Source organism: Ruditapes philippinarum, unplaced genomic scaffold, assembly GCF_026571515.1.
Source record: "Ruditapes philippinarum isolate M1 unplaced genomic scaffold, ASM2657151v2 ctg97_1_1_1_1, whole genome shotgun sequence".
Taxonomy (NCBI): Eukaryota; Metazoa; Mollusca; class Bivalvia; order Venerida; family Veneridae; genus Ruditapes; species Ruditapes philippinarum.
The window spans coordinates 161,054-289,712 of record NW_026859231.1 but is presented as its reverse complement, the minus strand read 5'-3'; the positions used below and the strand labels follow the sequence as shown (position 1 = coordinate 289,712).

At 32.2% G+C, this 128,659-nt stretch overlaps 4 protein-coding genes across 4 annotated transcripts; all 4 read left to right on the top strand.

The window, feature by feature from the left end:
- The first annotated feature begins 52,832 nt into the window (after window positions 1–52,832).
- Window positions 52,833–61,875, top strand: LOC132755723 (homeobox protein DBX1-B-like). Its single transcript, XM_060746642.1, has 4 exons — window positions 52,833–53,635; window positions 53,823–54,017; window positions 59,697–59,896; window positions 60,760–61,875. Exons 1-4 carry the CDS (start codon window positions 53,278–53,280, stop codon window positions 61,093–61,095), a joined length of 1,089 nt encoding a protein of 362 aa, XP_060602625.1. The 5' UTR covers window positions 52,833–53,277; the 3' UTR covers window positions 61,096–61,875.
- Window positions 61,876–71,608: 9,733 nt separating this feature from the next.
- On the top strand, window positions 71,609–71,974 carry LOC132755715 (zinc transporter zipt-7.2-like). The gene has a single exon (XM_060746619.1). It carries the CDS (start codon window positions 71,609–71,611, stop codon window positions 71,972–71,974), a length of 366 nt encoding a protein of 121 aa, XP_060602602.1.
- Window positions 71,975–79,238: 7,264 nt separating this feature from the next.
- Window positions 79,239–105,745, top strand: LOC132755722 (bifunctional polynucleotide phosphatase/kinase-like). Its single transcript, XM_060746641.1, has 18 exons — window positions 79,239–79,635; window positions 81,630–81,808; window positions 85,402–85,975; window positions 86,310–86,449; window positions 87,000–87,079; window positions 87,558–87,639; window positions 87,893–87,979; window positions 90,394–90,465; window positions 94,042–94,090; window positions 94,816–94,883; window positions 97,067–97,159; window positions 99,060–99,128; window positions 99,952–99,979; window positions 100,320–100,381; window positions 101,031–101,140; window positions 102,146–102,233; window positions 102,892–102,953; window positions 103,918–105,745. Exons 1-18 carry the CDS (start codon window positions 79,374–79,376, stop codon window positions 104,039–104,041), a joined length of 2,229 nt encoding a protein of 742 aa, XP_060602624.1. The 5' UTR covers window positions 79,239–79,373; the 3' UTR covers window positions 104,042–105,745.
- Window positions 105,746–106,882: 1,137 nt separating this feature from the next.
- Window positions 106,883–127,361, top strand: LOC132755721 (syntaxin-12-like). The gene is made up of 10 exons (XM_060746640.1): window positions 106,883–106,987; window positions 108,203–108,334; window positions 108,852–108,914; window positions 109,802–109,871; window positions 110,952–111,036; window positions 111,715–111,789; window positions 112,279–112,347; window positions 117,600–117,722; window positions 119,399–119,554; window positions 122,639–127,361. Exons 2-10 carry the CDS (start codon window positions 108,244–108,246, stop codon window positions 122,732–122,734), a joined length of 828 nt encoding a protein of 275 aa, XP_060602623.1. The 5' UTR covers window positions 106,883–106,987; window positions 108,203–108,243; the 3' UTR covers window positions 122,735–127,361.
- The last annotated feature ends 1,298 nt before the right edge of the window (window positions 127,362–128,659 follow it).

Genomic DNA, 128,659 nt, shown 5'->3' with positions numbered 1-128,659 from the left:
GTGTGTGTGTGAGAGAGAGAGAGATGGATTCCTTAGAAGTGTCGTGAGTCTTTTTTCCCCATTTTATTAAGGGAGAGTTAAAATTTTCTTTAAGATGGTGTAAGGTTGTTTTAACATATCTCTGTCGAGATGACGTGCAATATTTTCTTTTTAAAGTGGTGAGATTTTGACGATGTCTTGCTGCGTTTTTGGTTTGCGTTTTTAATCTTGTGAGCCAGGGAGATGGGGGTTGGGACGTGTTAGGGGTGGGGCCTGCGTTTTTAATGTTTTGATATTATTTTTTATATCTTTTTTTATCATTTTACTTATGTCACATACTTCTTTTTTATTCATTTTACTAATGTTTTATAACATAATTTTATGGTGATATAGTCACACATATTAGGATGATTAAGAAAATAAAATACTATTATGATAATTTTGTCTTGATTTTCATGTCCATCCGTCCTACCCCCGCATCTTCGGGCAAATGAAACTGATATTATATAAAATAGTCTTTCTATACTTGGATAATTTTAATCCGTGATTACACACAGTATATTGTTTGTCCAGAATTTTATTTAAACATATTAAAATATCACTATTATTGAAAACTAAATTGCCAAAATATAATACTTTGTAATATGATTAATCAAAACTAGAAGGATAATTTATTACAGTTAAACTTGTCTTCAAGTCATTTTAGGTTTTATAATTGTCTTCTAGAATATTTGATATGTGCATGTCAATAAAAAAAAACGTTAATTGTAAACTATTATTATAAGCAAAGTTATTTTGGCCAGTATCCCAATGGTCATTCCTAAGTCGGTCGTTGATGGTATTATTTGTATGTGTTTGTTGTCATCATACGGTGTCAGGATGTAACATTATACTGTCGGTCAGGGTCATAAATCTGACGTAACTGGCCGCATGTGCATTTTCTTTTGTCCTCAAATCGCATCATTAGATAAAATTGCCGGTTTGTGTTTTTGCTAAAGTGCGTGGTCAGACCAATTTACGCCTTATTTACGCGCATTAGTTACGAGGGCTTCCGGCAAACAATTGATGTCACCAAGAGAACAAACAACTTCCGCTTTTTATATATTTGATGCAACTGCAGTTTATGAGAGTTATTATTATACCGTTCTGGTCTTCCATTACCACAAGGGTGTATTGAGTTACAAAAGAAATGGATACATTAATATTTACGACAATTCAGGAAGGGTTTATATCACTAGAACAAAAATAGGTTAGGGAGGTGATAATAAGGGGCGTGGCATCAGCTGCATCGTTAATTATACAGCGACACCAAGTGGTGGCAGTCTTATTATCAAGAACCATAAACAGTTAAAAATTAGTCCTGTCTTAATGACATGGCTTTATCTTGTGAGAATCATAACCTTGTGGTTATTTTCTTTCATGGAATACTAGTAAAATGATTCGCTTGGTCATCTTTACTTGGAACAATACTTTGACTGTCATACCCAATCTGTAGCCACTATAATAAATGTACTTGAGCTAGACTAAGCCTTTCTTGCAACTTCATAACTTATTCACCACCGAAAATTATCACTGAAATTTCACATATGTTTTGGTATTACATTTTAATTATTTACTTTCCAATATTTATAACTAGCATTGAACTTAATTAAATTACACATGTATACACCTTCATGTACTCTTAAAGTTTCTTATTAAGAAGACGGGGTGGCTTGGATCTTAAAGCAACTTATGGTCTATTAAGTGTACCATATGTCTTCGAGTATATTTTAACCCTTAGCTTGCGGGCAACATATTCTACCCATGCGACCATTGAAGACTAAAATCACAGCATTTCAATGTCCTCTGATCATTGTCTGCAATGTTATCTATTTAGTGAGTATTTCTTTTGATATTTTACCTAAAATATTGAATGGTTTAGTCGAGATTGACAGATGGGCAAGTCCATTGAAGCAGAAACGTATATTACACTGTGATTTAAGATATTTAGCATGGTAAATGTCTTTAAAGGAATGCTTTGATCAAATCTATGATACGATGCTAAGGATCATCTATATCAGTAAAAAAAATAATTTACTAAAATATTTCAATTTAGCGGCATTAAATAAAGTTGCTAAATCGTTTATCATAGAAGAAATTAAGTTGTCCCAAATTTTAAAGCTTAATGCCTCCAGATTACAGGAACATATCTAATTTCATTTAAACAATTTTGCATTTCAAAAATCTCGGCAGGATCAATATTTCAATTCACCATTACAATATGTATTTCTAAATTATGAATATTATGTTAATAAAATGTGATGTGTACATAATAAATTCATAAGTTTTAGAACTTCGCAATAATTTCTTGACCAGCAAATATAACTCCCAACTGGGAAACATTTTTCGTACAAATGTCCATTTTAACACCATTGTGAAAGAAAACCACTGTTTTACAACATTTCAAGGAAATGCACTAAGACCACAAATGTAGGGTTGTACAGAAATATGCATAATTTTCACATGAGACTTACGCCAACTTCTTAGGTGGTGTAAAAAGAACAGAACGTCACACATAATGCACGTGCTGATCACATTGCTGCACGGCATTAGTTCACGACACACATCATTTAGTCTGCGTTACCTCTCTCCATCACAATTATATTATAGAGAAAGACTGCGGCCACAATGATTTACCGAACACTCAATTGTAGTATTAAAAGGGGAAGCACCGTGTTTTGCAGATTTGATATTGAATTAATGGATTAAAACGTTTTAACAAAGTCGATTAAGAGTTTACAATAGTTTTACTATGAGCTGTTTTCTTTGTCAAATGGCCTGTGCTTTCGTTCATATATCGTAGAGGAGATGTAATAATTCCACGACTCATTTACTTTTCTACGCAGGTGTCAAATTAAAAATCGTGAATAAAGCGCATCATGTTTTATTATCATTTGTAAACAAATCACAGGTTTACAAAGTGCAAGCAAACTCAGGTACGAGTCCACAAAATAGTCTTAAAATAAAAATTAGAAAAAAATGCTTTCTAAAATGAACGGTATGAACGTTTTAATTTTCCGCGAAAATAGGTATCAAGTTAAAAAAACTTAAGTCTAAAACAAGGAAATTTCTTTTTAGAAATTATGAAATAACTAAGCAAGAAATACAAGTAAATGTAAAGTGCGATATAATTATAGTGTCTATTTTCGCGACAATAATAATGTATTTTAATGATTTCCAAGGCAACGGATGCATAATTTCTGCATCAACTGAACTCGTCTCTTCGTAGGTGGTCATAACTGGAAATGTTCAGCACGCGCGATGCACGTTCCTGTCGAAATGTGCAAAAGAAATGCATTTCATCTTGGAGATTTATCTTAAAAGTGAACGAAAATTAAGGAATAATTATTTTGTATTCGTGTTAAATAGCTTCATTTTGTAGCATAAGAAGATCTGGACGAATCTGTTAAACGATTTATATACAGATTTAAACAGATGAAAGAAAAGAAATCATATAACCACGTGACATCTTTAATCGCCCAACCACGTGATCACTTCAGTCTCCATGATGTTACATGCGCCTAACCTGTTAATTAATATTAATCAATTATTGAATGCATGATTTAAGTTGTAGAATGTTCATGTATATATTTTATACATACCGTATCTCTTGTCAAATATACATATATACAGACATTCGTGCATTTACTCAAATTAAGTACTGACAAACAAAGTTATTCATAATAATAATTTTTTTTATTTGAATAAAGTATTTGACTGTTGTAATATTTTCTTTGAGGAGTATAATTATAAACATTTTTTTTCCAGGCAACAAAAAATAGTGCGTCAAGAAATGATCCAAACTACACCTTTACCAACCTAAACGTAAATCAGCACGTAATTCTCGAGTTTAAATGTCATAATCAAAGATGAATAATAAGGAGTACTGCTATGTGGTACAAGTCAACAGAATTAAAACAAGAAAATACGAAGAACGCTCGCACGAAATTATTTCCTTTGATATGATGTGAAAATAAATTCAAACGATTTAAAACGATTACTTTTAAATGCTATTGTTAAGATGTCATTGGCTCTGTATGATGTTAGCAGACGACATCAGGTGCATAAACAGTTTCTTAGGAATTATATCACAATCTTCCATCACGTAATAGTTACCTGTCGAGCCCGGGCACCAGTCTGTCATAACGCTAGCACGTGACACTATGGTGTCCCAACCTTTTACTTGTATCGATATTTAAAATTATAATTGAATTTTCTTATTTAGTAGAGTAACAAAGGTTAAATGAAATATTAAATATTGGATCTTATAATTTCATGACGCCATTTCGTTCAAAGAATGGTTGACGCTGTTAAATTGTCTAATGTTTCAATTTAAAGCAACACTGCTTTCCTGGAAAAATATTCCTATTTTTTTTTATTAGTAACTGAGTTGGTAGCTTAAAGCAGGCAAAAAGTATAGTTTTCGAACTTCTTAGAATTAATTTCATTACCAAATAAAGATACAGATTAAGTTATCACCCAAACATGTTATTTTGAATAACCCAGTAAGTTCATACTAGTTTACATAAAAAGAACAGAAACATAATTATGTACATGCAATGGAGAAAAAACAGAATCCCTAAAGAACGCCCAAAACGACAAATTTGGAAAATGTTGCAGGCTCGGTTTGATTGAGCCTGTTCATAGACGTTACTAGAAAATGCAAGGTACCGTCCACGCCCCACTAGCACCGACTCAAGCAGAATCATCTGCCGATGGTACAGTTATTTTGTGAGGTAAAAAAAACACCCGGTTCGGATGACACTAATACGGTTCTTGAATGGTCAATTGTCCATACTGGACATGTGGTCATCTTAAATATCAAGACAGGTCTTCTTCAATGATTCACTGATAATTTATGACGAAACAATTTTGTTAACGCTGCAGATGGCGAAGCAGGAGAATGAAATTAGTTTGTATCTAATTTTCTCTTGTCTATATAATGAAGGTTGATTTACTTTTAGTTCTATTTATTCCGAACTGTTGATATTTATAAAGAACTAAAATTTTGCTTTTCACAGAAATTAGTAGTGATTTTTATTTATTTATTTATTTATTTATTTATTTATTTATTTATTTATTTATTTATTTATTTATTTATTTATTTATTTATTTATTTATTTATTTATTTATTTACTGGTTGGAGAGATAACTCCGACGCATAGATAACCCTGAAACTTGATAAATATAATTGTTATAACTTTGTTTTTTCAACAAACAAGCACATGGTCACCTAGTAGTATAAGAACAGGACAGAATGTGATGATTTGTTATAATTTGGTAAACATTTTTGTTTGCTTTTCAAATAACCTAAACTTTTTGTAGGCAAAAATTGCCTACATTCCATTTTCATACATAATTTATGCAGTGTAATGTAAAGTCTTTGAACTGAACTTTGTTTAGGTGATTTAATATTTAAAATATACTGGAAGATAATTAAAATATTGCAAAAAAATATGTGATTTAGTGTCGGAGTTATCTCTCCAACCAGTATTTATTTATTTATTATTGTGATGATGATGATGATGATGATGATGATGATGATGTTCAGGTACTATTTTCACTGAGTTCAATTAACAAAGCTCAATTAACAAAATGACACCGAAAATTGCGATGGAAATTATCAACATTTCAAATAAACCGTAAAGTAGTAACTCAATAATAAATACTGTGTTATAAAGAAAATATCGGGTTATAAAGAAATAAAATCGGGTTATAAAGGACTTCTCAGAATAACACAAAAACAAACGATACTGAGCCTTTTAACTCATTTATAGTTATAATGGTAGTTTATAGATTCAATGAAACCAGATTTAAACAATCATTCTTAAAACACTGGTTAAAACAGAAATGAATGGGTTTTTATACATGTCATTGTTTTTAGATTCTTTGATTTTTATTGAGTGTAATTTGACCGAGATGGGACCTTCATTGGTCTCCATTTGAAACCCTCTTGTCTTTTAGCCATTATCATAAATGTTTTTGTCTCGTGTTGTAATTCAATGATAAATTGCCTCAGTATAATTTAATAGCCTTGAACCGTTTAAATATTTAAAACTTAACACTAAAATAAAGCCCTCCCTTACTTTGTACACATGTTCTTTAGAACTATACTAATGACTTTCTTTCATATTCTAAACCATGGTTTCTTTTACAGGAACACATTGTAATAAAATTCTCATTAAAACGGGTTTGATTGCCTAATTTTAAGAGATCTGCTCAACTTTAAATCTTAAGCGATTCTTGATCTATCATTTTCAAAACAGATTTTAGATATTGATTTTTGTAACTTAAATGGAATTCAAAAAACAAAAAGAGCTGCAGTTGGATCTATTGAATGAATAACGGTTGTTTCATAACTTGGGGAATAAACATTTTTATCTTGCAGACTCTAGCTGGATATTTTGTGATTAGTATATAAATGAGTCTGGATGTTTAACTTTACAGTCTGCAGCATGAAATTAATTTCTCGTTTGATTTAAATGATCCTGGAATTAAAAATTGATTTCTCGTCCCTCAATATCCATAAGTGTATAACATTGCAAAGGTGCTATACTGCTTGATGAGTTTTAAAACTGAATTAACCGCTAAATTAGCTTAAATATAAGGTGTCATTTAAAGTTAAATTTTAACATGTCCGTTGTAATAAATTATTTCACGTGGCATCTGATATTTTATTGTTCTAATTATTCTGACAGAATAGAACACTATTGAAATTAGCGGTCAGTCTCTAGTACTTTAAAGAAGTGTCCATTATTGAATGATTCGAATTAACATACTAAGATTTTACTTCTTCTTACAGAACCATTGGATTACTTGTCAACACAATACCCTGTTTATAGTTGTTTTGTCGGATCGGTGTAAATTGATGTAAAATTGGGTATCCACTCGATACCGGTCACGCCCATACTATTACTTTACAACAGACCCACCACCTGGGCTCTTAACAATGGGCCAGGATGGTCAGGGACGAGCGTAAATGACACACAACGACCAGAACCCCGCCTACATCTTAAGCTTGTTCTCATTTTCCGTAATCACTTTTTGTTTTTGGTAATCTACGCTCGGTTTGATTCACCAGTCACACGTGCAACCAGTCATATACAGATATTGAAGCTAACTAGAAAGTAGCGTGATTGATTAATTAACCTCGTCATAACTGTACAAATGAATAAGGGCTATCTGTCTTTAAGTAATTTGAGAAAAAAATTAAATGTAGTGAATACTTCATTAATTCATTGACTTTTCCATTCTCTTAGCCCTATGCAACTGTTATGAAAAATGTCTTGAATAAATTTTATTTCTAATTGAGTCTCATTAACATTCTTTGAAATTTGATAAGTGTCATCTTTGAAGACTTTGTTCACTATGTACCCTGTCGGTAATTACACAGGTTTCTGTGAATTTATTTCAGTAAAAGCAGTATATATAGAAATAACAATAAAATGTAAAAATATAGTATATTAATTCAGCAAACAGAATTGTTATAGATATATAAATTATAAACATGAGGTGAAGTGCATACCAGGAAAAATAGAAACATTTTGCCTGCTCAGTTCGTTATTCAGTCCTTAATTAGGAAATGTATTTGTTCCTTTAATGATGATTTAAGCCATAATAAAAGCTTAACAAGTTCATTTGAAATATTTAGTGGAATATGGGTTAATATGTCCTTAATATCATTAATTTGTAGAAATGAAAAGGATACAAAAATAAAAAATAAAAATGTTAGTTTAAGAATTGCCATCGAAATCTCCTCTCTTTTTTCAATAATATAAAGAAATGATATTAAATGTATTTTTCTTAAATGAAATAGATCTTGCCATATTTTAGAAAACTTATTCAGGTCATTTTCTTCAGCAATGATATAAATTAAAATCAACAAAAAATAACCAAAAAAAAAAACTGTCACCTTTTTGTTAATTATGTTTCAAATTCTTTTAGTTTATGAATATTTTTTGGGCTTAACAAAAAGTAAACATGTATCCAATTCACACGTTTAATTCTTAAAGTTATTATAGAGCGGGTGTGGGTATTACCGAACACTTAAGGTGAAATAAGTAGTATTCGGTAATACACGCAGTAATCACGATTTTCATACTGGTTAAAACAGAAATGAATGGGTTTTATACATGTCATTGTTTTTAGATTCTTTGATTTTTATTGAGTGTAATTTGACCGAGATGGGACCTTCATTGGTCTCCATTTGAAACCCTCTTGTCTTTTAGCCATTATCATAAATGTTTTTGTCTCGTGTTGTAATTTCAATGATAAATTGCCTCAGTATAATTTAATAGCCTTGAACCGTTTAAATATTTAAAACTTAACACTAAAATAAAGCCTCCCTTACTTTGTACACATGTTCTTTAGAACTATACTAATGACTTTCTTTCATATTCTAAACCATGGTTTTCTTTTACAGGAACACATTTGTAATAAAATTCTCATTAAAACGGGTTTTGATTGCCTAATTTTAAGAGATCTGCTCAACTTTAAATCTTAAGCGATTCTTGATCTATCATTTTCAAAACAGATTTTAGATATTGATTTTTGTAACTTAAATGGAATTCAAAAAACAAAAAGAGCTGCAGTTGGATCTATTGAATGAATAACGGTTGTTTCATAACTTGGGGAATAAACATTTTTATCTTGCAGACTCTAGCTGGATATTTTGTGATTAGTATATGAATGAGTCTGGATGTTTAACTTTACAGTCTGCAGCATGAAATTAATTTCTCGTTTGATTTAAAGGATCCTGGAATTAAAAATTGATTTCTCGTCCCTCAATATCCATAAGTGTATACTATTGCGAAGGTGCTATACTGGTTGATGAGTTTTAAAACTGAATTAACCGCTAAATTAGCTTAAATATAAGGTGTCATTTAAAGTTAAATTTTAACATGTCCGTTGTAATAAATTATTTCACGTGGCATCTGATATTTTATTGTTCTAATTATTCTGACAGAATAGAACACTATTGAAATTAGCGGTCAGTCTCTAGTACTTTAAAGAAGTGTCCATTATTGAATGATTCGAATTAACATACTAAGATTTTACTTCTTCTTACAGAACCATTGGATTACTTGTCAACACAATACCCTGTTTATAGTTGTTTTGTCGGATCGGTGTAAATTGATGTAAAATTGGGTATCCACTCGATACCGGTCACGCCCATACTATTACTTTACAACAGACCCACCACCTGGGCTCTTAACAATGGGCCAGGATGGTCAGGGACGAGCGTAAATGACACACAACGACCAGAACCCCGCCTACATCTTAAGCTTGTTCTTCATTTTCCGTAATCAACTTTTGTTTTTTGGTAATCTACGCTCGGTTTGATTCACCAGTCACACGTGCAACCAGTCATATACAGATATTGAAGCTAACTAGAAAGTAGCGTGATTGATTAATTAACCTCGTCATAACTGTACAAATGAATAAGGGCTATCTGTCTTTAAGTAATTTGAGAAAAAAATTAAATGTAGTGAATACTTCATTAATTCATTGACTTTTCCATTCTCTTAGCCCTATGCAACTGTTATGAAAAATGTCTTGAATAAATTTTATTTCTAATTGAGTCTCATTAACATTCTTTGAAATTTGATAGGTGTCATCTTTGAAGACTTTGTTCACTATGTGCCCTGTCGGTAATTACACAGGTTTCTGTGAATTTATTTCAGTAAAAGCAGTATATATAGAAATAACAATAAAATGTAAAAATATAGTATATTAATTCAGCAAACAGAATTGTTATAGATATATAAATTATAAACATGAGGTGAAGTGCATACCAAGAAAAATAGAAACATTTTGCCTGCTCAGTTCGTTATTCAGTCCTTAATTAGGAAATGTATTTGTTCCTTTAATGATGATTTAAGCCATAATAAAAGCTTAACAAGTTCATTTGAAATATTTAGTGGAATATGGGTTAATATGTCCTTAATATCATTAATTTGTAGAAATGAAAAGGATACAAAAATAAAAAATAAAAATCTTAGTTTAAGAATTGCCATTGAAATCTCCTCTCTTTTTTCAATAATATAAAGAAATGATATTAAATGTATTTTTCTTAAATGAAATAGATCTTGCCATATTTTAGAAAACTTATTCAGGTCATTTTCTTCAGCAATGATATAAATTAAAATCAACAAAAAATAACCAAAAAAAAAAAAACTGTCACCTTTTTGTTAATTATGTTTCAAATTCTTTTAGTTTATGAATATTTTTTGGGCTTAACAAAAACTAAACATGTATCCAATTCACACGTTTAATTCTTTAAGTTATTATATTTTATGTTCATTTTCACATAATAAGAGATTGATGATTTGAGATCATTGTCTTAAAAATATATGGTAGTATTTTAATGAAACTATAAAATACTAGAATAATTTCATTTTACTGTCAACTTCAAACCATCAAGATATCAATACAATTACATAGCTATTTCTTGAGAATTCTTCTGCATACCAAATGTAACGGAAAGTAATCGCTTAACACGGCGAGCAAAACATATTATTCTAAGGCAATAGAGTCAGACATTAGGCGAATAAATCGACAAACAAAATTTCATTTATTAAGTAAATAAAATATCTCTCAATTAAATAGTGCCCTTAAATCATCCCCTTAAACCAATTCCACGTCCTCTCAATCTCCACTGATAGTCTTATTGAATTTTTCTCCATTTCTCAGATGATATTAAAGCCGTCATGTGACACAACTCACACCATTCAAGACAGAATCTCTCATATTTATACCTAATAGCAAGCCTATTCATTTTGCAGAGACCAATTATAGAGCAATTTCGTCGTATTTAAAATCTCAGAACTGGCTTATTGCCTTTCGTAGCTGTCCAAACCAAATCTGTAGAATTGATGTAGCATTAATTGAAATATTTTTCCCATAGGCAATGAGGGTTATTTCCTAGAGACCGGTTCTCGATCACAGTTTTTTATCTTTACATTCGACAGACAGAGAGTTTATTAGAAAAATTTAAAAGCCGTACCTAAAAGACAAATTATAACAGCAAGAATATCTGATATTTTACTTACTCGGTCTGTAACCTATTCGAACTTTGGCTACAATTTTTGCAAATAGAATGCGCTTTTCATTTATCTTTGTTTCCCAGGGACTTTTTTCTTATCATTTACTTTAAAACGGCAGTTTTCCTCTTAATTTCTATTTTCTGCACGTTTTTCACGACACTCATTCGCACTTTTTGCCACTATATGTACTTGTATATGCTAAATTGAGCATTTTAAGATTAATAATGTTCCTCTTCTACTGTATCCATTACTTATTCATTTTAAATAAATTATTATTTTACTATTAATTTTTGTCAATGTATATTGCTTACTGGAATCGTTAAGGCGAAACAAATCTTTACGATCTTAAATGAAAAGATATAAAAACTGACAAAGAAAAAAATACAATACAAGTATTTCTCTAATTTGTCTTTATGCTTTGTTTCGGGCAATTTTTTATTGCACGGATTTCGCATGTTTGTTCTATTCTATGATTCTATAACACTGATATGCATGCGTTGTTACGTTACCCCATTACATTATACACATTGACCTTTTGCTCTGATAAAAACGACATTCTATAGTTTTCGCAAGAAAATCACGATATCCAAATAATAAAAATGACAATTGAATGCAGTATTTCCGCATTTTTTTCCTTTCCTTTCTTGTTTTATCACTGACTAAAAACGCTTAACTTCTTCTACTGCTATATTTAATTTACAACAGTTTCGCTGTGGCTAATAATTTTTTTTAAAAAGGGATATGAATTAAAAAATAAGGGCAAAAAAAGCTCTATATCAAGTTTCTAAACTACTGTTAATAATACATCATCTAAACAAAAACGGGATTTTTTATTAAGAAAATTCATCTTACATTCATTTGGCTTTTTTTTCTCTATTGAGTACGAGCGTTGAAGAGAACTTCATCATAAAGTTATTGTTTGCACCATGTTATTATGTGAAAGGTGAATAAGGGATGAAAGCAGATGACAAAGTCCTTATAAACTTCTTTTAGTGACTGTGGAAAAAAATGTATTGACTAAGACCACCTGCGGTTGTTTTTGACTGACAATGTTATATATTGAATCATTTTATACCCCCCCCCCCCCCCCCCCCACCGCTGCTTTTAGATAGTTTTCAAACTTGCTTAACAGCGTTACAAAATATGGGCGTAAATAATCTTTCAATGTTAATAACTGCCTGGACATTTTCAATCTTTAAAAAGTACCAGGAAATAAGTTTCAATACAATTTTTGGAATAAAAAAATCCCACATAAAAAGGTCAATTTGCGTCATTAATCAAAAAAGAGCTTTGCATTTTTGAGATACAAATCATGTTTTTAAGGTATCTAAGAAGGCAGTTACCGTTTTTTTCTCCGGGATGCTCGTTATGTGTAACAATGGATGGAAAAAATATCAGAAATATCAAAGTGGAGAACGAAACAATACGCCGTAATTAGAATATTGCTTTTTAATTCACTCATTACAAGCAATAATACAATGTCCGAATACTCCCGGGTTTAGTGGCATTGTTTTGAAATTTTTCATGCATTTTTTTCACCGCATTTTTACGAAAAAATAAGCAAGGGTATAATTTTCAAATCATTTATTGTGGTGATAGGGATTGGAGCCTGGCCTTTAGGGCATTGGTAGTCATAAAACATAAGGTTTGGAACCAGGTTCAAACCTAGAACTTTATGAAATATTGATATAAAGGTCAACCTTTGCAATTTATGATGCGCAGATTTTTTTTTTTTAATTTCATAAAATGACTTATTGTAAACACATGTACTGCAAGCACCGAAGTGACTAATTAATCAGTAATTGGGATGATTTTAAGTTTTGATATTAAATTTTCGATACTTACGAATTGTGACTTTGTAAAAAAAATTAATCATAATATTTATGTGACGTTCAAATTTCTCATCTCCGACACGGTGTTAATGATATGCTTTTTTGTTATGCATATATAACTCTAAAACAAATGCTCCATTTGTCAGATGCCCTTATTGGCCTTGACCTTTTATATAAACTTGAACTTGAAATCTGTTTATTGAACCGGGTTCAGTTATGAATCTTCTGAGTCAAAAAATATTTGTACATTGAAAGAAAATAAAAATTGTACAGACAGTACATTGTTGTTTTTTTTCCATTTGTAAATGAAATTCATGAATTTTTATATTTATACATGACAAATATTAATAGAATGATCAACAAAGGTTTTGCATATTGCTTTAATTCGTAAAATATTAGTCAGTTGCTTTCATTAGATATCAAAATTTGATTTAAATCTATCGCAATAACTAATATTTTAAAGTAAATTTATTCAGAAGAACGTCTTATAAATGTCCTGTATTTGATATTCTGTTATTCCATTCAATTTCATGTGGAATTATCGGCATGAAAAAGAGGTGTGTTGGAAAGTGAAGGCCGTCGTAAAAATTGTTTATTTTATTATCGTAAATTCTTTAAGAAACAGACGGTTTGTAGAGTTCATTTCTTTTAAAGAAAGCTCGGTAACTCTTAGCCACGCGCCACTTAAACAAACTGTTTAATATATCACTTTTGAGGCGGATTGGCCACTGGGTGTCACCTTCAAAATGTTGACATCGCCAGTGAAAGTTGTCATGGCCACTTCAGTTTGTCGTCGATATTGGAGGGCTCTTGCGCAACTATTATACAATCCTTCCAGCTCGCGTGCCGCGCGTCTTCATTTTCACTAATTTGTAACCAATATCCGGGCAGTTACTCTCCAGCATATTGAACGTGCTCTCACGAGAGCTGACGAGATTTTTTTGGCGTGGTATCAATTAAATGATCACATGAATATCGGAAATTTCCATTTTTAAACGAAATTATATGATAGTTTTCCGCACTTATCATTACTATTTTGTTGCGTTATATTTAATTAATATTCTACAGTCATGTGGCATGTATGAATTAAATTTTGTAACAACAAGATAATGTATTAGATAAAAGGCATTGATTGTGGACCCAAACGATTTGTTTACAGCCGTATTTAACTAATTCATGATTAAAATTGTTTCAAGATGTAGTTTTTGATAAGAAATTTTAAGGAAAAAAACAGACAAGAAATATATTATGGTTATAAGCGGTAAATATCTTTTGATGGACAAACCAGTTGTGAGAATACAGTCTTGATCTTTCTTATTTTTACTGTACTCATGCGTTGGATCATGAAAAATTAAAAGAAATGCATGTTATGACCTCAAGAATGAAAGAGAATATGAATACCTATTCCAAAATTATCTATGTATTTGTTTTTAATCCACTTAGACTCCGGTGTACCCTGGCAGATAATAAATACCAATTTTTTTCTTTTACTTTTAATTCAGAATTCTTGTGCATGCCATTTGTGCACAATGTTTTTCAAGTCGGCAATTTTGCTGTTATTACGTATATGATATACAAATATTGTTTTGGACATCTCTTTTATTATTACTATAAAAAATCAGTCATTTCCGTGTGTAACCGGAAGTCATTTCAAACTTGCAAGGGCCGTATACCGGAAATGAAAGTCGAAAAGGCACTGAAAGAAGACATTTTAGACAGCAAAAAAGAAAAGTTTCATTTTTGAATACAGGAACATGTAATTAAGAACAGATTTATCAATTTAGCCCGTAAAAAAGATTTATACGCAATTGTTAAATCGGTTTTACGATAATTTAAAATCAATAAAACATTTTTGTAACGTTTTATTTCAAAACAACAACATTAACAACAACACCTGTCTGAGGGGTGAAAGTTATGAACTTATGATTGAATGTTGAATCGATTTCCGGTACGAAAAAATACGAAACTTTTAACGGAGGCCACTGCGATTTGATTTAGAAGTAATTGAAAAATAACTAAATAACGATGAAGCTTATTAAAACGTTAGAACTATATTTTGCACTGAATATCTAATGAATTACCGCATTAATTTAACCAGGGTCTTTCAAATAAATTTGATTTTAAAGACCCTGATTTAACAAAGCATAACATGAATTTTATTAGGCATTAAACGACACTGTCATACTTATAGCCATATAAAGGTAACAAAGCCAGGAATAAACACAATTTATTCTCTAAATATATCATTATAAACTAATAAAGTTGACATAATTTTGAACGTAAAGTTACAAACCAGGCACGCGCGCGTTACATCAACGCGTGCCCCTTGACATTTGTAATTATTAATCATCAAAGAAAAATACATCTAAAGAACATTTTGTCAATTAAACTTTTAGTTAGGGCCAGTAATCTGTTCAACCATCAGGTTAACATGAAGTTAATAGCCAATTATTAGCCTCCTATGTGTTAGAGTTATAGCATTTTCGATAAATCGACCAGTAGTTAAACTTTTTTGTTATTATTTTTTTATTATAAAAATCTCGTTAGCTAAAAAATGAGAATTTTTTGTCTGTCGATACACTATGATTGTTTTCTCAAAGTGCATTTTAAATTTGAGCTTTGTTTCTTTGCAGGAAAAAAACTAGGCATCCCAATAATATAGTCCCTGAAGCAATGTATTATTAAACAAACTGTTTTGTGTGCGAAGGTCCAAATTACCGTTTAAAGGCACAACGGAATGAAATGTGTTCTTATTAGGCCGTTGACTATGCCGCGGAAAAAAATTCTAAACCATTTATATATCTCAACATCGTGTGTATTTGATTTTGAATTGAGATTAAAAAAATAATTAAAAGAGACATATGGAACACTATGAAGATATAAAAGCCATTAAAACAGACATTAAAATTAAAGTTTTAATAATAGTTCATACAATATGACCAAGATTTTATTCAGTGCGATAGAAAAAAAATATAAAAAGACGACTAAAAATTGACAACGTTAAAGAAGAAAAAACTATTTAGCAAAGATAGTTTTTTAAATGAAGATAAGATAAATTAGATATGTTACAATATGGCATCTGTAGCTGATATTGAAAGATGAAATAAATAATTGAGCCGTGTCACGACAAAACCAACATAGTGCGTTTGCGACCAGCATGGATCCAGACCAACCTGCGCATCCGCGCAGTCTGATCAGGATCCATGCTGTTCGCTTACAAACCCTATAACAAGTAGAGAAACTGATAGCGAACAGCATGGATCCTGATCAGACTGCGCGGATGCGCAGGCTGGTCTGGATCCATGCTGGTCGCAAACCCATTATGTTGGTTTTGTCATGACGCGGCTCATATTGTTTAACTTTATATGGTAAACAATATCCCTGTTTTCAATTATTCATATAAACAAAATTGAAACGCTAAGACTACAAAAATATTGATTTGATAACATCAAAATAAATGGAAATCAAATGAGCAAAAAATGTATTTTTTCTGTTACACTGTACAATACACACATTTCCTGTTTATAAAGCTGATGTAATATTTATTTTTCTTGCCATGTTTATTGTCAATGCAAATATAAAACATCTCTGTACGGAATGAAGTCAAACCGTACCAATTTAATTGAAAATTTTCCATCTCATTAATTTTGAATTGTATAATTCCGACAAAGTTGACCTTTAACTTTTTTGCAGTGGTACCAGTTAGGGAAGGTTAACATACGAAAGACCGGTGGGGACATTTCAACTTCTTGATTTCTTGGGTTCATATTGACGAATTCACAATTTTAACTTTGTACGCTTTCAACATACAATATTCACAAATTCATAAATTCATCTTCATGAATTCACGATTTCAACTTCATAAATTCACGATTTCAACTTCGTGAATTCAAGATTTGGATTTCACGATTTCAACTTCACGAATTCATCGTTTTATCTTCTCGAAGTTGAAATTGTGAATTCACGAAGGTAAAAGCGTAAATTTCAAAATATGAATTTATGAAGTTGAATCCGTGAAGTTGAAATCGTGCATTCAAGAAGTTGAAATTGTGAATTCGTGAAGATGTACCCGAGAATTCAAAAAGTTGAAATGTCCCCACTGGTCTTTCGTAAGAACAAGATCACCGTAATGTACCGTAAAGTAAAACTTTACTTTATATAATGTCATACTTTTGTTACAAACCTGCAAATTGCAACGTATGTTACATCAAATATTTTTCTACTCATACCCAAGGATTATAAAAGTAAATAATGGATTTTTACTTCTTTGAGTAAATAAATATGCAATTCACAATTAATTGTTTTTGTATATGCCATTTTCATGCAAGTACCTATTGCATAGTCACCATTACTTTGAATATAAGATTTTTTTTTTAAAGATAATAAATCTCTACATCGCACTCTTTGTGTATACCCTAGCTGTATGTACCTCTACATCTTGCTTTCCTTCTTTTTCTTTACATGATTTTTTAAAACTTTTATACTTTAACTTTCATAACTTTAACTCTCGTAACTTTAACTTTAAGTTGTCATATAACATGTACGTATATACATATACAGTATTCAATTTTACAATTTTACAAACGTTATCAAGTGTATATGCAAAAGGGTTGGGACAAAAGTTATACCAACATTATCATTTGTCTCCAGTATATTGATTATACAATGTAACTGCCTACATTATAACATAAGTCATTTGATTGTAACTAATCAGTTTTCGAATTTCAGACTTTTTCTTCAGAAGAATTTCGGTAAATAATTTGAGCATAATTAAACCACTTTTGATTCAGCGTCATTCACACTATAGTACTGAATGATGTAAGGAAACATTGTTGTCATTTCTATTGTATTTGAATCTCCTTTGAGTGATTGAGTAACAGCCACATTGGAACAACCGTGACACTTCATTTCTTCTGAAAATACTGTAAAAAAACCTTTGTATTCTTTACTTTTCAAATTCACTGTCATAACCAATTATATGCTTTATCTAATCTTTACGTGCAATTTTGTTTGGAGATGTGAAATTCAAGGTTGTGAAACAGCTACAACTCTCGGTATAGCGTTACATGTGTGCATACACTTTGCTCCAGCTTTTAAGTTGACTTTTACACTCTAGATATCATTTATACGTGGATACTAGGTCTTTCATTTCTCGCTGTTTTCTCGTTCAAAGGTATACATACCAAAACCAGGTGAGGCGAAGATTTTAGATTTTTTTCTCAGTTCTCGAATATAACGTAATAACACGGTTATATGCCAATTAAGACGGGAAATAGCTACGTTTTAAAATCAAACTATAGCTGATGCCTCCAGATTTCTCACATTTAAAGTCAAGGGTTAAATCTAATTTGTCACGCAAAAGATTCAATACCGTAGAATAGAAAATTCATATTTCTACTTTAAATTTACAATTGAATGATTTCCCTGAATAATATTTTCATATCAGATCATATATCAGCTTGGATATAACATAAAATTATATTCCATGTTATCATTAGAGAATTCAGATGTCATCAGGAAGGCAATATTAAGTCGATTACAATCATATGAATTATATTTTATGAAATATTAGTTATGAGATACTATTGAAATATAATTAAAAAACTCACGCAAAAAAAATGAGAAAGACAAAACCGGAAATTGTTTACACTGATAAGCGTCTGATGTCATAATCGTGAGATATGTGAGATATTAGATTTACTTATATAATCTATAAATAGCTTTGAAATGCGCCTCGGTCAATATCGGTTTTTTCCAGTACATATCACATTATATTCACCAGCTAAAAGGTCTATATTTTGTATAGTTTATATCATAATATCGAATATTTCTTTCTTTAATGATGTCCTCAGTGATAAAACGAGTATTGCGCGCCGTTTATTAAATCATTAAACAATATACACATATTTTTTTTAATTAAAAAAAATCATAACAACAAAAACAACATAAAAACAAATCAATAAAGTACATTGCCAATCATTTTATGACTTGTGAGAGACTTTAAAATTCTTTTACGTTGAAATATAAATGTATATCTTATATTAAAATGTAACAATATTCTAATGACTATCGGTACGTATTTATACAGGAATAATCAGCTATAATTATTTTTTCGTCTTAACATTGTAAATTGAAAAAAAAATGTTGTTTTGAGAAAAAAAATCACAAGATGTTCATTACATTACATTACATTACAAGATATTGGTTTGAATACATAGAGATGTCTAAACCACAAACAGTTGTTAATGTACATATCAGATAAATGATAGGTTTAAAAAATAATGTTTTGACAGTTATAGATATGTATCACCATAATTTTGTAGATCAAACAAGAGAGTAGAATAAACATTTCTTTATGCAAATTATGTTACAGCTGTTAATTATCTAAACAAGAAAAGAAAAAACCAAAATCTAAATCATTAACATGTATAAATGTATAAAATAGTGTGTTTTTATCACGAATGATCTGATGATTTAAACAGGAAATGACCTACAGGCCTTGGTATCCCCTTTATAATAAATAGTATCATAAATTATAACAAAAATATAAATAATATCATAATTTTTATTACAAACGATATCATAAATAATGCATTTATTACAACAAGGACTATACCTATTAGGTAAAAAAAACATAGTAGTCGAACTGTGTGCATATAGAGAAAGTTATTCGAGCAAGAAACTTAATGTTGAATATACAAGTTGTCCTGATTACCCATGTGATATGATAACATTTTATTTATGTTGTATTGTAATCTAGTCATGGATTCGTTTTAAAGGGTATATCAAAACAACACGCTTAACAATAATTAGTGGATTTAACTCATTATTGAGTATACAATGTACATAATTATTTTACATGTACTTCGAATTATATCACCGAATTGAAAGATAAGAATCATTTTACAGAAAAATACATAGTTCCAACATGTATCAAAATACCACACTAACACTTCTATAGTCCAACTTTTTTTTAAAAAAAAGAAGAAGAAATGAAGACAAAATGAAGACAAAATACCGCTATAACTTCTTTATTGTTAGTTGTTTTTAACTAATTATAAACTAAAATCAGTGGATTCTTGATAATTCAGAACAGAACAGAACAGTACAGTCCTAATGAGAGAACTCAATTTTTATAAGTTTTCTTCGCTGTAATTGTTATCTTGCGTTGATATTATTAGATTGGACGTTTCTGAAAATGACTATTAGTATCTCAGAATACTTTGCTTTATATCTTGGTAATAAGTTTACACTACTTTCAAACTTTCAAAGCTTTATTTCCATCTTAGGTTTACATCGACTTTGGATCACTTTATAATAATTACAGTGAATAGTATTTCAACAGCGTGTTTTTGATATGTTGCGTCGACCAAAATTTCTTTTTCTTCTTCAAGTTTAGTCAGCCTTAATTAAAAGTTTTGAATAACAGTGCTCCCATGAAAATACCCAGGTGAGAAGTGATTTTTTTACAATTTGGCTTTAAAAAAGGTGTCATTATTTTTTTTGCGCATATATTCAGTATGCACTCGAGGAATCATTCAGCTCGTTGTAAATAGGATAACGTGTAACAAAATAACATCAGGTGCCCGCAATCTTTAATGCGCAACGTATAAAACATTTTTTCTTTAAAGGTATAACTTTATTTCAAGAAAAAATATGTTATTCAAACTCCAATCTAATTATCACCAACAATATTCTGAAAGGTCACGTGCTTCTCGTCTAATTTACTGAAATATGACATTAAATTTCTCAGCAATTATCAAATCACGTGTATGTTGCGTCACGAGTTAGAGAGTGACACGTCAATTAAAATTCAATAATGTCCTTGAAGAGTTTGACTCCTTTCTCTTCATTCGGCATACCCTGGTCATTTTCTTGTCCGCATTTTCGTGTTTCTTCGGAAACAAATGTAAACTTAACAACCTTTTTTAGTATTCCGGGTGTTAAGTCGTCTGGACGTAATCTGCCGCCCTGACAGTTTCAATGGATAAGGGTTAGTTTTATTTCTAATTCATGACTTTTAAAGATTTTGTTTAACAAAACCACTGAACTGGATTAATTAGAAATGACGAGAAATAAAACAAGGAACAAAAAAGTAAGTCATGTATTTAACATCAGCAACATCAATATCAACAACAATAATAAAAACACAAATGGTCATACATAAGGATTAATGAAACGAAACGAAACGAAACGACAAAAAAAAAATCACCGAATTTCACAGAAGGTTGTGCTTGGTTTATGCAGAATTTATTGAAGTTCGAGTGTGTTTGATACATAATTATATTGTTTTCTTAAAAAGTACACTTACAATTTTGAATTGTATTTAGATAATGCATCTGACCTTTGACTGAATGTTAGAACATAAATGGTCATGTATTCTTCTGTAAGATGCTTGCGTGGTGCTATATGAACTTTACAAAGTTGGTGTCAAGTTAAACACTTTGTAATACAAGACTCACAATAGATAATAGATAATTCAGCGCTTTATCAAAATGTGAAATTAGACCTTAATATTCAGTGACATGTAATGAACGTCAGTTTGTTCTTGGCTTTTATAAACATATTGGGTCTATAATGAACTAAATGATGAATGAACACCTAATGCAATTACAAATTTACATGAAGTTTTGTAAAAAATATGTAATTTATATAAAGACATGCAATGTGAAGGGGTCAACAAAACTGGTAACATAGAGTGAAGAAAATGCTCGAGTGACTTTAATGTAAAAATCTTTATATCAAGCATCTATCATTTAGGTTGAAGATTACGAAACGAACAATCACTGAATTTACACATAGCTTAATTAATATTTACTTACAATTGCGAATCGTTTTAGTATAAACAGAGGGTTTGATATATTTCGGAATATCCCATTATTAATTTGCACAATGTATACGAATTAGACCATAGCCACTAGAGCTTTTTTTCGCTGCCCGATAGGTAACTCCGTTTATTGTACCCGTCATATGTAAAATAGAAATTTATTCTGTTACAATGACAAAAATGACTTTAAACCATCATTCGTTTTGCCTGTTGTTTCACAGCTGTTGGAGATGGTATTAAAAATGGGAAACGATGGAATAGTTTTTAAGGTGTATGCCTCTTAATCAAAAGATTGTGGGTTCGAGCCCTATTGTCGTCCCGACCATGTTTCATCATATGACACAACTAGCACTGTCTAGTTCTAGAAATTTGGACTCTAGAACGTGGTTGAAATAAACTGGAAACAATCAAGCTAAAATAATAATATTTATGCTTAAGATTAAACTAAGAAGAGGTTCTAATTTTGCATGTGTTAGTTATATTGTAAAGTCACACTGGTAAACTTTGGTCGTGTTTTCTTATACATGTAATATTTATACTACTGTTGACTCTCTTAGTGAGGAAATTTGTTTACACCGAATCCCACATTTTGTTATTTTTAGTTCCATGTGCTTCTTTTCTATGTGTGTAAATAGTAAACAGATATAACACATGTTTTCAATTAAAGCTATCTCGAGAATGCGATAGTAAAGATGTGAAATGAATCAATAACAAAACTAAGTATTTTTTCACTGTTGCTGATCATACACTTATATAATTATATAATCATAATATACATTATAACATTCCCCTTTCTATCTGCGCAACAAAACATATATTAAATAGGAAAAAAGGTAAACGATAAATGTATACGGCTGTAGTATATATGCTTTAAAGGTACTTTAATAATGCGCACACTACACTGCGTGCGTTGTTCGAAATATTATAGAAAAATATAGCTTATTAAAGTCAAATTTTATTCATTGAATTTTTTTCATAATTTAGTACCAGCACGCGAGTGTATGTTGATAAAGTCTAAACATGTGTTGAATAACATTACGTCGTATTCTTCCGCCGTCTTGTCTTATTTTTAACATGATAATAATCATGTTGGTGTGAATGAGATAGCATGGTCCCTGTGGATTTTTTTCATAGATTAAATCTTGTGATATCCCCATCGTATAGTTACTGTATTTTTGTAAATTCATTTTTAAAAACTGAACAGATGTTGTAGTTTTCTGAGTAGGTAATGGTCCGCGTAACATTATGGTTTGTCAAAAAAATGAAATATAAAAAAATGAAATATCTAAAGTCACTTTAAATAAAAGACAGGACAATGTTATTATGGCAAACTGCAAACTATTTTGAATAATGTTTATGCACATAAAATTTCAGTTTAAAATCACTGTTGACCTCGTCAAAGATATTGGTATCGTTAAAATATGTCAACATTAGTTGTTGTGTTTATACTGTTGTTGGTTGGTTGTGTAAGTGTCAGTGTCAGTGAGGTGTACTGGCGTTATTGTCCGTGTAGCAGTCGAATGTAGTAAATGAATGGTCGTGTAGCGGTTCAGAAATGCTCACTATTTAGGGGAGAATGTGTCAGCGTCCGGATAGAGCCGCAAAACGGTATTCCGAGGTCACGAGTTCGAGTCCATGTCTGACTGCATATTTTTCACACACTGTGATTTTTGGAGCCCAAAATGGGGCCTTCGTGGAACGGTATTCCGAGAGTACCGGGTTCGAGTCCCGGTCAGGCTGCACGTTTTACTCACCCTATGGCACGTATAATGCCATTATTGGTCGTGTAGCTGTTAGATGTAGTACATTCTTGGTGATGTTGCCGTTTCGTGTTAGATAAATGTCATAATTGGTCGTGTTGCCGTTTAGTGTTACATAAGTGTCATTATTGATCGTGTTGTCGTTTAGTGTTAGGTTAGTGTCATTATTGGTTGTGTTGCCGTTTAGTGTTAGGTAAGTGTCATTATTGGTTGTGTTGCCGTTTAGTGTTAGGTAAGTGTTCTTTTTGGTTGTGTTGCCGTTTAGTGTTAGGTAAGTGTCATTATTGGTTGTGCTGCCGTTTAGTGTTAGGTAAGTGTCATTTTTGGTTGTGTTGCCGTTTAGTGCTAGGTAAGTGTCATTATTGGTCGTGTTGCTGTTTAGTGTTAGGTAAGTGTCATTATTGGTTGTGTTGCTGTTTAGTGTTAGGTAAGTGTCATTATTGGTCGTGTTGCCGTTTAGTGTTACATAAGTGTCATTATTGGTCGTGTGGCCGTTTAGTGTTAGGTAAGTGTCATTATTGGTTGTGTTGCGGTTTAGTGTTAGGTAAGTGTCATTATTGGTCTTGTTGCTGTTTAGTGTTAGGTAAGTGTCATTATTGGTCGTGCTGCCGTTTAGTGTTAGGTAAGTGTCATTATTGGTCTTGTTGCTGTTTAGTATTAGGTAAGTGTCATTTTTGGTCGTGTTGCCGTTTAGTGTTAGGTTAGTGTCATTATTGGTCTTGTTGCTGTTTAGTGTTAGGTAAGTGTCATTATTGGTCGTGCTGCCGTTTAGTGTTAGGTAAGTGTCATTATTGGTCGTGCTGCTGTTTAGTGTTAGGTAAGTGTCATTATTGGTCTTGTTGCTGTTTAGTGTTAGGTAAGTGTCATTTTTGGTCGTGCTGCCGTTTAGTGTTAGGTAAGTGTCATTATTGGTCGTGTTGCCGTTTAGTGTTAGGTGTCATTATTGATCGTGTTGCCGTTTAGTGTTAGGTAAGTGTCATTATTGGTCGTGTTGCCGTTTAGTGTTAGGCAAGTGTCATTATTGGTCGTGCTGTCGTTTAGTGTTAGGGAAGTGTCATTATTGGTCGTACTGCCGTTTAGTGTTAGGTAAGTGTCATTATTGGTCGTGTGGCCGTTTAGTGTTAGGTAAGTGTCATTATTGGTCATGTTGCCGTTTAGTGTTAGGTAAGTGTCATTATTGGTCGTGTTGCCGTTTAGTGTTAGGTAAGTGTCATTATTGGTCGTGTTGCCGTTTAGTGTTAGGTAAGTGTCATTATTGGTCATGTTGCCGTTTAGTGTTAGGTTAGTGTCATTATTGGTCGTGTGGCCGTTTAGTGTTAGGTAAGTGTCATTATTGGTCATGCTGCCGTTTAGTGTTATGTCATTGAGAGTTTTAAGGTGAAATACCATGATTTGTGTTGATGTTTGGTGTAATGTCTTTATTTGTTTATTGAATTACCGTTAATGTCACTTGGGGGTTGTTTTAGCCCTTGAGTTTTATATTAATTATATCTCCATTAAGAGATTTGTCTCCCTTTATAACCGTGTTCCGGTGGGCACCATCTTATGTATGCACAAATACTGGGATGCTATAATCATATTTAATATTCAATCGCCACTGAGTAATTTGTATTGCTTATTACAATTACATTTCGAGGAAAAGTTATCTAAAGTCTAATCCTTGATGCATCAGTAGGTCTAGGTGGAACCGAGTGAGTCACTTTCTGGCGAATAATTGTTGTATTCTACAAAAAGATAATTGCTAAATATTTGAATCTACTTTCCAGTATACTTTATAGTACTTTACACATTATACACATGTTAAAAAAGAAAAAGATTACAGAAAGTGCATGTTTGAAAATCTCCCCGGATTTTGTTTTATTTCAATATAGATATTGATGTATGACTGTAAAACAGGAAGTAAATTATCTATATTAGTCCTAAAGCCAGAGTAATAAAACTGTTGTTTGTTTACATGTATATTTTTATGTTATTAAGGACGATTTTTTTCTTTTTCTTTTTTAAAAAAAAAAAGATAGTCACACACGTTTACTCCTTCCTTTATCTTTCAATGCTTAGTGTCGAATAAAAATTCTGTTAACTCACCAGAGTTGACTCTTTTAACCCGGATTTATTTCGCATTTTTTTTAAATCTAATGTGCTCACAGAGCTAAATACGGTTTTAAATCTTTTTTTTATTCCTGTGATGATGCAGATATCATTTTATTACAATTTTATGGTTGAATTTTTCTATTTCGCAAAAATTAATAACTTAAATATTCTCCTGACATTAATTCCCAGCGAAAGTGTGAATTAAGATATCCAAATATGACAGTTTAAACCATCAATGATCACTTTAATAATACAATAATTGTTGTCATTTTATACCGGGGACCATCGCACGGAGATCGCGTGCTATTCAACACTTTAACAAATACATTACCGGCTTGTTTAAGAACGTATAAATTATGTATGTTACATATCACGCCGTCTTGCCGCGCAACTTCATTAAAATTGTAAATGAAATAAAATCTGTATTAATAAAAATATCTGTCAAGTTTTTTTAAATTTAGAAACAGGGTTACTAAAGACATTCGACACGACCCAGTAAACAGTGTTTTGTCATTTACTTCGATTAAAATAATCTATCAATTTATGTGTGTCGCAAATTTTAATCAATTCAGATGCAGTATATTAGTTGTTTGGCATTTTTCACCGCTCGGTACAAGTTTCTTACAGTTGAAATAAATTCAATGCCAGATAAACCTCCTGGATTTCTTCAATTATTTACATATTATTTGATCGTCGGGAGTCATTGCAAAATTATGATCTGCCGAATAACGCGCACGCGCAGCGTTTGTTTCACACCATCCGTGCTGATTTAATTCGCTTCAGTATATGAATATAATAACATAGTTTAATTAAATTACGATTTATGTGCTGGGGGGTATCTGTTGATATACTAACAAGGCAGGTGATTTTCATATATAATGTAGAATGTAGTTACATGTAATACAGAATAGTTGCAATGTTTTTTTAAATTATTAGTGTAAAATTTATAACATGGCTATTACTTTAACCAAGTTATTTTCATACTGTCAAGTTATATTCATCTGACGTAATAAAACGAGGTTTCAAACAACCTAAGTGACAAGAAATTAGTCAGTACATTCCTTGAATGGGACAAAAGTATTTTTGCTATTCATTTATACGTTCTAAACTAATACGGCCATAAAATCTCTGTTTTATATGAAAATAACGGAGATTTATATCACTGGTACAATTGGGAAGAAGTGTCACACACAATTGAAAGAATTTTATTTCGTTTTTATTCAAAATAAGTCATGTCAAATTATGTCCGTTTCTACCGGCATCTAGGCAAGATAGCATCTAATACCGTATCAATAGAGAAAGGTAAAAACATGTATGCCTTATAAACGTTTGCCGAAAAGGCGTGTTTAACACGAAACGCGTGCGATCGTCTTTACTCACTTAAAATTACTTAAACTTTCTCTTTCTTTTTTCAATTTATCTTGTTTAAAATCAAGCCATGTTAAAGAAATGATAAAAGAGACAAACGTGTTACAAGTGTATTGTAAATAAAGAACTGAAAAATAATGTTTGCTTAAACGTTTATCTCGTCGCCCGTGTCTTTTTACCTGATGCTCTGAAAGTCTGATGGTCCGGAAAATACAGAAAATTGACGGCAAAATAATCAATCATATTTACTTATATTGCAATAAAACTACACTTTATGTATATAAAAGTATAATAAATTATTAATACGGCACTTTAAACTATCAGGAGTTCTTACATTTCTTTCACAAACTGTCACTAGACAGTTCTTTATGACGAGGTTTGTTGGGGTAATGACGCGCATACTGTAGACAGTGAATGCATTAATAGCATGCTGAATGCATCACCGCAGACTTGCAATAATTATCGAATTTTCTGCGCAAGTAATATGGCGGCAAAATCAAAACTTTGCAGTAACTTTGGCGCGGGAAATTTGACTTGGAGTGAGTTGCGTTTTTAGGTTTTTACCTGCAAATAGCACCCTTGGGCTATATTAGAAGAAACTTTTAGTAATTATGGCTCTATGATTAATCAAATGAAGCATTCAGGTGCTACTTTTACGTGCATATCTTTCAAGCAGCGCATGGAGAGCCTCGCATATTCGTTTTGTTTTTGTGTCGCCCACGTGTGCAGGGCAGTTCAAAGTCACTCTGTTGCGCACTGAACAAAGACAATCGTTCATGTAAAATTCAAACATTGATGAAATAACATTATGCGAAACAAAGAAGTCAAATGAAATTTAATTTCATTTCTGATGATCACGTTCAAATGAATCTACAAATACAGCTGCAAAAGTTCCTGATATTCACTCCAGTCGTTATTTTTCTGATTTGTCGTGCATTTCTTTTGTCTAGGGACTCTTTATCGAGATCGAATCTATATAAACGCTGGCTGCAATGCGGCTTCCAGACACGTATACCGACGCAATAGCCTTTTTACAACGAGTTTTGCAGCTGCATCCAGCATCTTTTGCACCCTTAAAGACTTCAGGCTTATGAAAAATGTTGTCATTTCTGCAGCATGTTCTTTATGTTTCCTACAGTGTGTCTATACAGCTGGGTGTAATGAAGAAAACTACGTCTGGGATAGATAAATAAAGGGTCTCATTTCAGTTGTTTTGAATACACTAACATCTCTCGATGGCAAAGAGACATGGGCTTTCATTGCGTATCAATTTCAAGGTTTTCTTCGTAAGCGTGCTCTGCGCCATACGTGCATATTTCACTTCAGGTTTTTGCATTATTAAGTACTTTCTAATTAGGAGACGTAATAACGTGACATGGTGTTAAAAATATGACGTGATATTGTTGCCATTATGATATTTCCTTCTGCCTGTCTCTTTCTAAATGTGCATCACGTCTCCCCACTGACAGATGATGGCACTTCTTGAGAAAACCGTGGGACCACAACCAAACCCTAATCCGTACAACACTGCAGATACCCTGTTTATATTGTGATCAGAAGCGGCCCTTTGACCCCTAAACTTGCTCAGAACTATCCATAACTCGTTACTCACTAAGTCGGCTTAACCTTGAGGTCGCTCTTGGCAGCATTGTAGAAGAAAGGCATACACAGTTGTTCGTAACAAGATCCAGTCTAAGAAAATATTGCATGGAGATTGCCATAACTCATTGAACTTTTTAAATACTTCTGATACTTGCATCCCCTGCAAAAAGTGATGCTACTCTTTCATCATTAGAAAATTAATTAGAATTAAAGGCAGGTTTTAATATAACTTGTTGGCTTTCCTGTGTTATCATTTTTCAATTTAGATTTCGATTACTTAAAGGTATTGTAATGTATAATGTTTGGAAAAGGTGTTTCTTTCTTATTAAGTGTAACTCAATCATGACACAATTGTCATCAAAGATGGCGCTTCCATCACAACTTGTTTATCAGATATGTAACTTCACCGCTAAGGCTGTTCTTCTTTATGTGGAGCAAAAAAAAAAATTATAGTATAAAATGAAAAAAAGGGGGTTCTATTGTATGACAAAAAATCAACTGTAGCCAATCACTTTTGTTGAACAGAACGCTTGTCGTTAATCAGTATCTGTGTGTGTTTTTTATAGAGAGTATAACTGAAGGAAAGACGACCGACAATTTTGATGATTTTTCTAGTATAACATGGGTAACCTGTTTCATAAAGAACATTTTCGTATTTTACAAACAAGAAATTCTATGTATGTCATAGAACATTGTCTTGCAAAGGCAAACAGATAGTAAGAGACTTGTCAAAGAAAATAGTTCGTGGAAATCAAAGTAGAATTAATGCAACATGGATGATGAATGTATAGAGGTTTCGCAAACAAAATGACTTTTTACAATATCCAACTACTGAGTGAAGATAATAATAGGATATTGAAATGCAGGCGTTTCTATCGTTTAAGGTGAATAAGATATTGCTTATTACAATTTGGTAAGCAAGCAATTATTGCCCCTTTATTAGGACATACTTGTTGAGTCTTAAAGTTAAATAAAGGCTGAAAGTAAATATTCACTACTACATAAATTGTGATTGTTTTCATTGTACATGGGTGGACAAAGTTCTTACATTGTGAAGGTAACAAACATACCAACTATAAGTAATCAGTATATGCTTGTCTCTGTATTACAAGTGTACAGATGTTTCTACACGTTGTCTATAGGCAAACATGAGTCTGTTTAGGGTAAGCAAGAAAGCAAGAGTTTCTTCTAGTCAAGGGTAAGCCCGACTGCATGAATACGTGTTTTATATAGGTGTAGGCATTCGGTAATAGGCTAACATAAGTGTCCATGATGAAAATTTAACATGATAATCTGCACGTAATATGTATATATATATATGTATGAATGTATATTTGTTTGTTTGTTCGTTGTCCGTTTGTTTGTCTGCTTTTTAAGCCGATTTCAACAAATTTTTGTCATATCTCGACTGACGTTTTACCTAAACTAATCTGTAGTTATATGTCATCATAAGTGTTCACTAGATGTAGGTAAACAGAAGTATTCAATAGTTATAGGTTAACAAAATTATTCAATAGTTATAGGTTAACAGAAGTATTCAGTAGTTATAGGTAAACAGAAGTATTCAGTAGTTATAGGTAAACAGAAGTATCAAACAGTTATAGGTAAACAGAAGTATTCAGTAGTTATAGGTAAACAGAAGTATTCAATAGTTATAGGTTAATAGAAGTATTTAATTGTTATAGGTAAACAGAAGTATTGAATAGTTAAAGGTTAACAGAAGTATTCAATAGTTATAGGTAAACAGAAGTATTCAATAGTTATAGGTTAATAGAAGAATTCAATTGTAATAGGTAAACAGAAGTATTGAATAGTTAAATGTAAACAGAAGTATTCAATAGTTATAGGTAAACAGAAGTATTCAATAGTAAAGGTAAACAGAAGCATTCAATTGTTAAAGGTAAACAGAATTGTACATGTGCTACAGATAAAAAGGGATATTCGATAGTTATAGGTAAACAGTAGTATTCACCAGTTATATGTAAATAGAAGTATTCAATAGTGATAGGTAAACAGAAGTATTCAAAAGTTATAGACAAACAAGGATTTCACTAGTTATAGGTCAACAGAACGAAGTATTCACGAGTTATTTATAAACAAAAGTATTCAACAGTTATAGGCAAACAGAGACTATTCATAAGTTATAGGTAAACAAAAGTATTTACAGGTTATTTGTAAGCGAAAGTATTCACTAATTATAGTAAAACAGGCACATTTACCAGTTATAGGTAGCAGGAATTTTACACTGGTTGTAAGTTAACAGAAGTATTCACTAATGATTGGGTACATAAACATAAAAGTATTCACCAGTACGTATACGATGCCTCCGTCGCAGAATGGATAAGATCGTTGACTTTAAACTACTTGTATATCCCCTTTTTACGTATACAGAAATTTCAATATTGTTTATCAAGAAATCGCGGTTAAAAATGAGGGTTTACTCTAGTTATCAAGAAAAGATACAAAGAAAATTCGTAAGATATAAAATAGATTAGATAAGATTTTGATACAAAATACATGTAGGCAATATACCATGAGTATGCAGTAAATACATACATAAATACAGAAACATTAAATCAAGGTCATTGTACATAATTATACAACATATATTTTACATGTAATGGAGACTGAAGCTCGGTTTAATATGAACAGAATAGCCAAATAACCATATTTTTTTTATGTTTCACATAATGGTATCAATTCCGTTATATTTCAAATACATTCCACCAAATACTAGTATAATTTACAAGTATTAAACAAGTAACGATAAACAAGTAACCTACGTCAGTATAATTGGACTTTTTAAGTATTAAAAAGAAGTATGTAATAAAATACTAGTATCAGTGGAATATCCAAACAATTAAAAAATGGTGAATTATTCGCAAAATCAAGAAAAATACAGAATTGAAAGGGGGGGGGTGACGTATTTAAAAATATACTCTTAGCTGTAAAATATAAAAGTTAATGATAAAAGTGGTTTGGCATAATAAACATGATGTGCCAACAAATCTGTTTGAGATTGTGCGGTCTTCTCAGTAACGTATCGCATCGTCAGAGTTGTCGAATGTTGCGACACAATTAATTTACTTTTTTTTTAGAAAAAACTGAGGCGATAAAAACATCTTGTCTTTAAAGAAATGATTTCATATTAGAAGAATATTTCTGATCATAGCTATGAAATATTTCTGTTGAAAACTAACAGCTAAACATGGGAATACTGAATAAAGCGTCCACCATGATTGATATAAATATAATAGACTGCATACCGTGCAAAAAAAGAATGTTACAGTCCATGTTGTCTTTTTCACGTTTATCTGGAATCATGAAAGACATCGTTTGTTATTCAGCAATGGGTAGACGGGCGGCGCTTTACAAAATGTGATGTTATAAAAGTGAATCATGATGATATGTCTTTATTCAAGTATCCGGCATCAAATAAACGTTATGATGTGAAGATAAATTAGAAATTTTAAGCTTTATTTAAAATTTCAACAATTTCATCTTGGCGTCTGTGGGTACGTTGTATAATATTACAGCGATCTTAAAAATGCGGATAAAATACCCGATCGATAATATTCATTAACACCGTTCTTGTGCAACTCGTGGAGTTTTATCATATAACAAACAGTAGATATATCATATAGATCTATGTATTTAATAACATTTACAAGTGCAACTTTTAAAAAAGATATACAGAAAACTCCAACGAAAACTTTTGAGCTATTATAATGTTTCATTTTACAATAAATATGATAACATAAGTTAATATTATTGAAGCACACTATTTATAATTATTCAATTTTTGTAAATTACAATAAATATATCATATCATTTATATAAGCTCCTGGTCATGAAAACTTTTCGATTTCGTTAAACAAGAACACCGACATAGTAGTGTATTCTGCATCACTTATCAAACTATACATAGCTATGTACGTGGATAGATATTTGAATTGGCACATACAGAGAATCGAAATGGAGCAGATAGACCGTCAATCGAAATGGACCGGAAAGCTCATATCGAAATGGAGAAAATATGCCATCAAAATGGATCAGGTAGATTATCGAAATGTGTAGAATAGACATGGAGCGGGATGGTCATCGAAAAACAACATCGAAATTGTCTAGATTGACCATCTAATTAAAGCACAATAGACCATTTATCGCAATGGAGCAGAACATCCATTGAATAGGACTTTACATAACATCGAAATGGAACGGATAAACTACGAAACAGAACAGATAGACAATTGAAATGGAACAGACCGGACTTTCGATATGGAACTGATAAAACAATCGAAATGGAGTAGATACACCATCGAAAAGAGCGAATTGGCATTCGAAACGAAATGGAGGAATAGACCATTGGAGAGGAGCAAATATGTAATCGAAATTTAGCAGACATATCATCGAAATGCAGCGGATAGATCATCAAATTGGAGCAGAAATATTATTTTATGAAATGGTTCATTTTTTAGATTTAATGCAGTTGTACTGTATCAGTTTATACATGTACACCGCTTTCCGCAAACCTTTATTTTCATTAATAATTTGTTCATATTTTCAGAACTTGTCCCACTTTACAGGGATTTATATTTTCATAAATTATGTAATTTTTGCAGATCCTTTTTGTTAGTACTTTGAGCTCATGTTAAAGGATTTTTTCGTAATCCTTTGCGTGAATTGAAAAAAAAAAACGTACTGATGCATAACATGATTTTTGCATTTAGTTTTCATTTAACATTCACAAAAGCATACAATTTGTACAATTGATATAAAAGATATACAATCAAGATATTTTTACATCAACTTTGTATGAGTTTCCTACGACTTGTTGAAATTTTTGTGCAGCACGTTATTGCATTTATGAAAAAATATCGTCCTGAATTAAAATTGGTTTATTGAAAGATTTTTTTTATTTTATAAGCTTGTGATTCTTCTTCATTTTGAATGTGTAAGCATGTTACCGTAAGAGGTTTATCGACTAGGTTTTACGTCGCGCCAACACTGCCAAGATCATATGGCGGAGACCCCAGGCGCCTCTCCGGGCATTATTTAAGGTACGATCGAGCACCTGAGTAGAACCACCGACGTTCGTTCTGAAAACTAGCCGGATAGTTTCGTCAGATGAAAGAATCCAACGTCTCTGGCGGGATTCGAACCAACACTGGTTAGTAGCAAAGTAGTTTAAGTCAGCGACTTTAACAACTCGACCACAGGCGCCACCATCTTAAGAGTTAATCCTTTCCTCGAAAAAAAGTTAATACAACATTTAATTAGTCAGAACATTGGAGCATTGATGTCTGGAATATCAGCGATCATAAAATGAAATATTTGTGCGCATAATTTGATTGATTTTAGTTAAACTTCCCGTTGGCTTGCTTTATTGCAATTTTCATTCGCTTCCATCCGCTTGTCTATATTCCACGCATGTTTGCATTATTGTAATGTTCACAAGATATGCTTTCAAATGTAAGGAACAAATAGAATACAATTTAAATGCATGATTGAAAATGTACATTTTTTTCAATTTAAAAGCGCCTATCTGAACTCCTCGACTATTAGTAATAATCTCGGACTTAATAATCCTCGATGTATATATTTGACATCAAATATTAAAAAAAGGTTCTACTTCGGTAAAAATTATTATGGAAAATATACCTGACAACCATGATCAATTTTGAAACAATTAAGCATTCTTCGTAGTGTGTTCCGAAAACTGCCGGAAATGTGCGGAAAAGTTGCGATTGTTTAGACTCATCAATGGAAATATGATTATTTTCACTATTAACAGTTCTTTTTTAAAGGTATGTGATAAAAAATATATTTAATTTATGTGGGTTCATTACTTCATTTATTGAATCGTCAATTAAATAATTTCATGCTCGCCAGAAGCTTTTAAAATATATTTTCATTCAACTCTAATTCTATGAACCATCACTTATTCAATATCCACTGTTTATAAACAACTTTCATTTTTGTATTTTCTGATCGCAAGATCAGTAAATACATAGCTAATATCCACGGTCTAACACAAAATTTCCTCATAGACCTAACAAGGCAAAGTAGTTCTCACTCAAAACTGCATAAAAACCAGCAATTTAAAAGAACGAATAATTTTTAATGTAGGCATTAAGCGATTTACAGTCCATTTAAAGTTTTCATTAGTCAATAGAAATATGAGGTTACAATCACAAATTTCGCGGATGAATATCTTTTTTACCCAATGAAAAACGTTCGACTATTTCCGTAAAGCTTAATCAATGAAAATGCTATTTTTAGCTATGTCGATTACCGACTACTCCATCTAGCGCAGTACACAAATAAATCTGACTGTCGAGTAATGGAATATATACATGTCGGACTGTTTAGGCGAGAAGATTTTCGCTAAATTATTTTCATCAGTGTTTAACAACAGGTTTATCGTGAACAAAATACCTCGAAATTAATAAGGATTACAAATACGAAATGAAAATTCTCAATTTTAGAATTACAATATATTTGTTTTTATTCACGCTACATACGTATTACTTCACTGTGGTGCAGAGGTAGCGCGCTCGTTTAGGATGTGAGAGGCCTAAGGTTAAAATCCTTGTCGAGCCACGATATGCAAGGATAAAGTGTGGCTGTAATAAAAAATGAAAAATGATTTTTGATGCAACTCCAGGCATGCAAAATGCCATATGTATCAATCACAAACTGTAAAATGCAGTCGCTGCGTAAGATGAATAAAAGTATTTAAAAATAAACTTATACAGGAAAGATCAGAAAATACCACAGAGCATGCAGCCCTTTGATTTTATTAAACTAGGCCATCGTCTTGTCACTTCATTCATGGTGTAAAATACACAATACACATATGCTACGCTCTGATTATTCTACACGACATTATGCAATGTATCTTTCTACTCTTTATTTACTACTCCAGATAAATTATGTAAATGAATTACTTTAAAATTCGATTCACTCCAAAAACCATCCATTTGATGTAAGTACAATGATTGCGACAGTGTGATATCTGTGACGATCTGTCTTTAACCCATGCCACTGGCATCATTTACGGCAGGGTCCTTGAAAGATCCTGTTTACAGCAAACCCTTCATTGTGTTTGGATTATTGAGATTAAAAGCACATTTTACTTCCGGTCACTGTATCATATTGCAAAGTTAAACAATTCAACTTGAACCTTCTTTCGATTAAAGCAAGTAGATTTGTTTACAGCTTAGAGCTTCTAACACAACCGAACAAAATGTAACTAAAATAAATTCTTACAAAAGCTATGTCTCCGATATAGTCTCACTACCATACTATGCCTACAGTACATGTAAGTTTGAACATAAATTTATTTCTAAATGTTTCATTACCATGATTACAAAAACTAATTGTACGAATTGAGTAGGACTCTTTTTAAAAACTCACTCTAGTTGCTCACAGACTTCTAAATATTCATCTTAATACATGTATCCCTGAAGTGTCAAAAATAAAGCTGGAGCAAAGTCATCCTGTTGAAAAATGGAGAAAAAAACAGTAACCCTAAACAAAGTCCAAAACGGCAAAATTAAAAATGTTGCGGGCACGATTTGATTGAGTGGTAAGTGCAAGTGTCCGTCCTCGCTCCCTAGCACCGGCTCAAACATTATTCAACCTTTCATTTATATATGAGCCACGCAATTACCAAACCAACAAAACCGCGCAGACTGGTTTGAATCCATGATGTTTGCAATCAGTTTCTCTACTTGTAATATGTGAACAGCATGGACCCTGATCAGACTGCATTGATGCGCAGGCTGATCTGGATCCATGCTGTTCGCAAACGTTGCTATGTTGGTTTTGTCATGGCGCGGATCATAAGGGTAAACTTGTTCTAAAAGGGACAGTGATATGACTACTGACAGGGGAATTGCAGGTAATTGTACAATAAATGTAAGGTTACACGTGCAGTTAAGTAAGGCTGTATGTTTAAAGCAAATTGACTTATATATTGTTTAAATGCCTTCACAATTAAAAACATGTTTGATATTACACACACTGCTTTGATAATTCAAGTTTAAAAACAGAAGAACAAATTATTGATAAATCACACACAACAAACAAGAATTTTTTCCATTGGAGTCATTTATCCCTGTTTGGACGTAGAGGCGACTAAACGGGTTCGAATAATTGGAGTCTATGCATCTCTTAGCCTCTAGCAGGTGAGGCGGTTTTGACCCCTGGTGTTGCTTTTAGTTTGTAAAACCCCAAGGTTAGCCAAAAAACAAGAATAAAGATCAACATGGCAAAGGCAACGTTCAAAGGACGCAGCCCCCAGACACACCCAAGTAGGGCACCAAGAAGGCACCAAACAACCATCTTTCCTGTCTCGGCGCCATATGACCTGTCCTGTGTTGGTGCGCCGTAAAACCAAACAAATAAACTTATTCTTAACGTTAGGCTCCATTTTAGACTACATATGCTTTTTTAGTCTCTGATAGTGACTTTTACTATAAGCAAATAGTCAAAGTTATGCATATCTGTATTTCAAGTTATCCCAGTGTTATACAAAAATCTGGAAACAAAGTGATCCCTCGGAAGCATTAATCACAACAAAATTACAAGAGAATTGCCGACTCGGTCTGATTGAGTCTGTACATGAGGGATAATGAATATGTGCTAAATCCCTTACGCCCCCTAGCACCGGCTTGGGCGGTACGAGCGGTACTCAATTCTCAACAATTCAGTTGTAAATATTCTACACATCAGGAATTTGCTACACTCCAAAAGAGTGCATTCTACTTCAAGAAAAAAGGGCCTGACTTAAAGCAAATTTCTATCATTTAACATTAGCAACAATAGAATAAAATCTGTCCCAAAGTACATATGTCATCTTCCGAATAATCTTGGCGAACTCATTAGCTGAGGTCATTGTAATGTGTGCTTCCCGAAAAGTAAAGCATTTTTACTTTATTAAATAACACACTATGCTCACCAAAGTCCGATATGTAGTGGCACAAATGTGTACCGCTTTTTGTGGTAAGTGACATGCAAATACACGATATCATCTTGAAATGTAAGAAAGGAAGATAAGTAAGAACGATGTCTGGATAGTTTTGAGACTGATCAGATCATTTTTAACAAGGCATTTTTTCAAATTCAAGTTTGTTACATCACATACTGGTCTGATCTGTATATTTTGCCGAAATATTTCGTTTTAGATATGATTTGTATTAAGGTAATTGGTTCCCATAACAACCCATCTCGCATTGATATCTAAACGGGCTAATATATCCTATGTATAAGATAGCCATTACCTGTTAAAAAGGTGAACATTGGAATGAAACAATTTTAAGCGTTTGTAAAAAGCCAAGAAATCATGACCTCGAGCAAAATAATGTGCCATCACACACTGAAATCACAATTCTCCCATGACCATTGACATCTTGGGTTTCTGGTGTCATTCCAATTTGCGTTTTTCCCACCATCCAAGGTCAACTTATGGGAAGAGGTTCATGCCAATATGACATATATAATGTATGCCGTTTGGACAGCTCTTTCAGGACAGGGTTGGTTCCGCGACATCAATCAGCAGTGGATTTAGCGGCATCACAAATGCAAGCAAGCCGATGGCTAATGCGGGGGCTGTTTTTTAAGTTCTTGGAATATAAACATAAACTGTAAACAATCATAGATTTCAACATATTTTATTCATGATCTTTGAATTTCATGAAAATACTAGGATATAAGTACATGTATTTGATAAAATTACGTACATTTAACAGGTCCTTAACGTCAAACATCATTTACAAATCAAGGGAACGTCCCACTTTCTCGAATGGTATTGCATATTTTGTGTTTGTATACCTACGTTGGGGAATGTCTCGAACCACTGATAGAGTATGGCGTAATTTTGTTGTCTCGACAAAATATAGCTCTCTGGAGTGTTTTAATTAAGTTGCGCTTACTTTAACGCATATGGCTCTGTTAGACCAGCAATATAGCATCCGAGGGGTTTATTCGTTAACAACATCCATCTATTTCAAAAGGTGCATCACTTCGACGAATTAACGCTCCCAATCATGTCGATCGAAATTAACATATTTTATATCAATGTTGGGTACCGACGGTATCTTACTTTTACAAACTAATTACTGATGTAAATAAATGACAGATTTTCATTATCATGGAAACTAATTCTCCACTTCTTTTTTATACTTTTTTTTTATTTATTTTTATGTTCATTTTTATATACAAATGTTTCTTGGTCACGTTTCATAATTTCGGACACACACAAACCACTTATTTAACTTTTTGTCATTGGAACATGTCTCTTTTTGTCTTAAAATTAACATATTGTCTTTTGTTCCAGACTAACAGCTTCTGCATTTACTTACTATTACAACTAAACACATGACATCATCACATTTTTTCTTTAATTCTATATTTTAACAGCATCATTATAATCAGTGATAGTCTTATGGTCATCGTCTTCGCCATCGTCATCAAAACCAAATTCTATATCTCAGTTATAGACAAAGTGGAATGACTAATGCATAACGGATATTTTCTGATATTTATAGGATAGTTTTTAGCTGTGAATAGTTTTTAGATGTTTATTTTTTTTCTAGTAAATACAATGTTTATGTTTTACAAAAAAGTAAAACCTTTTATATAATTTCAAAAGCTTTAAAAAATAATTACACCAAATAAACTAATTGGGCACTGCCGAATAAATGACTTCTTCTATATTGTATATTTTTAAATTTGCCTTTTTGTATCGGAAGTGAACAAAATTCTTAATCTCACTTGATTTTAATTAAAACGATAAAGGCATTTAACTCGCTTGGAAAATATGAGGTAAAGCCCCCCGGGGACCTTTGGTCAGGAGAGATAACGGCATAACAATGCATGCAAAAACGCAACAATGGTAAAACACAGTAGAAGGTATTTAACTTGATGCTATTTCATTTACATTATTTCAGGGATAACTAGTTTAGTTTTCATTCCTCTATCATAATTTCAAGTGCACGCTTATTGCACGACGCAAACATTTTTTTTTGTTGCTGAAACATTCATGTGACAAAGATTTAGTAATTTTTTTCTTCTTGTTCTTTCTCTTTTTTTCTGTTACATTTTTTTTATTTATTTCGATAGAATGATATTTCTGTTAAAAGAATCGTATTCTACATGCATATTGAAGCTGCAACAACATTTCTGTATCTCATTTTGCGTAAACTTTTCTAACCACGTCTTGTTAAATGTTGACACAAAAAATGTACATAGAGTTAAATTTACATCTAGTTTGTTTTAAATAGTTCAATACATGTATTAGTAAAGCCGGCCCTTGAGTTGCAATCATTTTTCTATTAACAGTTAAAAAAATAACCAATCAATTTTCAGATCAAATCTTCGTGTTTTAAATCTTGCTCAGTTTCAAAATATTTATAATTAAGCGCCATTCTGATCTTGTAGAACGAAATTATTTCATTCGTAAAATAGCCGATAGCGATTGATAAATTAAGTGATTTTATGAATTTCCATTAACTTTACCAATAACAACTCAATAAATTATAAATTTAATGAAGTTCTACCATTTTTTCTAAGACAAAATCACCTACCGAACAGATTATCAATTCTCGTAAAGAAATATTAAAGTGATAATTTTTTTTGAACCTTTTGTCAGACGAGTTCACAATTGGTCATTTCATCCTATTATTATGGTAATTTCAAATTTTGCTAATAAGCGCCAACTCCGTTTTTTTAACTAGTTACCAAAAATAGCTAAAGGCCATTGAATAATTTAAGAAACATTTAAACCGTTGTATAGTTCTGAGTGCGTGTTAATGCCACACATTTCAAAGCATGAAATTATTTCATAATGTGAAACGTTAGACGATCGTGATTAAAACAGATTCAGAAAAAACGTTTGCTTTGGATATTAATTCAGATAATGTTGGTTAAAAGGACTACACGTTGTAGTTTATTGGGGGTAAAACCACGCGACTTAAATTGATTTCATTAAAAACTAATAAATTTTGCAAACCATTTTAAAAGGGGTTTTTAAAAATTTTTTTTCCCGGGAAAAACATAACCCTTTACTCGGGTTTTAAACTTTTATTAAAAATTAAAATCAGCAGGGACACTTAAATCATTTTAGGGAAAACCATTTATACCAAGCTTATTCTGTGAAATGACTGCTTATCATGACATCTTTGAGGGTACGATTACCCTCACGAGATCTTGTTAATTGGATCACCTAATGAAATGATTGATGTTTTTCCAGGCCGCAATATTGCTCGTGTTTTGCCTTTTATCCGCTTATTGTTCAAATGTCATTTTGAAACATTTTTTTAATTAACACTATTAAAGAAACATTTTCCCAAATGGCCTATAATTATGTCAAGATAATATCCAAGTACAAGCAATAGAAATGCACATTTATTCAGCACAAACTCGATTGATTAATCACACATGAAGAAGAACTTTTTCCACGGGAGCCTTACAGTCATTGGCAATTTGTTAACTGTTATTTATTGAACTGTATATTCTTGCAAAAAGCGTTGGTTCTGTTTCATGTTAATTCCATCCGATCTTATAAAACAATATCGCGGTAAGTGTCAACGATTTAATTGTGAACTGATTCTTATATTAAAGGCATGTTTTGACATCACCTATTCTATATTTTTTTTTCGTATTTAAAAACTTATTCTTATATTAAAGGCATGCTTTTGAGATCGTTGATTCTAATATTTTTTGTGTTAAAGTTTGAATGATGTTCCAGTAGCTACATTTGGTGTTAGAGATGCTGCAGTTTGCACTATTTCTTTACAACAGACTCAACCAAACCGAGACTTCAGCATTCAAGTTGAGATATATCCACTTTTAAGACTTTTAAACATCTTATTTGCCATTTATTGCTTTTGTTCTTTGTTTTTGGTCATCGTAAAAAGCCACCATCAACAGTTCCATCGAAAAGGTAAAGTTATCATTCTTTCACCATCTCTATTTCATCGAAAGGTAAAGTATTGGTAGCTTTTATCATTCATTCTTTTTTGTTTACGTAGGAATTCCCTCTATATTATGGTCTGTATTCCAAACTTTTTGGATACAATAAAATAATACTCAAAGAACTAAAATATGCTACCAACAAAGTACGATTCTTAACAGAGGCAACATCTTATACCTAAGCGACCAGTGCAAATCAAGATGGACCGGGCCTTTCCTTCTTATCATGATCTGCATTGTTCGCTATTCTAAATTTTTCCACAAAAGTAATGAATGACTTTGTCCAGATTAAACATGGACAACTCCATTTCAAATATATAGCATGTTAAGTATTAAAATGTAGCAGCATGCTCCTTGAAAAAATAATGGTTTAACCCGTCGGAACGCTAGAGAAATTAAGTTGTGTACAAGACACGTTCAAAAAATCATAAAACGAAGTATAGTTTTAAGAACGGTTCTCTAAAAACTGAAGAAATGTTTATGAAGACAATTTGTAAGCATACTCGTTATAACATCATATCAGGAACATCGACACAAGCAGAAGATACCATAATAAAACATTATTTCTTAACGAAAGTAACATATGGTTTTAAAGCTTTTCAGAGTAACTAATGAACAGATTTAATCAAACTTAGTCTATAAGTTTACTTACTACATTGTTTTAAGTGCTCTCTCTGTGAATGTCATGGATTCACAATGGTCGAAAAAAGTTTATATTCTATTATGAAATTATATATAGACTGACTGGTATACATTGTTTTCTGTAAAAAGACAAAACAAAATAAGTTAATTTGCAAAATGTTTAGAGATATACTATGCTCATCTTTGGGTAAAATATTTTTATCTTAGAAATGTATTGAAATCCATGAAATTCTTACTTGAATGAAATAATAAATAAACTATGTATGGGAAGCTGCATTCGCTATTAAGAATCAAGTAAAGTTGGTCTTTTCTTTAAAAAAAACTGCCAGTTTTTTAACGACAACATATATTCATATTGTGACCACCTATAGTGTGTAGAGTTCAAAAAATACCATATCTACTTTAAATGAAGTCGAAACATGTTTATTTTATACATACAAAGAGACTGTGTAGCAATCATTAATATTTTTAAATATCAAATTTGAGGATAGTATATCTTGTTTGTTGTCTTTTTGTTATTCTTGTCAATCAAACCTTGAAATTGCTATTCTGTTTTGGTTTGTTTTTTTTTTTTTTTTTTTTTTTATCTTTTAACATTTCTACTGATATGAGTGCACTGATGACACACTGGCCAAACATTCAAAACATAACTGGGATGAAGCAGGGTGCTATATGTATAACACAAATGTTGTGCTTTCCCAATGTGCAGAACATGTATGGGTCACAACCGGGAACATGTCAGCATACCTTTTTATAGCCAGGTTCATTTATCGCAAATCGCTTCAAATACCAGTTGATAATCCAAATAAAAAGTAAACTTGGAATGTCTGGTTAAAGTAATGGTAATTACTGTGGCTTTGTAAGTTCCTTACCTTTGCTATATATATTTAAAAAAACGAGTAACAGTTAATAATTGCCTTCTTAAAGGTGATTAAGAATTCGTATCAAATGAAAGACAATGTTTTCAATGGTTTACTAGGTCACGATAATTAATTTAGATGCTCATAGATCAAAAGCTTGAAAAGATGTGTTTCGGCAAGTCTCATGTCAACCTCCCCTGATAAAACTGATATCAAAAATACAGTTATCTGTTTGTCTCTATATACCTGAGTAATTTGTATTTTTGAGAAGGGTGGGAAGAGCTTAATGTAATATTGTTAGAACTTGTTGCCTAACCCATTTGCTTTTCATTTATTATTCTATTTTGTGTGTATATTTGCATGTATATAGGCAATAAAATATGGCTAAACTAACATTTGTATTGACAACTTTCACCAACCAGGAAGTTGTTATTTCATAAAGCATGTACCTTATCAATGTGTATCGCAATTTTCCTTTTATTGTTCATTTCAACCATGTATGTTCCCCTTGTGAATATAATTATATATTTATCTTTGTATATTTGTGTGCTTAATTTTTGCATCAAACTCGTTCCTTAGGCATTAAACCTTAAATACGTTGACCATTTATCTGCACTTAATTGAGAAAAAAACAAAAACAATATCATCAAGAAAGGGCGGTGTTCAATGAATGCAACCCCTACACGATCCAGCAAAACAGGACCACCGGCAAGGAGCCCAGCAGGACATAAAAAATGACAGGACACAAGGCAAGTCACGAACGGGGCTATTACTTTATTATATATTATAGGAAATAATAGAAACCGGGAAGGAAGTTAAAGAAAACGATACATTGATAGGCTTCATCCCCACATAACAATGATTGGTAAGTTTGCTATTGTTACTTTTTTACTACTGATCCCTGCGCAAAAGTCTGACATATAACATACATGTATATACAAAAGACCTTATGAAAGGTAAATAACATAACCATTGAAATGTTTAAGGTCCTGTATCGCTTATTGATTCTGTTTATCATTAGTCTATACATTTTTATAATCACAAAGCTAGTCGCGGATAGGTTTTGATACGTACTTACCAAACCGTACTAACTGGATCAGACATCATTGAAAATTGCTATATTATGTATTTATTCTAGCTTAAGCAGGTGCTAGGCGAAGCTTGTTGAATATTAAATTCTGCTTAAGCTGGTGCAAGAAGACGTGGGCGGAAGCTTGCAATTAACACTACCGTCTATGAACAGGCTCAATAAAACCGAGCCTGCAACATTTTTAATTTTTGACGTGTTGAGCTCTCTTTAGGAATTCTGTTTTTCTCTATTTAACATTTACCTGTTTCAGTTTCAGTTTTCAAACTAGCTTTGATCGTTTACTAATATATTAAGGCCAAGTTATCACAAATACATACAAAAAATAGCAATTTACCTTACATTAAAACAAGTACATGCCATTATCACAATCGACATCAATGTTGATCAACATTTTCAGTAACGGTACATTATTTAGAAACAATTTAAAACGAAAATTAATGTTTAAAAAAAACAAATGATTGAAAAATATTTAAGACTTTATAAGCAGCAATATTTGTAATTGTTTAAGCCCTTTATATTTATTCCTAGCAGAACATAATTTTAGTTTTACTTGTACAGAGTACATAATCATACAAAATGACACAAATATTAATCAATACATTATATTTACATTACAAACTTGTAATACATTAGTAATATATTTAATAAACAGATTTAGCAACACTATGGTTCCTAGAAGATAAGTCTACAAATTTTGTTCAAACATGCAAAGGAATTATCAGTTTTATATAAGTTTACTATAAGTGGGACAACGTAACACGATGTAACATAAAAGTTAACATTCTGATAAAAAAAAATTTACAAATTTTTAAATCACTTAAATTTACCATGCACTTTCATCTATAAGAGGTTCCAACAAGTAAAGAATCTGGAAAAAGGGCAGTCATCACAACAAAATAACATCAAAATTGCAGTCTCGGTTTGATTGAGTCTGTACATGAGCGATAATGAAAAAGTACAACATCCCCCACGTCCCCTAGCACCGACATGAGTCGTACTCAATGAGTGGTACTCAATCTTCAAGACTAAAAGTGATGGAATCAGTGATTATGAAGGACCAGAAAAAAAGCCTGCAATATTTTCAATTTCGACGTCTTGTGCGACCTTCGAGATTCTTATTTGATCTATTTCAAAATAGGGTATTCAACACGAATGAAGAATTATGAATCTTTGAAACAGGTAATAGATTTTAAATCTAATGGACAGTTAATATTCTGTGCTGGTACTATATGAACAATTGGTATGGTAATGACATTTAGCATACTAGTACATGTAAAACATTCAATATACTGAAAAATGATTTGTTGAGTTTTGACGTTATCATAATGCAATTTATTTTTCGATTGTTTGTGCCAATACAGAGAAATAAGAAATATTTCTTTACGAATTTCCTTAAATGATGACCCTGTTTGCTATGTATTTTGTAATCAGCTGTAGAATGTCTTGAAAGTGTTCGTTATTAAAACTACTAGTATCTGTACTCGTATTTTAAACAGATGTATTTAGATAACCTTTGATTATTGTAGTTTAGAATGTATGGAAACTGGCAAACGATGGTAGTATATGTTTTTCTCACTCCCCAAACATCACTTTTATCTCCGTTCCATTCTAATTGCACGTCTTGATGTTGGATTTCAAACTTTAAAGATTGTCCTTGTGTGTTCTTGGTGAATATTTATTTTATAAATTTGTCCGATAATTTGTCTCAGCCACGCTAAAAGTATCCCTCCCTCTCCGCGATCATTCCCCTCAACTTTTCGGTGTCCCTCTGGGTACATTTGTGCTGTTCTGCTGGATTGTCGCTCCTGTGTTCCGTAAAAGTTGCTCTCCGTTATTGATATTTACACTCATGTTTGATAGTCACTATTCCCTTTGTCAGAATAACAATCTTGATATGAAATGTTATATTTTAATTGCCTTTCAAATATGTTAGTCCATGTGCTCTTATTCTGTAAAATAAACATAAAATAGAGAAAAACAGAATATCTAAAGAACGCCCAACACGTCATGTTGCAGCCTCGGTTTGATTGAGCCGGTAATTGCAAGCTACCGCCCCCCCCCCCCCCCAGCACCGGCTTAAGAATAATTCAACATTTTACATGAACTGGTCAATTTTTTAAATTTGAAACATCCACAGGCGTGTTCATACCGCCGTTTAAAAATAAATATACTACCATACTAGCAGTGCTATGAATGTTTCTGCGCATTGATATAAATTATTTCCAATACAAAAATTGTATTATTGAAAAGAATGTTTCAACTCATAATTTCTCATTCATTTCGTAATGTGTTTGACTTATGCGAAAAAAAATAAACATTTATTCCTGTATACAGTTTGGGCTATGTAGCGATTATAAATACTCGTACTTCAGTGTTGAATTTGAATCAGTTACCTACAATAATCGCTCTATAGCACCGTTTCATTCTTAACGAATGTATGTTTTTAGGCAAAAGTATGTTCTTTAATGTTTAGCTTATTTTTAACCTCTAAACATAATCTGCAGAATGATTGTATATTTTGTAAAATATAATTGTCTTAAATAAAAAAACTGGTGGTTCCATGAATTTATCTTAAAATATTAAAGCAGTTATTGCTGAAACTCCTACGTCTTGGAAAGCACAACTTCTTCACAAGGAAGAGTTTAAACTTTTTACCTAACGTTAAAGCTTTATTCTAGTTAATGTAGATTGTTGGTTTCTAAATCCTGTACTCTTAAAAGATGCCCTCTATTTTTCTCTTTCTTGATATTTTTTGGGGAGTTCATCAATTAGTATTGGTGATTCTAAAACTACATCTGACCATACATGGTTTTATAAGATAAAACATATGTTTGGTGCCTTGTTCTATAACAGGATAATGATGTCAGATTAGGTTTTCCTTTGAGAAAATTGATTCGAGCACTTTTAAGATTTGAAAATTGAGTACGCCTCAAGCCAGTACTAGGGGGCGTGAGGGATGTTGCACGTTTTCATTATCCCTCATTTACAGACTCTGTTAAACCGATTCTGCAATTTTCATGTAATTTTGTTGATTTTTATGCTTCCGAGAGATCACTTTTTCCAGATCTTTCCCTTTATTACAGTCTGATTCCCAGCATTATATTTTTTTCTGTATCACATTTGGCTTCGTCTCTTTGATCGAACAAGTTATAGAGTGGATAACACTAATGTTGTATGTATAAATCTTACATTTTACCCTCGTAAATAGATTTTTATTCCATGGTCTGTGACGAAACCAAACCTTTGGCCATTGCAGCCCATACAATTTTCTTCTTTGATCGTCCTTGTCTGTATATATGCATAGATACAATCACATTTTGTTACAGTAAATTCCAGTGTCATATACTCTAAACAAAGCAAACGCTTTATCTTTTTTTATACTTTTCAATGCATTCTATTTCTTAAGTACCGCTACATCAAACCCAAATTTTGCATCGGCCGTTTAGTATACACCGAATTACTCAGAATGCTCTGTCGTCTGCAATGATAAGTTTGTTGTTCACATATGCAGATTTTTTTATTATTTTCTCTTTGAAACAGAACACTCAAAATGCCAGTACGTCTTTAATGAAATCAGATGACCACTATACCAAATTAAATATGCTATATCAAAAATTAGTGAAGATGACTTGTATGCGCGCTAATTAATCTGTTTATATTTGAATTTGGTTTCTATTGTCATATCCCGACTACGAAATCATACTTCTAAAGAGCAAAATGAGATTTCTATAATGAAATTTTTATGATGAAAATTAAGTTTGCGTTTTTTCTGCATATACCTTTATATATAATCATTTACTTTCACAATGTATTGTAATTTATATGTTATACACAAGTTTACGTAGTTATGTGCTTTATTGTATATATGCACTCATATGAATAGCATATATTAATTTGTAGTAATATTTATAGTTGATATTTGTAGTAATATTAATAATTGATCGATTTTTTTTTTTACATTTTGACTGTTGATTTTGTTACGATATTTTAATCAAGTTTGATTTAGAAAATTTTCCCAATATTAGTATATCTTTTTTCCAGAACTGTTTTAAGAAACGGACATTGAATTGAACATGATATGGCATGACATTTGATTGGAAAAGACCCTATCTTGAAACAATATTTCAGTTATATACCACAGAACAGTTAAAGCAGCACGCCTGCAGATTCATGCTGATTTTTATGAAAATTCTAAAAATGTATTTGAATGTGTCATATTGTGAAATAATCAAAAAGAAGCAATTTACACATTATGAAAGGCACTTACAACCCACGTAAATTACAAAAAAGTGGTCAAAATATGCATAAATAGCCCTTACTCGGTTAGTAACGCAGTAGAAATATAGTTGTAAATAATGAAATAATCAGTCATTAATCGCACATAACATGTAAAATATTACTCGAATCTTGAATCATTTTACTTTTCCTAAAATCTTAGTACATATTTCTCAAATTTGATTTTATTGAAATAATTTGACTCATCTGGAGGCATGCAGCTTTAAATGTGCAGTAATTACAAAAATATCTTACAGAATACGTGCACTTCTTTCATCTCTCCTAAAAAAGGAAACCTTCGTTCATTCAATTAGTTTAGGCTATGGTATTCAAATATTAATAATCATTTGTGATAGTGTCGTTTCACAATCTTATCAAAATCATCTCCTAATTTACGCTACGTATGGAACAAATACGTAGAATTGAACTTGAGTCAGATTGGGTCGTTTCGTGCCATTTATATCATGATTACTTTCTTGTAAATTATTGTTTATCTTTAACAGTGTTCTGTCATAATTACTTAACTTTTTTAACATGATAGTATATTTTATATTTTAATTTGTTTCATCATTCTTCAGTTGTGACTTGTCGCATGTTGTTTTATAACTTGAAGACATATTAGCAAAGCTTTTATGAATGTGTCTTAACTACTCTGCATGAAACTAATTTAGGTATGCTCTTTTACCAAACTGGTCTAATATAGTTACAGTTATTAATAATTTAACGTCAATTTTTCCAATCTTGGCCCAGTCTGACATTTTAAACTTGACACCAATTAGCTTAGGTCCTGACCATCAAATGTTGATGGGTCATTTGAGGTCATTCAACGTCAGCTGGTTAGTTTTGAAAATAAATTGATATGCAATTTATGAGCGCAAATATGCCAATACTAATTAGCTAGGCGGACTTTAATTTCAATTTCAAGCAATGCGACTTGCAACCTTCATTACAGTTAATCGCGAGGGGCGGTAACTCTTTCGAGGACGGTGTAGCATGATAATTAGCCGTGATGACAATTTCTAGCAAATTAGAAAGTAGAGAAAATGTGATGAGCGGTATTTTAAGTGATGCACCGTGTGTGGCATCAGTGTTGGCATAATTGTTGACCAATTCTAAATTGATAGGTCATCAGGTTAAATTTTCAGTCCTCAAATATTGACGTTGCCCTGTTATTTTAGTAATTTGTATGTCCAAATCATGTCTTACATTAAAAGATACATTGTAACTGAGAATAAAAATGCCTTCTTTAGGAAGTACAATCATGAGTTTTATGAAGTTACAATGTATACAATGTTTAAGCAAATGTTAAGGTAAATTACTCCCATATGCAGTGTATTAAAATAGTAATACTAAACTGTATGTGTTTATTAAATACTAACAAAAATACAAAAATATTTTGTCATATCAACTTATAATTTGATCCTGATTACAACTATGAAGCATTGCTAGGATCTAATTCATATTATTAATTTTGAATTTTTCATGATTTTGAATCGTTACTATAGAAGTTACTATAGAATTGGTTACTATAGCACTAAACAAAAAATTAAATATGCTTCTTAAGAACGACAATTTTTAAGTTTATTAAAATAAAGAAGGGTATTTTCTTCCTTTGAATTACGGCTTAATGAATGCCTCATTATTTTGAAATTAAAAACCATCAATTGAATTTTTATATATCAAAACTGATCACATAACGGTCGTTTTATTTCTGCTCAGGGTGATTCAGATGCAATATTAATGTCATCTCTCGCTATCAGGTGATATTTTAATAGCTTCAGCTAATAATCATCTTCAGGGGCACTGTCTAATTTTTCAACGAATATCACCGAAGCCGCGACTCCTCTTTTCAACTTCTTGCTGTGAGTAACAGTCCTTCTCCGAAACTACGCCTCATGCCTCCAAATCATGCTGTGTAACCATTCAAAATAATACAAACGTTCCGAAAGCTATCCCCGTATTATCTCCAGTCCCCTAGGGATTCGGGGGACACCTGATTTTGTCATCCGTTACCCGACTGTTATAACTTACTGACAGTGTTAAAAAGCGGGATGACAATGGTACTAGAGCATTAGAGGGTCTTCAAACGTATGGGGAAATAATCGCTACTATCAAAATAGCTGCGAAAATGATTGTGTTATGGCGGAGGAAAATTAATCATCTCATATTGTGTACTCATTTTTTTGTATAAGATGATTTTTATTTGAATAGATTTTTAGTTCTGTGTTTGTATGTTTGTATAATGGACCAGTCTCGATGAAAAATATAATTTTTTTGTTTGACTGTTTAAACTGATAAATTCCCTTGAATATTTTACCATATTTTATTATAGTTTTATTAAGACTTTATTGACTTCCTACAAGGAGTGACTTTTTGATGAAGGAAACACACTGCATCGGAGACAAAAACCATGTGGTCAATAGAAGAATGGAACAAAAAGTTCTATTAAAAAAAGGCAAAAAATATTCATATGATAACTGGGGCTCCTCTCCCGATATTACAGAAAGAAAGATGCCCAGCGTATCTTCTAACCAGATGTATAAATACAAAGTAATTCAGATCAACACTAAATTAAGAAATACACGTTTTTATTTCTAAGAGCCCGTTGTTTGAATCTGTAAATGATGATGATGATTATTGTGATGATGATTATGGTGATAATGATTATGGTGATGATGATAATGATGATGAGTGTGGTGGTGGTAGCGGTGATGGTGGTAAACTCGTTTTACATATGCAATACATAGAGATAAAACTGCATTAAAGGCCCATGTGTTCAGTGTGTTTAAAGACATTTCTTTTAACACTTTCTTTGTCCCATGTAGTTAGAACATTTATTGTTCATTTCATATTATTTTTATGAGTTTTATTTATACAAAGAAGTGAAACAAAAATAAAATGTAATAAAATGGCACGACTGAAATGTATCTAACAAGTGTGGGGTGGGGGGATTTATAATATATATGAGCAACATAATGTCAATTTGACGTAAAACTTTCTTATTATAGTTGGTATTTCAGTTACATAAATGTATATGTTTTATATACATTTATTTATAAATTTATACATGTATATCATGACTTACAGGGTGTGGCGTCGTGAAATATGAAATATTTTTTGTCTAAGATAAATTCCCTTTTATTCTCCCCGGATTATAGATCTATGTCAGTGACAAAATATCGCTTTAGGATATATTTTAATAATTTGTATGATCCGATAAAATATGTTAGATAAAGGTGTTTTAATCTTTGACCAAATGACGTAATATTTAATCTAAGGGCAGCAGTAAGATGGCATGTATGTTATGGAGTCATATTCTTTTGGTCAGTTTCTAAAGGAAACAAAAGACAACTATGTTAATTTACTTGATAAAAGAATAATGTAATTTGTCAAAATTATGCGATATTATATGAAGCAGAAAATTACAAAAATATTAACTTTTTACAAATTACTAATTAATTACAAATATAATTGTCACAATTATTAATTAATATACAATTTAACGGTAAAAGGAAATATTCAAAAGTAAAAAGGGGCAGGCGTTCTAAATATATCTTTCTGATACATACTTAATAGAATCATAATCTGTATTAGAAAGTGAAATAAAGTTTCTTTTATTTAATTTTACAAATATTTCGTATTTACAATGACTTTAGTAATATATTAAATATTTATAATTACTTACATCTTAAATATTTTATAACAATAAAATTGTCTATAAAGAATAAAGTTTTTTTTTAAGTTGATAGCAAAATAAGTAAAATATATGAATTGTCCTTTGAATAAGTTTTTCAATTTATACTGAAAAACGTTTCTGTAGTTTTGTTAACCCCACATTTACTATATAACGCTCTCTGAGAGAGTGAAAACAAAAACATCTGTATTATATTTCACCATTCTCGCTAAAAATTGTTTATCAATAATGTACAATTCCGTCATTTTCAACTTTAAATATAAAAGTGCGTTTCTATACTACACCTTATAATGACTTCTGTGACACCGATCATTTAAATACTTATAAATACACTAAAGCGTTAACTAAACAAATGCATCCCGACATTTTTTGTACTTCGACGTTTTTTTCATAATTAGAAGTTAAAAATGTAACACTTCTATCAAAACCATTCTATTTTGATACCGATATTTTTTATTAAGTCGTCAACGCTGTGAGGTGGTAACAATCGCATCTTTTCACACCGTGTCATTTCTGCTTGACAGTGGGATTTCATACCGTAATCCCGGCTTTTATCGCCGTATTGGACAAAATACGATCTTGCTAACAAATCTTTTACACAAACTTAATTATGCTATCATCGTTTTCAATCCATTTTTGTGGTTAGCCCCGCCTATCATAGAGCACGCGAATGAATACACAGATTGTATTTGACGAAGCTCGCGTGCGGCACTTCGTTTATTAAAACACGTCACGGTCTGCTAGCCTGTCATTGGCTGGCGCGTGTCATGTGACTTCCCGCTGAGCCCATTTCTGCTGAATAATTTGTGGAAATGAATAAAATATCCATGGAAAAATGATCATCAGCATATTATTGTGATTTTCATCGAAAGATCAAGTTTTCATAATACGCTTAAATTTGAGTTTTAAATGACAGTTATATACTTTGATAGTATCGAAAAGAAAAGACTTCCAAACGAGCAACACGGAATTGCAAAAGAAATAATTCAACGGCTTTTGGGATGATAATTATCTACAAGATGAATGGATTATTAAGTTGAAAATAAATTTGAAAAAGAAGATTAACAAAAATAATTAACAAAGAACTTAACTTAATTTTTTTTTATTTGTTATGAAAGCAGCAACATTTTTACTGTGCTTGTTTTAAAGAAAACAAATAAATAAGATAGTCTAAAAACATTAAGTACTTTTCAAAATGTTTCAAAACGCGATGTCGCCGTCTCAGGTTTACCAGAGTTTGTTCCGGACTTTACCACTGGTGCCGCAGCCGGTCCCTTCTTCGTCGGCATCGTTTTTAGTGGAGAACTTACTTCGTGAAGGACAATCTGCACTTATCACAAGGCCAATGACGTCGCTACCTGCCGGCGTCGTCGGATTGCCGGGAATGGGAGTGTCAACAGTATCGTCAGTTGCACGAAATATAGAGCAGTTAAATACTATGACGTCATTAACGTCACAATCTAACGTAGTCAGTAACGTTAACAATGTAACGCCCTACTTGAAGTTCGGAGTTAACGCAATACTAGGATCTGATAGCAGTGACTCTAAATCTAGTAAGTTCATATTTTTTCTTTATTCTCTAAATCAAAAAAATAATACATGAAAATTGAATTTGAATACAAAAAAAATTATTTTTCAATCTCTGAATCTCTTGGAATCTTCTTAATGCATGGAATAATTTTCACAAATTTTCTGCATATGTTAAAAATGGACTTAATATGAAATTTTGATGTTTACCAGGTCCCCCAAGACCATTCCTAACAACAACATCACAGATTCATCATCATCAGCAACAACAGCTTCAGCAGAGTGGGAGCCCGGTGTCATGCCCGAAACCCTGCAGTCCCAGTCTCGGGTGTCAGTCGTGCATTCCTAGACAACCCTCTATATATGAACATCCATTTCACGGAATGTTGCGACATCCGTATTTTGCAGGTATGTCATTTTTTCCCTCTTACATCCTAAATTATTATTTCAATTCTAATTTCTTTGTCTTTTCTATTACTTTCTTTTTCATATTACTCATTCTTACTTATCTTGGGCTTTAGATACCATGATGAAGAAGGCTGTTAAGTCGAAACGCTGGTATATTAAAGGGAATTTTAAGAATTTGCAGTTGACTACTTATTTTCTAATATTTATCTTTGACTTTAAAATACCAATTTAGTGGGTTTTTAAATACATTTTATAGTATAACTGCAGTAATAGTAAACGACTTCAAAAAGCTTCTTTTTTTAGTTTCCATAGTCAGTAATAATGATAACGGTCTGCAAGGTATCTTCAATAAAAATTTTCTAAAATGATTTATCAAATACAATTTCATGATTAATAAAAACATAAGGACACTTGTTTTTTTATAATGTTTCTAGTCTAATCTTTACAGACTTTATATGATTGCTTTGAACGATCACAAAATTTTGAAATACCCGAGTACAGATAGTGATTTGAAACATGCATCAGTACTGTACTGAGCCAAAAAACACACAAAACAACAACAACAACAACAACAAAAAAATACCAAATTTATACCAAGCCATAACTTTGCTGATGATGCCCTTGGTCAAGACACCCCGACCTGATCAAATTTGCATATCTACCTCGTTTATCTATATGAATATCAAATATATATACATTTACATTTAGATGTCCAGTAAAGAAAATTGTGGTGTTCAGCCTTACAGCAATAGAAAATTCACACTTAAATACTAAAATGATTTTACTTAAGAACGATTTCATACGTTTTTCTTACATTTCGTCCATAAAAAATGTATTAGTTTTTTTGTCTTGAAATACAAGGTCGTAATACTGAACTCTGGATAAATAAACTTAAAGCAAGAACATTTGTTTTTATTATTTTTTATATTTATTTATTACATTTTTCTTTTTGACCATTAGAATGCTTGTCACAGAACGGTTTATTATCAAATAACAAGCCTCGTTTAATTAATTGTAAAATGATAAAAGTGACGAATATCAGCCGTACGTGTATTGTATATTATCAATATTTTCATTCTTGTAAAATATTTCCTTTGTTTAGTATGTCGCCAATATTACGTAACAACCAACAATAAATAATAATTTTAATATTAAAATATAATCGCTGAAAGCTCTAAATTCCTCGTTGTTTAGAAATGTTGTAATTGTATAACCGGTCGTAAAATCTTATCATTTTTTGAAATAATTTGTCATTTTCATTTTAAAACCTAATAAATATGGGACTGCGGTAATAAAGTGTACATTAAGTCCACAAATATTCCATATTCATAAATTTTTATCTCTTGCACATTTATGTCTGTTTTTATTCATGACTAACTGACCAATTAATAAACTGACCATGAAATTTCGGAAAGGCTCTCTGGCCACTTGCAATAATGTCCCGCCCGCGGTGCAGAAAATCTCGGACAATATCTCTTAAATTACAGGTGTGACCATTAAAAATGTCTTCACGTGAGATTTAACAGCGATTAAAATAAAACCATAACACCATCTTGTTCATAGTCGTATTATAACGGTTCTATATATTTACTATTTAGAAGTCTTAATTGATTAAAAAAAGACATCACATGCGCGTGTTTTTTCTGGTTTTTTTCTTTTTCCTTCTTTTCTTAAAGACACAGTATGCCTCAGATATCCCTATTTTTATTTCTTTTGTATAGAAATCTCAAATATGTGTTGAAAGATATTTTATTAATGGATTTAGAGCACATTAAATGTTTAACAATTGAAAAAGTAGACTGAGCGTGCAGTAATAATCATTGCGTTAAAGAAGCAAAATGTAAACAAAGTAGTATTTTATCTGCCGTACAAACTAATTATTCACTATAATTATACCAATTGCAAACAGAACAAAATAAGCAAAAGTTAGTTCATATATGTGTCAAATTAGTTGTTGTTGTTTTTGTTTGTTTTTTTGAATCTGTAACAAATTACCAAAAATTAAAAGTTTTTGAGAAAAAAAATGAAAGCATATCTGAGGCATAATGGGCCTTTAAAGACGAAACAGAGAAACACAAACCATGGACACTGGATTCTCTTGTCTTAAAGGCGATTGAAAAATAAAATATAACATTGCTTTGCGGTTTCAAAACGCTCAAAAATGTGATTTAATTTGTTTGTGATATGCTTGTCATTTTATACTCTATTTTTTAAAAATAATTTGTCCCATGTTTCCAAATAATTACCGGACTCAGCGACAACATAAAGTCAACTCAAATAGTTAGTATTCAGAACTTTCGTGTCGATTAGTCTTCTTCCTTAATTTTAAATTGCAAAATAGAATTACATGACAATATGTTTAGCTAATGCGAGACAAATCAACGAATCAAATTTCTATTTCATTTACTTCAATGATCATTAATTTTCTCAAATATTTAAAAGTTTAATCTAAAGTCAGTCGATACCGGCAATTTTCCTTTCAAGTTGACACCGCCTGCTTTGATGTGAGCCGATAGCCACATTTTCGAGGATTTTACCTTTAAATTAATTATTGTAATGTCAAATATAAACTTAACACCTTATTAAGTCGTAATGATTATTCATAGACTAAGCGACATTAAAGATTCACCGATGTTGAGTTTAAAATTGAATGCTCGTTGTTTGTTTATCTCTCGTAGTTGATATGCCAGGAGTTATTTACTGTTTACATTTTACATGACTTTTGGTGAGAAAATCGCCGGAAATCAAAAAGTAATGAACTCCTATAAATATTTACAGAACGGATAAACAACCGTACAAAGTTTTGATGCGCCCTAGGTCTTTAAGATTACCACATTTGATTACTTAGCTTGATTTTAAAACCCGTTCCACGCTAAAAATGGATTTGGACTTGCCGGACAGTGGACTAAACCATTCACCGCTTAAGAGAAAATTTCAAAATATTTTTGTACCGACTGAAATAGCAAACAGTGCACACCATGATATAACGGCATGGTTGCATGTTTACCAACCTAGTATCAAAGTTAAACAGTGGAAATAAGCGACTTTAAATGACTAGCAATGCTGTACTATTCATCTAAAATCAGACAACGAATCACACATCCACTACTTGAATTAAAACAAATCAAAAACAAGAACCTGCAAGAATAATAATAAACAGAAACCAAATGAAACGAACGATTAAATTCACTAGAAATAAAAACGTGTTGGAACTCTATTTTTAATATTTTTTTTTATAAATATTATGTAAAAATAAAATAGCAGACAACTGTCCCGTGTGCAAAAATAGTTCGTGTGCAAAAATAGTTCGTGATTGAAAGAATCTATGTTGCGTCTTGCAGACAAAGAGTTTCTAAATACATCATTAATAGATAACAATTTAAATTAAAAATTAAAAATAAGTATTCGATAATATTTCATATGCAACTCATACGTAAATAGCTTGTAATAATTTTATTTCTTCAAAGCAGTTTCTTTTCTACGCTTGCTTTAAGTTTATCCTTTGTAATTACGAAATCAAAACAAAAAAAAATCGACACCGAGTCCAGATCACTTCCGGCAGGGACGCGTTTCAAGAATTAAGATCCTTACTCTTAGCGAGTGTATATTCTAAGGATGAAGATTTTTTTCAATTTGATCAATGTTATAATAATAATAATAATAATAATAATAATAATAATAATAATAATAATAATAATAATAATGATAATAATAATTTCTTTTATACTATCGAAAACTCATTTGGAGCCTATTTGTACTATATATTTTATGTTTCTCGTTATAAATACAATGTTTTCACAGTATATAAACGAAATCACTGTACCCTGTCTTGCGAGCATATACAATTCAATGTGTACCATGTCTTGCGAGTACCAGCACATGCTACTTCCGATCACTGTACCCTTCTGTGTTAATGAGGGTCCATCCTACCGTAAGGGCACAAAATGCAGCTTTCGCTGTCGAGTACGGACCCCGGACATGTCGCCAGTCATGCCCTTAAAGAGTTAATTTTGAAGCACAAAGTGGTGATAATTTACCTCCATGCAATTTCCACGGAGTATTAGCCAAAGATATGAATTTTGAGCCAAAAGAAGGTCACTGTGCGGCGGTCAATGAGAACCTAAATGTACAGTAACCTGAGGCAATATGTAAGGGTAGCCCTGAAAAGGGCTGTTGGTGCCAGCAAAAGGGACTACAGGAAGTAGACTGGTTTATATACTGTGGTTTTGTCTGCTAAATTTGAATAACAAGAAAATAAAATACGTATCTCGGTATCATGTCATGAAAATGCAAGGGAGGATAAAAAGAAGTTAAGCTTTATGTTTCTATTCAATTCAATATTTTGTTTGGCATTAAACTACATATAGTATATAGCCATTATTACATAATATATCTAGTCGTACAAAATAACAATTGCTGTGGGTATAAAGTGTATGTATCCTCAATATACAGTCAGTGTAATAGATCACTGTAAACATGTGCTGCTCACTATTTTATCTTCATTGTTTCCCAATTATCGGTTTAAGCATCAGTCATAATACACTGTCATAAAAATGTATAATAAAAACGACCTCTAATCAAATCATTTACCCATATGTAATGTAACATCTTGTATATTCATAACCCCATGCACCTCTTTGATTGTGTGTACTGTTCACTTCCGGCGGAAATCGATGGGCAGCTTAGATCGTGTAAACAATTAAATTCCAAAATTCCCGTTATCAAATAAAACCTGATGTAACTGAATACTCATTATACTGTACGGATGAGAAAATGATCGAAAAGGATTACTAAACAGTGCATTTATGCAAGATGTTACCAGCGTAATGTCAATTAAAACCGGTCATATTAAAGCGTAAATGCAATAATAGACATGGTTCCAAGTCGATTTCTCTAATTGCCAGATATTATCTTTATTACATCGGTAATTATGATTTTTCTTGTCACAGGTTGCGCATTATGGATTACGTTCATTTACGTCCATTTACCTTGTTAATCAAACATAAAAAATGTCTTTGATGTTATTTTAATATAATGAACACCAATATTTCTAGCTGCAACCCTGCTGAACAGATTTTTGTCCCGATTACTGATCTGAAAGAATAGACTTTCATTATAAAAACCACATATTTATTATATTAGAATTGGCTTGTTAAACAATAAAACTTTGATTGTAAAACCTCCGTTATTAGATACGAATATCGTTCGGTTGTAACATGTGGATATTAGACGTAATGGTCGAATTTGTGATATCCGAATTAACGCTTCATATAACAAGAGCATCGAAGTGTAATTATTAACATTAAACACTTATAGAACTTTATACGTTTGTATGACGCATTTATATTGTATGTAAATCTATTAGTGAAATGATACATGGGCTTTTTGTGTCTGTCATAGATTGATTACGGAACAACTGTGTTTTTAAATACTCTCTATGAACAATGGACATTCTTTATTTTGGGACTTTAATATCGCAATAAATGTCAATTGGTTAATGAACCCGTAATCGATTCCTAGTGTTTCTTTTGAAATTATAGAATGTCGCAAATAAAATCTGAAAGTCAAAATATACCAACCAAAGTTATACTGAATATTTTACAAGAAAATGAAATTTCTTTTTAGATGATTTTTTTAATATAAATTTCTAATTCCTTTTTCTAATTTCTATACTTACAGGTTCACCATTACTACCAATGCCAAATGCTTTCTCTTTCCTGAGTCAGATGCGAGGCAAGCCTCGCCGAGGCATGCTTAGGAGGGCTGTTTTCTCTGATATGCAAAGAAAGGGTTTGGAAAAGATGTTTCAGAAACAGAAATATATAAGCAAACCGGACAGGAAGAAATTGGCGGCTAAACTTGGCTTGAAAGATTCTCAGGTACACACATTTATCTATATTTAATATTAAGTTTAGAAAAGGATTGCATGTACAGTTTTGAAAAAAAAATAAACGAAATTCACTTCGAAAAAAAGGAAATGACGTCACCAGTACTCAAAGTGAACTCTGAAACAATTCCAAGCGTTTGAATGATATTGAGATATTGTTTTGTAGAACTTTGGTTGTTTCTGAAGACGGTCGTCAGCTTAAACGAATTACATCATTTTTTCTCATTTGTTTTAACTGTCTTTCAGTCAACGGCACTCTTATAAATAAGCAATATGGCGCCCTCGGTTACAGCCTAATCACATTCTTATTTGATGCAAATGTTTCAATTTGTTTCCTTTCAAAGAAACAAATACTGGCTTTATAAGACTAAGGAAATGCTATTTAGCTCAATAAATTTCGCCATTGGCTTCTCGTCGTCTAATTATACGTCATTTCCAGCGCATCTAATTGTCCGCGTATTTATTAATATCGGCTCAACTCGATTCACGCTCTCGGTCGGAATTGGGAGTACTTGATTAAATGGCAACATCTGGAAGTGACAACTTCTTGAAATTCTCCCCAGTGGTCTATTCTAATGGGAAATTCCACGGTTTATTTTATTCCATAATCGTTCTGTAATCGCCCGTTTATCTCCTATTGATTCAGTATGGAAATAGCAATAATAACGTGGTAGTTTGTACACTCTCATTTTAAATTATCAACTAATTATGACTCCATTTGTCTGTCTTCGTCTGGCACACAGAGAAAGGAATTGTTTTAATAAAAAATAGTTCCCCTTAATAGGGTTAACGAAATGGTGTTATTATTTCAATGCTGGTAGATGTAAAACAAGTATTTTTGTATGTCTTTTTCAGGTAAAGATTTGGTTTCAGAACAGAAGAATGAAATGGCGCAATTCAAAGGAAAGAGAACTTTTGTCGTCTGGCGGATCACGTGACAATACTTTACCAAATAAAAACAATCCTCATCCAGATTTGAGTGATTTGAATAAAAATAGTGACGTAGATGAACAATCTGAGCATGAATTTCACACAGCGCATGCGCATGAGCATAAGATAGACTCTCCCGAGACAAGTCCTTACTCACAAGTGACAATGAATTCCCAAGAAATATTTCGCCAAATAGGTGACGTCGATGATGACGTTGACTCTGTTTCCGACAGCTGTGATGAAGAGATTGATGTGTCATAGATGTCGTAATAATAAAGTTGGACCCATTTGCGACACTTCCTGCAATATCTATATGCCGTTCAATATTATATACATTTTCTTCCATTTTGTATTTTGCCATGTTATAGAGTCTTCCATTTTGTGAATTATTTTGACTGAGTATGAGTCTTTTTACATAACTGCCAATGAAATTTTTTGTCTATACAACTCAAAGTATTATGATCATAACGTCTAACAAAATGGCAAGTAACTGTATTTTATGGTCCGTTGTTCAATTTAAGAACAGAAATTTATGTTTTCATCACATGCCAATTTAACCCTTACCGCGCTAAATATCTTTACTGGACTTGGCTATATTTCAGTCTGGCCAAAGCCATTTATTGTTTAAGGTTAAGATACCAAAAATAAGAACTAACTGAAAAGCGAGCTGAGCAGATCATGATTTGGCGGCACGGATGTTTCGGCTGATCTTGGTCTGCACTGGTCGCATGGTTAATTTCAGTTGCCGATAGTCTTGACAAGTTACTTTTTTGAAACATTATCAGTTAACGCGCCTTTTGTTTCTCGGTGAAAGTCGGACTTTGCCTAAGTTAAGTGAGCACTTCCAATTAGCATACAAAGTATCAAAATTTCGCCTTTCAATAATTAGTGGTAACGTAACTTCTTGAAAAAAAGAAAAATATTTAGCTAAGCATTCTTATCGTTCACAAGAGAAAGTCTCGTTTATAATAATATTCAAAATAAACAAGTCATGGAGGTTACGTAAGGTTGGCTGATATTTAAAATTTCAAATGGACTGTTCTAAATTAAAAAAAAACCGGCCAAGCTAATATTCGTGAGAATTACACGCTAAAATTATAACTAGGAGGATCCGGAATTTTAAAAGTGTTTGTAACTACAAGAATTACTGTAATCTTGTTGCATGTTTTACTTATTTTTAATTTACATACACAAGGAAATGTGTTAGGAATACTGAGTTCAATATTTTGCAATTTTATTTCTTTTTTGAGATAAATCTGTTACATTTATTTATATTTCATTGTGGTAGAAAAAATAAACACAAATAAATGTGCTTCCATTCATTAAATTGTTTGTCCTATTTCTGTAGACACCAATAAAATATATATGGTGGTCGACATTTACTTCTCGAATTTTGGCCAATTTTTTGTCGTACTTTTGCTTTTTTTGTCTCGAGAATATACAAAGATATGACAAAATTTGACTTGGCCATATGTTCGTGTTTTCGCATTTTCGTGGCAAAAAAGATAACAACGTGGCGTAAAGCAGCCACCATAGATTTTTTTAGTTCATTAACTAATATATAATTAATAAAACAAACCACGGATTAAGCGTCATCATAACTGATTTTATAAATTAAAGCTGGCGGAAGTAAAGGCAGCAACGTGGGACCTTGGGAATTATATATGGTATAGATTTCGAGTTCCAAAACGTTATTATTTACAAAGCACTGAAAATGTGTATCAATTAGCAAAAATGAAACCGGAATGAAACAATTTTGTTTTCTTCTTATTTCATGCTTTCCAGTGTTTTATTGTAATATATCAGATGATTATATTCTGATAAACCACTAGTGAAATTTATAAAATATAATTTTCACTGTAGCCGGACTATATCTGAATGCGAATGAAAAGAAAATCATAACTAAATGGAATAACAGGCAGAAATTAATGCCGTCGTGCGTAAATTTTGCTTCTTTAGGAAAAGAAAGTCGATGTCATCATACATCATGTTAAAAACGTAACAAAATTAAAGAAATTTAACAGACCTATATTTCAAAATTGATTATGTGACGTCATGATGTGATGACGTCACAAAGGAAAATGCGTGACTTTACGCGGCAAAACAAGTAAAAAAATACTTAAAATCACTTAAAAAGCATGAAATAAAAAGAAAATTTATTTGTTTTACATATAAGATTGAAAAATATTTCATTCGTGAACACCAGCTATTATATTTTCACTCGTGGCTACGCCACTCGTGAAAATATTGCATCTGGTGTTCACTCAGTGAAATTATATTTCAATCTTACATGCAAAACAAACAAATATCCTCTACATATTATCGGATGGTCTATAAGAATATGTGAACAGATGTTGTATATTGTAAATGATCGGTAGCTTTCACATGCTGTTTATGGTTGCAGTTAATCAAAAATATAATAATTGGTTTAAGCCCAATTTTTCAATAGACACATTATAAACCATAATTGTCCATAATACATGTATATAAATAGTTAACTACTGTTAGCAAAGAAAAGTTTCTTATACGTATGTTGCATAATAACGTTATTTATAACGTGAATGCATGACGTATAAATGTAATACAAAATGTATGTGCCTCTTATATGTAAACATCAAATGTCCGACGGAACAGAAATGAGGGATTGACACACATATACGCATTTTAATAAACTTTACATTGTTGACGATTGTATTTTTTTTGTATGTCGGAACTTACTCCGAAGTATGCTAGTTTTGATTAATAAAATTATTGTTCAAAACTCACTCAAATACAGTCTCAAAGGTATAATCTGTATATACATGTATTGACGATTGACCACTGTATTCAAGTCAAATATACCGCTAATAAAACCTGTGTCTGCAACAGAAAATCCCCATTACATTTTAATTAGCGCCACTTACTGACTAATAAAGTTGTGCTCATTTAATTTCATTTCTGATAAATCAACGAAAAACTGTATGAGATTGATATAAATTACAAAATTTAACATTTAATCGTATATTAATGCGTTTTCGTCGCCCCGCCCTGTTGACCAATATCCATTTAGGGTCAATCGGGGTCAACACGGACAAAAAAGGCCTGTTTTGTTTGTGATGTGTCCGGAAAACTGACCAATTCGTGGCGACGTCCGTCTGTGGACAATTTTGACCAGTGTCCAGTAGCTTTTCATTGAGCGGACTTCATTCGGTCGAAATGACCGTTGATTATAAAGAATATGAATGTGAAAAATACGCTAATACAAATGGAGAAAAAACATCAAAGGAGTTATAGGAACTTTTATTGTAACAATGTTTTATTTAAAAGCCATCTGGAACGATTGGTCATTTTACTTGCATCTGATTTTGATCACCTTGGTCACGAACAATTCAAATAAATCAGCGTTCATAAATGTTCAAAAATCAGTATTTTATTACAACAAAAAAGAAACTGTTACTAACTTTTTAAAAGTAACAAAAGCACGAGAAAAATAACAACATTTCGTGTGTGCAGACAAAGCATGAAATGATCACCGACGACATTTAAGTCAACGGAATATCCCGCAAGTTTTCATATAAGCTCATGGTCTGCAATTAGAGAAATAACAAACGAGAGCTAAAATTGATGTTGCTTTTAATAAAAACTAAGTATAATATTTTGTACTCTGTATCATATATTATAAAACCTCCGATTCTTCAAACTATACGATTTATCTGTATGCACATTTTTTAATGCATGTAGTCCCCTTGAACAATTTATTTTGACCGAGACGTGCCAATTTTTGCGTGATGCAAGCACGAATGCACATTATAGTAAGGAATGAAAAACACCCAACTGTCTCCAGTGGTCTCTTCATATCTTTTATTACTTCGCACCGAATATCAAAAGAATATAGAAGAAGACGTCTATTGTAAATATTTCGAAACATTTGGTCATTTTTTGGGGTCTATCGAACCTCAAGTACCCTCGAAATTTGCAAAAGACCCTTATTAGAAATAACACCTTTAATTATTAAAATCTGTATTCATTTGCACGTTTCTTAACAGAAATAATATTATCAATGTCAATTGCAAAGTTTTCCGGTGGGCTAATTTAAGTGTCATCCCCTTTAAGAAAGATGCAAATGTAAATAAAGTAACGTCAACTATTAAAGTGGCGACACTTTGAATTGATACACTTCTCACGTGCGTGTAAAATAATTATCATCATTACCGTGCATCGTTTAAAATAAACACGTGCGGGAAAGGGCTCTTAAATTCATCAGTTTTTATGAAACATATTTATCTGTGTCTTATTGACAAGCCGAAAATTAAACAATCTGACCTTAAAATCCTCCGATAGCCCTAAATTCAAGGGTCACTTATAAGCGTGCGCGCGCGCAGGGGTATGGACATAATTGAATTTCTTTGAGATATCATCTTTCACAATGAGGTCGATATACCAAAGTGTTGTATTCCTTCCTTTTGTAACTATTCTATAATACTTTTTCTAAATATTGTCAATTTTAAAAGTAATGTGTACAAAATGCGTAGTTTCGTCTACATTCATCATATTTTGTCGTGAAATGTGCTTTTTTTTTTATCTTAATTGCTTAATTACGACCTATAAATTTGCATCAATTTTCATATTTGCGCTGGCTTTTTAGTATTGTTACAATATTTACTGTAAATGTTCTGTTCTGTTCTGATTACTTATAGACGCTTCTTTTTACTTATAGACGCTTCTGTATTATTCTATATAGCATTTCGATATCACTATTTGCTGTTTAATTGTGTATTTATTTCAGTGAAAAGTATCGTTTAATTCATTAGAATAGGAAAAGAATTATCGTTAATTTCAAAAACATATTGACTTTAAGTGAATAATGTCCGGTGCATAAAACATTTCGACCAATTGACCGGAGATACAACCCTGTTGAACCATTCCTGATGATTATTAAAATGTCTACCTTATTAATTAACACGCACGTGCATGTATTTTATTTAATAAGAAAGGCAAATTTACATAGTACGAGGTGAAAGGTTATTTTACATTATTTTTATCCGTCATTATTCTCTCTAAGTATCGTATAGGTATTTGATTGGGTTTAAAGTTCCGCCTCTTAATATATTACACAAACATGGTAACTTTTAAGTATCAAGAAAACGTAAAAAAAGATCGGAACCTTAATCTGATCAGGTTTCAAGCCTTTCCTAATCTTATTTCTAGACCAATTTTTGGATAATAATATTCAATTTAGATAAAAATCCAAGTAGTTTAATGGAAGTAGCACTTATGTTCAATGATTTGTTGAAATAGGATATTAAACAACAAAAATAGGGGAGGTTTATTTAACCGCCAATATCATTCTCTTGCCCTGATTTAGAAAATAATATTATTTTATTGCCGTACATTATGATAGAGTATTCAAATAAAATCACATTCTAAAAAGTATAACGGTAAACATCAAACAATAAATAACTATAGCAGTTACTAATCTACTGTGTAAATGTTTTCCAATATGGGCTACTACTAATTCAAATTTTTCAGAATTCAATACACGAAAGTATTTCATTTTTATTTTCTTCTTAACGAAATATTTTTACGATTATAAAAAGCGTCGATATAATGAACACTTTCAATATTTGTTGATCCAAAACATTTATGTTAGAGAAAATGAGCTATTTGGAAGATTAAGGATGTATCAATATATTATAATAGAGAAACACTGGGGGTAATATTTTTATAAGATATTTGTCGAAAACAAGGAAATGCAATATTTAAAATAAATACTTTAAATAGGACCGCGGTTTGTCGTTTCGAGGTGCACCTTTTATAGCACTGTACTTTTAATAATATATCAACGCTATGTTGCTATAAAGTTTTAAAGGTTAAAGGCACATTATTTCTCTGAAACAAATAAATTTTTACTTCTTGTGAAAGGGCCCACATCGATTTTATAATTTTTAAATAATTGTTTTAGAGAAATGTTAAATGCTTGTTACCTGGAAAAGTAGCGATAAATGTAAAATGATTTGTCATAAAAGTAGCAACATGTAAACAAAGTAGTACTTTTACTTCCATACCAAATACTTATTCACTGTAAATGTACTTATTGTCAAAAAGGAACATATGAAAATGACGGTTCTTATATTTGGCCAATGAATACGTTTTTGGAAACTATAAAACTTAAAGTATACCAAAATTAAAAAACTTTTGAGAAATAAAAATAAACATATTTCTTAGGCATAATGGGCCTGAAAGCTAAGGTAGATTTGCATAAAATAAAACAAAATAACAAAAAAACACGTATATCCGTTTTGCTTTGTATTATGCCACTAAATCATATATTAATTTTGTCATTAAATTGAGGAACTTGCAGAATCTTTCCAAATACAATTTACTTTGATTGATATATCATTTCAATATATTTTTTTTTTTTCTAATTCTTATTTCCTAGATATTTCCGTTTTTTATTCTGTATAGAATGTATGTTATTTCTAGATATGTATATGTAGGTGCTGATTGAATTCTTAATTCATTGATATTTTTTGTTATTTAATGTAACAGAACAGAACAAAAATCTACAAAAACTTAAGCATATTATCATAACAAAACATTCATTTTTATAAATAAATTATAGAATTATCCTTAAAAACAATAATATTATAATTGAAGCGTATGCATTATAAGAGCACACTGCCATAGTACTATCGATAACCTCATAATCAAACAAATTAAAAAGTTATTTACATAATTGTATGAACGCCTTTGAACAAGTAAGTCACAAATTGATTCATTCACTCATTTAAGTTCATAAAAGGTAACTCGGATGAGAATGATAGACTTTTGGAATATATGTCTCTTGATGTTGTAATAAACCACAAAAAACTTTTGGTAACGTAAACTATGATAAGTAACCAATTTATTATCAAACAGAACAAAACCAGTACGTCGTTTGTATGCAATCACGACATATATTTTACAACTAACCAAAAGTACCTATATATAACATCAGTTGAACGAAATGGGAGGAATTTAGCAATTATTGAAACTTAGATGTGTAATTATTCACAATTCAAGTAGTTTCTAATTGTCAAAGCATTTTTGTAATAACTTCCAATTATGTTTAAGACATGGCTTTTGAATAACCTTGCAAAATATATTTAATGAACGTGAATGTTTATTACAAACTTGTCTTGGAAAGCTACCTGCTTTCTGATGTGATTGTATATTCTCCTGTTATTTTACTTTACTATTTGCATGCGCATGTATGTTTATTCATATATGTGGCTGTCCATGTCAGAATATTTTTTGTAGTTGCAAATGTGTTGCTGATCTCAAAATAAAGTGAACCAACCTGAAACTGCTCTACATATAACTCTTTGCTGTAATTCATTGCATTAATCAAATAGCTACCATCATATCAAAATAAATATTTTGTGACTTTATGCTGAAACTTCGCATCATGTACAAAGGGAAGCTACTCTAATTGTCTGTTAGGAGAATTAACATTTCGCCTGTCAACGTTCTAGTCGTGGCCTCCTTAATTTGTCATGCCTAGGATATTAGACAACATTTGTAGAATATAAAGTAAAACCTTTATATGACACCTCCAAACTGCAGAATGTTGTTTCCTTTTCTTTCTTTTTTTCTTTCTTTTTGTGGTAAGAATTATACTTTTTTTGTTGTGGAAAGAAAAATACCAAAAATCTAGTACCAATATTGAAAGAAGATTTTTTATAAATGTCTTCAAAAGTAATTTGTCTTCTTAACTCTTGATATATTGCTTTTTAATACATACATATTCCTAACTTGATGGGTTGAATAAATCCAAATTTTGAAAAACAACTCTATGTTCTGTTCTTTATTAACGAATAACTGGTCATAAGATATATCTGAAACTAATGAAACTAACAATTTAATATATAAAAGTATCTTTAGATTTATATGTATAGACTGCATGTTAAAAAATCTAAAGTATTGTTATTTATTTTCAATTGCTTAAAACGTCCATGATTTCAAGCTAGCTATCTTAACTGTTAATCTATATGTGCGGTCATTGATTCCTGTAGGATTGAATACCGTTAAGCCGGTGCTGGGGGCGTGAGGGCTATATCCTTCATCTATTATTCCTTATAAACAGACTCTATCAAACCGAGTCTTCAATTTTCATGTAAGTTTCTTGTTTTTTATTGCTTCCATGGGTTCACCACATTTCCAGTTTTTTTCCAGATTTTTAAACTTCACAACAGCAAGTGTTAATTGCCGTGTTGAAGACATATTTCACAACAATGTTGTATTTTTCTAGTCCTTTGGAATACACCCAGCACATTAGGTATTGACGAATGACTACCACTTAAGCCGGTGCTGGGGGGGGGGTGAGGGGGCGTGGGGAATGTTTCGCTTTTCCCAGTATCCCTCACGAACAGAGACTGCAATTTTTGTGTTGTACGAAAAATTTTCACCTCTTCCAGGTGTTTTTTTTTTGCATTGTCACGGCGTCAACGATTGTAAATTTTCATTTGTCTTGAATGCTGTTAAAAGTACATTTGCTTAAGAGTGCATTAAGTCAAACTGTTGGTAGTGTAGAATTCAAAGTTGTTTTCTAAACTGTTTTGAATTGAAACTTATATCCCCGAACATTCTTACATCACCCATATGGCACAGAAGAAAGTGTTTTCAATTCATTATTAATTTCTTTTCGGTCTATCTTTAACACTTATCCAATTTCAAGTTCGTTGTATCTATAAGTAACATCTACTTAAATTTGATATTTAAACAAATACTGAGGTATCCAGTTTGTGTATTCGTTTCCTTTTTAAATAGCTTTCATCATATGGGGACCATAAGTTTTATTTAACATTTCAAATTGAATAAGTCACGCGAGGTAAGATGCACTTGATCTTGTTACTACCTCTACAAGAAACGACCTGTTACGACTGACTACTATTTCAAATTAAATAACATCCCTATCATTTGTATCAATACGGTGAATTGGCTAAGTTCAAATAAGTTAAATGTTTTTCATCAATTATTTAAAAAAAATAATAACCTAAAATGTATACAGTTCAATTTGAGAATTATTTAGTTATAATGTTACATTTTGTACGGCATTATCATTGAGCTCATACAATATACAAAGACAAATTGTAAGTTAAAATGTGCACAGTGCAGTCTGTAATCTAAAAGTGAAATGTACACCGGGCAAAATTAGTCAGCAATTTTAATGACATTAATCCTTAAATACATTCAATATATTTTTGTCTGCTTTTAGATATAAAAAAATGTTTAATACATAATTAAACATCATCAACTAAAAACTTAGGAACAAACGTCTTATTATAACTTGTTAAATGATTTAGTTTATACACGTAGTTTATTTCAGTCTCCAAAATGTATACTATATTCAAATAATTAAAAAAAAGACAGACACATACAAAACACATAAGACGATGTACATAAAAACGTTACATTGCATATCATAATAAAATTAAAAGGTTCGTAATAGGAATTGTTAATCTAAATGTTGTAAGAACTTGTTGCTCAACCCTTTGCATTTTAATATATACTCATCATTTGTATAATATGTTTGTAAACATGTATTTACTGCAATAAAAAAACTTAAACTAAACGTATAGTAGCATTCAAAATTGTTCTTCGAATTTCTATATATTTCCCCCATCCTTTAGAAGGCAAAGAATATTAAATCAACCCGACGCGTCTTTGCAAGTAAATGTACGAGTAGCCTTGAGCAAAAAAAATGCTGTGTTAGATGACAGAAATGTTTAAACACGTTATTACTTTTATCACCTATAACTTAAATACGAATTGATCAAATGTTTACAATTATAGTGAAAAGTAAACAGTTTATAAAGCAATATACCCCAGAGGACTTTAGTTATGTCCACCATGAATAGCAACTTAGTAACACTTATATTACATACTCAAAGAGCCGTGTCTTCAAGTACCATTTTCTATTTAATAACTAATAAAACTTGATACCCTCTCGAAAACCTTGCTTTTGGCAAGGCATTCCATTAAAAACTAATGGACTAACGGTTTATTTAATGTATTATATCAATAAATGTTTAATATTTCCATTTTTAAAGTATGTATTCTTATAAGTTATAAGAATTAAAATGTTACCCCACAAATACCTTTAAATGTGATTTTATTGCTGACTAAAAGTCTCAAGTAATAGAACATCTTCTGTTTACGAAAGTTAAATGAATCGCAAAGTGTATTTAATTATCAGCATTTGGTATAAGTTAATATATAAATGGATATTTTCATTAGATACGACCATATCTATTTTAAAACCGTTATTTTTCATGGGAAAATACAGAATATAAAAGAGAAATGTAATTATTCCCACATTGCATTTAATCGTTTAGGGCAATAACAATATTATAACCCCAAGATTTATTAGATAACATGAAGAAAATATCAATTATCCCAACGAAAATAATCAACATTCTAACCATATCTTATCCCTACAGCTTATCCTTAAGGATAATATTTATGTCAATAATTATACGACAGTCTGACGGTGTGTCCTTACAAGTTTACCATACGATTGGAACAAATCTTTTACGATGTGTAAAAGATTTGTTCCAAACGTGCTAAATATCAATCATGAGACCATTTCGTTATCTCGTTTAAAAGAAAAACAACAACAAATAAACAAACAAAAATATATTATTGTTAGTTGTTTGTTTGTTCAGAGTTTCGACGGTTCTATAAGTACTTTGTAATCTATGAAATAAAAATCATCCAGTGCATTTTGTTACATGAATTAATGGCCACTGAGAACATGGCTACGGAGAACATGGTCAAGGAGAACATGCATGGCCACGGAGCACATAGCCACGTAGAACAACATGGCCACGGAGAACATGGCGACGGAGGACATGGCCACGGAGAACATGGCGACGGCGGACATGGTCACGGAGAACATGGCGACGGAGGACATGGTCACGGAGAACATGTCGACGGAGGACATGGTCACGGAGAACAACATGGCCACGTAGAACATGGTCACGGAGAACATGGCGACAGAGAACATGGTCACGGAGAACATGGCGACGGAGGACATGGACACGGAGGACATGGCCACGGAGAACATGGCCACGGAGAACAACATGGCCACGGAGAACATGGCCACAGAGACCATACATGACACACTGCAACTCTTTGCTTTTATTTCTTTGTTTAGATAAAGCAATGCTCGATATCAGAAATAGGAATCAAAGCACTGAAGGCTCTGGTTCCGTGTTCACAAACATTCTCATAACTTATGTTACAAAATATCCATTGTTTATTGTGTTTATTATTATTATTATTGATTTAGATTTGATATCCAATATCTTCTTTAAAATTGTCATGAAACGGCATAAGCTCACGAAGTTATAGTGAAAAATTTAAGATCCGCAGTTAAAATTGATCATAATATTATTGATCCTAAATTTGATTTCTTATTTTGCTTCAGTTATTATTGTAATTTGTAATGTTGTTTCTATATTTTATCCCAAAATAAGTATTGTTTCTTTACGATTTGATATGGATGTCAGACTATCAAAAATGGAAACGATATATAGTGTGCGATATGGATTTTGTATGAACATTTTGGACTCTGGAAACGAAACAAGGCCATAATGGGTGTGATATGAATTGAATTTTTGAACCTTAGAAATGAAAACGAGGCTAATTGGTAAGATTGGGTCCAATAATGGTTTCTATTGAAACAGCGCGTGTTGCAAATGCATTGGTTATATTTCATGAAGTGAGGTATAAATCTGTTTAATTACAAATTGATATGTAACAGATGTGCTTATATAGCACACTATTTAGAATTTCAGAATCTATATATTTGCGTCGGTCTAGTCATTTATTAACTATATTATGTTCACTTATTACTCACAATTACTCGATTTATAGATTCTTCATTATTATTTACATAAAAGTCCTTGCAAAAGTGATGACGATGTAATTTGAAACTATTTTTTGCTGTTGGAAGGTTTTATGTTCATTTGAAAGCTGTTGTGTTTTAACTTGAAAAATGTCCGATTTTTGATATCTGGTCAAGTTGACATTTCATACCGAACAACAACGACAACAACAAAAACGGTGTTTTTTTTCTTCGATATTTTATCTGCCAATTGTTTAATCATTAAAAAAAGTACTTTGCTATTAAAATGGATTGCATTACATATGTTGTTATTACATTTGACGCTATCCTATCACTGCATTAATATCATTATATCTATGTCACTCGTAACTATGGTAGCACGTGAACATCCTGTTACATGTATAATCACGGCTTTAATTCCACGCCAGTGTATACACCGGTAGGGAACGTGTTACAGTATCGCGTTTTCCGGTTACAGGATAGACTTTTTAAGATGGAGGATTATTTATGGGAAGAGAGGTAGGTGATTTTTATTCAGGTCCATATTACAAGAAGTTTAGTTTCTAAAAGATGTTTTTGTGCTTTGCTTGTAAGGAACAGGATCCGGTATCTACTCATTTACTTATTCAGACCCTGCACCGCAGATTTATCTCTATATTGTCTCATAAACGTGCAGATTTGACAGTTTGAAAATTTGAATCGAGAGACCAACGCATTTTTCTCCCATTCCGACATTATTTAAGCATGCCTAGATAAAGTAAATCTGCAAAACGTTAGTCCTTTGTGTTTAGAAACGTTTATAAAAGTAAATGACCAGTTGAACCTATTTTCCTGTTCGTCAAATGCGTTTGAAAAAATAAACAATGTTACAGTATAGAGCGAGGTGAATTTTGCAGGGTTACAGCATAGACCTAGCGACTTTGATCCAATCTTGTTACAGTTTATACCCAGATTTCGGTTACAGTTTAGATACTTGCCAAATTTCAAACAAAGTTCGTGCATCCATTATTTTTATGAAATAACTCATACCTTTCTATTGAATACATTCTTGAAAGGTTGTATTACTTTTTTTTCTTTTTAGCAGAAAAGTTATAGTTTTGCAGAATAAGTAATGTCCTAAGTAAGGACTGTTTTCAGGGAAAAAAACAGAATACTTAACAGAAGTCTAACACGGAAAACATGAAAATGATGCTGGCTCAATTTGATTGAACCTGTTCATGGACGGTAGTGGTAAGTGCAAGCTACCGTCCACGACCATCGGCTTAAGCAGAATTCACATTAAACATGAACTGGTAAACTTTAGATTTTTTAACATTTGTGGATGTGTTCATATGGCGGTTATCATGGAACCTTCAATGTGACACGTTATTGCCATTCCATGAAATGCGGCATATTACCCCCAGGTTAAAAATTGCGAGTGCCCTTTAAACGAGAGTGCAATGAGTAAAACTAAATAAAATGAAATTTTGAGAGGGGATCGGAGATTATGAAGCCTGCATACCACAGATAAGCTGTCAAAAGACACAATTAAAAAGCAGGCAATACACTAAGGGTGATTAAACAGTATTTAAGTGAGAAATACTGCAACCTTAAATTTTATTTTAAGTTAGAATTTCCATCTACAATAATGTATTTTGTAAGTATTTAAAAAGGGTTTGTTACGTTTGGCTTTCTTGGATTTTAAGTTTCAACGACACTGAGGTCATGTGAAAATATTCCTGCTTTAGTGTAAAGAAAGACCCCAGATACCCCTTTGTGAAACATTTCAGACACGAGCGGGCACCTGACTAGAACTAACGACAGTCCGTTAACTAGCTTGCTTGATAGATTCCTCACATACAAAAAACCAAAGCCATGATTTCAACCACAGCAGTCAAGGAAAGATGATTTGAAGTCGGCGGCCTTATCCCGACTCTGCCACTATTATGTACCTCCATCAGGCTTACTGGAGAAGATATTGTAATTGTCTGACCTTAATTTATACTCTATAACATTCAATATCATTTTCTTCTTCAGAAACTTCTATACATCATGTCTGAAATAAACTAAAAAGACTTTTAATTTGATAATGACAAAATAATCTTAACTTCAACAAAGAAGCATTCGAAATGACGCCATGATCATGATTTGCTTTGAATGCTTTTGGTTCAAGATGAGAAGGATCTTTAAACATCCCCTTTTAAAAATCTATGTTTTGGGTTTTTGTATACCCGATCGCAACCGAATCCATTTGAATAACTTTGGTAGAAAGTTATGTATATTTCATCACATTAAGTCAAGTTGTTACTGAGCAGATGAGATTGCACACACATGTGTACGACAGACAGACGAATAGCCATCGGGCCAATAAGCTCACAGAGATTTAAAAGTCTATGTATCATTCATACATTTTACCTAGTATACTAGTATATAATAAATATCGAAGTCTAAGCTGTAACCAAAATCTGGGTATAAACTGTAACAAAATCGGATAAAAATCGCTAGGTCTATGCTGTAACCCTGTACAAAACACCTCGCTCTATACTGTAACATTGTTTATTTTTTCAAACGCATTTAACGAACAGGAAAATAGGTTCAACTGGTCATTTACTTTTATAAACGTTTCCTAACATAAAGGACTAACGTTTTGCAGATTTACTTTATCTAGGCATGCATAAATAATGTCGAAATTGGAGAAAAATGCGTTGGTCTCTCGATTCAAATTTTCAAACCTATTTAAGAGACAATATAGAGATAAAACTGCGTTGTAGGGTCTGTATAAATAAATGAGTAGATACCGGATCCTGTTCCTTACAAGCAAAGCACAAAAACATCTTTTAGAAACTAAACTACTTGTAGTATGGACCTGATTAAAAATCACCCACCTGTCCTCCCCATAAATAACTTCCATCTTCGAAATTCTATACTGAAACCAGAAAACGCGATACTGTTACACGTTCCCTACGGTGATATTACAAGTCAAGTAATGTTGTCTTTTCTTATAAAAAGCTGCCATTTTTAACAACAATATTTATAGTGTATATATACCACTAGTTTGTAGAATTTTAAACAGAACATATCTTCTTTGTGTGAAGTCAAAACATTTTATATTTACAAAGAAACTGTGTATTAATTATCAATGTTTTCTTATATCAAATTTGAGCATAGGATATTTCTAAGTGTGATTTCATTTGTTTCCATTTTATATAAATTCAGTTATACTCTGTTATATGAAAATTTGCGCAGTACATTCAATGTAGTATTATAAAGGCATGAAAGAAACGCACAACAGATGGTTAAATGACATTATTTATTTCAATCCTATAGTTCTTTTCTTACAATAACATTGTATAGTAAGTACATCTACATCACTATGTATTATATATTTTCATAAACATAAGTTATAAAATTCATATTCAAAGGCATGTTGTTGTTGTTCTTGTTAGTTCATACCATATAAACATGTATTTTATAATATAGTTTAACATTCTTTTAGAACGACTCAAGTTTAATACAATTCTTTTTGCGAGATCTCTTAAATCAAGACCGGTAACTCTGCGCTTCACTCATTTTTTTAAAATTATATCCTTGCAAATACGGCTGTTGTTAATTGAGATCAAATAACACGTCACCGTGAAACAGTATGGCGTCTTTGTACATGCCATCATACTTTCAATAATATTGCTTAATGTATGCATCTCGTTTCTTAGTAACATTATTTATTATAAATAAAAAAATCTTCTTCTAATACTGGTATTAATTATTTACAACTTAAACCGGAGTCAGCAATGAAGCGATTTCCTTGCACGTGGACATTTTTTCAGAAGTAAGATATTAAAACTGTTGCTCATACATTTGATTTAATGCTTTTATACATTAATTATGAAAAGTCATTTATTTTGTCTAACGTTTTGCAGGTGCACGCGATAACAAGAAATAGTCTATTGAAAAAAAAATGTCACATTTTATGTTAATTTCTCATTTATATATAAAATATATTTACTTACTTATATATGCATGTATAAGATAACTATTAATTGCGAAATGTACCAGAACATGCAGAAAAATTCAGTTGACGACACAAAAACTTAAAGATATACTAGCTCGTCCTTAAGTAAAATATTTAATCACAGAAATTAAATTTTGAAAGCATATTTTTCATGAATATCAAATTTGAAATTAAAGAATAACTATGGGGGAAAATTGCATTCTATTAAAGTCAAGTAATTTTGTCTTTTCTTAAAAAACTGATTTTAACACATATTTATAGTTAATAACACTAGTTTTAAATTTTTTAAACAGACAATTTTCTTTGTTGAAGTCAAAACATTTTTTTTTACAAAAAAACTGTGTATTAATTTCAATGTTTTTTTACATCAATTTTTTAGCATTGAAAATTTAAGTTGATTTCATTTTTTCCATTTATATAAATTTTAGTTATACCTTTAATGAAAATTTTCGCAGACATTCAATGTAATTTTAAAAGGGATGAAAAAACGAAAAACAAGAGGTTAAAAAACATTTTTTATTTTAACCTTTTAGTTCTTTTTTGTTTTTTCCATTTTCCGGACTCAATAGATGAAAATTTCACATATAGCTTACACAGAATTTTATTAACATTGTATAAGTACATCAGCATCACTATTTATTGCATATTTTCATATACACATGTACATAAGTTATAAAATTCATATTCAAAGGCATGTAAGTGTGTTGCTGTTGCTGTTTCATATCACTTATACATGTATTTTATAATACAGTTTTAACTTTGTTTTAAAACGACTCAAATTTAATACAACTCTTTTTGCGAGATATGTCTTTGATATATTTTAAATCAAGACCGGTAACTCTGCGCTTCACTCATTTTTTTTTTCCAATTATATCCTTGCAAATACGGCTGTTGTTAATTGAGATCAAATAACACGTCACTGTGAAACAGTATGGCGTCTTTGTACATGTCATCAAACGTTCAATAATATTGCTTAATGTATGCATCTCATTTCTTAGTAACATTATTTATTATAAATAAAAAAATCTTCTTCTAATACTGGTATTAATTATTTACAACTTAAACCGGAGTCAGCAATGAAGCGATTTCCTTGCACGTGGACATTTTTTCAGAAGTAAGATACTAAAACTGTTGCTCATACATTTGATTTAATGCTTTTATACATTATTTATGAAAAGTCATTTATTTTGTCTAACGTTTTGCAGGTGCACGCGATAACGAGAAATAGTCAATTGAAAAAAAATGTCACATTTTATGTTAATTATAGTATGTTAACATCATGTTTTGTGAAAGATATCATATTCAGTTTAACGAATACTAGTAATAGAGATGAAATGTTAACAAAATTGTTATAATATCTTAAAATCTATAACCCCGAATTTTTTAGGGGTTAAACTCATTTTTTATTTCTATAGACAAGCTGTTTAACTATTACAACCTTATCTCTTTTTCTTGTTTTTTTTTCATACGATTGTTTCATTTGTCATAAAATCATTTTTGTGTAAAAGACAGCGAGTGATTATATGCCTACAGACAGTTTATTGAAATAAAATATCTATTATTTAAATAAAAATATGTTTAGATAAAACATTTATGAAAATTAAGTAAGGAATATATTATCCATATTATATTATATATATCACTGATAGTGAACAGATATATACATGTCAATTATTTTTTCATCATGATGAGATTTAACTTTTAGTCCTATATTGTTCTATATAATGAAAATAAGAATTAAAATGCACAATGCATTGTTTGTTTATTTGTTTGTTTGTTTTTTGTTGTTTTTTTTTCTTTTTAAATTATTCGGTCGTTCGGTAAGTCAGTCGGTTGGTAAGTCAGTCGGTCGGTCAGTCAGCTCAGTCTTCTTCTCCTTCTTCTTCCTCCTCCTCCAATATACTGATCGCCTTCCACTAACTGAAGTTTACGGCCAGGTTAATGCGCAAGAGGGAAAGAAGGAGTAAAATAGTGAGGAATATATACAGTGCAGGTTAAAAACGGACAAGAGTGCGGTTTAGATAAAGAGTTGGTACGGAATGACTCAACTGTTCCGGCTGACACAGCATCCGGAGGGAGGCTTTTCCAGTCTTTGATGGTGCGTGGGAAGAAGGATCATTGTTGACGATTAGTCAGCTAGCTAGCTAGTACGTTAATTAGTTGGTTGGTTAGTTTAATAGCTGGTTAGTTAGTTGGTTCGTTGATTGGTTGGTTTGTCGGTCGGTCGGTCAGTCGGTCAGTCAGTTAGACAGGCTATGTTGCACACTGAATGCTAGGCCTAAAATAATCATGTGTGAAACAAATTACGCCTCGCACTTTTCTATTTTGTATAAAATGTTTATAGAATAAACAAAGGCATGTCCTTGTCAAAAGCTTATTAAGAGCGTGTGTACTATTATTTTCATTATTTCCTTTTTGGGTTTTTAATTTACGTATTGGGGCAGGGTCAATTTAGCACTATTCTGCGCACCTATATACCGATGTTTAAATTTCGTTGAGTTGAAATATAGTCTTCTTGGTATTATTACTTCTTTCGGTTCAATTCAGGTTTTTATCACTCTCCTAAAAAGAGAATATCGCGCAATTTTCCGATTTTCTTCAAATGAAAGAAATATTGATAAATGAAGCCCTTTTAAGAAAACTTGACAAACAATGTTCCTAAAATAACGAGTCAGTCATTAAATGTTTATCAGACAGGGCATTAAAAGTGCCTGTCAAATTGCTGAACGCAGATTTGAGACCAGTTTGTCTGTTTTTACTAGGCGTTTTGTTAGTTTTAGTTTTCAAAGGTTGCACGTAAATATGTCCTCATTGAAATATGAAATATCACTTGTCTGTCCAGAAGGTAAACATGATCCAATTAAAATCCCGCACAGAGAACTTCTGTTCATAGGGAGATCTCCAGAAACACGTATTGTTGATCCAAGATGCTCGAGAAAACAAGGTAAGCATGTCATGTAAACAGTATTTATAATTGATATGTCACAGGTCGATTTATTTGTAATTTACATTTAATGTCCATTTTGCCGGTCACTGTTAGTCAATTAAACAATGGAAAAATATATATATTATGTCCAAGCATGCGTCAATTAAGATTTTTTTCTGTGGCGTCTTAAAGGCCCATCAGTTACACGTTTCAACATATTTGTTTCGATTTTCATTTGTAAACAATCTGATATTTTTTACCCTGTTATCAAATTTCCATGTTGCGTTATCCCCAAGCTTCAAGGTCAAGATCACACTAAGAGGTACAGGGGTTTTTTTTGGCCGATTTTATAGCTGTTAAAAGTGTTATTCGGTCATATTCCCAATTGAAAATAGTATGTTTTTTTCCCAATTTTGATACAAAAATTCCCAATCGAAAACTTAAAAAAAAAATTTTAAAAATTGATCTTTGGGGAAAGTAAAATTGTGCGAATATACGGCGTCTAAACAACCCATGTGTTAATTTCTCAGTATAAGTTTATCGAGGGTCTAACAATATCGATGAAAGTGAAAGTAAATCAAAATGTCTCACAATAAAAAATATTACATTAAAAAGCTTAAAAAAAGCACTGATAAAGACAGAAAAATTGATCTAATGTTTAAGCAAGCGACTCTCTTGGAAAAGAGTTGTACTTTGGAAACGGTAACGGCGAATGAAACTGCAAGTACTAGTGAGAAATTGCCTTCAACGGTGACCGTGAGTTACCACAATGATGTTCCTTCTCGGGGTTTTAAAAGTTCTAGCGACGAGTCTAAGTCAGATACAGTTGTCCCTGTCACTGATCAAAGGTTATTTAGTTCCAACAAATACGAGTTGAAGTATGAATTGTTGTATTATAGTGGTGCAAAAGTTGGGTATTGTTGCAAATTGTGCAAGCTTTTTTCAGCTACAGATGAAAACATCTTCATAAATGGTACAGGTGATACAATAACACAGTTCAAAAATATGAAAACCAGAGACCTACTTTTGTGAACTAAATCCTAATAGCTAGGAATATAATATTGCCTCAGGAAACTTGAAAATTTTATTTATTTTTTTTCCCCAAATTTTGAGCAAAATGCCGCTAAAATTCCCAATCTCAAGGGTATGGGTCATGTTCCCAAAATATTGAAAAAAAACCTGAGGTAAAAGGTCAGCAGTTTAAAAATCATGTCTGGTCTATAACTGTCATGCATCAAGGTATTTTGAAATCAGCAGTTACCAACAGCCATCTGTCCTCTTACTTTCAAAGGTTTTTTATTTCTAAAATACCAGATATACTGTCCCATCATTGCATTTTTGTTTATATTATTCTGTGTCCTAACATATTTAGCTTGGACATTCACGTCTTTAGACACATTTCTATATAAAAAATTTGCATTTTAGATTCACCTTTTCAAAGTAGTGCTAAAGGTATTGACATGAAAAGTTTGAAAACACAAGACATGTCTTTGATCTTATAATTTTAGGTCATTATCAAAAGGCTGATAATTTACTAACATGACCTGATTGAATTATGGCCCTTTGTGAACTTTGAAAAATTCTTGTTAAGTTTTGCCTGCAAGCTACTGAATGCTTACACTTGTAACTGGAACCTCTTTTTGGGGATTATAATTGGATTTGACAGTCCATTTCCTATAATTTTAGAATTTTTTTTTATCTAAATTTATATGGCCCTTTTTAACTTAAAAAATCCTGGTTAAACTTTTGCATGTTTGATCTGTTTTGCTAGCAGCTTTCACATCTTGTTGATATGATTTCCAAGATAAATCAGTTTATTTACTTGCCAATTATAAACCCTCTTCACAACCACAGGGAAAATGAGCCAAGCTATTATAATAAAAATGGGTAAGTATCTGCTATGCCCTTAATATGTGTGGGATATAATGTGTTTAAAATTGTCTGACATTACCTTCAGTCAATTTAGATAAACATGATAAACAGTCAAATTGATAATGAAAATATTTTTACAGTGCAGCTGACAGCTGATTTGACAACAGGAGAGGTCCAAGCTGTACAACTAGGTCAGAATAGTTCTGCCATTGATGGCATTGAAATGATAAAAGATAAAGTATACATCATGACACCAACTTCTACTTTGCATGTCCTTACTGGATGTTTTCCACAAAAACTTGATATAAATAAGTTAAAGGTAAGGAGAGAGATCTTGTTTTTTGTGACAATGTGAGGTTTTAAGTCAGTAAGACAATTTAAAGATTAGTTGGGGACTTTCCAGCTTTCCAGGTCGAGAAAAACTTCATGCATCTCCATTTCATATTGTCAGGCACAAGTTTGCAGAACACAGACCTTCTGTATTAAGCTATTTGGATAGCATTCTTATATGACAAAAATTGACATCCTATGCATAGTAAATATTTCAAAGTTAAAACAATTATTGACTTTGTCAATTACAAATTGAAGATTTTACTGTAAAAATAATACATCAGTTGTAATGACAAAAATGTGTTTTTGAATTTTATATAATTATTAAGTTTATACAAATATTGTTAAAGGTACATTATGACTCATAAATCCATATATTTATACTCCCGAAATAAAGTTTGAGGGGTATATAGGAGTTACTCGGTGGTCGGTCGATCCAGCCGTCCATTGCATTTTCCTTGTCGGGAGCATAACTTGAAGACTAATGGTTGGAATTCAATACAACTTCATACAATGGTGAAGCACATTGAGAGAAAGTGCAGTGCACAAGAACCATAACTCCATCTTCACTAATTACAGAGTTATTGCCCTTTGTTACTTTTCCTTGTCCGGAGCATAACTTGAAAACTACTGGTTGGAATTCAAAACAACTTCATACAGTGGTCAAGCACAATGAGAGGAAGTGTAGTGCACAAGAGCCATAATGCCATCTTCACTAATTACAGAGTTATTGGCCTTTGTTACTTTTCCATTGCTTTCTTTTGTCCGGACTGTAACTTGAAGACTTATGGTTAGAATTCAGTATAACTTCATACAATGGTCAAGCACATTGAGAGGAAGTGCAGTGCGCAAGAACCATAACTCCATCTTCACTAATTACAGAGTTTTTGCCCTTTGTTACTTTTCCTTGTCCGGAGCATAACTTGAAAACTACTGGTTGGAATTCAAAGTACCTTCATACAATGGTCAAGCACAATAAGAGTAAGTGCAGTGTATAAGAACCATAACTCCATCTTGACTAATTACAGAGTTTTTGTCCTTTGATACTTTTTCTTGTCCGGAGCATAACTTGTAAAGTACTGGTTGGAATTCAAAACAACTTCATACAATGGTCAATCACAGAAGAGAAAGTGCAGTGCACAAGAACCATAACTCTGTCCAGAGTAATTATAGAGTTATTGCCCTTTGTTCCTTTTCCATTGCTTTTTTAGCTCACCTGTCACAAAGTGACAGGGTGAGCTTTTGTGATAGCTTTTCGTCCGGCGTCCGTCCGTCCGTAAACTTTTACTTTAAATGACATCTCCTCATAAACCATTAAGCCAATTTCATCCAAACTTTACAGGAATGATCCTTGGGTGGTCACCTTTAAAAATTGTTCAAAGAATTTAATTCCATGCAGAACTCTGGTTGCCATGGCAACCGAAAGAAAAAACTTTAAATATCTTCTTTTAAAAAACCCTAAGAGCTAGAGCTTAGATATTTGGCATGAAACATCTTCTAGTGAATGTCTACCAAGTTTGTTCAAATAAAAGCCCTTGGGTCAAAATTGGCCCCGCCCCGGGGGTCATTGATTTTCCCTATATGCATATAGTAAAAACTTAAAAAATCTTCTTTTAAAAAACCCAAATAGCTAGAGTTTAGATATTAAGCATGAAACATCTTCTAGAAGTGTCTACCAAGTTTGTTCAAATAAAAGCCCTGTGGTCAAAATTGGCCCCGCCCGGGGGGGGTCATTGATTTTCCTTATATGTGTATAGCAAAAACTTAAAAATCTTCTTTGAAAAAACCCAAATAGCTAGAGTTTAGATATTAAACATGCAACATCTTCTAGTAAGTGTCTATAAAGTTTGTCAAATAAAAGCCCTGGGGTCAAAACTGGCCCCGCCCAAGGAGTGTCATTCTTTTTAACTATATGTGTATAGTAAAAACATAAAAAATCTTCATTTAAAAAACCCAAATGAGCTAGAGTTTAGATATTAAGCATGAAACATCTTCTAGTAAGTGTCTACAAAGTTTGTTCAAATAAAAGCCCTGGGGTCAAAACTGGCCCCGCCCCAGGGGTGTCATTGTTTTCAACTATATGTGTGTAGTTACAAAACTTAAAAATCTTCTTTAAAAAAACCCAATGAGCTAGAGCTTAGATGTTTAGCATGAAATATCTTCTTATGGATGTCTACCAAGTTTGTTCAAATAAAAGCCCTTGGGTGAAAATTGGCCCTGCCAGGGGGGGGAGGGGAGATCATTGTTTTTCATTACATGTGTGAAGTAAAAACTTAACATCATGAAACATCTTCTAATGGGTGTCTTCCAAGTTTGTTAAAATAAAATCCTTGGGGTTTAAACTGGCCCAGCTCCGGGGGCCTATATACAGGTGAGCGACCTCAGGGCCATCATGGCCCTCTTGTTTCTTGTCCAGAGCATAACTTGAAAACTACTAGTTGGAATTCAATATAATTTCATACAATGGTCAAGTAAATTGAGAGAAAGTGCAGTTCACAAAAACCATAACTCTTTCTTGATTCATTTAAGAATTTTTGCCCTTTGTGATGTTTTATTGTCCAGTGCATAACTTGAAAATTAATGGTTGGAATTCAAAGAAACTTCATACAATGGTCAAGGGCAGTTAGATGAAGTTCAGTGCACAAGAACCATAACTCTATTTGGACTAATTACAGTAATTGCCCTTTGTTACTTTTTTTGTCCAGTGTATAACTTGAAAAATAGTAGTTGGAATTCAAAACAACTTCATACAATGGTCAAGTGCAATGAGAGGAAGTGCAGTGTACAATAGCCATAACTCCATCTTCAGTATTTGTAGAGATATTGCTCTTTGTTTTTTACTTGTCCGGAGCATAACATAAATACTAATGTTTAGAATTCAATGAAACTTCATTCAATGGTCAAGCGCAATGAGAGGATGTGCAGTGCTCAAGAAGCATAACTCTTTTTGGACTTAATACAGAGTAATTCAATAAAACTTCATCAATGGCCAACCACATTGAAAGGAAATGCAACATACAAGAAACACAACTATCTTTAATTGCCCACAACCATAACTCTATTTCAGTTCTTTTGCAAGGTTTTCTGTTACTAGTAACTTCCTCATTGCCGAAGCAGTCTTGCGGGGGTATTAATCACATTTAGTGATAGTTCTAGTTTTAATTGTTTAGAAATGTCAAACATATGTTTACTAATGTTTTAATGATGGATGTAGAGCATGTACATGTAAGATGTTTTACAATTGGAGAAAGTAGTGCTGAACATGCAGTCAGATATCGTAAAGGTAGCAAAATGTAAACAAAGTGGTATTTTGACTTCCATACAAAATACAAATTCACTATAATAACATCAATTGCCAACAGAGCAAAGAAAGCAGAAGATAGTTCATCTGTGTGACATATGAGTAATTACAATGTATGTATAACAAGATACCAAAAATAAAAAGTTTTTGAGAAATAAAAATGATAGCATTTCTGAGGCATAATGGGCCTTTAAAGGAAGGACTGTTCAAGAAGAATTATACTTAATAATAAGGTACCGGTAATTCTTGAATAACACATTATTTTCTGAATTCCACTATAGGATTCTGATGATAAGAAACCTAGACACAAATCAGACTCAGATGTAGCAACTGCAAACCATGAAAAAAACAAACACAGATCATCTAGTTCTGGTTCAACTCCTAAAACAACTAGCAGTTCATCATCATTAAAGTCATCATCCTCATCATCAGGTTATGAATCATCAAAGTCATCCGGTTCAGGTTCGTCAACAAAATCAAGCAAGAAAAGACCATCTACGGAAGATAGTAACCACCCTGTTTCTAAGAAACAAAAATTGAATAATGATAGTGGTTCTGGCAAGAAAAGTTCTTCAAAGGAAATTGAAGAAAAAGATGACGATAGATCATCATCATCAAAGTCGAGCAAGAAAAGAGAGTCTACTGAAGAAAATAACCACCCTGTTTCTAAGAAACAAAAATTAAACAATGATTCCAGTAAGAAAAGTTCGTCAAAAGAAATTCACGACAAAGATGATGATGGCAAACATATGAACGATGTGAAAGCCAAGTTGGAGCTCCTGAAATCTAATGCTAAAAATATAAAAACTCCAACAAAATCCTCAAGTTCCTCTTCAAATGGTGAAACATTTAAAGGTAAGTTCCTTCTTTTTTAATTCTGTACATTTTGTGACATATCTTGCTTGATCTGAAATTTATTACTTAATTTCTCTGAGCATTTGCAGTGATATAAGTGATAAAGTAGGTGGGGGATGTGTATGTGATCAGTATTGAATCAGGGCAGGCTTTCTCCTGACTGATATTCTAAAATGTTAATCAACTTTAAATCAAATGTTGAACATTGGTGCAATCTATGACAGCCCAAGTGAATCTCAGGTTTGCAATCTATGGCCATCATGGCTCTCTTGTTTATAACTTTGTTTCATAACCACAAAATGAAGACACTAAGTTACTATGTTTACTATTGTAGTGCCAGAAAGTCCATCTAAACTACTTCCATCTAACATAAAAGCTGTGCCTGTCTACAAGGGGCCTGCCCCAGAATCGCGATGGGATCAGTACGATACTCTCCATGTTTTTACAGCTAAAGGACTTGAATATAGGAAAAAGGTTTGTTTTACTTTTTCCTATAAAAAAAAAGACTAGAAGCTTCAAACGGTCAATTAAAAATTTTTGGCTCAAATATGTACATTCTAAACAGTATAAAAAAGAATCGTGGTCATACGCGAGAAAAAAGGATAAGAAAATATTTGATGTTTACAAAATTCATGAGTTGGTTTTTATGGTGATTTTAACACAATTTTTGGTCATATCTTGGCAGTCAGTCCTTCTAACCAGCTTTACTGCGTACCTCACCATTAATTATCAATATCTCAAAGTGACAAATTACTAATCCAACATGATACCTGAATCAGTGGAGACAAAAAAAATAATCATTAGATACAATCTTCTGGATCTTTAATTGTCAAAGAGAAATTTTACTTGAAGAATGGCTTTGTCCTTGATTACAAATCCTGTGCACTCTTTAAGGTAGATAAAGTAAATTCAGAAATAAAATTAAACTTAGAACATAAAGACAAAGCAGGCATTACAAACTCATTACTAACTACTTGTAAACCCGATGTTGTTTAAAATCAGTCATGCTGTTTTTATGTTTCAGGTAGCAGCATTTGATATAGACGGTACAATTATAACAACACAATCTGGTAAGGTGTTTCCAACACATCCAGGGGATTGGAGGTAAATAGAACTCTTAAATTTTTACAGCTTTTGAAACAGCAAATAATATGCATTGTTCTCTTTGGTTTAATACTTTTTTAAATGAAACTGTAATTTTGGTGCTGATTTCAAGCTCAGAATTTCTGAGCTTATTCATATTATTTAAATAAAATTTGAATGGTTTTAATGCATTTAGCCCTGAGCCCAGCTTGAACCAGAAGTGGTTGACCTTTGCCAGTAGTATAGAGCCAGACCAGTCCCCAAACAATTTTAGATGCCCCAGGTGATCTATGTAAGAAATTGGAAGTTCATGTCTTTTAGATTTTTGACCTCATTGGAGTTCTTTTAATAAATGATAATTAAAATTGATGATAGAAATTGCCAAAAATATAAGTCAAATAAGATCACTTTAGAAATTCAGCAGGACAAGGGTGATACTTCTAAACATGGCTTTAAACATTTGTAGTTAATGAAAATAATTTGTTGTGTTTTATTAAAGGCTGCTTTACTACAAGGAGATTCCCAAGAAGTTGAAGAAATTACACGAGGATGGTTATAAAGTTGTCTTCATCACAAATCAGGTAGGAGGACATTCCAGTAACAGTATCTTTACATCAATTATGTAGATTTTTTTTGCCCTGATTAACCTTTATGTTAAGGTCTATTTTCTCAGAAACTATCTGCTATATATATCTGCTATTGCTATACGCATGTTTGCTATCAAAATATGAAACCATTTCAAAGGGATTAATAATTCTAAATTTCATCCATGTAAAGAAATGCTTCTTTTACAAGGATGAGTTTGTATTTACTTTCGAAGTTTGTTTACTTCAGATGGGTGTGTCAAAGGGTAAAACAAATATGGCAGATTTGAAATCTAAGTTTTCAGATGTATTGGATGAGATTGGAATTCCAGTTCAGGTATACATAAATATATATCATATAAATTTATTAAAGGGACTCCACTGAGGTTTTTTGACATAACAGGACTGAAATAAATTATTTGCAATAAATGTTCCATTTGGTGTAGATCTAGACCAATAACTTGTGTGCAGAATTTCAACTCTTTTTCCATTCTAATTATGAAAATTAACCCAAAATTGAAATTCAAATGGTGTAAAGAGTAAAACTGAAATACGATTTTCAATTTTTAGCTCACCTGAGCATATGCTCAGGGTGAGCTATTAGGATCACTCTTCGTCCGTCGTCCGTTGTACGTTGTCCGTTCACACTTTTCAAATGACATCTCCTCTGAAACCATAAGGCAGATCTTAATGAAACTTCACAGGGATGTTCCTTGTGTGAAGCCTTAACAAAGTTGTTCAAAGAATTCCATTCCATGCAGAACTCTGGTTGCCATGGCAACCAAAAGAAAAAACTTTAAACATCTTCTTCTAGAAAACCCAAAGAGCTAGAGCTTAGATATTTGGCATGAAACATCTTCTAGTGAGTGTCTACCAAGAGTGTTCAAATAAAATCCCTGGGGTCAAAATTGGCCCCGCCCCGGGGGGTCATTGATTTTCCCTATATGCATATAGTAAAAACTTTAAAAAATCTTCTTTTAAAGAACCCAAAGAGCTAGAGCTAAGATATTTGGCATGAAACATCTTCTAATGAGTGTCTACCAAGATTGTTCAAGTAAAAGCTCTGGGATCAAAATTGGCCCCGCCCCAGGGGGTCATTGATTTTCCCTAAATGCATATAGTTAAAACTTAAAAAATCTTCTTCTAAAAAACCCAACGAGCTAGAGCTTAGATATTTGGCATGAAACATGTTCTAATGGATGTCTACCAAGTTTGTTCAAATAAAAGCCCTGGGGTCAAAATTGGCCCCGCCCCTGGGGGTCATTGATTTTCCCTATATGCATATAGTAAAAACTTAAAAAATTTTCTTTTAAAGAACCCAAAGAGCTAGAGCTAAGATATTTAGCATGAAATATCTTCTAATCAGTGTCTACCAAGTTTGTTCAAATAAAAGCCCTGGGGTCAAAATTGGCCCCGCCCTAGGGGGTCATTGATTTTCCCTATATGCATATAGTAAAAACTTAAAAAATCTTCTTCTAAAAAACCCAAAGAGCTAGAGCTTAGATATTTGGCATGAAACATGTTCTAATGGATGTCGACCAAGTTTGTTCAAATAAAAGCCCTGGGGTCAAAATTGGCCCAGCCCCAGGGGGTTATTGATTTTCCCAATATGCATATAGTAAAAACTTAAAAAATTTTCTTTTAAAGAACCCAAAGAGCTAGAGCTAAGATATTTAGCATGAAACATATTCTAATGGATATCTACCAAGTTTGTTCAAATAAAAGCCCTGGGGTCAAAATTGGCCCCGCCCCAGGGGGTAATTGATTTTCCCTATATGCATATAGTAAAAACTTAAAAAAATTGCTTTTAAAGAACCGAAAGAGCTAGAGCTAAGATATTTAGCATGAAACATCTTCTAATGGGTGTCTACTAAGTTTGTTCAAATAAAAGCCCTGGGGTCAAAATTAGCCCCGCCCCAGGGGGTCATTGATTTTCCCTATATGCATATAGTAAAAACTTTAAAAAATCTTCTTTTAAAGAACCCAAAGAGCAAGAGCTAAGATATTAAGCATGAAACATCTTCTAATGAGTGTCTACCAAGATTGTTCAAATAAAAGCCCTGGGATCAAAATTGGCCCCGCCCCAGGGGGTCATTGATTTTCCCTATATGCATATAGTAAAAACTTAAAAAATCTTCTTCTAAAAAACCCAAAGAGCTAGAGCTTAGATATTTGGCATGAAACATGTTCTAATGGATGTTTACCAAGTTTGTCCAAATAAAAGCCCTGGGGTTAAAATTGGGCCCGCCCGGGCTGACATTGATTTTCCTTATATGTGTATAGCAAAAACTAAAAAGTCTTCTTTGAAAAAACCCGAATAGCTAGAGTTTAGATATTAAGCATGAAACATTTTCTAGTAAGTGTCTAATAAGATTGTTCAAATAAAAGCCCTTGGGTCAAAACTGGCCCTGCCCCAGGTATGTCATTGTTTTTGACTATACGTGTAAAGAAAAAAACTTGACCAGCTAGACCTTAGATGTTGAGCATGAAATATCTTCTAATGGGTGTCTACCAAGTTTGTTCAAATAAAAGCCCTGGGGTTTAAACTGGCCCCGCTCCGGGGGCCTATATACAGGTGAGAGACTTCAGGGCCATCATGGCCCTCTTGTTTATGAGTATATATATAATATTCTTTTGTATATTTACTTGTGCTTTAACAGGTTTTTTATGAAAAATGAATATTAAAATTGCTTTACATTATTTTGAGTAAAGAACAATGTATTGTTTTCCAATGTTTATGATCAATTTTAGATTTTGGTGTCAACAAAAGGTGGTTTATATAGAAAACCTTGCCCTGGCATGTGGGACTTTCTTACAGATAAGGTTTGTGTACAACTATAACATACATATTTGAAGTAGAAATATATGATGAAATATTAAAATAAATGAAATAACATAAGATGTCAAAAGTCACATTTTGCATATACTGTTACAGTAATATTTTCTGTAATAAATATGCCATTTTAAAAATTAGTATGTTTCCCCTATTCTAGTGTGGGATATTTGTTTTAGAAGAACCACCAGAAACACACATGAGCCACTGACTCCAATTTACTGTTGGTACTTTAATTGATTTGATCGTAGTGTGATACAGAAATCACTCTATTCCAGTAAAAAACAACTTTTTTTTTTTGGTGCTAGGTCTAAAGTCATGTTACACAGAATCACAGTTTATTTAAAGTCTTATCAAATTTAAAATCTTATCCAAACCAAAAGATTTGGTAGTAATTTTTGTGAAAGTAGCTGGAGATCTAACCTGTCAGCCCTGTAATTGTAATCCCTCTTGTGGTAGACCTACTCTTACATTATCCTCCTGTCACACTGTCATTTTCTTTGAATGGAATAACTTACATATAATGTAGAACTCTTGTGGTAGACCTACTCTTATATTATCCTCCTGTCACACTGTCATTTTCTTTGAATGGAATAACTTACATATAATGTAGAACAACTGGTATAAAATGTAGAACAACTGGTTTAAATGTAGAACAACTATTATAAATGTGGAACAACTAGTATAAATATAGGATAACTGGTATAAATGAAGAATAACTGGTATAAAATGTAGAACAACTGGTGTAAATGTAGAACAATTGGTATAAATGTAGGAGAACTGGTATAAATGAAGAATAACTGGTATAAATGTAGAACAACTGGTGTAAATGTAGAACAACTGGTATAAATGTAGGAGAACTGGTGTAAATGAAGAACAACTGGTATAAATGTAGGAGAACTGGTATAAATGAAGAATAACTGGTATAAAATGTAGAACAACTGGTGTAAATGTAGGAGAACTGGTATAAATGTAGGAGAACTGGTATAAATGAAGAATAACTGGTATGAAATGTAGAACAACTGGTGTAAATGAAGAACAACTGGTATAAATGTAGGAGAACTGGTATGAATGAAGAATAACTGGTATAAAATGTAGAACAACTGGTGTAAATGTAGAACAACTGGTATAAATGTAGAACAACTGGTGTAAATTTAGAACAACTGCTATAATGTGTTACTGTATATGTAGAAAAACTAGTGTAAATGTAGAACAACTGGTATAAGTGTAGAACAACTGGTATAAGTGTAGAACAACTGGTATAAGTGTAGAACAACTATTATAAATGTGGAACAACTGGTATAAATGTAGAACAACTGGTGTAAATTTAGAACAACTGCTATAATGTGTTACTGTATATGTAGAAAAACTAGTGTAAATGTAGAACAACTGGTATAAGTGTAGAACAACTGGTATAAGTGTAGAACAACTGGTGTAAATGTAGAACAACTGGTGTAAATTTAGAACAACTGCTATAATGTGTTACTGTATATGTAGAAAAACTAGTGTAAATGTAGAACAACTGGTATAAGTGTAGAACAACTATTATAAATGTGGAACAACCGGTATAAATGTAGAGCAATTGGTATAAAATTGATAAGATAGTATTGCAGTAAGAAATCTTCATTAGTAAAATAAGTATTCAAGGCACCGCACATTTTAGAGAAAATAATAAAAATGTATGCATGTATAGTCATTTAATGGACAGGTCATCATGCATTAAAAGTAAAACTCAGTTGACATATGTCAGTTAAATCTGCAGGCTACTGAACTGATTGACAGGTTGCAAAATTCATGTACATGTAATATGAAAAAATTATTAAGAATTTAGACTTTTAGATAGAAATTTTAATAGCAATTTAATTGTTAAAGCCTTGATATGATAGTTTTTTTAATACAGAATTTATGTTAGTTTGATTGTGTTGGAAGCTATAAGGTTATAGAAGAACTTTCAAATTCATTCCTGGAACCAACCAGTATGGAGCAATAAGTGTAAAGTTTCTTGCTGAAGAAAACAACGACTTGCCCCTGATGGGGTTTGAACCCATGAGGATAGCATCCATTAGAATACTGGTCTGATGCATTAATCACTTGGTCATGCCCCCACTTTTTAGCTCGACTATTCGATAAGAATAAGTAGAGCTATTGTAGTCACCCGAGCGTCGGCGTCGGCGTTGGTGTCCGCGTCGGCGTAACCACTTATGTTAAAGTTTTTGTAATAGTTCAAATATTTTCAAAGTCCATTGACATATGGCTTTGAAACTTGGCACACTTGTTCACCATCATGACCCCAACCTGTAGACAGGAGGAGGTAACTGTATCAAGCATTTTGACAGAATTATGCCCCTTTTTCGACTTAGAATTTACGTTAAAGTTTTTGTAATAGTTCAAATATTTTCAAAGTCCATTGACATATGGCTTTGAAACTTGGCACACTTGTTCACCATCATGACACCAACCTGTAGACAGGAGGAGGTAACTCTATCAAGCATTTTGACAGAATTATGCCCCTTTTTCGACTTAGAATTTATTTTAAAGTTTTTGTAATAGTTCAAATATTTTCAAAGTCCATTGACAGTTGGCTTTGAAACTTTGCACACTTGTTCACCATCATGATCCCAACCTGTAGACAGGAGGAGGTAACTGTATCAAGCATTTTGACAGAATTATGCCCCTTTTTCGACTTAGAATTTACGTTAAAGTTTTTGTAATAGTTCAAATATTTTAAAAGTCCATTGACATATGGCTTTGAAACTTGGCACACTTGTTCACCATCATGACCCCAACCTGTAGACAGGAGGAGGTAACTGTATCAAGCATTTTGACAGAATTATGCCCCTTTTTCGACTTAGAATTTACGTTAAAGTTTTTGTAATAGTTCAAATATTTTCAAAGTCCATTGACATATGGCTTTGAAACTTGGCACACTTGTTCACCATCATAACCCCAACCTGTAGACAGGAGGAGGTAACTGTATCAAGCATTTTGACAGAATTATGCCCCTTTTTCGACTTAGAATTTACGTTAAAGTTTTTGTAATAGTTCAAATATTTTCAAAGTCCATTGACATATGGCTTTGAAACTTGGCACACTTGTTCACCATCATTACCCCAAACTGTAGACAGGAGGAGGTAACTGTATCAAGCATTTTGACAGAATTATGCCCCTTTTTCGACTTAGATTTACGTTAAAGTTTTTGTAATAGTTCAAATATTTTCAAAGTCCATTGACATATGGCTTTGAAACTTTGAACACTTGTTCACCATCATGACCCCAACCTGTAAACAGGAGGAGGTAACTGTATCAAGCATTTTGACAGAATTATGCCCCTTTTTCGACTTAGAATTTACGTTAAAGTTTTTGTAATAGTTCAAATATTTTCAAAGTCCATTGACATATGGCTTTGAAACTTGGCACACTTGTTCACCATCATTACCCCAACCTGTAAACAGGAGGAAGTAATTGTATCAAGCATTTTTTTTTACTATCAAGCACTAAGAATAGTCGAGCGTTGCTGTCCTACCGACAGCTCTTGTTAATATGATGGTTTGTTTATCTTTGCTCAGTTAAATGGTGGAGTAGAAGTGGAAGTGTCCCAGAGCTTCTATGTTGGAGGTAATGTAAGATGAATTCATCAAATATATCTTTATTGATGTTTTTGTTTAGATAAATTTTGCTATTACTCTGCAAGGCATTGATCAAAGCTTAGGCTTCTTTTAGAACTCAATTAAAAAAAAAAAAAAACACCTATGATACGAGGGTCCATCAAATATTGCTGGGACAACAGTATTTTTCTACTTTTTTTTGGATAACATAGATAAAACAATAGTGGACATAAATATTTGATATCTGTATAACACATGTATGAAAGCCGTCCAGTTAGCTCAATAGGTAGAGTGTTAGACTGTCAATCGGACGGCCCGAGTTTGATTCCCTGACGACGCAGGTCACTTTCGTTGTGATTGATCATGAAATCCTTTCTACAATTATTCGCACTGTACCTCTGCTCTGGCATGTACAGAAGTAATCAGTTACTTGCGAAAGTGAAGGCAACAAGTACTGGTAAACTGCTTGATAGCCTGCCCAAGAATGATGCGTAGGCTGAACTGCGCTGTTAATTCAATGTTGCTTACTGCCCTGATCCGGAGTGAATACTACCAACACCACACCAACACACATAAGATTTCACAGAAAACAAAGCAAAGGTTACAATTTTGTCAATTGAAACAAACCACTCTTCGCCACACTGATCACTAAATTTTAGAAAACTTTCATTGGTTTAATATAATGCTAAACTTTGAATATGTAGGACTGTATCACAATTTTTCTGTCCCATCTAGATGCTGCTGGCAGACCTAAAGACTGGGCTCCTAAAAAGAAAAAAGATTTCTCTTGTAGTGACAGACTGGTAAATATGTAACAGTTATCTCAATTGCTTAAATATGAAATAATAAGAGGTTATAGTGATCTCATTGCCTTAATGTGAAATAATTTTATGTTATAGGGATCTCATTTGCTTAAATATGAAATCATTTTCAGGCCTCGACACTAACTTTTTTAGCAGGTGGTTCGCCGGACCACTAGATTTGAAAGTTAGGTGGTCCTTCCAGAAGTCAGGTGGTCAGTTATCATTATTATATCATTTTACTGCAAATGTAGAAAAAAATGTTTAAACTTTATGACAAAGATGTGTTATTAACCTTTAAAGAAAACAGATATTTTTAGATATATATTTTTCATCTAATCAGAAAAGGGAGAGCAAGTCAGGTATTTTATCGTATAGTTATTTGTTTATTTGTTTTTATCTCAGTCAAAAATACACAACAGAGCTCTTTATTTATGTTAACTTTTATATTAAAGTGATTTCTCCCTCACATAAAGTTAGGGAATAGTGAAGCCATTTGTGTCTGTTATTTTCTTACTGTTATTCAAATATTCATTGCTGATACGTGGTACGTCTTATAATCATGATAATAACATATTATCTTTTATAGATTAACATTTTTAATGGAACTACATTTTTAATGGAACTACATTTTTAATGGAACTAATAAATTATCTTATTCTTGTCTTTGAAAACAAGGAAATATCTAAATTATTAAAATAATGACAACGTTATTATTTACTATAACTTATCTTATTTTTCTCACAGATTTATAATACAAAATTTTACCTCCCTGTTGCTTGTTGGCTGATATTCATTTTTGACATTGGGTATTTTTAACCTTTTGAAATAATTTATTACTCTAGAAGAAACAGATCTCTTATCGTTAAACAGTTAAAGTAAAGATAAATAGCATAGAATTACTAGATGTTTTTTTTCCAGTTCCTTTCGTTTGCTGCTGTTATTCAAGTATCTGAAATTTAAGTTTATCCAATATCATATAATTACCATCATCGGATACTCACGGTTGATTAACATGTAACATAACATAAATGTTAATGGTTCTGCCGTGGTTATCAGACGATGCATAATTACTAGCACCATTTGAATGAATTTTGTACCTAAATTTATATCGCAAATTCTTAACTCTTTTAACTTGATAATCAAAATTTTAGCGAGCGACTTAAAATGAAAGTTTTTGATGACTTAAGAACTTCTTTAACGAATCAGAGATTAATGAACCATATACATGTACATCGGACATAGATTTTAAACAAAATTATATAACATGTTTCTGACCAAATCGCCATTCTCCCAAATGAGCCTTGCATCAACCAGAAAATTCAAGTGGTCCGACGGACCAGTGGGTTTTAAAATAAGGTGGTCCTTGCCAAAATTAAGTGGTCTCGGACCAACGGACCACCGCTAATGTCGAGGCCTGATTTTATGTTAATGCAATCTCAATTGCTTAAATATGAAATAATTGTATGTCATAGTGATCTCAATTGCTTAAATATGAAATAATAATTTGTTATAGCTATCTCAGCTGCTAAATATGAAATTATTTCTTAATATTTTAAGGCATGTGTTAGACCACAGTTGTAAAAATTCTCAAATTTGTTCATGCTGCTGTGATCATGAAAGCCCTTGTCTGACAGCCACGTTCAATGAATAGCTGTATAATCATATACCTTTAAAATACAGAAAATTTGTCCTTAAATATATAATGTGCATGCAGAAGGAAATCTGTTTTACATTGTTTAATCTGCAAATGATGTATATTTAATGCATACAGTAAATGTATTTATCACATGCCTGGGCCACTTTTTCGACTCTGTAAAAACAGTATTGCACGGTTGTGTTTGTATATTTTGACATGAGGTCATTCGCGGTATACAAACATACGTGTAGTAGAAAGAGGTGCTGAATGTTAGCGTTGCACTATTAGTGCATCTGTGAAAAAGCAATTCTTTTTACTGTTAAAAGTTCTTATTTTAGATATGTGATAAATAGAATATTTTATTCGTGTTGTCCTGAGGCTTGCATAATATAATTTAATTCAACTTGTTCAATAAATTCAGTATTGAACCTGCACTCATTCTTCTATATACATGTACAAAAAACTTTTACGTCACCATCATACATGATGTGTTTGAAAAATACTTTGGTTTTATAATGAGTGTTGTATTGTTTTTGTTTTCTTTTAGTTTGCATTGAATATTGATTTAGAATTCAAGACACCTGAGGAGTATTTTGTTGGTTACCCTGCAGCTAAATACAGTATGCCAGAGTTTGATCCTGTAAGTATGATTATATGGTCATAAACTTAGTAAAGTACACTCAGTATTATTACTATAGTTAATGAGTATAGCAGTTAATTGTGGAAATTTATTTAAAGCAGCAGCTTTTCTAAAGGATAAATCTCTTATTTTTAGCTCACCTGACCACGAAGTGGTCAAGGTGAGGTATAGTGATGGGGCTGTGTCCAGCGTGCGTCGTTCGTCGTCAACAATTGGGTTGTTAACAGTCTAGCAGTCACAGTTTTGATTGGATCATCATCAAACTTTGTCAGAATGTTTGTCTCAATGAAATACAGATCGAGTTCGAAGATGGGTTATCTCGGGTCAAAAACTAGGTCACAGGAGCTAAAAATAGAAAAAGCTTGTTAACACTCTAGTGGCTGCAGTTTTGATCCAAATATTCTGGAAATTTGTCAGGAAGGTTGTTTTGATGATTTCTAGGTCAAGTTCGAAGATGGGTCATCTCCGGTCAAAAACTAGGTCACAGGAGCTAAAAATAGAAAAAGCTTGTTAACACTCTAGTGGCTGCAGTTTTCATCCAAATATTCTGGAAATTTGTCAGGAAGGTTGTTTTGATGATATCTAGGTCAAGTTCGAAGATGGGTCTTCTACGGTCAAAAACTAGTTCACAGGAGCTAAAAATAGAAAAAGCTTGTTAACACTCTAATGGCTGCAGTTTTCATCTAAATATTCTGGAAATTTGTCAGGAAAGTTGTTTTTATGATTTCTAGGTCAAGTTCGAAGATGGGTCATCCCTGGTCAAAAACTAGGTCACAGGAGCTAAAAATAGAAAAAACTTGTTAACACTCTAGAGGCTGCAGTTTTCATCCAAATATTCTGGAAATTTGTCAAGAAGGTTGTTTTGATGATATCTAAGTCAAGTTTGAAGATTGGTCATCTTAGGTCAAAAACTAGGTCACAGGAGCTAAAAATAGAAAAGCTTGTTAACACATTAGGGGCTGCAGTATTGATTCAAATATTCTGGAAATTTGTCAGGAAGGTTGTTTTGATGATTTCTGGGTCAAGTTTGAAGATGGGTCATCTCAGGTCAAAAACTAAGTCACAGGAGCTAAAAAATAGAAAAAGCTTGTTTACACTCTAGTGGCTGCAGTTTTGATTCAAATATTCTGGAAATTTGTCAGGAAGGTTGTTTTGATGATTTCTGGGTCAAGTGCTAAGATTGGTCATGTCCGTTCAAAAACTAGGTCACAGGAGCTAAAAATAGAAAAATCTTTTAAACACTCTTGTGGCTGCAGTTTTGATCCAAATTTCCTGGAAATTGGTCAGGAAGGTTGTTTTGATGATTTCTAGGTCAAGTTTGAATATGGGTCGTGTCCGGTCAAAAATTAGGTCACATTGCCCAAATACGGAAAAATCTTTATAACACACTAGAGGTCACATGTTTGACTCAGTTGTCATCAAACTTGGCCATGATGCTTGTTTAAGACATTGCTTGGATGCGGTTGTGTCAGGTGAGCGATCCAGGGCCATCATGGCCCTCTTGTTATATAAATCGTTTCATGTAATTGTCAAATCAAAAGAATTAAGGTGGAAAATGAAATGTACTGACGATAAAATACATAAAGAATAAGGAAACCACTCGATACCTGTAATCTACCTTACCACTCTCTATATTTGAATCAGTAAAACGAATAATTGGGTTCCACTATCTTGTATTTTTAGAAAGGAATGTCACTTAAGCGTTATAAATAGCTCTTAAATAGCAATACAACCTTGAAGCAACTTGGCAACTAATTTGGTGTTTGAAATTACATGTATTTTTAGAACCGGTCCATGTACTAGACTGATTTAAGCTTTAACTAACAAATCTACCTGTAAAGATTTCAAAATCTTTTAAAAATAGATATGATGATTATGTTTTCTACTGCCTTACTTTCAGAGAAAGTTAAGTCCTAAAACACAACTATTAGATCCAGCAGATGCTAGGCTGACTTCAGGCAGTCAGGAGGTACTTGGATTTGTTTATATCTTGCCGTGTTTTCCAAAAGTATTCTGTTTAAACTTGAATATGTTGAAACTGATAAGCTGGATGAATGGTAAAAGTTGATGACTTCTAACCACTTTCCCCTTACGGCTATGGGTTTGAATCTCGAAATTGACTATGGATTATTTTTCATGAGGAAGCTATCGAGTAAGCTTAAGGATCGTCAATGATTCTACTTAGGTGCTGATTAGTGCCTAAAATAATGCACAGAAGGGAACCTGAGGTTTTCCTCCACCAGTAAAGCTGGAAAGTCACCATAAGACCTAAACTGTGTTGGTGTGACATAAAACGAAACCAAAAACATATAACAAGTACAATTGTATCAATATAACTCTATTTTAACTTCTTGACCGAATACAATGTAGTTCTAAATCTGCAGGTTAATAGGTGGTTGTATTAACACTGTATACACAAAATATTCAAATATTCATATGGTTGAGATAAATGTGCGATGCTATGTACTGTATTAGATAACCATTGGTAATGCCTGGGATCATTATTCAAGTGCAATTTACACACTTAGAGATATTTTTTCTGTGATCATACAAGACAAATTAGTCTATGGCTATCTTGTCTGTTGCAAAAAAATAAAAATCTGGAAAAAAAAATGATCACTTGTTAACATTTATTACAAAAATTGCAGACTTGGTTTGAGTCTGTACATGAGGGATTTTGTAAGTGAACTGTGCAAGTTTCAGTTAGATAACAATGAACACTTATGCATAATTTTGAAGTAGTTAATTGCTTGTCAGTAAAATATGAAATACAAATTACTCCTTTATTTCAGGTTATATTGCTCGCAGGGTTTCCTGCATGTAAGTAAATTTGAAAACATTTAACATTGATTGTTTGCTTCTTTTTTTTTTATAAACATTTAAAAAACTATGTATTTAAATCATAAACATGTATCCTTTGTTTCCTTTAGTGAATTTTGTTTTGTCTTCATTATAAATTTTAGTTAAATGTTGTTTTACATTTTAGTTAGATCTAATTAAAACTAATATTTTATAATTGATTTTAACATTTGATAGATAGACAATAAATGTAACGAAACTGAAGTGCAATCTGTGCGGCCAAAATGTAGCCACAAAAAATTATAAATTGCCATTTCCTGAATATTTGATGAATTAAATGTCAAATTTTTTCTTGTTCCAGCTGGGAAATCTTTCTTTGCCAAGAAGTATCTTGAACCTAAAGGCTATGTTGTTGTAAACAGGGTATGTATTTTCATTTTGTTAAGTCATGTTAATGGTTCAAAATTAAGTATAATTTGTTCATTTAAATCGTACACGTCCTGGCACTGAATAATAGGAGTACTGTACTGTAATGTGTTGATTTGATGATACTTTAAATATTTGGTTTATACAGAATTTATTTTAGTTTGATTGTAATGGAAGCTTAAAGCTTATAGACACACTATCAAATCAGTTCCTGAAACCAACCAGTACTGAGCAATGAGTGCAAAGTTTCTTGCTAAAAGAAACAACGGCTTGCGTCTGACAGGGTTTGAACCCGGACGGATAGTAATCCTTAGATTACTGGTCCGACGCATTAACCACTCGGCCATGCTGCCACTATTTTTTAACCCGCAGAATTTCTAAAATGGACTTGTCCAGCTTCCATTCTGGGAGCTGCCCATTATCAGTTTTGGGGATATTAAAATGAAAAGAACAGATAGTCAGCCAACTGAATAGAGCTTGGTAAGACAGAATGGGTGTGTAGGCTGGCCTGGCTCTACACTAGTTGCAAAAGCTAATCACTTTCAGGACCAGCAGCGTATGGTTGAATCCGGAACAAATAAAGAATAGATATAATTATTTAAACAAGTAATCTAAATTCTTGCTGAATCATCTCTCTGTGTTTCAGGACACCTTAAAAACTTGGCAGAAATGTTTAGCTCTATGTAAAGATAGTTTGAAGAAAGGTTCAAGTGTGGTAGTTGATAACACCAATGCTGACGTGGAATCTAGGGCAAGGTATAAGTTTATTTCTGTATAGATATTTTAAAGTGAATTGGTCTACAATGGAAACATTTTCCATAAGTATTTCAAATGTTCATAAAAACAACAGAAATATTTCATTTGGATATTCTTATATACAACTGCTTGGAAAGAAAAATGTTGATAATGTTCTGAGTGATATTATACAACAATTTATTATGATTATTTTTTCTAAAATATTGTATCACTTCACAATATGAACAACATAATACTTGGACATGCATGGATCCATCATTTCATGGCTTGTAGTATTCTGATCTTAGATCATATCGCATGTTCTTATTATCTATATACTACCTCATGTAAGCCCAATTACTATAAAAATGGATCCTGATATATAATTATTGTAGTCGAAGTGTCGATATTGTCACCAAATCCATTACGTTGTTTTTCCATGACTATATATAGTGTCTTGTGAAGAGAAGCATAATGTCTGCAAATGTTTAAGATCAGAAGTTTTAAAACATATTTATTTAAGCTCGATTGCGAAAAAAGTTCTAGTTACTTATATTAATCACTTTCGAGTCTGCTTTGTGGACCAACCAGTACTGGTGTCATATGAAGAAACATGGTCGTGACCTAATTGGGCTAGAACCCATGATCCCTAGGTTGAGAGGCAGACACATTAACCTTTAGGCCACCACTCCCCTTGTCAGAGGTTTTAATCCTTGGCATGACATATTGATAAGTTAAGATGTGATTAATTTTTTTCCATAAAGTTGCTAAATGAATGAATGGACTTTTAAACATTACCAATATTATGAAACCTTGATAGTTGTAATTTTAAGTTTTTAGATAAATAATGAGATTTTAAAGATATTTTGCTCAAATTTCTAACAGAAAAAAAAGTATGCAATAACACAATGTAAATATTGTAACCGAAAAATTCGAGTATGTGTCTTAAAATGTGGGTCGTAACATAACACACCTAACATGGCAACAACAACACGACACCTGACATTTAGAGTACATATCTTACAGGTATTTACAAGCTGCAGCAACAAGTGGGGTACCATGTAGATGTTTTATTTTCACCACCACTTTTGAACATGCGAAACACAATGAACGGGTAAGTCATTATATATGACGTTTTTTTGTTTAATTTATTTAAGGGATGCTTTAAACACCCACTGTGGCATATGGAAGCTGAATTAACAAGCATACAAATATATTAAAAGACTTAGTTGAATTCATAAATGTATTAAATAATTCTATAAAATATATATGAAATAATGGCTCACTGATGTCCACTTATTAGCTTTCGCCAGTTTCTAGCAGATTTAAATAATAGGTAATAGATTTATTCACAAATGACTAACCCTAATTGCTAGATTCCTAGTTGGGGGATATCAAGATGTACTGTATAAGTGGTTAAGTTAGCGATGTGGAAATATTGGCAAATTTTCAGAATTGACAAAAATCGTTAAAATTTCCTGAAGCGTAAATATCAACCAACCTGTCATTAAATTCTACCCTGACATGATTGCTATAGTAATATTTTAACTCAACCAAAACGTCTGGAATTTTAAATTCGCTAACTTTTCAACAAGCCCAAATATCCACTTATACAATATACTCTTCATAGAAATTGAAATTTTTTGCCAGTACATGTTTTTAGAATAGAGTTTATTATATTTATTCATGAATAAAATGCACTACACCAACCTGCTGATGGCAAAATCTGCTTTATTTCTCATATAATTATACCAGTCTTTATTGTATTTCAGTTTCGGGAGATAATTGACAAGTCACATGCTGCTATTAATGATATGATAATGAATACATTTAGGTAAATTTTTTATTTTTACTTTATTATATATACTTGCTATGTCAAATAATAAGTTGGAAATACCAGTTCCGCTTTTGCGACTCAGTAAAAATGGTATTGCACAGCTGTGTATAAATTTTGACATGACGACATTTAGGTTATACAAACATAGTATAAAGACACGCTAAATGTTAGTGCTACTCTATAGGCGTGTCAATGAAAAATGATTATTTTTCTCTTTAAACAGTCTTTATTTTGGTTATGTTATAAATAGAATAATATGATCGTGTAGGCTCATTACTGAATTTATTGAACCCAATAATATTATGTGAGCTTCTGGTGAGCATAATATAATTTTATTCAACAAGTTCAATAAATTCAGTATTGAACTTACAATATTCAATATCCTCTATTTATAAAATGTGTTACTCTTATAAGTGGCCTCCGTGACTGAATTGATAAGATTATTGACATTAAATAAATGAGTGTTCTTGAAGTGACACTTGATTCTTCATGTGCTGTTCCTCTTCTGCAATACTTCAGGAAGTTAGGGGTCCAACTGGTGTGCCCATACCTGCAACAGTGCAAAGAATTTATATCATTCATTAGAGAATCTATAAGATAACATTTGAACTGTTAAGGGGTTTGAACCTTAGTTAACAATTTTCAATTTGAATCAGTCTAGCTATTTATGTATATGCCACAGGATGAGAAAAATGTGCAGACAGACTGGGACTCGAACGTCAGACACTCAGATAACCATTTCGGGGCTGTACCAACTGTTCTATCCGGCCACTTACACATCTTCCCCCCCCCAAATAGTGAACAGTTCTGAACTGTGGCATTCTCACCTGCTATATTGAAATTCGACTTCAAATTTCTCAGAGTTAGAGAGCAATATAAATTAAACTTTGAGCTATATATGATTGAATATTGATTGGAAAAGATCTTGACATCAAACAAAATTATATTTTTTATTTACTAGGAAGAAGTATGTCATACCAGAAAAGAAGGAAGGATTTTCAGAAGTTGTTAAAGTGAACTTTGTCCCCAAATTTAAAGACTCTAAGTTGGAGAGACTTTATAGATGCTTTCTATTGGAAAAATAATATATATGCTTAAGCAAAATGCACTGGAAAATGAAATAGTAATGTTACTTTATGATGAAGAAGAAATATAAACTGTTACTTCATGATGACTAAGAAATATTAACAGCTACTTCATGATGAGGAAGAAATATAAACTGTTACCTCGCGATGAAAGAGGAAATACCAATTGTGACTTAATGATGAAGAATAAATATAAACTGTTACTTCATGATAAAGAAGAAATATCAACTGTCACTTCATAATAAAGAAGAAATATCAACTGTTACTTTATGATAGAGAAATATAATCTGTTATTTCATAATGAAAAAGGAGATATTAACTGTTACTTCATGATTAAAGAAGAAATATCAACTGTTACTCCGTGATAGAAGAGATGGTTGAATACATTATTGTGTGTCAATCTGCTTGTTATGTCCATGGGTTGCTGTTACAGTAAACTTTCATTATGTCGGGCATTGTAGCTTGTAGTGTATTGACTAAAAACTAACAGAAGAATGTGGTTCAATTGTTAAATTTAACACTGCTCACTTCGGGCTTTTAAATTTTCTTGTAATTTAAGTCCTACCTGTGTTCATTGAATGCCACCTTTCCTTGTTGATCTTGTTTGTCGTATTTTACCAGTATTAAGTTTGGTTAGCTTTTACTATGGTAAACTGCCTAGTGTCTAAAGTCCATATAGAAAGTAATATATGTGTACAGTTTCGAGTGGTTAAGGTCATTGACTTCAAACCACTTGCCCCTCACTGCTGTGGGTTCGAATCCCGACAGGGACTTTAGATTCTTTCATGTGAGGAAGCTATCCAGCTAGCTCATGGACGTCGGTGGTTCTACTCAGATGCCCGTTCGTGCCTGAAACAATGCACGGAAGGGCACCTGAGGTCTTCCTCCACCAGTAAAGCTGGAACGTCGCGACCTATACTGTGTCAATGTGACGTAAAACACCCCCCCAAAAAAAAGTTCAAAGCAGGTGAAACTCATTATACAAGATTAGGGGTGTAAGGATTAAAGTTGTACTATGTTAATGTTAAGTACATGTTACCTTTATTTTGTTTTCTTTATTTGGTTCTGAATGCTATAAACTTAAGAATTTGAAATTATATGCATGTGAACATTTATTGATTGTTTTTCTGATGATTTCTTTTAGAATTTTCTGAAGGTATTAAAAACGTAACCAGTGTTCATTTAAATAATAAATACCATTGTTAGAATTATTGTATGATATACAGAAAAAAACAGAACATGAAAAAAATTAGAAAATAAGAAAGAAAATGAAATTTCGAAAAACAGAATTGAACTTTGATGTTTGGAAGTACATGTATGCAAGAAAAAAGTATAAGAAAATAAAAATTTGGTAAATGTTAAACAAGAAACAAATATGGTGTATGGTAATAAAAAGTAATAAAGGAAATGAATATAATATAAGAAAGAAAGAAGCATATTAAAGGATGGGAAAAAAATGACAATGGAAAAGAGATAATAAAGGAAGAGTTGTGTATAAGTATCATCCAAATAAGATTTTGTTTATGTTATAAATGAATTTTACTTTTAAGTTGATTGTAAGTGTTCTTCAGTTGTTGAATTATATGTATAAAAATTCATCATTACAAAATATATATTCACGGTTCTGTTATCATTTATTGACCTACCATATGACTGTATTGGTTGAAGGATTTTTAAATCTGAAAATAAAAACTATGAAAAATGTTTTATTGTCACTTTCTTTCACTTCATCCCCAATTTTTTGTACCTGTCATTAGCATAACCAGTCTAAGCTTCAATTAAAGCCATAGCATTATGTACAGAGTAAAAATTAAATTGTGATTTTTATTTACGTGCAGTGTTATATAAGCCGTCAAATTTGTGCACACATTAAAACTGTCTCGGAGAATGTCCAGCCATAACAAACCTTTGGGGGATATTAACTAGTTGTCACCTCTCCTTAGTTTGACTATACAAAGTAAACCGAGATCTGTCCTACTTGCACCATCATCAGCACCCTTGTCTATACTTCTGAATTTTTTTAGCAGTAAAATATTCTTTACTATATTTTTTATAGTTATAACTGGATTTAATTTATGTATGTTGAGGTTCATAACTCCTATTTTTTCCTGTAAAATTTTATAACAATAATTTATTGGTTCTAAAGAGATTTACTTCAAATATTATGATCCTATCACCACACTTACAATTTATGATAAGGTTTATAACTAGCATCCAGAGCCCCGTAATTGTGGCAGAGGGGTTGCCTTTAAAGGTTCAGGCCACAGTTGAACCCTGTGAGCTAATAAGAGGCGACAAAATGGATATGAATAACTGGAGTCTATGCATTGTTAGCTCTAGCAGGTGAGATGGTTTGATTCCTGGTGTTTCTTTAAGTTTGTAACACCTGAGGTTAGCCAAAATTCTTCCTCTGTTTCAGCGCCATATGATATAAACTGTATGTGTTGGTGTGCCGTAAAACCAAACAGAAACAAATATTTCTATAATTATCTTTCCTTTTAACTTAGATATTTACTTGAAAAAATGATTAAAGGATTTACTTCAAATATATGATCTTAATCATAACCTACAGTATATATGATACATGTAGTCCAACTAATTAGACTTGTCAAAGAGACACCGAGATAATTTTGGACGGGCGCTGGCTATGATTCATGATAAGGTTCATAACTCTACTAATTCTAATGTCTATGGATCTGTCATATATCATTTCTCTACGCATGGCACTACATTGATTTATAAAAGAGTTGCTCCTTTAGTTTTCAACGTACGCCTATCATGAATTTTATTTCATTTTTAAATATATCTTCCTATGATTATCTAATATTGACACGATTGTATTCTGAATCATTGTGGTGCTTATATTTCTTTACTGTCATTTTTTGTAGTTGGGTTGCATTAAATGTAAACAAACTTCCGTAACTGTCATATGATAATTTGTTAGAGGTATAATTCATTTTCTAAGGTTCAATTGTTTAAAATAACAAATTTTTCATCTTGATAAAATATAGCTTAGACGATTTATTTATAATCGGTAAACGATCGACAAGGATTTTTGATTATTTGTTCATATAAAAGTAAAGAGATTTGTGGGTGGGGTAATTTCTTCTAGGATTTTTTTGCCTTTTTTATGATATAAATACTACGCTAAATACTAGGCTTTTCATTGATAATGAGCACTAAAGAATATGGAAGGAACTAAGAATAGATAAGTTGTGAGTAATTTTCAGTTGACATCAACAGATATAAGTGTTAAACATGACGGAAACTATGTGTCTCCCCTTAACCATAGTCAAAATATATTGACGTGCCAAAGCTTGATTCTGAGATATTTTCGTTCTGGGGCAGAATCTCGCTTTAACGAGAGGCGAGATATTGCCCAGACACGAAAATAGCACAATATCTCGTCGCGCAGTACAATAAGTTGGACTACCCTTAACCACAGGGGTCCGACACACTTGAATGTGTTAATATTTTTTTTAATACATAGATTTCTAGTGTAATTATCTTACACAAGCAAATTGAAAAAAATAATTGCACTATGTATGAACGCACCATAGTGTTTCAGACCCCTGTGCCTTTAACTTGTTAACTTTTGTCAAACAGAAAGTTGAATCTGATTGCAAAATTGACGGAGAATATTTAAAAAGAACAACAATGAAAGTTTTATATTTTGCTAATATTAAAATAACATCATGACATATTTGCTGTTGTGCGGTAGGTATGTGTAGGTAGCTTAATTAAATTGCTGATGCCTTGGACAATTATTACGGTTGAGTTGATTTCATTTATATTTGGCAATGACATACACACAAGTCCTAAATTAGCTTAAACTATTATATTAAAACTGATTTAGTTTCAGGTTTGATCATATTCTGGTTTTGGTGGTCCCCAACCAGTATCTATTCACTGTACTTAAATGTACGGATTCAAGAGTGTATCAATAAGCTTAAAACTTCCAACGCCAACAAACTAAAAATTAATTGGTATAAACTAATGTACTTGAAAGATAAACTGTCATTAACTGTTACTTCTCATTTCAATATATTAATTATTATTGTCCACTGGTTCTATATATTACCAGGGCAAATTAACAATAACATTATTACAATATCCATGTATAATTATATACATTGTATATATGGGTAAATGTTGTTTCAGAATAAAGGGATCAAGTTATATGTGAGAGTTGAATAGTTGCTATGGCGTTATCAAAGGGAGGTCACCAAGGTTATGGTGCAGTGAGAGAATACAGAGATGATCCAAACTACGGTGAATATAGAGATAATAATGGTATATCTTTTAATTTTACACTAATTTATTGATAATACCACACATTTGTAATGTCGCTTTTCATTGGATAATCATTACATTTATATAGTTTAACTTTTATATAAACAGCTGCTGTCAATTTATGAAGAAATCTCATTTTTTTTACTCTAAAAAAGGAAATGTGCTATATTATGAATTTGATATAAAGATTCCTGAGAGGTTATATGGTTATAAATGTTTCTTTGCAATATATCCCGGACTGCTGCAAACATCTGTTTATTTATGTCGGGCCATATAACCTGTCAAAATGTTAATTTTTTTAACCTCAACTTTTAACTACATGTAGTTTTAGAAACTATCCTAATAAATTCATAGACTGGACACCTAGTTTTGAAAATTGCCTTTGTCACAAAAAAGGATATGGAATAGAAGTTGAATATACATGTAGTTATACTAAACAAGAAGTAATGAGAATAGGATTTGTCTGCAGTCAAATAAAACCTTATTTATTCTGAATTTTCACTTTATTTACTTACAGGAGTTTCATTTGATGAGCAGTTTTCACAAATAACTAGAAATATATCAAATATCAATAATGGAGGTATGTAACAAACTTTTAAAAAAACGTTGTACATGGTAGTGTGTGAAATAATGATTAATATCAACTTTACATGAAGTTAATAGTATTATTTATCAATTTGTTTAAATTTACTGCCATAGTATTCTATTGTCAGATTAATTCTTCCACACTATTTGAATTTATTAATTTATTATTAAGTAGATTTTTATAGAACAGAACCATGTACATGTATGTAATGTTTATATCAACCAATTTTTGTTGTTGAGGCATATAACTCACTGATACAAAAATAGATGCAATGAATTTAATTAAAATTGCCAATTATTCTAACAACTAGGTCTTGGCTGCCAATGAAACTGACTCATCATTATTCTGATTGGCAGAAATTGCCAATTACTATTATCATCATTAATGATTTCACCATATGTTATTGGACTTGTCACATTATTGGACTTGTCACACCAGACATGTCACATTTTTAGACTTGTCATCCTGGACTTGTAACATCATTGGACTTGTCACTTCATTGGACTTGTCACTTCATTGGACTTGTCACATCATTGGTCTTGTCACATCATTGGACTTGTCACATCATTGGACTTGTCACACCATTGAACTTGTCACATCATTGGACTTGTCACTTCATTGGATTTGTCACATCATTGGACTTGTCACATCATTGAACTTGTCACATAATTGAACTTGTCACATAATTTGACTTGTCACATCAGTGAATGCTTTAATTTATTTTAAAGTATCATGTGAATTCAGATATTGCCAAGGCTTCAGCAAAAATTAAGTAGAATTTGGTGTTAAAATGGACAGTGTCTGTTAGTTCTCAAATCCAATACTAATTATAATCAAATTCAAGAAAACTTTATTATAAACCAGATATTTATGATTTCCAGCTAATTTGATAGAAAAAGCTGCCAAGGTGATTGGGACAGACAGAGATAATGGGCAGGCTGGTGATAAAATGTAGGTACAACAATGTATAATAATAAAATGGTGAAAATGAATACTTCTTCCTGCTGCAGATATCTTATTTAAGTACATTATATCATATTACATCGCTACTTCTTTTACATAATGTGCGCTGCACTCAATAGTTGTTATTTGATGAATTTCACAAATGGGTTAGGGATTTTTTTCTATGTAACTTAAGTTTGAATGCAATGTATTGTATTTCACATTTCAGTTGCTGTGCATGTTTATCAGGACATGATACAATGATCGATATGACTGGAAGTTTAAATCACAGTTTTGATACAAAACAGACATCTGATAGGGATGTCTTTTTGTATAAATTTTAACCACAACAAATATTTTCATGTTTCCCCAAACTTTTTTTGATGGAGCAATTCACCGTTTTTTACTCACTCTTTTATCCTTTGTACATTTGTTATTAACTATTAAGTGGTGTCGAGGCCGAGTAGTCAATCGTCGAACTAATAATCTAAGGATTGCTGGTCGCATGAGGGACAAGCTGTTGTTTCCTTGAGCAATAAACTTTACATTCATTACTTAATACTGGTTGGTTCCAGGAACGGATTAGAGAGTGTTTCAATAAGCTTCCAACGCAACCAAATTAAAATACAATTGTATGAACCAACTATTGATAAAATATAAGATATTTGGTGTGTTGATGCCTTACATGGGTTCTCTACCTTCAGATTCTATATAAGGTGTATTAAATTTAAGATTATTTAGACTAATAATAGATATTCTTTCAATTTTTCATAGTAAAGCCATATTTTTATTACAGATGAGTAGATATGATTGGAGATACATGACATTGCATTGTCAATGAACCATAAGTTTCTTATGCATAATTTTGGAGTTATTCATATTGCCCTGTGTTATTCCGTGTACTGAATTTAATCCAGAGAATACCTTTAAGTCGATATGCTGTATGAATATGAAACCTAAATGAGCAGCACACAGGGGTTATCTTATCAAGGAAAGTGGCACTTCTAGTTAATTTTGTCAAATTGACATAGGGAGGCATACATCTGTGTTTTATACCTATTTATTAACATTCTGATTATCTTTTTACAGCCATCATGTTTCACAAGATACTACAAAAATTGTAACTGCCACAACCAGATTACTGAAACAACTTGGTAAAAGACGATTAGACAGGGTAAAATATACAACTCTTCCATATTATTTAAAGCCCCTAAAGTTATCCTTAATAGTTCTCTTAAAAATAAGTATTTCATTCAGTGAAAAAAAGTGTGATACATATCAAAATGCATATTTTTTGCCTAAATTTAATATGCTTCAATGATGAGTCATAGAATTTGGGTAAATAAAATAAAGATTTGAAATATCTGAAGTAAGTTTTAAAAACTTGGTTTTCTGTTGGGTTTTTTTCTACTATTTTATTAAGTAGTGATTGTCATAGAAAAAAAGAAATATTTGAGCCGTGTCACGACAAAACTAACATAATGCGTTTGCCACCAGCATGGATTCAGACCAGCCTGCGCATCCGGGCAGTCTGATCAGGATCCATGCTGTTCGCTATCGGTTTCTCTACTTGTTATAGAGCTTGTAAGCGAACAGCATGGATCCTGATCAGACTGCGCGGATGCGCAGGCTGGTCTGGATCCATGCTGGTCGCAAACCCATTATGTTGGTTTTGTCATGACACGGCTCATATATCATTATTGTGTACATAGAACAACACAACAGTAGAGCCTGGTCAGTCTGGATAAGTGCAGGCTGGCCTGGCTCTATACTCGTGGCAAAGACTAATTACTTTCGAGCCTACCAGGTGATGCGTTAATTTTCATGAATGCTTACTTCCTTTGTGTTTCAGTCCCAAAAGTTACAAATTGATAAAGTGACTCATGATTTTCAAGAAAGTTTACAAAGATTCCAGTCATTACAAAAGGTAAGGTATTAAAAGCTACATTTTAAACTTTATTTACTAAGTCTAGAAACCTTATATTTTAGAACTTTTTATAAAGTCCTGAAACTCTACCATAATAAATTAGTATGAATCTGGAGGCATATTGCTTAAAGCATATGTTGCAGAGCAGTTTATCCTGAAAATAGCAGCATTTTAAACTTTATTTACTTTTATAGAGTCCTGAAACACTACCATAAGAAAATTAGCATGGATCTGGAGGCATGCTGCTTTCAATAAGCATATGTTACATAGCAATTGACTCTCAAAATAGCAGCATTTTAAACTCTATTTTATTACTTTAGAAACCTTAAATTGTAGGACTGTTTATAAAGTTCTGAAACACTACCATGTGGAAACAAGCATGAATCTGGAGGCATGCTGCTATATAGCAATTGAATCTCAAAATAGCAGCCAAGGGAGGTAATGCAACTTACATGAATTTATACATAAACAATTATTTTATTTTTACAGAAAGCTACAGAGAAAGCAAGGGATTCCAGTAGGAAAGAAATGCAGAAACCAAAGAAGTCAGATTGGCTGGTATATACTTTATTTAAAATTTTAAATTGATATTATGCCAATCCAAGTGTAAATAATTTGTATACAGATCAAAGTCAAAATAACTTCAGATTTTGTCATAATTGTTTTCAATTTTATAGTCTAGTCCATGTACATAATAACCCACCTGCCTCATACAAAGTTCTATTAATAACCTTCGAAATGTTTTGTTATTTTCGTATAACGCTGTTCGATTTTCGCACCCTACTGTTGCGAAGATATAGAAATTAAGTCAAATTTAGGTCAAGTTAAGAAAGTTGGCTTAAAAATCTGTGGCTCTACTTGTGTATATATATTGGAGTCATGGAAATTAATGCAAAAAAAGAATTTGCATATTCCTTGAACGTTTTCTATACCAGGGAAAGTCATAATTTAACCATAACTTCAATTCAATTTACTTCTAATATAGTCTCTGAAAAAGATGTTAGCAATGAACCATTTTTTTTGATATGATTGATAAAATTTTCATGTAGCTTTCATTACTTAAGAAAATACATCGGCCTGGAGAAGTGTATTGGCTATTTAACACCGGTTTTGGGAGTTTTTGATGCGTTAAGGAATTGACCACGAAGGCCGTAGGCCTGATGTGGTTAATTTTGTCGCATCAAAAACGATAAAACCGGTGTTAAATAGCGATATACACCTCTCAGGCCGATGTTATTTCGATCTAACATTATAAAATAAATGAAAAATCACTAATGTTATTTTTCAAGTGGAAATAACTTCCGGTGCCGATTTTCGTATAACGCTGTTCGATTTTCGCACCCTACTGTTGCAAAGATATAGAAATTATCAAACAAAAGAAATAATAATAAAAAAACGTTATTTTATCAAGTTTCAACAATAAAAACTTACGTCGTATTTTGTTTACATCAGGGCCCCATTTATCATTCTTGTACGTATGAAATAACGTCAGCTTGTTTATGAATGAGTTGTTTACTTACGATGACGTCATTACGCTGTTTACGGATTGGCGCCGTTTTGTCAAAATATTTATTAACTGATATGGATCTAATATGTGGCGTTAGTGTATGTGAGATATTATTTCGGTATTGTATGAAAAGAAAACATTATACGAACTGAAAATATAAATAAAAATGATTTTTATTGTTGCTTTAAAATGCTTTGTAAACTATACAATCGAGGGTGAAAACATAACAGCGCATATACAAGTAGTCCCTAACCGGTGTTTATTGGCAGTTTAACACCAGTTTTTTTCCTTCTTTGTCTATAGTGACAAAATCACGTGAGTGTTAGAATAAATATTTTGAACTCATTGAATAAAAATACAATGCTTGCCAGAGATTCCCATATTATAATATTATTCAACATGTTTAATAATATACAATTATTGACTAATGAGCCATTGAATATGATGTGATATTCACCGGCAGATGACATATTGACTGAGGCAGCCGGGGTCAATATGACTTTCTGCCGGTGAATATCACATTATATTTAATGGCTCACTAGTCAATAATTGTTTTATTGGGGAGGCTATGCCGACCCAATGTTAATAACTGTCTGTCAAATCTTACTGCCGCGGTAATCAGGTCAAAAAATAGTACCTTGATTTTTTCTAAGCTGACTCATCACTCATCACAGACATTTACAATATGAAAATATTTTCATTCTTTAATTTCATATCTGCAATTTGTAAAGATAATAATTCTCTGAAAAATTCTTGATTTTTGTTTAAATCACTACTCCGTGACGTCATACTGCCACGGTAATCAGGTCAAAAAATAGTACCTTGATTTTTTCTAAGCTGACTCATCACTCATCACAGACATTTACAATATGAAAATATTTTCATTCTTTAATTTCATATCTGCAATTTGTAAAGATAATAATTCTCTGAAAAATTCTTGATTTTTGTTTAAATCACTACTCCGTGACGTCATACTGCCGCGGTAATCAGGTTTAGGCATATTACGTACGTCTGTATTAAATAGTTCTGGTATGAAAACCCTTCAAAATAATAACTTTATCCATATTTTTTTAACAAAAAGCATAAATGAAAATTTATAAGTAAATGCTTTTATTCAGTGGCAAATATTCTTTATTATTTTTGATAACAATTTTCCAATTACTACGCAGCGACCAACTGTTTATGACGGGTCATTAACTAGAACGTTGCAACTACGTATTCTCAATATCATGCATGTGCTTTTGTTGTTATAAACTATTAATAGTCCTTAATATTTTTTTAAAGACAAATAATTGTAAACTGTCGCTTACATCAGAGACATGGATCATGCTTGCGTGATAACTAAGGAAAACTAACTTATTTGTACACCCCAGGAGGCTGTACGCGGAAAACGCTCATAAACCGCTAAATCATATAGCTGTTTAGTAAATATTTTGCATACATTTAACTAAAAATTCACTGATGGTGATGAACATATAGTTTAAAAACATTTTATTCTTTAACCATTATCGCCGAAAAAAAACTATTTAACTACAAAACCCCTAAGGACCTCCGAAAAAATCCCAGCACAATATTACATTTTACATTAGCAAAATAAAAAAAGCAATACTTATATTTTCATCTTACATAATTCATTAATCAAACTTTTAACATAAAAGTATCTTTGGTAATTGACAGATCCCTACTCTGATCTTCAATTTGTATAGGAATAAATTTAAACATGTGCTCTTTTGTTTAGGAATATTTTGTAGTGAAAGTCTTATATATTCACTAATCTCATAATTAGAATTAGACAGGTCAGGAATTTATACAAACAGTTGTTTAGTTAACTATGCTCATTTTAATTCCAATAGAAACATTCAAATATTTGTGGTAAAAAACATGACCAAAGTACCTAGTAGTCGTTTACCCGGTGGTGATCCCATTAAACTGATTATAGATTCGAATTGATTAGAAAACACAAATAGAAACATGTGTTTCCGTACAACAAAATCGGAAGTAAAGTGAACAGTTAATTGACAGAAATATGTGGTCAAATATGTTTTAACAAGGAAATAAGTATTTCAGAGAAAGACGCAAAGATCAGTATGACCCCGTATTGTGTAATTAGAAAGTTTATTCAATTCTAGGGCATACATCATAATTTGATAGTCCATTTGTAATAAAATTCAAATTTTCAATACAGATTATGAGATACATAAAAAATATTAAAGAATAAGAAGCTTTAATTAAAAAACAAAAACAAAAAAACAAAAACAAAAAAAAAACCGCATACATATACAAATTACTTACAGTCGAGCATCGGGAAGTCATTAACATATCTTACGAAACTTTAATTTGAAACCGATATTTGCTCGCGCTGAAGTGATAAATGTTTATTTGAAAAATAAAAAAAAAGAACTTTTATGGTTGTGTTCTAAAAATAATGGGCGGCATAAGAGGAATTTCTTATTCATTTTACAACACTTGAAAAATGACTACAGAAAATGTGATGTTGTTTTGTTTTCAACAAAAGTGTGTGTGTTTTAAGTTTATTTATACTCGGCGCCGGAATAACCATATGTCCGAGATTATAGCATCTGGGACGTCTTTTTCAAGCAGATTCTTCCTGGAATCCCATTCTTCGTTCTTTGGTGGTAAAGGAGACGACAATACCGTCAAGGCATCAACTTTCTGACTGACGACAACAAAAACGGCATCTATTAGCGCCAAACCTCCAGAGTAAGTCACGACAGGTCAACCAATCACCTCTGGTACTTATGATGACTTGACTATGACCTTCCGTGTGCCTTCTCCGCGACGTGCACGCCTCTGGAGGTATTTGGAGAAGTTTCAACAAAAACTTCCAAAACACGCCATTTACAACACCATTCATAGCACTGACGGCTTCGATGTTCTCATCTATTTGCGGGAAATGGTCGACAGGGAAAACCCTACGTAATAACCGCACACCCTGTTAACAACAGATTTTCCGCAGTATATATTTCAAGCTAGTGAGGTTTAAAAATACACGTAGAATCTATCGATTAACTACCATAAGTTGGTTGAGTGTTGAGTGTTGGCGCGGTAAAAAAAGAAGATATAACTTCCTGATCAATTTTCACTTAGGTTGATTCAGTTTTGAATAAGCTTTGCAGAGATGTATTTTTTCAAGAAATATTTAGCTTTAATATTATCCGACGCCGTCAGTAATGAAATGGGATTAATTTTCTGAAACGTGATTTTATTCGAGATTTGCTTCTGAAGAAGACAACCTTCTGTCCGTAGAGCATGAATGTTAATACTCATCACAAGACAGTATCTTATTGATCTCAATTATGGTACATCTAAACGTGTATAATTTTTATGTTCAATAAAAATGTTGCATCACTGCAGTTGTTATTATCATTCAATAATATTAAAATGACATAAAATATTTATGATGAACAGTCCTAGAATATTTTGATAAGGAACCGTCAGTTGTAAAATGTTATTGTTATCTGATAATGAACAGTCGTCATACTTGCTGGTATGTCATTTATTATTGACAGTTTAGGTTTTTCAAAATTTGCATGATGAACAGTCCGAATGTAGACCTTAATTAAATGTTCTGGAATATTAACAAAATGAATAGTCAACCTCATTAACCATATATATGAATGGTTGAACACAACAGTAAGGATAAATAGCGCAATGTGCATATCTTTTTTATTTTGGTAGCATATTTTAAGCAAAAAGAAAAGAAACTATAAGTCTGAAACATTCTCTCATAGCCTCCCCATCAGTACATTCAGTGCTTTGATTATATGAATAGGCTAAGAAATAATAAAAAAAATCACAAAAAGTAAAACCTTATATACATGTATAAATTTTGCCTTGTGAAGGGCAGGAAAAAAGATGCACGTGTTAGGCGTGCAACGACTAGGCGAACGCAGCGCATATAAAAAATAATTCAAGTTTACACTCATCATTGTGGTGTAGCCTTTAAGTATAATAGTAGTTATGATATTTTAATCGAGAAATATGCCATAAAGAACAAAAAGCAACAATTATTTTTTTATTAACACGCGTAAGTAACAGTCTAAGGTGTATGGTCATTGAATATGCGTCTCAATCTATTTTTAGACTGGGAAAATCCAATTCAGCCAGTTAATATGACACTACACCCAGTGAATATGATTTTATAAAAAGTCCTGTTGACTACTGTTTGGACCAATGAGATTGCAGCTATATTTAGATCATATAAAAAAATTCATTATCATTTAATATCCTCTATATATTGTATATAATGATGTGGAGATATAAAGGTATAAGATGATTTCAGGATGATGATGAACCATTGATAGAAGATGACAGCAGACGGCAACAGCTGATGGCTCAAGAACAAGTTATAGATGATGATCTAGCTTTAATACAAGATAGAGAAGAGCAAATCAGAGCTTTAGAGGTGAGATAATGATAATTCTGTAGAATTGTGATATTGATATTGCTGTAGATATGACTAATAATATGTGTCATATGTTGCGGTTTGGATTGAAATATCCGTCTCGAGGGACCCACCCATTGGACGGTTATAAGGCTTGCCGAGGTACAACCATTGGGTTAGTTCCCGCGGGAAGAATATTCCAGTACATATGTCAAGATATTTTTTCTTGCATATTCTACCATATTCCATCATATTTTAAATTCTTTACCTTGATAAAACAATTTTCCATGGAAATAGCCGTAGATATTTTCTTACAACAGCATATGAAATTATAACATTCATAATGATGAAATTACTTCATTCTAAGCATGCCATTGTATAGCACAGGACTCAACTAGCACCCCCATGCCAAATGAAATTTCAGGCATGGGTAAAACTAACTGAAACACCAGTCTGATATGCAAGAAATATTGATATTGCTTTAGAGATGTGATTTTGAAATAGTTTCAGAAGTGAAATAGTTGTATAGCTTTAAAGTTTAGATATTGAAAAAGCTTTAGAGGTTAGATATTGACATTTACTATCAAATCAGAGCATTAGAGGTGGGACGTGAGATATTGATAATTGCTGTCAATTCAGAGCTTTATTAGTTATTGAGATATTGAATTTTTAATCTCAAATGTCGTTACAACTTGTATTCATCACACTGGTAGTAGTTGGTCAAGGAAACTTACTCACAAGTTGCTCTGACATAACAAGCTGAGATAAATATTTATTACTTTGAGTTATAGAAAAAATTCAGCAAACTTTTCAATTCTGACTGATGCATTGATCTCATTCAGTGGTCTTTGTATCTCGTACCTATAACAGAGTTAGTCTATTTATTTAGTATAATCTATACAGAAATTAAGCAATTTGTTCAAAGGATTGAAGGGTCTGAACTTTACAGGATAAATCAGTGTCAAAAAACCATTTATCAGAAAGGGTCACTTTAGGAGTTCTTTCCCTTTATCTGTAAAAATATTTTGCATGCCTTACTATAGGAGACCATGCTTGATATTAGTTCACCAGATTCTATTCTATTCATTTTGTGTGTTTGAAATGCTTGTTTAACAATATGCTTTGAAAATGTTATGATTTTAATCCTTGACAAGGAATGTATTTTTAAATGATATATAAAGTTACAGAGTGATATATTAGATGATATATTTTAAAATGTTATAGGGTTATATATTAGATGATATATTTCACACTGTTATAGGGTGATATATTAGATGATATATTTTATAATGATAAAGAGTGATATATTAGATGATATATAATGTTACATGGTGATATATTAGATGATATATAAAGTTACAGAGTGATATATTCGATGATCTATTATATAATGTTTTAGGGTTATATATTTAATGATATATTTTATAATTGTATAGGGTGATATACTAGATGATATATTTGATTATGTTACATGGTGATAATCATATATTAGATGATATATAATGTTACAAGGTGATATATTAGATGATAAATAATGTAACCAGGGTGATATATTAGATGATATATAATGTTACATGGTGATATATTAAATGATATATAATGTAACAGGGTGATATATTAGATGATATATTATGTTACAGGGTGATATATTAGATGATATATAATGTTACAGGGTGATATATTTTATAATGTTACAGGGTGATATATTAGATGTAAATGAGATATTCCGGGACCTTGGTGCAATGGTATACGAGCAGGGTGAACAGATAGATACTATAGAAGCCAATGTTGAAAAGGCTTATACAGATGTAGAACAAGGCACAGGACAGCTACAGAAAGCTGCAACATATCAGGTGAGTCACACATTGTTATATGAAATATCTAGCTAGCTACCGAACATCGGTGGTTCTACTCAGGTGCCTGTTTGTGCCTGAAATTTTGCATCGAGGGATACCTGAGGTCTTCCTCCACTGCTAAAACTGAAATGCCACCATATGATTATATGACTTATACAGTGTTGGTTTGTTAGAACCCAACAAACAATCTACAGTAAGGAAGTATTCCTTGTTTATTAAACTACAATAGTGTATTTGAGTGCAATTTATCAATAATTAAAGTGGATTGGTCTACAATGGGCATAATGTTCATATTTCTTTCAAATATTGATAAGAATCAATAAAAAAATGTATCATTTGGCTATTCTAACAAAATATTTCTTGGAAAAAATTTGTTCATAGAGTTCTATGTGGTTTAATATTAACATTTATATGATGAAAAATAATATTTTGTTCAAGAACAATTATCTGCTATATGTAGATATGTAATGTCTGATCACTGTCTCACACCTACCATAAACATCATGAGACATTTGTATAATTATTTGAGCCGTGTCATGACAAAACCAACATAATGGGTTTGCGACCAGCACGGATCCAGACCAGCCTGCGCCTCCGTGCAGTCTGATCAGGATCCATGCTGTTCGCTTACAAACCCTATAACAAATAGAGAAACTGATAGCGAACAGCATGGATCCAGATCAGACTGCGCGGATGCGCAGGCTGGTCTGGATCCATGCTGGTCGCAAACCCATTATGTTGGTTTTGTCATGACAAGGCTCATTATGTGGTTCTTTATCATGTACTTTAAATATCCAAATTTTTAGGTCCTGAATCATGACTTTTTATAAAAAAAATTTGTTATTGTTAGCAAAGTAGCATATGCCAGATCAATGCATAAACTACACACTAAACTAAGCAATTAGAGATCTGTCACTTTTTCTATTCAACTGTAATCAGATCTATTCTAAAAAAAACCCAACAGCTGATCAAACTTGAGACCCTTAGATTAGAAGTCAGACAATGTTACGGTAACTTAACTTTGGACAACCGCGGCCCCGCTCACCTGTGGTCAGTATAGTACACCCCGCGGGTACCGCGTCCTTGCCTATTCCGATGTAATAGGAAATTTGTTTCTTTACACATTGAATGCTACCAAATACTGTTTCCACCATTATAGTGAAAGTGGAAGTGCTGCTTTTTGTGAATTTGGATAGAAATTGTTAGAAATTTTTTCATTTCAAATAAATTCTGTCATTGATAGGAAAATCCAAAGCTGCCTGTGTGTGCTGAAAAAACTTCTTTATTTTACCCCATATTTAACGGTTAAACTTATAATTTCATATTCCGACACGTGAAGGTCGTCTGCTGAAACTGTAGTGACAGCATATTCTGTTACAAAAAATTATACTGAAGCCAAAAAGGGCCATCAATTAACATACCACGGTACCATAGTGCTCTCCGTATAAGCTCCCATTCTAAACATGGCTGATCGCGCATAGATGTTTCTAATTGAAATCATTGAGTTATTCTATGAATGACTTGTGTACTTTAAAGTCAAGATGCGACAGCTAAACACAATTCAATAAAGTAGTTAATATAAGTTCTTTTTATTTGTACAATTTGCTGGAAATAATAAGAACAGTGGTACCATAGGGGACCATCCTATATGAAATTATTATGTCTCCCCCACCTCGGGGGGAGACATATTGTTTTTGCCCTGTCCGTCCGTCCGTTCGTCAGTCCGTCCGTCCGTCAGTCCGTCCGTCCGTCAGTCCGTCCGTCCGTCCATTCTTCGTTTCCGGACGATAACTAGAGTTCCTTTTGACCTACAGCCCTCAAACTTCATAGGATGATTGGTCTTATAGAGCTGATGATCCCTATTGTTTTTGGGGTCAGTAGGTCAAAGGTCAAGGTCACAGTGACCGTTGGTCAATTTCTCGTTTCCGGATGATAACTAGAGTTCCTTTTGACCTACAGCCCTCAAACTTCATAGGATGATTGGTCTTATAGAGCTGATGATCCCTATTGTTTTTGGGGTCAGTAGGTCAAAGGTCAAGGTCACACTGACCGTTGGTCAATTTCTCGTTTCCGGATGATAACTAGAGTTCCTTTAGACCTACAGACCTCAAACTTCATAGGATGATTGGTCTTATTGAGCAGATGATCCCTATAGTTTTTGGGGTCAGTAGTTCAAAGGTCAAGGTCACAGTGACCGTTGGTCAATTTCTCGTTTCCGGATGATAACTAGAGTTCCTTTTGACCTACAGCCCTCAAACTTCATAGGATGATTGGTCTTATAGAGCTGATGATCCCTATTGTTTTTGGGGTCAGTAGGTCAAAGGTCAAGGTCACACTGACCGTTGGTCAATTTCTCGTTTCCGGATGATAACTAGAGTTCCTTTAGACCTACAGACCTCAAACTTCATAGGATGATTGGTCTTATTGAGCAGATGATCCCTATTGTTTTTGGGGTCAGTAGTTCAAAGGTCAAGGTCACAGTGACCGTTGGTCAATTTCTCGTTTCCGGATGATAACTAGAGTTCCTTTTGACCTACAGCCCTCAAACTTCATAGGATGATTGGTCTTATAGAGCAGATGATCCCTATTGTTTTTGGGGTCAGTAGGTCAAAGGTCAAGGTCACAGTGACCGTTGGTCAATTTCTCATTTCCGGATGATAACTAGAGTTCCTTTTGACCTACAACCCTCAAACTTCATAGGATGATTGGTCTTATTAATCAAATGATCCCTATTGTTTTAATGGTCAGTAGGTCAAAGGTCAAGGTCACAGCGACCGTTGGTTAATATTGAATACCTGGTTAAAAACAAACAGTTTAGGAAGCATCTTCTCATACAACCTTAACAATAGAAACCATCCATAGACAGCCTTCATTGAAGTGACTACCGGGTATTTACATTATCTTATCTCCATTTCCATTCCTGTTTCCATTCACAGTTATTCTCAGCAGTGGGGGAGACATGCGCTTTTTTACAAAAGCATCCTCTAGTTATTTTAGAGGTCAGTTAGCCTTACGTCATTTTTAATGCATTCTCACTTTTAAGAATGTAAAAAAATAATATGTTTTGTATTTATTTTTCAGAAAAAGGCGAGGAAAAAGTTATGCTGTTTAGTTTTAATTTTTGTGATAATTGCTGCGGTAATAGCCATAATAATAGCTGTTTCTGTGAAAAAATAGACTGAACATTAGACTGGTTTATCATCATCTGGAAAAAATAGACTGTGACATAAATATTAGACTGGTTCATTTTCATCTGGAAAAAAGTAGGCTGTGACATGAATATTAGACTGGCTGACTTTCATCTGGAAAAAAAATAGACTGTGACATGGCCAAATTTTCATTGGTAATTCTCTCCTAAGGCTAGCGTCAGACTGGAAATATATAAATTATGAGTATAAAAGAACAACAAGAGTTGTGCACTTCAACACCTGACGGGTTTTAGAATGTTTTAATTCTGTTGTCTAGTTTGGATCAATTTCAATTCAATTTCAATATTTTATTGAGCATATGAACATATTTAAATGTTCTTTACCCACATATATAACATGCAAGGCGGTGACATTTATTACAATGAGAAGAGCATGATTATGTTATTACAATGAACTATATAAATAACTAAAGAACAATGTTCACATGAATATATATAACCAGTGACAGCAGTAATATTGAAATAGAAAGTATAGAATAAAATTTATCATATCAAAACAAATAATTTATACAAAGTTGAAACACAAGTAAAAAAAATACAAACATTTGTAAAAGAACAATATTCAGTACCAGTACAACTTGGCCCATCTGATCACTGGTGCATGCAAAGTAAATAATACTATCTGGGGCGGTCATTGTTTTGACTTGACACAATTGATATCATCAGGATATATACAAGTACAAACATTTGAACTTGGAAATGAAAGTAAAGATGCTTTTCACATACAGTTGAATGATTGCAATTTTCGCCTCCCCTGGCCACCATTTTGAGGGTCAATCCCAAGATGTTGTATACTTAAGATGTGATAAAAATCTCTCATAACTCTATCATCTCCATAAAACCTGATAAAAATATTTTACATATTGGTGCTATAATAATATTTTCCTTCATATGTATAAAAGAATTTGACAATTCTTCAAAATCAGCTGTTTATATTGATGTTTTTATATTTAGTTAATTATATTATATAGGATATTGACCCAAAAATGGCCGCCACTTTAGCAAGGGAGGTAAACATTGTAAAAATCAGAAACAACGTCAACCTGTAAACAAAAGATAATAGATACTTTGAAATAAACACATTCATAGATACTGGAGCTTGAAAATGGAAAATGTAGATATTAAAGCTTGGAAATTGAAATATGAATAAGTGAAATTTGGAAAAAAAACATGATATTTTGAAATATTAAAAAGGACTCCAATGAGGTTTTTTGTCATGAAGGGACTGAAAATATCTTTAGGAGAGTTCTGTATCGTATGATGTAGGCCTGGAATTATAACTTTTGTGCAAAATTTTCTGATCATCCCCAAACTTTGTTTTTCAAAAATAATAAATTTTCTGTACAAATTGACACAAAAATGAAAACATTTAAATACTTTTAAAAAAATCAGGCTAAGCATCACTCTTAAAGTATTGAGTATATTTCTATACTATCTTTTGCATATCAGTCAGTTTTAAGTGCTACAGTTGATTTATGTAAGAATGTCAAATTTTTTGTTTTTTGGCTTTTGGACCTCATTGTAGCTCTTATAATAAAGAATGTAATACTCATTGGTCTTTAGATCGGCATTCGATTAGAATAGATAAGTGTATTTTTAAATGAATGCTTACAAAATGCTTGACCCTAGTTTCATAATTGATAACTTTGTGCATCTGTTTTTCAATGAGCAAAGATGAAGATAAAGACAAACATTATATTCTCCTCACCTTAGTGCAGTAACGGGTTAAGTCCTTCTAAATTGAATAGGATTTAACCAGTTATTGCACTTAGGTGACGTTCTGCATCATTCATTTAAAACATATGTTCATTTATAATGATTAAATGAATCCTTTACAAAATCACAGTATCCATGTTGATTTATTTGGTGTCAAAATTCTTGATATTTTTTTGATTTTGTGCTTCAGTAAAAATGCCATATTATGTTACTTTACTTTAGTAAAAATGCCATATTATGTTATTTTACTTTAGTAAAAATGCCATATAATGTTATTTTACTTTAGTAAAAATGCCATATTATGTTATTTTACTTTAGTGAAAATGCCATATTATGTTATTTTACTTTAGTAAAAATGCCATATAATGTTATTTTACTTTAGTAAAAATGCCATATTGTGTTACTTTACTTTAGTGAAAATGCCATATTTTGTTATTTTACTTTAGTAAAAATGCCATATAATGTTATTTTACTTTAGTAAAAATGCCATTTTTTTCATTGATACCTCGGTCTCATGAGAAGCTTAAAACTTACATTTTGTCAAACAGGGTTTAGGATCCAGTCTATGAGATGTATCATGTGATCCATGCTGTGTGTCATGTGATCCATGAGATAATGTCATGTGATCTATGAGGTATGTCATGTGGTTGATGATCTGTGTTATGTTATCTGTGAGCTGTGTTATGTGATTTGTGAGTTATGTCATGTGATCTTTGAGCTTTGTCAAGTGATCAAAGAACTGTATCATGTGATCAATGAACTGTGTCATGTGATTGGTCAATTTCTGTCATCTTATTGACTGGTTTGCACCTAGTTTTATATAGATCTATGTTGATAGAGTTTCTACAGGGAAGAAAAGTTCAAGAATTTTATATCGAGGGTTGACTGCAAAACTGCAAAAACTTTCATGAAATAAAGATAGACTTGCAACAGTCTTGTGGTCACCCTTCGATATACATATTTGTACAATAGCGCCAAACAATAATTTTCATTTGCTTTTAAATGTCACAGATTGAATGTCAAGATATTAAAATTATGTTTGTTGTGATTTTTCCTACAAATGATTACTAAGAAGAATGAGAAAAATGTTTATGTCAAAATGACAACACAGTACAGTCAATGTCTATTTTACTCAGTGCAATTGAGAATACTGACTAATACATATAATTTATATAAATAAAAAATGAAAATGAAACCTTGATCAATGCTTTAGGAATATGAAATCGTAAATAGTTAAAAGTGATGCAGACCTAGGTATATAAATCATATTGCTAATTTGCTGACATGAAGTAGTTGATATAATAATTGAACATTGTTAATATGTTTTAATGTTAAAAAAATAATTCTGTACAAAGATAAATGTGATATACATGTATGTAAGAAATTGTAGAATATGAAAATTTTTAACCAGATTTTCAGCATTTCTGTTAATTAATGTAATGTTCGGCTTTTATTATATTTAAAAGGTGTTTATTTTGGCATTCAATACAAGAATGACAGTTAAATAGTAAACAGACAAGCTTTTTATTTCAGTTATCTTTTGCACCATTTATTTCACATTTCCTTAATCAAGATTTACTACAAATTGAGATTAGAAAATAATACATGTTATTAACATAGTTGCATTCTTTAACCAAAGTTTGACCATGATTTGTTAACATTGGGTTTACTGCTTGGATTATTTATAGCCAAAAAATGCACCATGCATATGCATTCCATTATTTTGTTACAAAGTATATATTTAGATTAACAACCTGTCTGATACATTTTATTTCTAACTGCCTGAATGAATGAGCCATTTCAGATTATTTACTTCAGTTTAAACCTAACTAACAATCATTCGTTCTCTGTGAATGGCACCTGAGGTTATTAACAGCTAGCTACAATGGTTACTTAGATGGTGGGTTTTTTTTCTACTTCTAGAATGAGGCACCTTGGGGACTTCTTTTTTGAGTTTGACTTCAATCTATCTGGTCTATCTTGCTATATTCACTTAATCTTTTTAAATTGAAATGATCTCATCTTTCATTGCATCTTTTTTTTGCAACTTTTTAACATAAGATAGGCGTGGGTAAAAGTTCAGCTTATTAATCTATTTAGGTTATGTACATTGGTGAATGTGGTTCAACTCATCCAACTGTTTAGATAATGTACATTAATTATGTGGTTCAGCCCATTCACCTGTCACAGTAATGTACATTAATTATGTGGTTCAGCCCATCCATGTGTTTAGGTAATGTACATTAATATATGTGGTGCCACCCATACGTCTGTTAAGGTAATGTACATTTCATGTATGTGGTTGAGCACATCCTCCTGTTTAGGTAATGTACATTTCATATATGTGGTTCAACACATACATCTGTTATGGTAATGTACATTCATGCATGTGGTTAAGTCATAACATTTGTTTAAGATAATGTACATTTATCTAAGTGGTTTCATCCATTGATCAGTTTAGGTAATGTACATTTTATTTATGTGATTCGACACATCTTTCTGATTAGGTGATGTGAATTAATATATGTGGTTCAGTCCATTAATCTATTTAGGTAGTGTATGTTCATGCTTGTGTTTCAACTAATTGTTATATACATATAATGTATGTGCAAGAAATATTTAACAGTTGTCTCCCTTTGACACTCCTTACCTGTATGTTGTACAACAATCATGCAATGTGTTAATGGTTTAATTGATGTAAAACACAAAAACATCTGTCTATCCCAACATGATTTTCATCTGTTTAATGTAATTATAAAATTTGTAAAATCCACATTAGAGAACTTTATTGTGTATATTATTTATATTTTATATGTTATGTCTTTGATTTATAGAATATTTTCATTTTATTTGTAAATAAACAAATTATGAATTATTAGAGCTTGTGTCAGTTTCATATTTTATTCATCATCATAGTTTGAGAAGCCTCTGTGGCTGAGTGTTGCTGACTTGTGACCATTTGGTTTGAATCCTGTCAATGGTTTTCAATATTTTCATAAGCTAGGTTTAGTTATCCCCCGCCGATAGATCGGGGGATATTGTTTTGGCGTTGTCCGTCCGTAAGTCCGAATTTCGTTTCCGGACTAGTTCTCTGCTACTACTGGCTGGAATTCAACGAAACTTTATGGGAATCATCAGTATCAAGAGATGCGCATATCCTCGGCTTGTTCCGGTCTGACACTTTAACTCAGAGTTTTGGCCCTTGATTAGTTATGCAGTATGCATATAGAGTAAAAATCGTTTCCGCGCTCACTTCTCTGCAACTACTGGCTGGAATTCAACAAAACTTTATGGGAACCTTCAATACCAAGAGGAGATGCGCATATCGTCGCCTTGTTCCGGTCGGACACTTTAACTCAGAGTTATGGCTCTTGATTAGTTATGCAGTATGCATATAGAGCAAAAATCATTTCCGCGCTACTTCTCTGCAACAACTGGCTGGAATTCAACAAAACTTAATGGGAACCTTCAATACCAAGAGAAGATGAGCATATCATTGCCTTGTTTGGGTCAGACACTTTAACTCAGAGTTATGGCCCTTGATAAGTTATGCAGTAAACAACCAGAGCAATAATTGTTTCCGTGCTACTTCTCTGTAACTACTGGCTGGAATTCAAAGAAACTTTATGGGATACAAAGAGGAGATGTGCATATAGTCGCCTTGTTCCGGTCAGACACTATAACTCAGATTTATGGCCCTTGATTAGTTATGCAGTATGCATATATCTCATTGGCATTTCCAGATTTTACTATTTAACACAGAGATATGACTCTGTTATTGCCCTGAATATTTATCAAGTTCAAAGAATATTACTGTTTATGCAATGATAAATATATAAGTAAAGCCTTTTGTCTTCAGTTGTTGTGTTAGTAATAACCAGTACTCGGCGGGGGCAAAATAACACTTGGTTTGTTTAACATGCAACATCAACCTACGCACATGCAACATCAACCTACGCTGACTAATCAGTGTTGCGGACGATATCTCAAGACAAAAGTCGGTTAAACATAGTTGCAGAGGACGTCACCAAGCATGCGCTTGTTAAACACAGTTTCGGGCAATATCACCAAACAAACTGTATCACCCTCCACAAACCGGCTCAACAGAGTTATAGGTGTTATCAACGGACAGACCCGATGCAGTTTTTAGACAATATCACCCAACAGAAGAATCACTT

Bases quoted from the DNA above. Each gene is read 5' to 3' on its own strand.
- LOC132755722 (XM_060746641.1), top strand. From the start codon at position 79,374: ATGTTTATCAGACAGGGCATTAAAAGTGCCTGTCAAATTGCTGAACGC. The intron at 87,980-90,393 runs GTATACATAAAT...GATCAATTTTAG, and splicing joins AGATTGGAATTCCAGTTCAG to ATTTTGGTGTCAACAAAAGG. The intron at 90,466-94,041 runs GTTTGTGTACAA...ATCTTTGCTCAG, and splicing joins GGGACTTTCTTACAGATAAG to TTAAATGGTGGAGTAGAAGT.
- LOC132755723 (XM_060746642.1), top strand. From the start codon at position 53,278: ATGTTTCAAAACGCGATGTCGCCGTCTCAGGTTTACCAGAGTTTGTTC. The intron at 53,636-53,822 runs GTAAGTTCATAT...GATGTTTACCAG, and splicing joins TAGCAGTGACTCTAAATCTA to GTCCCCCAAGACCATTCCTA. The intron at 59,897-60,759 runs GTACACACATTT...TGTCTTTTTCAG, and splicing joins TTGGCTTGAAAGATTCTCAG to GTAAAGATTTGGTTTCAGAA.
- LOC132755721 (XM_060746640.1), top strand. From the start codon at position 108,244: ATGGCGTTATCAAAGGGAGGTCACCAAGGTTATGGTGCAGTGAGAGAA. The intron at 108,915-109,801 runs GTATGTAACAAA...TATGATTTCCAG, and splicing joins ATCAAATATCAATAATGGAG to CTAATTTGATAGAAAAAGCT. The intron at 117,723-119,398 runs GTGAGATAATGA...ATAATGTTACAG, and splicing joins AGCAAATCAGAGCTTTAGAG to GGTGATATATTAGATGTAAA.
- LOC132755715 (XM_060746619.1), top strand. From the start codon at position 71,609: ATGGCTACGGAGAACATGGTCAAGGAGAACATGCATGGCCACGGAGCA.